The sequence below is a fragment of the Excalfactoria chinensis genome, chromosome 9 (genome assembly GCF_039878825.1).
Source record: "Excalfactoria chinensis isolate bCotChi1 chromosome 9, bCotChi1.hap2, whole genome shotgun sequence".
In the NCBI taxonomy this organism is placed as follows: domain Eukaryota; kingdom Metazoa; phylum Chordata; class Aves; order Galliformes; family Phasianidae; genus Excalfactoria; species Excalfactoria chinensis.
Genome location: NC_092833.1, coordinates 9984604 through 10116367, shown reverse-complemented (window position 1 = coordinate 10116367; position 131764 = coordinate 9984604). Strand labels below are relative to the sequence as shown.

At 43.6% G+C, this 131764-nt stretch overlaps 3 protein-coding genes across 7 annotated transcripts; 2 read left to right on the top strand and 1 right to left on the bottom strand.

Moving 5' to 3' along the window:
* The first annotated feature begins 13726 nt into the window (after positions 1 to 13726).
* On the top strand, positions 13727 to 62399 carry OSTN (osteocrin). Of its 3 annotated transcripts, none has more exons than XM_072344600.1 (5): positions 13727 to 13774; positions 58038 to 58136; positions 58803 to 59020; positions 61134 to 61213; positions 61515 to 62350. In XM_072344600.1, exons 2-5 carry the CDS (start codon positions 58038 to 58040, stop codon positions 61535 to 61537), a joined length of 420 nt encoding a protein of 139 aa, XP_072200701.1. In that variant the 5' UTR covers positions 13727 to 13774; the 3' UTR covers positions 61538 to 62350. The 3 variants fall into 3 exon arrangements, with proteins under 3 accessions (XP_072200701.1, XP_072200702.1, XP_072200703.1); XM_072344601.1 differs by lacking the exon at positions 13727 to 13774 and adding an exon at positions 51659 to 51780 and having other exon boundaries at positions 61515 to 62399; XM_072344602.1 differs by lacking the exon at positions 13727 to 13774 and adding an exon at positions 51659 to 51780 and having other exon boundaries at positions 61134 to 61230; positions 61515 to 62399.
* Positions 62400 to 65079: 2680 nt separating this feature from the next.
* UTS2B (urotensin 2B) lies at positions 65080 to 71952 on the bottom strand. Of its 2 annotated transcripts, none has more exons than XM_072344728.1 (5): positions 71754 to 71952; positions 69790 to 69888; positions 67822 to 67859; positions 67229 to 67322; positions 65080 to 65722 (listed from the first exon to the last, which is right to left on the bottom strand). In XM_072344728.1, the coding sequence occupies exons 1-5, from the start codon at positions 71905 to 71907 to the stop codon at positions 65697 to 65699; spliced, it is 411 nt and encodes a 136-aa protein (XP_072200829.1). In that variant the 5' UTR covers positions 71908 to 71952; the 3' UTR covers positions 65080 to 65696. The 2 variants fall into 2 exon arrangements, with proteins under 2 accessions (XP_072200829.1, XP_072200830.1); XM_072344729.1 differs by having other exon boundaries at positions 65082 to 65722; positions 71784 to 71952.
* Positions 71953 to 80248: 8296 nt separating this feature from the next.
* Positions 80249 to 117841, top strand: CCDC50 (coiled-coil domain containing 50). Of its 2 annotated transcripts, XM_072344285.1 has the most exons (12): positions 80256 to 80429; positions 93199 to 93261; positions 94566 to 94695; positions 99629 to 99719; positions 101257 to 101374; positions 104728 to 105432; positions 107931 to 108037; positions 108586 to 108630; positions 109152 to 109256; positions 110035 to 110114; positions 111046 to 111143; positions 112139 to 112308. In XM_072344285.1, exons 1-12 carry the CDS (start codon positions 80381 to 80383, stop codon positions 112156 to 112158), a joined length of 1611 nt encoding a protein of 536 aa, XP_072200386.1. In that variant the 5' UTR covers positions 80256 to 80380; the 3' UTR covers positions 112159 to 112308. The 2 variants fall into 2 exon arrangements, with proteins under 2 accessions (XP_072200385.1, XP_072200386.1); XM_072344284.1 differs by lacking the exon at positions 104728 to 105432 and having other exon boundaries at positions 80249 to 80429; positions 112139 to 117841.
* Positions 117842 to 131764: the final 13923 nt, after the last annotated feature.

The window sequence follows — 131764 nt, the reverse complement described above, 5'->3', positions numbered from 1 at the left end:
GTGTTTCCTTAAAGATAAGGAGTTCAGTCTTGAGGTGTGTTCTTGGTTACATGCTGAATTTGATGTCATATGGAAAAAAAGCACCTTAGATTGGTGTCTGTCACATTGCCACAGTAGAATACGTCAAAAATCATAGTGATTTTTGTGCAAAATCATAGCTTTTGTGGTCAAACTGAATTATCCTGTATGATTTTCTGGAATCAAGGAATCATTTTCTGGTTGGAGGGGGCTCTGAGCACCTGATTGAGCTGTAGATGTCCCTGTTCTTTGCAGGGGAGTTGGACCAGATTGCTTTTAAAAGGTCCCTTCTGGCTCAAACAATTCTGTGAATCAAGGCTTTACACAGGACTGTAATTCTGCAGAAATTGTTTCTTGTTTGAAACATCCAATTACTCTTCATTTCCTGGGTGCTAACGGCATGCCTCACGTCTTACATAGGTAGAGGTCCTTTCCTGCCAAAATCATACTCAAGGAGTATTTCCCTTCTCTAGAGAAAAACAGTTTTTGATCTTCCAGTTTTACTACAGCATGAGTTTGTTTTTCCTCGTGCACTGATTGCATAGTAGGGGATCGCTGTTGTCTGAGCAACTTCTTTGGGATGGAATCTTATAGAGAGAGAATGAAAAAAGGATCACTCTCCTGTTTTTGTAGTCTCTTTCCAGGGTTTTGGCATCACCTCCCTGTGTATCCGCTGTGCAGTTAGGAAAACATTTTACTGTGCCTTTGCTATCTTTATGCCTTTGTGGGTTCCTCACCTTCTTTTGGATCAAGTTCATTTCTTTTGCTTTTCTCTCGAACCCTTATCTTCCTTGGTTGAATAGAGTGCTGAAATAGTTGGCAAACTTTGGACATCCTTAATTATCATTAGTAAATTGTTGAGAACACAGTGGACAATTGATAGTCTGGTCTTTGGAGTGCCATTAAAAGAGATTAGAAAAGGCTGTTTGTGTGCGTTGTACAAATTTGTTTGTTTTCAAGCACTGAGAGTATAATGAAAATGTCCCAGCCAGGCTTAGCTGTTGCCGTAGTACCAGCCAAAGCCTGGGACATGTGAGTGAAGCATCGTTGTTCTGGGTTACCCAGGACCTCTGGGTTACTGAAGCTGGCCTATCTGAGTGGAAGACTTAAAGGCAAAATGAAAGACAAGTGCAGGCTGACTGCCCTTCCTCTCCTCAAACCTATCCAAGAATGTCTGCTGGTCAGTTGCAAGTGGATTCTGAAGGCACTTATGTAAAAGAACATCACTTAATTATGTAAATCAATAACATATTAAGTGAATATCTCAAGTGGATGTATGTGTTTCCTCCAGCAAAAATCAATAACGAATGCTTCAGTTAAGAAAGCAAGAAAAAATAATACAGATTAAAACATCATTCAGGAGCTTTCAGTTGGTAGTAATGAATGTTCAGCATGTTCTCTGATAAATAGGTTGTTAGGTGGTTTTGATTGTGCATTTTGCCTAATGTAAAAGGATATCCTCTTACTGCTGTGTGCAAGGACTCATCTAAACATTTGGTGTCAGTAATGTCTTGTGTCTGATGAATTTCCCAGCATAAAGCTCCCAGCACCAGAGTGTGCAAAGAGAATATGGTGAAATGAAAGGACCAAGGGGGGGAAGGCTCTGGTGCTGTCTGTAGTCTTCTGACTCAGTTTAAATTACTATAGAAGGTTTTTTTCTTGTTTGTATATATCTTGGTTGTATGTGTCAAACAGGAGTGACGTTGGAAACATCCATCATGCTTTGTAAAAATTCATCTGGCTTTTTCCTTTACGTTGCCCATGTGTTTCTAGCAAAGAATCTGTCACTTCATTTTTGGATTCACACGAGTTTGAAATATTGAAGTGGAGCTTGACAAAATGCCTTAAATTTCTCACTTCCGTCAAAGTTCTGAGTGGCTGTATTTCAAACCAGCAATACTTTCTCTCAGGTTTCCTTGGAAGCTTGCCAGCCTCAAACAAATGCTTGCAAACATGACTTTCAAGCTCCTCACAAAGTCTGGATGGTTTTGATACCGTTTCTGATGGTGTTTTGCTGAAAGTTTCACAATTGTCTTGGTTGTAGGGATACCATTGTTCAAATGCTGTGCATGTACGTACTTTTAATGTACAGTGGGATTAATGAGTGTCTGGAGAGGGTTTCAAGCTCCTCCAGCAACATGAGCTCTATGAGTTCCAGTATTCTGCCTATGTTGTTGGCATTTATCATATGGATATGGAGAAGAGCCAGTTCTTATTTCCCCACATGTGAAGAGTTAGGATGGTTTTTGAAAGAGAGGGGATGTGCATTTTGCTGACCCTACAAAGTGCCAGACAAGGATGTATAACGCTACCCATTATTAAGAATAGCACAGAGAAAAGCTCATATACTGGAAACTGAGGGTCTCCTTGCCAAAAGATGCTGTAGAAGCTAACTTTTACATGTGTTCAAGAAAAGACTGGAGAAGTTCAGGAAGGAGAAATCCTGTCAGGGTTACTAAACATAGAAAGCACCACTCTGGCTCAGGAAGCGTCTGAGCTGAAAATAGTTGGAGATGGGATGAGTCTAAGGGAGAAGTATCAGATGTGTCGTGTGGTCTGTCTAGCAGCTGCTGTGGTCACTGCTGAGGCCAGTCTACTTGGTTAGGTCAATATTAAATCTCATCCAATACAGTGAGCGTTCTTATGGTTTCTATATTTAAAATATATATATATATATATCTTAGCCTATTTTTCTCATAACATTATACTCTAGTTTTATTAAATACTGAAATATCAGATTGGGTATAGCTTGACATATTTCCATCCAGAGCTGAGTGAATCCCTGCAAATTGCAGACTATTGGGCACATAAGAGAGTCTAGATTTGGTGAAAATTTTTTACTTCTTTATTTGGACCAGAAACAGGCTGTACTAGTGCAAAAAAAAAATCATGTTTGTTCTTGCTCTCCCTTTCTGTGTGGCTGCTATGCTTTGGGCTCCAAGGGAAGTTCCAATGTGAAACCCAGAGCAACAGTTAAGAAAGCTAGTCTGCGCTCTGTACACTAAAAGGACATTGTGTACAAATGTAAGAACTTTTTAGCCACTGTACCAGCATAATATTAATTAATCCACTGATTAATCTAAATTTGAATAGACTATCTGACTACCTGTTACAGTGGCAGAGATGAAGACGCATTTCTCCTTTTCTGACCTAATATGCAGGCGGTGACTTTCAGCAGAGGATCTGAGTATCTGCTGCTCAGTGTGTGCTTGCTTTGCTCTGGGAAGCAAAGTTGTCCTCTGGGAGACCACAGAGAGAAAGATGTTAGAGGTGGCTTGATTGGACAATGAGAACACGAAGATATGTCAAGTTGTCAGTGAATTCCCAGGGTTGATTTAGGCAGAGAAACTGTAATTATCAAAGTAAGGTTCAGAGACAGGAAAAAGGTTTAACCAAAACAGGCAGAGAAGTAGGGTTTGGTCTACTCCTCTTGAAGGTCTCTGAATGGCTCCATTGCTGCCACTGCACACTTTTACACACACCCTGCATACACCCAGCAGTGTCTGTTTCACATGGCGCTGCACGTGATGCAGTTCTTTGGTCCTTCCTCTTTTTGTCCCCCTAATCAATTTTTTCCACTTTCTTTTGGGAAGAAAGAAGAAGTTGTGAAGGAAGGGAGAAGCAATTTCTTTTTAATTGCTTGTTTGTCCTTGTCTGCTCTCCCATCTTTTCACATTTCTCAGAGCAGGGCTGGGGGTGTTTTTGTCTCTCTTTTCTTATTTTCACTAGTACTGATGGGGAAGAATGACATTTTCTGCTTGGATGGAAACCAATCACTTCCTCAGACACCCTTGAAAAAGCTTAATTTGCTCAACTAGTCAGTATTCCATCTTCATTAAAAACTCCCAGACTGGAATTTGGATTTAATCCTTTGACTCACGTTTTTCCTTTTCTGCCTTCCACAAACCCACTTATACTTCCCAAAGTACTTTCCTTACCTCCTTTTTTTATTATTCCTATATACTTAAGTTACTCTTTGCTTGGGAGGGAAAACGACCAAAAAATATATGTATAGCCCCTTCCCAACAAATAGCAAATAAAGCATTCCCAAAAGAATTAAATAAGTAACTGGAGAAAACAAGCTGCTAGTTTTTCTTCTGTCTTCCCCCTAAGGCATGAGGTAATGCCAACCAATTCAGTGTGTGATGCAACTGCCTGATGGACATTCAGCAAATCCCAACAGTAGTAAAGACAGAGTTTACCCAAGCACAATTTGGCAGTGATACCAACCTTCCCAACAAGAGGCTATTTAGAGTCACAATGTGATGCATTTGGAACATTTTCATTCAGCTCAGGATTTAATTGCTCGCTCACAAACCACCTAGATGTTTGTGCCAGCGTGTTTGTGACTGGAATTGTTTGCTATCTGTGCATTGTTTCTCCTTCTTTTACGGTGCTGTTCAGTCGCCAACTGAGAATCTGAGGCAGGAATGAGAATGCGTTCCCGTAGTGCTTGCAGTCTGAGATGGGTCAGAAGGGACTTTACCCTTTGGTTATGTCTTGCATCTTCTGTGTCTTGCATCTTTTTCTACAGCTATTTCATCCCAGCAACCTTTCCCCTTCTACCAGCTTGCTCACAAAGGATAGTGGTGAATGGGATATGAAGATGTAATTAACTGTGTTATCTTCACATAGAAATGAGAAGTTATAGGACTCAAAGGTATATTTCAACACATTAGTGAGCCGGGGCCTTGATGTCTTGTTGAAAATTATGGATCCTTGCATAGGAATAGCTTTGTACAGGTCAGTGAAGTGTGATGGAATTATACATGCAGCTCACAGCTTTATTTCATTAGAACTATCCAAGTAGATGAGGCTTATCAGCATCCTTCCTGAGGTGTTAGCAGTGAGTTGGTATTTTCAGCAACTAAAGCACCAAAGTAAAACAAACCCATTTGTTTACCAGTGCGAGCTTGCAGGAATCATTGTGTTTGTTGGTACCTCAGTTTCTCCTGCCAAACAGCAGCAGTGATGATTGTCTTCCTTTGTGAAACACTCAGAAGCCAGCTGATGCAAGGCTCCCTGCAGGCGGGTGCTGTCAGTCTGCAAGAGACTTCTGCTGGTGCTGATCATCTGTATACAGCAGAGATGGAAAGAGAGTGCAAAAAACCCCAGGCTGTCCTGCTTCCTGCAGCCTCCATCCCATCACACACAGCTTATGGTATTCTTTGCTTTGGTTTTAATTAGCAAATGAGCCAATACAGAAGCACTAACTTAGGTGGACTGTCCGTTCCTTAAGGCTTCTAAGTTGTTGTACTTTGTTGCTTTTTGGTTTTTCTTTTAAATCAAGGCAGTGGCTCAAATGTGGTCGACGTTGCACATTATAGAACCACCCACTTCTCTGTCAGGTGCTTTTGCTGCCTTTGCATAGGAAGTCATTGCAGAAACTTGCTGCTGGGACGTTACACTTTATGCCATCTTGTTGCATGGCGGGAGTCCAGGCCAGCAACCACGAGCAAGTCATTGTGTGAGATTAGTTTAATCCTCTCTCAGAACTCTGTGATGGGGAGGGGAAGGACAACGACATAGTGCCAGCATTTATTTTGTCCACAAGTTCAGTTTGAATAGAGTGGAGAAGGTGGTGGTGGTGGGGAAGGGAGAGAAAAAGCCTTCCTAGAGTTCATTGGGTCTGGAGGGGTGCCAAGCCCAGGGGGTGGCTCACGAATGTGGGCTGAAGAAAAGCAGGGAAAGAAGAGCGGAATGATGATTAGAAATCACAAATGAAAGAATGCCAAACAGGGGGAGGAGAAAAAAGAAAACAACAAAAAACGTCTCTGCTTCTCTGAATATGCGCAGCAAGGAAAAAATTCCTCGCCTTTTCTAAGGGTCCTATTCATTAGCAGATGCACTTGCTCTTTTGCCAAGGGAAAAGGAGCACCCTGTGAACAGTCCTCACCTCTCTCCTGGGGAGGCACCTACTGGCTCAACCTTGGGGTGAGAGAAAGTACCACCTCTCCTCTACTGAAGCCTCTTTTATGGTCCTGCTTCTTGCGAGGCTCTTTGGTCTCTCTCTCCTTTTGCTCCAGCCCTACTCTCACTGTCTTATTTATGCCTGCTCCCCAAGGTGTGTGCAGCAGACTTCAGAGGGACTGCTTTACAGGAAGGCTGCTTGTACTCTGCCTCTTCCAAAAAGGAGGCATTAAGGAGTGTGTTTAAGAGACAGGAGAGGTCTCCCCAAGCCTCACCTGCTCTGTGATGCTCATTTTACTTGCACTTCTCTTCTGCTGTGCAAAAGCCTCCATTGATGCCCAGAGAAAGCATACCTGCCTGCACTTCCCAGCATTGTATTTTTCCTCCTCACACATCTTCCCAGCTATCACAGGCACTTGTGAGAAATAAAAAGCACTGCATATCCTGCCTGTTCCTTTATGCAAAAAGCAGCTTGCAGGTGGGACTGTGTTCCACGCTTTGGCCAAGCTCACGAGCCCCATCCCGCCGTCGGGGCTGACCCAGCCTCAGGTTCTGTCTCCTGACTAAGTGGTGCCAGCAGGGAAACGGGTGGTTTTGTCCCCCAGCTGAAGCTTAGACCGCAGCGCAGAAAGCAGCTGCCTTCCCATCGCTTCTCCAGCCTCGCTCTCGATCTCCCCTGCATCTATGCAGGCCCGTGCGTCGGCGCCCTGATAGCGCTGCCTAGCGGCAGCACTGCGCTATAACATGCGGAGCGGACTCGGGATGCCCGCACGTGGCCGTATCTGCGGGGAGGAGATAGGGGGGAAACACCCAGTAAGGAAATGGATATAAAACCAGGAAGGTTATGGAGTAAAGGTAAAACAGATTGTAGCTACTGGCACACAGAAGTGCAGGGATGCGTGTGCAACGTGTGTGTGTTTGAATCCAGACTGGATGCACCAGGGTTCCCCACCCCCAGCTGATGGGGCCATGTGCAGTAACACTTAAATCCAGCACATCCTAGCATGACAATAGAAGACGCAGCTCTCCTGGGTTTTCAATTACTTCCCAGGAAGCTGTCAGGAACAAAATATTCCTGGAACAGCCCACTAAGTCTGGGGTTTAATTCCTCTGTATGTTTTTCTAAAGCAATCTCAGATTATAACTCTGACAGCGGAAATCCAGGGGGTGAAAATTGCTATATGCTTCTCTGGTAAAGAGTGTATGTGCCTGAAAGAGGTGGAGAGAGAAAACCCTTTGCTGTTTGTACTGCTCTGCCGTCCACTGAGAGCAGTCTAGGAGAAGGACAGGTTTAAATTGTGTGAGATATGAGGACTGATTTCAGGTGCAGCCTTTATGCACAGACAGTGTTAAATACTGCACAAAACTCAACCAGTGACTTATTATTTGTGCTTATTGTTTTGTCTCTAACAAGCTTCATTACTGTTAGCCTTCTTCCACGAGTCAGGGACATACATTGTGCCTTAAGGCAGTCAGCATTAAAGCCAAGGTCAGGATGCTGTGTCTTTAATACTGCAGACAACAGTTCAGGTGTTTCACTTTGTAAATACGTTCAGCTGGGGGCTGGTTAAACATCCAGCCTTGTTCTTTGTCTTCCTGCTTCCTTGCTATACGTCCTACACTGAGCTGGGATAGTAGTAACAGCTGTGAGTAACTTGGCATTTTCTTTGCGTGGCAGCAGTCCCTTGTAATGTGTGTTACTTATATCAGTGTCATGAACACAAAATGTAATCCTTTCTTGCTAAATTAGGCACCTGCAGACCTTCTCCTTCCAACAGGGTGATTAAGGCTTTGCCTCCTTCCAGCTCTGTTGAACGAAGGGGTAGAAGCACTGGGACTGTGTGCAGATGCTTTGTTGTGTACTTAGTTAATGAACATACAGCAGTACTTGCAACCACTGTCTTCTATTGCTGCAGTTATACTTACTTTGTTTCAGTGAGTGTTGCTATAGGCCTAGTCAAGCATTGCAAATGGGCAGCTACGTGAATGTTGCTTTTGTGATCTACACTTTAAATTACAGAACACATCAGAGCTGTGGGCAGATGTTAATGTTATTGCAGGGGTAACTGAGGCACAACAGGGCTGTTATCGGAACAGAGAGATTTTAGTTTGTTAGCCTTTTTTTTTCAAGAGGACCGTATCTATGCATGTCGCACAGAACAGAAACACCCAGGTTAGTATCTTCACCCATCAAACCAGCTGTCTTTGGTCTCATTTTTCTCCCAGCAGGCCGTATTTTTGTTTAGGTTTCTCCCCCAGCTATTTCTAGAGGATGGCAGCCCGTCAACAGCAGGAGCAGTTTAATTTTTGAGTGTGAGTTTTATCAGGGTTTCTCCCCTCCTCATCACGTAGTTTAGTAGCGGGGCGCTTAACAAGGTGTAAATCACACCAGGTACAACGGTGTCCTCTCTCAGCTGTTTGCTGCAGATCTGCATTGAGAACAATGTGTGTGGATGTGATGGGCACAAACCAGGACTCTGGAACAAATTCTTCTGTATCTCACAATTAGGCTCTTGCACCAGGCTGTCCACCTGCATAACACGTGGTAGAATTTCAGGCTAGTACGCAATCAATAAATGTGCAGCACTTTTTCCCAGCAAAATAGAGATAACAACAGCAGCATATTGACTGAGTCACATCCCTCCATGAGCTCACGCACTGAGTTTGCTTTTGTTCATGTCTCTGTATCCTGCACAGCCTGCTGTACCATGCAGGCTTACCTGATGATTCAACACAGGTGCAGGATCTGTCTCTGGGGATGTTTGCATGTACTCTTTGCTGTTTGTGACAGCTGCTTAGGTAACAAACACAGCCCTGTATCTCCCTGGCCATGAAAGCAAAAGCATTTATTTGAAAAGCGGTTTGCTGAGGAGTGTTTTTAAGGCTTCAGATTGATTCTGAGAGGCTGTAAAACCTTTCCTAATACTCATTAAGAACTCACTGAGGAGTTGCGGCTGTGTGACAAATTGTCTCAGGGCTGTCACACAGAGGCTTAATGTGACCTGTCATGCGTTATTTAGGCTCATGAGTGATGGGGGGAGAGAAGTTCTGGAAATGAGAAAGGGTATTTAGGGAAAGAAAACCATGTTATGGGCTTTTGGTCCATAATGGGTTTAAGTAAAAATCGTCAGGATGGCAGGCTGTTAGACTGGCATTAGACCTATGGGCAATTTAAAAAGCAGCAGTTTCTTAATCATTTAAGAGAGTCTGAGTATCAATACACGTGTTCAGAAATACACCAGGGTAATTCCAGGAGTGTTCTGGAGTGTGACTGAACTCACTGCAGTGGGAGAGGATTTGGGGTGTGACTTCTCAGTTGGAAAGCATCTAGAATGAATGAACTGTGGAAAGATTTTCACCCCGGATTAAATCTGTGTATATAAACACACACATATTTTAGCCAGCACACATTTTTTTTTCTGTTCTGTTTTCGTGTTTATATGATTGATTTCTAATTTATTAGAGGCTAAAAACTGTCACTGGAGAAAAAATGGTTACTTGAGTGCAGACAGAGGGCTGTCTGTTTGATTTAAGGTCTGTTGTTATGAGTGATGGTGTTTGCTCCCTAAAGCTGCTATACGTGCAGGCAAACATAGAATTATGCGGTAGACACGCTACATGTTTATTAGTTTTTCAAGGCTAACCACAAATAGAAAATGAAAAACAGAGATGAAATAAACTCTTTTTTCTCCAGGCTGACTTCTGACTAATGCAAGGGAATATCTCTAGGCTGGTTAGTGATTCATTGTCTGCAATGAAGGACCCTGACCTGGCCTGCCTGCTACTTTTGCTTGAAGTTAGCCATTGAACTGATTAGATCTGGAAATTCCCAATCTCCTTGCAAAAAGAAATAAATACCAGTGCAGAGTAATTATTTGCCCCTGTGCTTAAAATTCTAGTTGTGGACCCATCCCCACCTTATCCAAGTAGCAGAAATACTCTTCTGAGTTTCCACACATCACCACTGTCAGCCCTGGAAGAAAAGGGGGGCAGTCCTTCATTGTCTTCCTCTCAAAGCTGATGCTCAGGTTCCAAAAGGTACCTTTGCTTCTGCCTGCCTGTGCATGCAGATATAACACCTACAATTTCAGAGGGACAGCAGGAGTCAAATTCAGCCTCTTCGGGCAAATAATGTGTCTTGATAGCTTGGATGTTTCTCATTGCTCCTTGCACTTGGTGATCACTGATGCATTGCTCCTTCCTGGATGCTCCTGTATCTGGCAGAGGTTGCCTATGTATGCATAACACATACACACGTGGAAAGCCATCATCACTTTTCAGCAATAACTTTGTGTTGTATGCGAAGACTTTTTCTTCCTTAAGCGGCAGTGTGCTTCATATTTCAGTTCATTAAAGTCAGAACAGCTCCTGCCAAAGGGATCAAGAACCTAATGGAAAAATCAGTCTTGGAAAATGTTTATTTGGAAAGGGTTACTATCACACCAGATGGTTGGCATTGCTTTGCTTGTTAGATTTGCTAGTACTTGAGAGTGATGGAACACTTCAGCAGATCAGCAGCATTAAAGAAGCTGAATGGTTTAGGTTTCCCCTTTGCTCGTAGGTGAAAGGCAGAGGAAAGAAACACTTTAAGAGGAAAGAAGCAAGATGAGAATTTGCTGCTTGCCAATATCAGGTCTGGAAAGGATTTGACCAAAATGAAGGACTGGCACCGGCAGATATCAGCTTTGCCTTGGGGAGAGTAGAGTTAATTAGAAAGCCAGAGCCAGCCTTGCAAAAATCACATCTGTGTTGTCATGTACACCAAATAACCCAAAAGAGTGTGGTATGTCTCCATAATAGTGACTTACAGGGCCAAATAACACTTCTCCAAACCTTTGGCCGACAGCCATAGAAATCATCTTTAAACAGATGCTGTCAACGTGAAAAATCATTATATGTATTTGTGTGGAGATAGATATCTATATTGACATTCCTAACCTGTATTACTAACATAAACTCTTCTAGGTTTTATTTGGTTTTGTTTTTTTGGTTTGTTTTTTTCTTTTTTCTCTTTAAGCCCCACTGACCCTTTGCCATCTCTGTGGTCTATTTGCCTCAGCTCAGTTTTATTCCCCTTTGACTCATAGGTCTTTTCAGTGACAGCACCAGGAAAAATGAAAACTCTTGAAGTCAGTTTAATTTAATGTGGGACCAAAGGTGTATTTGGGGCCATCCTCCACAAACTGCCCGATTTCAGCTTTCCATGCATTAGTTGAATTGCTACAGAACTCTTTTTTTCTGTTGTCTTATCCCATGGTTAGATGATCGGTACCATGTCCCTGTGATGTATTTTATTGTACATTTTTAGGTAGTGATCACTTGGGTGATAGTAGCGTTTTGTCCAGAATATAAATGAGCTGTTCTGTAGGGCTATCTTATTCATTTTTCCCCTGACAAACTGAATTCTTCAGACTCAATTTGGTCTTTGCCTCACAAGTTTACAGTCTGAAAAAGAGATAAGCTGGGGAAAAAAAAAAAAAAAAGAAAAGAAGCAAATGGAAACAGAAAATCTGTTAAGTATTCCTGAACTGCTGGAAGGCAGCTGTTGCCTCTTCTAAGGAAGGAGTATACTCAGGCCCATCTCCATCTTCATCTCAAGACAGCAGATGCACTCAGAAACCTTTCTTACTTCTTTTTTCAGGCTGAGTATAAGTTTCATTCTACTGTGTGATCTTAAGATGAAAGGTAAAATGTGTGAGTGTGCCTGGTCAGCACAGAACTGAACTGCTGCTTTGTCTGCTGGGCACTGGCAATGATTTGTGCTGCAGGACCCTTGGTAGGTTCCTCCTGCACTTCGCAGGGAATGAGCACTTGCATGTGGTGAATCCAACAGCACAAAGGGTTAAAGAATGTTTGTAAAACATTATGAGATCCATGGCTGTAAAGTGCTGTATGATTTCCTCTGGGTCTGCTTGCCTACAGCGCTGTGGGATTCACTCCTTGGCTCCGATCTCCTTTTCTGTGCTCACCAACTTGCCTTCAGTTTGCACATAATCTGAGCAAGAGATGTGGGGAGCCTCACTTTCAGGCTTAGTCTTGTCTGCATCTGGTTCCAGAGACTGCTCACTTATCTCTAGTTTGGAAAACTCTATTATTCTTCATTGCACAGAGCTGCCCTGTGTGTGCCTGTTGTGCCAGCTTGAACTTCTACTGGTCACTGCAGTGTCTTCTTACTCTACATCTGCTTTATCTTTGATTGGAAGAAATACTGATGCAGTGAGAATTTCTTGTATGTCACACTCTCTGATTATGTCATAACTGAGCTTTTCCAGCAGAAACTTGGGGATGTGGAGGCACAGATGAACTGGGTGGGTGATGCTGTGCTGTGATGCAGTGATCACTAGATGCAGCCAGGGCAGCACATTGGAAGCCTGTAACCTTCTTGACACTGAAGGAAGGGAGCAGTATTGTTGGAAGTGCACAGTGAAACCCCCTCCATGCCTTCTTCTTATGGTGGTGTCAGCTATTTAGCTTAAAGCATTAATATAAATTAATTTAATATAAATTAATATAAAAATTAATATTAAATTAATATAAATTAATATAAATTAGCTTAATATAAATTAAGAAATACTTTCACTTAATCTCCTGAAAAACAAACAAACACTATTTTGTTTTCTTAGTGTATTTTATTACTGAGCTGCGAACTCTAGGGCAAAAGCTAGCAGGTAAAGGATAGTTTAAACAACCAGAAGAATGCCAAGGCAGAGCTATTCAAAGCAATCACATCCAAAATTTTCATTGGCATCAATTCAGGTTATTGTTGACGTGTATGTGACTTACAGTGAAAAAATCCAGGTCTGAGAGCAAGGGTGTTTAGATAAAGGTATCTTTATGATGGGAAAAGACCTTGTTAACAGCCTGTGGCATTTATGTTCCTCTTAGATCACTGGTTTATGATCAGAAGCTCTCTAGTGGGAAACACAACTGCAGTTTTTCAGTATGCACCTGACAGCATTTTGTTTCGGTGACTCTTTGTCTGGCTCTGCCACAGACAGTGTGCACTTATAGCTACCTCACTTGATCTCACAGTAGTCCAGTTCCAACAAAGCAGGGGTGTCTGTTCTTTTTTGTTGCCTCTGGGAAGGATCTAGAAAGGTTGAAGAGGAGCCCCAGGGAAACACAAGTCAAAGCAAAACATGCTAGTGTGAAATAGCAGAGAGCGTGTGCACATACCTATTTTGTGTCATAAATGGATTGACTTGAAATACTGAGTTTTAGCTTTGTCAGCAGAACCAGTCACAGGTATTTGCCATCACTGTCTTTTTATGCTCATTTGAGACTTCTCCTTTTAATTTGTTGGCATAGTCACAGATTTAAGAACTCTGTGCTACTATGAACTTCAAAAGCTTGATGTTGTTTGTATCCTGGATTTCGAGAAGTATTCTCCACCTTTGATAACAACAATAGCTGAAATCAGTGAAATGCAAACAGCAGTTTTAGCCATTGGGGAAGAAAATGTTAATGAACAGTTTATGAATTCCCAAAGCTTTGACTCAAGTTTTGGATGATGGCTCAGCTCGATTTTACTTCTAATTGAACGTCATCCCACACCAATGATTACAAAAAAGTGACATAGTCTATGGAGACAGTGTTCATTATTGCTATAGCACGTAATGGATCCAGGAAATAACTGTATCAGAAATCTAAGTCATGGCTTGAAGCAGTGATTGAGCACCTGCTGGGAAGGCTGGGCCAACACAGGGAGCTCAGGTGCATGCAGTGTACCTGATTGACTGGAAGGGGTGGAGCCAGGATCCATCCCTTCCCAGACATCATTTAGGGGTTGGCAGTAGAGGCAAGGGGATCTCATTGGAGACCCCAGAGTACTGCAGGCTTTCCCAGGGTAAGCAGATTCTTTTCTTCATTTTTGTATCTACAGCTGTTACATTTGATCTCATCCTTACTTGTTGCAGTTTAAGACTTTGCTGCTACCTTGTCATTGCTGTGCTTTTCATTGTATTACAGTAACTGGTATCATAACTGAATGTAGACAACGTGAGAAGGCTGCAACACAGCTGACCAATGAGGATATTGTTGCAAGGAGAGTATTGTGTATGGCCACTTTGATTCTGACCACAGGCAAATGTTGCTAGAGTATCTTGTAATAGCAGAGACTTCTTGTATTCACTGGTAAGAGAGTAACACCAGAAAACCACTGAATGTTATGCAAGTCTGTAATAGCTCATCTGAATGCAGAGGTTGTGAGGCTCCCATCTTCCACGATGAGCAGTGCCCTTTAAGTCTAAATCAGGGAGGGTACAGCTGAAGGGGTATCAGACTGTCCTCTCTGGTCCTCCTTTGATATTGCTGGAATTGATTAACTGACTCCTTTGGAGCAGCCATGGGATTATCTGAACCCTTGAGCTCAACAAATGGAGTTCTTTCTTTTATGTTTTTTTGGGTCAAGTACAGTAAGATGGTCAGATAAGATCTATACTACACAATATACAGAACTAAATAAATATGCCTACTTTTTAAAAAGGCAAAAGCTTGATTAAGAATAAATTGTCAGAGAAAATCAGTACTTCCCCAAAATGTTTAGAAGTTTGGCTTTCAGTGTTGTTCTTCTTCCTTTAAGCTTTGGTACAATCAGTTCCCTGTATGTTATCCAATGGATTTTAGGGGATTATAGAAAGTTTCAATATCAATAGACGCCATCTGGCTTTCTGACAGTCATGTCTGCATGAAGTAGAATTTATTTGCAATTCAGGAGCATCATTATATTTATTTTGATGTTTCAAAAGTATATGTCTGTTCATCCTCAGGAATTCTGTAGGGGTATGGGCTGTTTTCACTGTGTTTTTCAAGTTGCTGTGGTAACAAGGAGATACTGCGCTTAATATTTATCATGTGCCAAATCTGTGCCCTGGCTACTGGCCCAATTCTGGGAGGTATTTAATACTGACTGAAAGTGTTAGAGTACTGTCAAGTAAGCCAGAAGTTACTGTGGGGATATAGTCAACATCAGTGTTGTGAAAATGGTCGTATGCCTCCTGAGAACCGTGGAAGGACACAGATTTGATGTACTTGTTTGGCTGCGGTATCTGATAAGTGGTGCAATTGCTTGCCAGACCAGCTGAAGAAGAAAAATCTGGTGTTGTCCTCAGCAGAAACAGGTTGGATGCTTTCAGAAGCTGTTTAAGTGAGTGATACTTTTAAAAAAAATACCATATTTTTAAGCAATTAGAGCAGCAATTAGAGAAATACAGATCATCTGATAAAGGAATACACCTGGATGTTATTTTTCATTACCAAGTGAAGGAGAGGAATGCTGGCATAGTATTCGAGGTTCTGCACTGGCTGCAGAAGGGTAGGGTGGAGCTTGGCTTTAAAGCAGAACCTATGATGAGTTTTATCTTACCTGATATGTTTCACTGACTGTTTCACCTGAAGAAAGCACTGGATTGAGACTCAGAAGCCCTGAACTGTATCCTTGGTGACTGCTCCAAACCAGATGCATGACTGTAGGTGAGTTGCATCATATTCCTCTGCCTCTGTTTCCCACAGGTAGTTATATCCCATTGTTATAAAGTGCTATGAGACATTAAAGTGAGAGTTAAGTGTAGTTTGTTATCTTGAGAGAAAATACACAATACTTAGTTCTTAGCATCACAGGTACTATAGTTCTAAAGCTGGGCAGCCTGCCATTAGAAGTAACTATAGCTTATTATGTACTGGGAATAAAAAGCTAATCAGAGTGACAGTGATAACTGTTTACTTTCAGTTCTACCTGGTTACATGGGTATTTGAATAGGAAAGAATGACCTGGAGTTAAGTGATATGCATTAGCTGAGATCACATCTGTGGAAGGCACATGTTGAATAAAGATCACCAATCTCAAGTTTAGTTTCCTTGGTGATACTACAAACAGAAAAACCAAGCCAGAAAAGATTGCTCAGTAATGTTAAAACTGCTTCTCTCTGATCATGAGGTCCAATCATTTCAGCCTGCAGGTGTAGCATCAGCAAAATATTAAAAATGATCATGAGAACAGCACAGATGGTCTCAGTACTACTGAATCTCTTGAACTGGGGACCTTATACTCTAGACATACTCCTGGCTCTTGTGGATTTTGAGATAAACCATTCAGTTTGTTGTGATTTCTGTTTTATGCTATCATGTAAGAGAAATTGGGGGGGGGAACCCACCACTCTTGAAACCTCACATTTCAGAAGGACATATATATGGGGAAACAAAACATGCAATATGCAAGAAATAAAGCATGTCTAGATGTGGTTGGTGCCGTACGGGTTCCAAGTATTAGGCAATGGGAAAACTAGCATGGTTTCACCAAGGGTTGGTCCTGCCAGACCAACCTTGTTGTTTTTTATGATGGTGTAACTGTGACAGTGAACTAGGGAAGAGCCCCTGAGGTTGTTTATCTGGACTTCAGTAAGGCCTTTGACATGGTCCCCATGACGTTCTCTCCAAATTGGAAACGTGGATTTGGTGGATGGATTCTTTGGACAAAGAACTGGTTGTGAGATCATAAGAGAGTAGTAGTCATCAGTGGCTCAATGTCTGGCTGGGGATCAGTGACGAGTGGTGTCCCTCGGATCAGTGCTGGGGTCAGTGTTCTTAACATCTTCGTCAATGATGTTGACAGTGGGATCAAGTACACAGTCAGCAAGTTTGCTGATGACACTAAGCTGCGTGGTGCAGTCTACACAGCAGAGGGTTGGGATGCCACCTACAGAGACCTAGACAGGTTTGAGCAGTGGGCCCAGGTGAACATCATGAGGTTCAACAAATCCAAGTGTAAGGTCTTGCATGTGGGTTGTGGCAACACCCCTTATCAGTACAAGCTGGGGGATGGAATAGGCAGCAGGCCTCTTGAAAAAGTCTTGGGATACTGGTGGATGATAAGCTGGACATGAGCCAGTGATGTGCTCAGATCCTGGGCTGCATCAAAAAAAGCATGATCAGCAGAGTAAGGGAGGGAATCCTACCCCTGTCTGTACTCTGTGCTGTTGAGACTTCACTTGGGTGAATGACATTCACGTGGGTGAATGACAAAGTTTACAAACATCACAGACATTGTCTAATAGACAACACAAAGACTGGTGAGTTTTCAGTCACCTTTGTCTGTTTTGTGGTTAATTACTCAGAGTACTGCAGAAGGCCCCCAAACTTCTGTACAGGGCAACGTGCACTGCAGAGAGTGCTGCCAGTTAGATCTAGTTCTGAACAAACTACTGTAGCTGTATTGCATAGCACTTTATTGTATGGAGGCTGTAGCTCTGCTGCATGAGCCTAGTTATACAGTGGGCTCTTCTTTTGTCTTTCACTAGCATGTGAAACAGAGCATTAATATGTTATTCCAGATTCAGGGTCATCTACTGTGAGACACGTAACCACATATGGACATTCTCCTCCACTTGCTAGATATGAATAAGTATTGCTAAAGGCAGTATTTCTCAATAGAGATGAGTGTGGAAAATAAAAGTAACTGAGCTTCAATGAGTGAAAGTAAACAGAATGGAGTGAAATGAGCTGTGCAGAGCTGTGACAAAACTGCAGGGTCTTTGGACACAGCCCAGAGATGGGCAGAATCCATGATTAGTCTGGGATCTGGTCAGCTGCATCTGATCAGAGTGAGCCTGATTGTGTCCCAGCTTATAACAGCACAGAGAGAAGAGCAGTGCTGTGCAGTACAACTTGTGCACCATTCAGTCTACTGTTTAAATCATACCATTTTCGTGTCCTTGAGATCTTTACAGTTCCTCATGGTTACTTCTGAGCAGATACCTTTATCATCTCTTTGTTGTGAGACTAATGAACCTATTACCAGAAATCCCGACAATGATTTGGGAAAATCAATGATGCAGAGAAAGACTGTTAGCACTTAACATGCTTTGTAAGCACACTAGCTAGAAGGTCATTGCTAGCAGAAGGAATTATTTTCCTCCTGTCGATAGTATGGCTGGAAGCTGTTAATGTCACACAGTTCTGTGCTGGCCTTAAGAGAAATGATTGGTGTGAAACCTGCCAAGTTTTACTTAAAGGGCTGTTGTTCATATTAGAAACCTTGCAACCTCCATGAACTTAAGGGAAGAAATGGGAAAGGAAGTTTTATTCAGTCATTTATATGTGGCTGTTATTATTTTAAAGTAGTATTTTGTTTTTAAATGAACTGGAATGTTTATATGAAACCTTGAATGTTCAAAGGTTAGTGATTGTAGAGAAGCTGTACTCTGTCAATACAGATACAATCCAGGTGTTATAGGCAGGTGACCTGTAGGAAGAAGAGTTGGGCCAGAGACCAGGTAAAGGTATGGTTCTGAGAAGGCATAGAGCAACAGCATTCCAGAGGTAAACATATTTGAGATCCCTGCAGTGTAGGTCATTGAGGACTGATAACTGTTAGTGCTAAAAGGTGGTTAACAAGTTGGGTTTTGCTGTCTTGTGTTTTCTGTAATGCTATGACAAATAACGCTGCTGTGACCAAAGGGGGAAATCAGATAGCTGGGATGGGACAAGGGAGGGATGAGAAGAGGATAAAAATGGGAGATGTGTGGTTTGCAGGCAGCCTGCTCTGGAGATGATGTTCTGTACACAGTACCTATCCCCTGAGAGGCTATTGCAGGTCTGACTGGGCTTGAGGAGGATAGTTCTGTAGATCCAAGCAAACAGCTTGAGCTGCAAGTAGAAACAACATCCCATGTTCTTGCTATACAACATCCAGGAAAATCTTACCTGAATACAGTTGTGACAGTGCACTGAGTATCAAGAAGCTGCGTTGTTCAGAGTGCTGCTCTGCTTCATTCTCTGTGCCTTTGAGCATGTACCAGACTATTTGGCAGGGAGCTGAGATACTGCAGGAATGTCTGTAGGGCTGTCCTGCAAACTCTGTGGCAAGCTCCTGCTAACCCAGAGAAGCAAGGGACAAGAGAGTCACCAAGGTGAGAGCTGGATTCAGCAGCTAGGCTCTCTGAGACAGTAGCAATATAGCAATTTCTCCAGAACCCTCTGAATCATCATCATCACATTTGGATAGTCTGCTGGGCTTCCTGCAAACCCGTGTATTCTCTCTGAGCATCTTGAAAGCGTTTTGGCCAGCACCACAGGTAGAAGTTCCCTTCTGTTACTAATATTCTTTTTCTTTCATTTTAATTTAATTTCCCCTATCATTTCTCCTCTTTTCCGCTGCACATTTCCCCTTGAAAGCTGAGATTGTACAGTCGGATGTATATTCTTCCTCCCCAAGTGCATGTAGCCTTTTCTCTGCTGTTTGAAGAAATTAACATTTGGGCTGAAGCTCACCTGCAATTCCCATTAATGTAACAGAATGAAACTGACCCACTGGTAGAGAGAAAAGCTCTAATCTCCCTTTGTCTGACATCAGATCTCAGGAGAGGAAAAGAAAGAGACTTAGGAGATGGTTGGGAAATGTTTCTAAGCAGTGGCAGCACATAGGGTGTATTGGCTACTGGTTGAGCCTGAATATCTGAACGCAGCTTGTGTGCTTAACTAACTTTGCCATTGGGAGGTTTGTTCTGAGCAGGCATACAGTATGGATTAGGTGTGTCATCCATGGATGTGTGACCCAGATAGATAATCTAAAAGCTTCTGAAAATTGAACTGTGTACAGAAAGAATGTATGGTTTGAGGGGAGGAGAATTAGTGGAGGGAAAGGAAGGGCCTTGTTTGGAGTTTTTCTTGTATTCAGTGGTAAGGGAGCAACTTCTGCTGTGTTTTATTTATTTATTTATGCCCTAATTATCCTTGTTTAGGGCATTTTTGGGTCTTACTCTGTGGTTGCTGTTTAGGATTTCAGCACGGGCAGAAATATGTTACAGCGAAGAAGTCTAAAACAGTGAGGGAGCACAAAAGATGAACAGTGAGCAAACAAGAAGTTTGCTGCTTGCTTGTGCAGTGGGTGAATGCAATTCCTGGCCTCCTCTGTTCCAGTAAAACAAATTCTGACAAAAGTTGTATGTGAAGAGCAGTTCAAAAAAAGAAGTTCCAAAGAATCAAAGTACCATGTTCCAGACAAAGTATTCCTAGGAAAATGAGTCAGGATAGTTATTAAGAATAATATTTGTAAGGAAATAACTTCTCTATTTTTTCCCCCTCATTTATCTGTTCTTTTCTAGTATACTTATTACTTGCCAAATAATTTGGACAGCACATAATGTAGCATGCTTCTGCTTTTGTTTGTGCAAGCTGTTCCTTGTTTGATGTTTGTAGTGCCTCCAGATGAGAGCTTTCTGGAAGGGACGATTGAAGTGTGGTAATGAGGGTGCTGTCAGTAAGGCAGAAGGAAGAGCATCTTAGCTAGGCTGAAGAAGAAGACAAAGTCTCAAGAGAGGATCATAGATTTCAAGTGGTGTTTTGCTTCATGTGTGCAGTTAAGAGATCTGAAAATGCAGTGAGGATAAAGGGGATAAAGATGTAAACTGTGCAGTGCTCATCTAGAATTTGCCTTCCCATAAGTCTTTACCTGTCTGCTCTCTATCAGGATTGTGAAAACCTGTCTGGTTCTGAGCTACTAAAGGTAAAACTGATGCACAGGACAAGCTCACTTGTATCTGAGCTGTGGATCTGTTTTGCTTCAGGTATTGCAGGAGCTGACTGTTGAGGAAAAGATGTTAAGAAACATGGTAGGTAATAAATTACAAAGTGGCTACATGCAAGAGCTGCAGAATGGAGGTATTTTCAGGCTGCCCACATATAGTATGTAGTGCCTTGTTCTGAGAGTGGCAAGAGCTGTGTGTTTGCTTTCAGTCCCTTGTGAAATGGCTCATATTAATGAGATTATGTATTTTTTCCCTGTAGGAGTTCCTTGCTTTCAGTCTCAATTTCTCCCAGTCCTTGCTGTGACTCCTTGTCTGTTAGAATCCTTAGTGTCCTCTTCCTTCTCTTGGCATTCTTTTCAGACCTGTTTCTGACAGTGCCTCATAATTATTACTCAAAAGGATCCTCTTCTCTGCCATTCCTTCTTTCTTTATTCGGCTGGTAGATGTGGTTGCCTCTTTACAAGTGAGAAAGTTCAGTGTCTTTTGCATCAAACTGAGTTTTCAGCTGTTTGTGATGGAGGCTTCTCAATGCTCTGTGCTTCTCTTTAGCTGAGAATTGACTTCAGGATGCTCTCCTACATCTTTATAGAGGGCAGCAGCTTCAGGGACAAGCTTCTGTGGCACTTACCACTTCTGGGCAGAATTCCAGTCGTCCTTGCTTTGTCAAGCAACCAGAAGAACTTGCTTTTATATATAAGGTATAAGTAGGAGAATACTGAACCAGTAGTCCTTCCAATAGTTTTGTATAGTATGTATTCACGTAGTTTGAATTTCAGCATCTCAGCAGTTCATCTGAAAATTGGAAGTAGGCAGAAAGAGCGGAGGAGACTGTGGCATTGAAAGGAAAAATGCAGAACAAAGTTTTAGTCTGCAAGATAGCTGGATTCAAAGTGTGTTTTTTCTCTTTCTTTATAATAGGAAATGAATCCCAGATTCTGAACTCTGTATCCCTGGTATAAGTTTGCGGTAGCTGTTAAAGCTGAAGAAGTGTCTTTGGGTCTTCAAAGTTCAATGAGAATTAGTGCAGTTTGTGAAAAGGCAGGCTTACTGATACATCAAACTGCTACTCCCTGTTGCATTAACCCTCTCAGTTTTAGGGAGTGACACCCCAGCACCGTCCAGGTCTGCAGTTTATAAGGCTGAGCATTTACAGATCCCAGAGAGCCAGAACACAGAATCTGCAAGGAGAACAGGGGGGGAAAAAAAAAGTAAAATTAAGAACCAAAAATAAATCTCATAGTCCAGCTGGCAAATATTCCCAGGCCTCAACTGCCTTTGGCACCTCTCCACCCCCCAAGGTCTCCAATGGTTCTGAGGCCCCCACCACAAGAAAATCAGAGGTTTTAAAATACAATAATTAAATAAAATCTTGATGTCATTTGGGTTTGGGAGTATTTGGAGGTTAGTGTTGTATGAGTGTATTTGCACATATGTGCCATGTTTTGTTCAAGTCTGAGCTGTTCAGTCACTGAAACCATGAGTGTTTGAGTTTTGGTTGCAGTAGAGATCTGATCCCTTTTCAGTATTGTTGGCATCCTTTACAATCAGACCAGTCTTGCCTCTGCCTTGTGTTCCCTTCCAGATTTGTTCCATTTACTCTCACCTTTGGGTTTTCTAAAAGGTACCCAGAATGGATTGTCCAAACAAGTAGCAGATACCTCCCAGACAAAAAGGAATGTGCAAGATTGCTCAACAGAGTAACATGTTAGCATGTTGCCTCTCTATGCTGTTGTGATCTTTAAGTTTGTTCCAAGGAGGATGACTCCAAAGTGGCTATTTCACACAGTGCATTCCTGGTATTCCCTGGCAGCAGCCTGCCAGCCCTCTTCTGCATCTCTTAATTGCATCTAGTTTAGTAGCTTCTTTGGAAAGATACTTGAGAAGAGAGCAGCAGGTATAACTAATTCTTTTGACGACCTCTGATGTAGAAGCTGACTTTAATTCACTGTGTGTGTCTGTTTATAATCAGCTACTTAAAAATTACAGTTAAGGCAGTTGAGTTTTCTTTATGTATTTTCTTGCAGCTTTCTGACAGCAGCTTCCTTATCACTAGATGAAGTCTTGTGCCTTATTCATCCTCCCATAGTATAAAACTAAGGAGAATTTTCACAGCCTTTTTAAAGGAATGAAGGAAAAGGTAATGAAAGCTTCAGTAGTGAGCTTCAGGTTATTTCCAGGCTTATTGCAATGAGTGCTGCTCTTTACTCTTGACAGGACATGCACTCAAACTCACTGTCTTCATGTTCTATGGCCCAGTGGTGGTGCTTACTGTTGTATATGCTGGAATAAAGTGGAGTTGAATATTTTTTTCAGCTAACCCCTGGCTGAACCATCAGTGTTTCTGTGCTAACAGAGTGAAGGAGGCTGGAGAAGAGGCAAGTCTTAGCAAATATGCTGTCCCTTTTTCTTTTCCCCATTGCAGATAGTGTAGAAACTATGCTAGACCTTCAGTTCTTTTTCCTTTTACTTGTATGGTGTTACTCCTTTCTTTTCAGTGATGAAAGCAATGTTAGTCACGTGTTGACAGTTTAAAAAAGCCTTATGGATTATAATGTCTGACAAAGTCCCAAGTGATGCTGGGACTTGGGGGACACAACTGTGGTCTGAGTGCTCCACTTATCAGCTCCTTGAAGTGGGGAGAGCCAAAGCTGCAGTCATGTCCTCTGGAAGCAGTGCTCAGCAAATAGCTGTAACACTTCTTGCAGAGGATCCATGCACTCTTTTCCAGTAATGTAAATCTCACCCCCAACACACAGCATTGCTGTAGGTGTTACATAGCTCTGGCGTGTTTGGATCAGCCTCAGAGTAGGTAAGGAAATAGATAGTGAAGATGCGTTTCAGGAACCCTGGCATACAGAATGCTTGTCAGTTAGCATCCTACCAAATGGTCAGGATTAGTCCGTTTTATTTTTCTAACTGTACTTTACATATACATAGTATATATACAGGGCTGAACCACACAACAGAATAAAATACTTGCCCTATCTGAAAAAGTAAAAACCTATAAAGTGCATGTGACAGCCTGAAGACTCAAGTCTCCATTCACATTTATGGAAGTTTTACCATTGTCTGCAATGGGACTAGAACTAGGATTTGGCTCGCAGGAAAGGAGCATTAGTTAAATGAGCACAAGTACCCAAGTCAGAAGTTCTGGATTGATTCCTGCATTTTCCAGTCTTTGACTGATTTCTTCACTGCTTTTTGCCTCAGTTTCCCTTATTTGTTGCAGTTTATAATAGATAATTACTCTCACCTTAGAGCTATTAAATAAAAAGTAACTAAATTACTTAAAGCTTATCTTATACCTACTGTTCTGGTTTTGTAAAGCGCTTTTGAAACTCAGCTAGAAGTGCAAGTTTTCTGCTAGCAAAACATCAGCTTCTGCCTGCGTCCTTGGCTTGTTCGGCTGATTCCCAACAGTTGTGTTTGTAAAAGAACATGGAACTCTATAGGTGTTCAGATACAAAGAAGTCTCACTACTTTGAATAAGTGTCCTGATTTTCTAAGAAAAGGATGGAGGGCAAAGAATTTTCTATGTCCCCCACGGATCACAGGTTGGTTTTGAGGTGTCCAGCTAAAGACATTCCACAGATATGGCTCCCACTAACTCGGGGTCACCACTGAAGGGATGTTGCTGTGGTGCAGGGATACTACTGTGGTTAGTTCAGGCACTGCTGTGTCCATCTAAAGACTCAAACACATGTGCATGGCTCACTAGATAAAGTGGGAGAAGCTACTCAGCTTCTCAGTGGATATAACTTTGTGTTATTTTTGGGTGACTCTGGCTCTTTTCTGAAATGCCCTCTTTGTGCTTGCAGGATGGTTAATCTGACTGTATTGCTGTGGTTAGGGTGTAATGCACAGGGCAGCATAGTTTGTGTTAATAATAATCATTAATGAAAAGGCAGTAACTAACAATTGTTATCCCTTGATCTAATTATATCATGCTTACTGTTAAGACTAATGTGTCTGTTCTGGGCTCCAGAGGCTTTGTGACACTTTTCTAAAGCTTTTATTTTCTTCTTTTTTTTCTATCTTTATTATTTCAAGATCCTAAGGTTTTCTGCCAGTCCTAAATTATCCTTTTTTAATATTTATTTGGCTTCCCATTGAAGCCATCCATTCATCTAGTTTCCATAAAACCCCTAATAACCATTTCAAAGTTTTTGTTCTTGGCTCTTTCCAAACCCATAAATACTGGTTTGAAAACCCAACCTGAATTCTGTGCAAATAATTCCCTCCACCACCCCTTCTCCTCTGGTTGTAAGCAGGGCCTTCAGTGTTTTCCTTCCTAGCACTTGTTAGCTATCAGTGGTCCATGTGTCACTCATTTACAGGGGAAAAAACGTAATTGTGGTATATAAACAACTGATAGATGGTATCTAAGAGACATAATGGATGTAGCAACAATGCAAAGTTGCAGTAGGTAAATCAGTTAAAGCAAATCTATTTTTTGCTTTGCCTGTGTGAGGAGGTTATATGCTTATTGGCAGCTCTCAGTTTTCGTGTGGCAGGTGCAAACCAAGCCCAGCCCCCAACAAGGAGCTGGGGCATGAGGAATGTCTGAAGAGTCAGAAACTGCCTCAAGAGGGCTTGAAAATTGCGTTTGGATGAGTGGGGAAATCATAGACATGCTCTGGGGCCAGCTTTGTAGCTTGTCAGAGTGGGAAGGATGAAGCAGTGGAGATAGCCCTTTTGCAGAATATCAGAACCCTGGGGAGATAAAGTTCTTTAAAGAATTGCCTTTTGGACAACAAAACAACATCAGTGTCTTTTTTCCTAACACTTGCCTCTGATACCTAGGATGATATTTGCTTATAATGGAAAAGTTTTCTTCCTGTCAAAAGCAGACTGCCTTCTGTCAAGCTCATCCTTGGGAAACTCCTTGTTATGCTCATATCAGGGTGGTGTGGGGATCAGGGTGCAGAGAACTTAGTACCAAGCCTGTGAGAAGGTGATTGGGTTCAGTCTTCTGTCTTTATGTTTTGTTGGCTCTTTCTTTCTTTCTGCCACATGGATACTGTGTCCTGACTGTGATGGAATTGCCTTATCCCACCTTCTGGGCTTGTGGATGTCAGGTTTACTGCAACTACCCTGAGGCAGCCCTTCATTTAAAAGTACCTGAAGTGAAGTGAATCCAGGGCCAGAAGTCCATCTCATGCCATTTGCAGGCATTGTAGAGCTGTCAGCATAACTGTCTTTTTGGAAGCCAGCTGGTGTCAGAAGTGGGGGGGGCAAACCTAGAGCTACTTGAACTCAGAGGAAAAAAATGTCTTCAAAAGTCTTGAATCCTTACCAGAGATAGAAGTAAATCTTCCAATATGCTTTTTCTATATAGAGATGCTGAGTGGGGCTTTTGGCCAACATCTGAAAAACCGGGGCCTAAAATTAGGCCCCTAAAATACCAAGAGCAGCGAGCAATTCCAACTGATACCAAGTTAGGAAAAAGAGCCTGAAATAAACAGATTCCTCAGTAACCAAGTTCCTGTTTTTGAGACAAGTGTTCATTCTCACAAATCAAAACATCAAGAAACCAGGAAAAAAAAAAGAATGAAAACATCAAATCAAATCCCAGCAGCTCTATGATATTATCAGCCAAAGCATGTCTTAATAGAATGTTTTCCAAAATTCCTCAGGGAGTACCAGTGAGCCATGAAGAGGATATTGCTCTTTTTTGAAGTATTAGATTGGTTTTTTTGGAATGCATTGCATTTATTCCTGTGTCCTGTTTGTTCTTCTGTTAAGTCATGGATTTGATGTATAGCTCTTTTGTCCCTCTTGGAGTTTCTTCCTTTTCCAGGCTTATGCTGTAAGATATGTATTTTTAAAAGCATTGGTCTTCTCATTTTTTTCTGGCCTTGTGATGGGCAGCATGGTTGTCTCAATTGGTAGATAGAGTAGTAAAGCAATTAGAAACAGTAAATACACTGCCAAGAGGATAAGATTGATGTCCAAGGACTATCTTGCTTTGTTAAATGTGTGTGTACATTGTCTAGAGCAATCCTGTTCATGGAATTAAATTGTTGGGGCTACTGAAATGTGAATGTCAAAAATATCCATAGGAGTGGCTGCAATCCTGAGAACACCTCAGAATTCTTTAGAAATAGTACCTGGATCAGGTTTTCAGCCCTCTTTTGAATTTGTGGTGCTGTTTCTTTCTGCATATGATAAAGCTGACCACATTTTTATTATTTTTATGTCTCTGTGAGGAACATATACAGTGTAGGAACATTTGGAACATATTAGAAACATTAAGGATGAATAAGCAAGAAGACCCTGGAAGACTTAGTAGATGATTAGCTCTTTATTATTGCATTCACAATTGTTACCCTGGCTTGAGCATCTAAGTAAACAATTTACTGTTTGACTTGAGTTGCTGTATCATCCCAGTACTCTGCTTTTTAGTCAAGATCTTGTTGCCCAGTTATACAACCAGAAGACAGTTTTTGTCCCAGGAGTTCACATGGCTGCTTGACTTCATGCAAAGGGAGGGAGAGAGGACTTGTATTGGATGGAACTGCGAAGTGCCCCCAGCTGAGTGCATGTAACTGCTCAGACTGCTTTGGCAATCAAACAATTTTTTGCATGTACCTGCAGAGAACATAGGAGAATGAGTGTGTTTACGGGCTCAGTTTTCATACTTATAATACAGGCTGAAAAAATAATATCATCAAGAATTTATACCTTGAAATCTATGGGTGAGGGAGAATGTAGAGGGGACCCTGAAAAATGTGGTGAAGAAACTAGACTGTCTGACTATCCTTACTAAATACAGTGTGAGCTTCCTTTTTTGACAAGGAATCTGAACAAGGGCTGAATTCCACTACAGTCCTTGATGTTGTCTATCCTCTTTCTGTAATTAGAAAATTCATTAGTCCCTGCAAATGGAGAATGATAAAAAGCTCAATCTTCCACAAGCCCTACTGGAAACTTGCTCTGCTTGAGAGAGTTATGCTCTGAATCAAGAGACTGGCACTGATGAAAAGCCCTAGACAGACCCTGACATAGAAAGGGGCTTTCCATGCCACTACTCCCAGTGCAGTCTTTTCCATTTTAAGTTCAGTTGCAGTCATGGTGGCAGTAGTTTTGTCCATTGTCAGTTTATGGTGGAACATAAATGTAGTTTTAAAAATACATATTGGGTTTAAATGCAGCTCAGAATGTCAGCATATTACTCTGTGGTCTGACAACAGCAGTGTTCTAATAAAATCACAGCCCTTTAACTTCTGGAAGGCGACACAGAGAATGATAATTCTCTGATATTCTAAGTTATATTTTCTCTTTATGGCTCTGGCAGATTTCTAGAATGTTCAATGATATCCAGACAAAAACCATCTTAAAGAAGCCTTAACTCTGCCTAGAAAATTATCCTGATGTTACCTACATTTGGAGCTTCTTCATGCTACTTTTAATAGAATGATTTTGTGTTTTAGAGGTGTCTTATGTATGTGTGGTTGGGAGGGTGTTGCATTCCTCTCCTCCACCCTCATTCAAGAAACACACTGCTTCTGTTATTTCTGCTGGGGTGCCCATAGGAATGTATGCATATCTCAGTTACCATGTGAGGTACTGTACTCCTATCTCTGTGCTGGAAGACTTTATGGTGCTTCCATCACTTTCACAGTGCGTACCTGTGGATGCCACCTTTTCTGCAGAGAGTTGCTTGGCAGCAACACAGAAACAATGGAACAAGGTCACCTTTGTTGCCTTGCCTACTCATAGCTGCCTAAATGTCAAAGGAAAGTAATGAAGGTGACAAGAAGTGGGTTCCTTCAGCCTGGGAAAGAGACTGAACTGGTGATTTTTATAGACAGTACCAAAATTATAGGGTGTGGCACTGCATAACTACTGCCTCTGCCTAGCTTTGAGACTCATAAGTCCCCTTTCTCCATTTCCTAGCAGCTCTGCAGGTTCTGCTGCATCTCTTTCCTTCTCAGTTGGCAGCAGTTCTCTTTCTCCAAGTAAGCAGGCATCGCTCTGATGTTGTTGAGCAATTCCTAAGGTAGTTTACATCTCCATCCTTGACTGTATTGTAACTCCCTTTGTAAAAGTTATGGGCTGTTTCCTGCTCTCTTTTCTCTATCTGCTTCAAGAAAGGGTGAGAATTTTCCAAAGTATGGAAAATTACTGTGTCATAATTGGCTTTTAAGTGAGATTGTTGCAGTTGCTGAATCCTATATCTTTGTATTCATACTGGATGCCACTGCCTTAGCTTAACACAGTGCGTGCTGGCTTAACAAAAAGTAAATGCTGCCTTGAGATTTGGTGACTTGATGCACAGGAAGTCTATTAATTCTTCAGCAGTTCCTTTTCACCTTATGTAATATGCAAGCAAATTCTTACTGTCATCTGAGGAGGCACTTTTTCCATAGGCCTAGTCTGATGGGTTTTGTTTGGTTCTTTCTTTGAGTGCTCTAAGAACGTGTAATACAGTGAGAGCTGGGTTAAATTTTTCAGCTGCTTTATGTAAAACAAATAAGTCTGGGCAAAGGAAGGAAAAAGGTGTTTGAAATAATTCCAAAGAACTTTACATTATTTTCAAAACTTGGATTTACAGTCATTTTCCATCAAAACTGCACTTTGAGGAAATTGTAACAATTGTTCGACTACTGAAAATCTGTCAGCTTTTTCAATCATAGGGATAATTTTCTTGCATATCGTAGCAGGTTCCAACTTCAACTTTCAGTTTACTTTTCCCTTTAACTGCATTAAGCATTCATTCACTCTTGGATTCACTCTTTATATTAGCCCCAGCACCATTACATCTCAGAACATTCTTCTTTTATCACTGTACTGTATCATAATAGGACCAATAGGGAACCATTACAGTTTATCCCCAAACCCCACCATTTCTTTGTATAACATCAGTTAAAACTGCTTGGATTTGTAGCAACTAAGATATGTAGCAACCCACTTTCAAATAATTTATTTATATTTGTTAAAAAATTTAAAAGTATGTATTTTTCTGCCACTGGCTTTCTTTGAAGGTAACAAACACAGTGTTGACGAGTCAGGCTTCTGTATAGCTATGCTGATTCACACTGGCTGAAGATCTGAGCAAATTCAAAGTTGCGTGGCATTTGGACTTAGAGCAGGAACCTTAAATCAGAGGTCTTTTGCATCTCTAACATGTGGGTATGGCAGAAAGGTTATCCATCGGAAAGCACATGTGGTATCGTAAAAAGATAAGTGCAGCTCAGTTCTTCTGTTTTGTGGGTGCTGTAGTTAGCAGAACTGCTGCCTAACTTGAATGCCATGCTATTTCTTCTGGATCCCAGTGACTCATGCAGACTGGCTGCTTCTACCCCCAAAGAAAGGGGCTGCAGTGTTTCTTTCATTTCTTTGAGGGCTTTGTCTCCATCATCAGTAAGAACATACCGTCCCTTTGCCAGACAGAGAAGGCAAATCACCACATCACCTTTTCATCCTGGAGCCAGTCCTGGAACTTCTGTAGCTCAGGCTCTGGTAAACCAGGAAGCATAACTCATGCCTTTGCTGCTTGTGAACGAGGTGGCAGCCAGAATGCCAGTTTCAGACATTTCCCTGGCTTTCTGCTTGCTTTCTGCCACATGGGCGACGTCTCTAATGTAACACTCACATCCTGTATGTATTATTGTCTGTCTGTAGGTGTTCAGACATGCAATTGTGTTCCAGAATTCAACACGTCACCACATGCTGTCTGCCCAGTGCCCTGAGCCTGTGGCTGCAGGGACATAACAGTTCAGCTTAGTCTGAAATGGAGGAAGGTTAAACTGAATCAAGTCATCCTGTTATAAACTAAGGGTGTACAAACATAAAATAACTGTATATTAGCTAACTGTAGTAAGCTGTGGTGACTCCACTGTACTGTGTAAGGCTTACTTCACTTAGAATGTGAGGCTGTGATTCAGGAGAGGTTCTTCCCATTCTGACCTGGCAGGGCTGTGACCTGTATTTGGGTCCATGAGTGTCCAGTCTTGTGTTTTACTTGAAACTGCTGCAAATGCATTTTGTAAAAGCCCTTCTCCTTTGATAGCACAGGAAAAGAAATTGAGAGAGTGTAATGTTCTACCTGGACCTTGTTTCATAGAAGCATGGGAGCAGTGGGAGAACTGCCTTGAGCCTAGAGGAGGTGCAGGAGAGCTTGGTACTGACCTCTGGAGGTGATTAGAATGTCCTAATGATATGCTGTTAATGAAGGTTGGGTGCCTATGTCAACTGCTACAGGAGTGCTGGCAGGATGATGTACTTGTTGATACATCACTTCAGGTGTTAAGGCTTTTCCAGGGTACATGTGGCCATATATAAGCATAGATTGACAGTCAGGTATGATACAACAAACCATCTTTATTCCATTGCCACAGAGGCAGAACTGATGCTCTTTTACACCTGCCATGCAAGCAAGATTGATTTGTCACCTTCAGCTTTCTACACAGAGGAGTTAAATCTCTGCTGCCTCTTGAAGCACTGACCCTTTAGAGAGGGCAGAGGGACATATTCTGCACTGCAGATAGTATTCCTGTGAAGTTCAGCAATGCTAGTGTGAAGCATAGGGCATCAACAAACCTGGAATAAAATACTGACCCCCCCCAGATGATGAGCCAAGGTTTGCCAACTGTATACATGGCAAAGAGGGATCAAAATTACAGCAGTTAATTTCTTGCTTGAGGGTCAAATAGCAACTTCCTACTCACACTTCTGCAGAGCCAGCCCCTTTTCCAAAATTCAGCACGCTCACATTACACTGTATTCAAAAATCCTTGCTGTTCTTAGAATATTTCCTTAGCTCATTTGTTCAGTGAGGGGCACAAGGGAAAGCAATTAATGCAGCAAAGGTGGAAAATGGAGGTAACGGTGCAATCTAATCACCACTCCGCTGTGGAGAAAGCCACATCTCTTCTAACCACAGAGGAGGTGTTTAGTGCTCCGGCTCAAGGCAAATATTTCCTTATCACTCAGCAGCAGTTAGACAGGATGTGCCAAAACCAGCCAGGTCTTGCAGCATGAGGAAAACAAGAGCTGCATGGAACTGTCATCAGCAACAGGAGTCTTAGAATTTAGGCTTGGCTTTTCTGGCCGTCCTTAACGCAGGCAGCAGGACACGTTTCAAGGCTGTGAGATTAAAGTTCTGCAAACTTCAGTGCAGAGCTAGTGCCTGTCATTGCTTTTAACTCTTTTAAGACTGTCAGTGACTTGCATCCTCCAAAGTCTTTGTATCTGGCTGACATAAACTGTGCAACCTGACCTCATGTATGTTATCTGAACATCAGTGAAACTTGCTGTATAGATTCTCATGACATTATTCCCTGTTTGCATTGAGGTCAGGACACTGAATGCTGGATTTATGTCGTGAACAAGCATGAAAATCATTTTCCTCTAAGTCCTTCTGTTAAGAAAACATTACCAGGTGGTGAAGAGTTTCTTAAAAGACTGTAGCCTGAAAGTATTTAGAAAAAGTGAGCATCTTGAATGTTGCAACTGAACTATCACCCAGCTCCTAACTCAGTTCCTGTAGTGGAGATCTTGTGTAAGGTTGGAATGATGATGTTTTGATATATGTAACAAGTAAAGTAGACACACAGTGAGAACCTGGGTACAGCTTCTGTTTCTTCATTGCTTTCATTGAAGTATTGCTTTTGCTTCTGAACTATAAGCCTGAAGTTTTGCTTCTGCTGTTATAGACAGTTGCATCAGATCATACTGCTTATGAGCTGGTCAGAATGCAAGTAGAGCTTTGCTCTGAGTAGTGTCCTGTACCTTAAGCCATGGTTCTGCTGGCTAGCTGCAGATAGGTTCTTTACTTCCTCCCTGGGTCAAGTCCAAGAGATAGTATTTTATTAATGAATAAAATGCAACTTCAGTCTGATTTATGACTCAGGATGTGATGTAGAGATTGCTGAAAGGAAACCATCCAAATGAAGCTTCAGGAAATTCAGGATTAAACACTGCTTCTCTGCAGACTGATCTGTGGATTTATATACACTGACACTGAAGTGTGCTCGCATGCAATGACTTTTCAGCATGGATGCTATATACTGTTGGTGCCCAATATGCGGTTTTCTCAGAGCTATTTTAATTTGTAAGTCCATGCAGAACTATTAGCAAGATTTCAATAATTACCGAGGAATTGTAGAAGTACCAGTTAAAATGTCAGATGTTTGCTGTATCAAATGTCAAGTCACATACTTCCATTTAATGAAATCAGTTTCCAGTAGAGTTCATAACATCATCAATGACCTAAATAGTACACCTGACAGCTTGCCTGCCACGTTGAGCTGTAAATCTGTGTAACTAATGGTATATCGAAAAAGAAAAGGTCAATAAATGCAGAAATGTGTGGAGAATCTAATCTTTCCCTGGCACTCGTTATTCCTCTTTTTTTCACTCTTCTTTTCTTTTATAATCTGTCACATTAAACTAGTCACGCTTGGCAAGGCCCTGGACAGGACAGGTTTCCGATAAAGCTGCAGCCATTCTCACCATACAGCATTGGATGAAAAAAGGCAGTGACTGCTGATCTAGGCACACACAAGGGGAAAGCGTCTGTTCTAGAAATGCAATTTAGGAAATAGCCATAAACGTATGTAAATATATTGAAATCAAAAAAGAGATGCAAGAGACTACACAAGTCAATCACCACTCAGCACTGAAAAGATTTTTTGTTGAATTTGGTTTTGTTATGAACATGACTGCTACTGCTGAGAACAAAAATGCACTGGTGTTTTGAGCTGTAGACCTGGTAGCCTTCCCATCTACTGGTACATTTTTTCCCTGTAGTGTTCTTAACACTTTGCTGAGTCCAGAAAGAAATGACTCAGTCAAAAGGGCTTCCTCCATCTCTCTTGGGTGATTATTCCACAGCCTGTTAGGTCTCCCCATTAAGAAATGTTTCCAACATCGTTTTCCTCATGCTTTTAAAGTATCGTTCTGCCAGTGTTATCCTAAACAATACTGTTCCATCATTAGTGTTTCCATTTCTTCTGAGCTTGTCTGTAGTTATCATATACTTTCCAGCATTTCTCTCTGTTGAGCTTCAAATGCTTAATGTGTTTAACCTTTCCTTTTGTGTCGAGCATAGGCTGGCACCAGGATATTTGTAAACCATTAAAAAGGGTAGTGCCAGTTAAATGTAATTACTTTCTTCTGTTGCTTTTATGGTAAAGGTTGTGCTAGAGAACAAGGGCAGCTTCTATTCTGAACTATGTGGAAAAGATGCAACAGCTAAACAAGAATTACTTATAAACAGACTATATATAGAAATGCATTAGTTTAGTATCCACCCTTGATTTAAGTCCACAAGGGAAGCAGTTAAATTTAATAGATGCCGGCCTCTCAAACAAAGACGTAGCATATATGTGCACACAAGAAATTCCATCCAAACTGATGAATATTATCAGGTTTACTAGTATTCTGTATTTTAACTGCAAAGAATATCTCTAAAACCACCAGAGTCTTTTAGACTGTGGGAAACGTTGCAAATGTTACCACACTATGTCTGGATGCATAATATGTATGTGTTTTTATATCTCAGCATATTTGGGTTTCTTTGAACTTTAAGATTAACTGTGAATTTCTTGAGTATACAAAGCTCACTTTAGGGATAATTATATTGTCACTGTATTGCATATTATCCTACATTGCTGATATGTATTGAGTATATTTTTTTGAATTAAAGGTAGGGTTTGATAAATATCTCTTCTAGTGAAGTTGAAAATGTTTAACATTTACCTTTGTCTGGTTGGTCATAAATTTACTAAGTTTTGAAGGCTTTGGGTTGAAATCTTCTGTGCCATATTTTCCATGTGTCAGACACAGTATGGTAAATGTAAATGTTATGATCGTTTCAGTTAATATGTTTAAGCCAATTCTGAAAACAAGAAAACAGAAAAATGCAATATAAAAATGCAGGAGCAGTCATACCAGGTCAGACCAGCCGTCTGTCTAGCTTGGGATAGTCATTCTGACAGTGGCCAGTATGCAAGCATTTTTGACACTTCCTTCATATATTCTCGCAGCCTCCAACAGTTTGTGGCTGAGGGATTTTAGAACCAGACACAATATTTTGTACTTAATAGTCTTTGAGGGATTTTCCTTTGGTGACTTTGTTTTTGAATCTGTGTAAGCTTTTGGCATCTAGAATATGGTAAGGAGTTCCACTGCTTAAATACCCAGTGGTTGAAGAGAGCTCCTTTCTGTTTTTCAAGCCTATTTCCTGTCATTTTCAATTGAAGGTCCTGAGCTCTTACATTGGAAGCAATCATTTAGAAGATGAGTGTCTGCCAAACCCCATCTCAGTCTTCATTTCAGAGTCGTAACAGTCAGCTCAGAACCCTTTACTATGTAGGCAAATAGAAATATTTCAAGTTGTTTGCTCCTCCATGAGCCACTTCACATTTACTGACAATTTTATCTGCCCCTTTTCTGGCCAGGCACCCCATTGTGTCATCTTCATCCAAAATTTGTCATTATCATCACTAAACACCTGGAGGGTATATTATCAGTGGCAAACTGTCTTCTCACTATTGTCTTTCTTTTCTAAATCATTGCATAAAGCATATTTTTTTCTCACGTTAGGAGTTTTAAGTGTTCTTTGAGCAGCTCAAATATATTCACATGCTAGAAAAGAGACTTCAAATAGGAGACAGTGCTGTCACAACATGCATGTTGCTATCCCTGTGGATAGCATCTCAAGGTATCTCAAAGTGTTGTGGGTTGTGTTAAAGGGAATGAAGCAGATGCTCAGCAGTATTAAAAGAAACTATGGATGTTCAGCTTTACTGAATTATTACTCTATTGTACTGACATGACTTTAAAGGGCTGACTTTAGATTCCAAAGATCAGCAGATTTTGGCTAAAGTATGAAATAGCAGACCCAACAGTGACTGGAACTGAGGGTGAGACTTGCTTAGAAATCAGTAGACTGTTGTGTGAGGTGTAAAAATAATGTTCCAGGATTAAGAATGAATGAGAATCAGTCTAGGAGACAGGACAAGGAGAAGTGGACAGAAACTGGAATAGTAAGTTCCACATGAGTGTGTGCAAGAACTTTATGGTGAGGGTGACAGGGCACTTGGACAGGCTGCCCAGGGGGTTTGTGGGGTGTCCTTCTCTGGAGATATTCAGAACCTGCCTGGATGCCTACCTGTGTGACCTGGTGCAGGGAACCTGCTTTGGCAGGGGGGTTGGACTCGATGATCTCTGGAGGTCCCTTCGAACTCCTACGATTCTGTGATTCTGTGATGAATGTTCATGCCTCATTGGGGTTACGTGTGCTGAAATTGAAACCCATATTTAAATGCTTTGCTGGACCCTCAGTGAATGGCGTAGTTGTCTGTAAATATTGAATATATGTGAATTGTTTGCAGTGTATGGCCGGGAGTAGTTTGAAAATAACCTATCAATTGTAGTGCTTCTGATTATCGACCTTCGCAGATCAGCAGTTGTTTTCTTCTTTTCTCATGCATTTCTCCCTGAATCCCAACCTGCAGACTCTGTGGGTCTGTTTTGGCCCCTGCTGAAGCTTATCAAGAAAATATCAACAAGATTTTTATTCCCCCTGGAATAAAGTTTCTTAACCTCCATTTCTCCCCCTCCTTTCTCTCCAAGAGGTCTGTTCCACACGGCCTGTGGAATTCTGGCTTCTTCTTCATATCTGGAAGAAAAACTAATTTGAAAATGCTGGAATTTCTCAGAGATCAGAAATTCCTTTTTCCGGATAGTTCTACATGAAAGGGTGCTAGTGATTTCTGTGGCACTCGGATTGCCTGTATAAGGTTGTCAGGCAGGTACAACACCTGTATGGAGGAGGATGTGGCTGTGCAGCATCACATCCAGCTCCTTGCCAGAAGGCAAGGCACCCCTCTGCCTCAGAAGTGGTGGCTGGGGTTTCTTGTGCCTCCTCTTTGTTCCTTTGTTAAATCTGTTCCAGATTAACAGCTCCTTTGCTGAGTCAGTTTAATGTTTCCATCTGTAAAGGTAGTGGATATCTTTGCTAGAAATGGGATTCTCAGAAGTTCCTAAGAGAGTCAGCTTTCAGCTCTCAGTAAATTTCAGTGGGACACTTTGATCCAAGCCTGCCTGTAAAAGGGAATTTTGAGTTGTGCCAAATGCCATTGTTCCTTTAGACGACACGTTTTTCCCAACATAAAAGGAGAGAAAATAATGAAAGTAGGGAAGAGTCTGTTAGGAAAGGAATTAAAATAGTCCCAATATCTCCCTTTATCCAGTCTCTGAAGCTACTGTTTCCTCTTTCACTCTGTCATTTTTGCAGTGTGAAACTGTCTACTATCCAGATTCTTTCTGTTACGTTTTTTGGGGGGAGAGCAGAAGAACAACAAATTTCACTGACTTGCAGTAGAAGCAGGGGGTAAGTGGGGCCAGGAAGTTCAGCTTATATGGGATAAATAAGGAGAATATAAATCATTCCAAAAGAAATGTGCAAAGGTGTGAGAGTGATCTTGAAGGAGTTTCAATGCCGGTTGTGACCGTGTACACTTAGTTTTTGAGTATAGGATTGACGTAGGTCTTCATTTTCCAATGTGTGCACCTCTGAAAGTCATTTCCATAGGATAAACTATGTTCATGACTCTCACCAAGCTGGCTGTGTGTGCTTGGAATTGGTCTGCCTCAGAGCCATCTCTGAGTACCCGATGTTTTACAGGCAGAGGAAGGAGCTTTCACAGATAGTAGTCTACCTGGCTGTTTCTTTCTAGCTCTCTACCCTAGTGTGGGTTAGCAGTGGAAAATACTATTGGTGTAAGACAGAAGCTGCTTTATATGGCTGAATTCAGGCTTCAGCCTGCTTTTAACCAGAACTACCTCCTTGGGCTTCAGTGGTTTTTTTTATTATTTTTTTATTTTATTTTATTTTTCTAATTGACTCAAGTATAAAGAGGAGAACATCAAGTGATAAAAATCTCTTCCAGTAAGTAATCCTGGATCTGTCTTTGCCATTAAAGTCTCTCTTCACAGCAGGGTCTTAAGAAAGTCCAAGGAATGCACGTCTGTAGATTCAGGAACAGGCACAACAAGTCTAAGTGCCTTCCTGAACCAGTGCCTTAAAATAACTTCACCAATGGCCATTTGTGCAGTGACATTTTGGAAATGTGCACTGCCTTATTAGAAAACTTGACTGTGAATACCAGGCAATCTACTGCGGTTCCTGGGATGTCAGCCCAGAATCCCAGCAGCCTTCCCATCCCAACGCAACTCAGAAAAGCAGTTTTTAAATTAAAATCTTCATGCAAAATAAATAGATGCTGCGAGATGGGAAGCCTCATAAATTGGAAAATGTCAGTTGGTTTTGCAGAGGCGAATGGGAGATTGTTTATTTTCACCTCATAAACATTTCAGAGGGGGTTCTAGCACTTTGTTAAACTGCTGCAATATTGCAATATTCCAAGTTTATACGTACCTAGTAAGCTCCCAGAAGCAGCAGGAGGGCTTGGTTTCAGCAGCCCCACAAGTGGTGACTGCATTCTGTTGTTGTACTAGATCAGCATCCCGGTAGACAAACCTGATAGACAAACCCTATGTGTGCTTCCTTCTGTGGCTCTATTTTCTGTTTGTGGATACTGGCTTGAATTCAGCCTCCATCCTACCAGCAGCTCACCTGCCACACGTGGTGCAGCTGGGTCTTGCACCAGCTTTGGAATTTACAGAGGACTCTCTGTAAGGCAGGATCCCACCCTGGCATGTGGTTCAGCTCCAGTCTGGGTTATTGGCCAAATTCTCAGCTGCTGGAAAGTTGAGGTGATTCAAAGTCATTGTGAAAATCTGCACTGCTCTGTGCAGTAATTTATTTCCACTTGATGTCAGGATATTTGTGCTCATTTGCCCCACTGGAAACTTGCTTAAGCTATTGGAGTACAGAGGTGTTTCCTTTGATCTCAGCTGGTCTCAGAGCGCTCCAGTTCTCCTGGACCACGACTTCATTTAGGTTGTACCAAATTAAATGCTACTGAGGACAGAGAAGCTGTAACAGCATTATAACACTTTGAGATAATTACTTATTTTTCTAGTTTATCCACCCCCCTGTGCTGATGTTTTCTTATGTATCCTTTACCCTACCTCAGCACAGTGAGACTGGCTATTATTTCCTGACCCACATCCTCTTCTGAAGTCAGTCTGACTGCCAGCAGGGCTGGCAGTGGTGCCCAGCGTACCCCCTGCTGACCATTCACCCAGTTGTATTTTCAAGCTCATATCAGTGGTAAAGCTTTCATCTAGTGAAAGTGAGCATGAGCCAACAAAGTCAGCAGTTCTGAGTCAGTGATGGGGAGATAAGTGTCATGGGCTAAAGCCACAGTGCACAAGGTTTTTGTCTGGGTGTTAACGGATGTGTTCTTGACAGACACCAGGCAAGGTTAACCATCTGGACAACATCTCCTGAATCTGTGGGTGTTTTCTGTTCCATTATTCTCATTGAGCTGTATGCCTCCCTCATCTGGAATATCTCCATTGATTTTAGTGAGATCTGGATTTTCATCAGCACTAAAGAGTGTTTAGTTTGTTACTCGTAACACTGACACTGCCTCATCCCTGTAAGGACTGTGGAAAATGGGCCAAATACAAAGTTGAGGACCACATCCTCCATTGGTAATTCTGGGGACAGATTTTGAAGTCCTAATTATTATCTGTGCAAATCAGTCCTAATCAGGATGTAAGCCACTCAGGAAATGTGTCATAAAATGGGTGTGCAAAATGAATACGAATTCCATTTTGCTGGGGCTAAGGGGAAGTATACCATGGCAAGAAGAAAGAAGGATAATACAGAGTATGAGTATAAGGGTATGGCTGTGTGGAAAAAAAGGGGAAAAGAACACAACCTTACAGAGATCTGTGTTATCTGTGGATCTTGCTGGCAGTGTTTTGGTGAATTAGTTGTTGCTACTACAGGCATCTGTAGAATGCAAAAGGGATGAATCACAGCTCGTGGTTTCCAGAAAAGCAGTTAGGACCATTCCCTTCATTCCCAGCTCTTTGGAGGTGAATACCTAAAGCAGTTCTTGCCATCTGCTGTGGGAAGGGAAGGAGCAAGTGGCCTGCATCTTGTCCCCTGGGGACTCCCATTGGCAGAATGCTTTTTGTGTGCTCCAGAAAGCTGCTGCAACCATGTGGGTGCCAGTACTCAGTATGTTATGGTGGCTTTTTCCTGGAACATGCCTCTATCCTGCCAGTGCTGTGACCCATGTCAGCCACTCAGAGAGTTAATGTCCATCCTTCTGTGGCTGTACATTGCTGAGCAAGAAGTGTTCCCTCTGCCCTTCCCCTTGGAGGTGTGTGCTTTTCTACCGGAGGGGAAGGGAATGTGTTAATGGTCTGAATGTAGAGGGGTGATTTTTCCTGGCAGCACTTTTAGCTTTGCTTCCAGAATGTGTACAGTTATCATTTATGCTCCTTTAAATTCTTTCCTTTTCTCAGAAGAGGTCGGTGCACAGAAAGAGAATTTGGATTATCAGGCTGCTGGCACCAGCCTGCATTTTCCATTGTATGTGCTTAGAATACAGTTTGGTATTGTGCCTCTCTTAATTTGTTTACCTTTTCCCCTCCCCTCTTCCTGCTGCCCACAGTAAGTTGTTGGATTCCTCTTCTTATGACAAGTATTTTAAAATGAAGGAAGGCATTGAGTCATTTTTGCAATTTCTTTGTAAACGTTAGAATTGTACATTTGATCTCCTGACATATGAAGAGCCCAGGGAAATGACCAAGAACGAGATACATCTCAGATCCCCAGAGATTCACCACATTTGGGTCCTTACTACTGGAAGAAAAAGATTTGAAAATGTCACATCTGATCCTTCTTCACCCAGAGGCAAAGGGACCATATGATACTGATGGAGAGGACAGGCTTTGCTGTTCAGGTTTTGTGTTCTCTTCTAAATAGGATAGAGCTCAAACAGAAGAGGACAGGAGATCTCTGGATTAACCTGGATTATAGAGCTTTACACAGGGATGCTCTTCAACCTCTCTGAGTTTAAACATCTGTGGTTTTGAACATCAAGTGCTCCTGGCTTACGTTTGTGAGTCAAGTATATTAATTTGAAGTTCTGCAGTGTGGATTCAAATCTAGCCCCAGACTACAGAGGACAGCAGTTATCACTGGTTTATACCCTACTGATGGGTTCCTGGGAAATGAGAAATCCTCACCTTATCTTGTTATGAACAATTGTTAATGTAGTGAAAAAGACCACATTGGTTTCTGGGAGATTGGCCTGGTGAGTTCTGTCCGTGCAAGGCTGTCTGACATAAAGTGTAATGTATTGCAGCTGGCAGATGTTAGCAGAGTGGAGAAAAAGGGTTGTTCCCTGAACACTTAGACTGAGCCCAGGGCTTGAGACTGGGTAAGCAGAGGATAGACTTTTCCATGCTATGACCACGTATGCCTGTGATAGGATGATATATAGTTGTGGTTCCTAGGAACCAGTCCTGTTTCAGAGCAAGCCTTGGAGATAATACTGATGTTTGGTTCTAGAAGAGGTATTGATGTAAAAGAGAGTAATTTAGAAGTGACTGTCTTTCCCCAGCTAGTTGTTGTGGTAGTTGTAGTGAAAACCCCATAGCAGAGCTAGTCCCTGAGCCAAAGTTATATACAAAGCACTTTTAATTTGTGGAAACCAGTTTGCACATATTTGGATTATTTGGGTATAAGAAAAGTCACTTTACAAATCATTGTCTGCTCTAGGAAAGTGAATTGTCATAGAATCAGAATATAAAAGCACTATATGTGTTTTTTTTCCAGTGTATCGAGTCATGTGACAAATTAGAGGGATACCAAATAACATAATTTCAACACAGTCCAACAGTTCGTGCTCTACTTGCATGGTGATTATGCTCTCAGTTTACACAGATCTTTGCACTCCTGTGGTGCTTTAATAACATCACTTTAAAACCCTGACATTTTGGTAACATGAGGAGCGGTGAACACTCACCGCACCTCCAGTCATCAGTCACTGTCAGCTCCAGGCTGAGGTTTCTCTGCTTTCTAACTATGTATGCTGAGCCTGAACTCTGTTTCTGACTCTGAGGATTTAACAGAGCCCCCCCAAAACAACCCAAGAAGTATCTGGTTGGTCTGCGCAGCTACCTGAGGACCCAGAGCCTGTGCAAATTGCACACTGTTCATTAACCCTGGCTGTGCCCCAGAGTAATGCAGGTTACATTGCATTATTTGTACAGCAGTAGAACAAGGGACCTGCTGGAGATGGAGGAGAGGGGGGGAAAAAAACAACTGAATAAGAAGACAGCCACTGATTTGCAGAACTTACAGCATGAGGTAGAAAAAGGGATGAAGGAAGGACAGGGATGAGATGCTTCACTTGGTGGTTTTGTGTGATAAGTGCCTCAGGAGGGTCTGTTTTTTCACACTGTTCACTCAAAAAAGCCAGGTTTGATTTTGGTCATACTTGTGTGAACAGATAGCTCCACTGACTGCAGCACAATGTCAGCACTCTGTTATCAGGGCTTTTGACTCCAGAGCGGTTACTCTGCTGATATCCTAACTGCATAGAGACTAGTCCTGTCTATGGGATGGAAGACAGGGACTGGCTGGCAGCTGACTGTATTTTCCACTTATTGACTCTCTGCTTGATTTGCTGACAACCAAATTTATCTCTGAATGAAGTGGTCGCTCCCTGCTCCTGACAGCATTTTGGAGGAGCGGGGCTTACATCAGTAGCATCACTATGCATTCAGCAATGTCTATGTGCAAGCAGTGCTATGCAGCTCAGCAGCTAGGCATCCCCATGGAGCCATGGCATCCCACCACCCAGGGCATGGGTTTTTCCCTGTTGGATGAGTATAGCTGAGAGTGTGCAGTCGGTTCCTTTTCAGTAACAACCTTAGCAGCCCACCTGTTCTTTGTGTTTAGAATTCTCTTTGTGTTATTTACAGTATGCAAGGCCCCGAAAAGCTCACAATACCGTTTTTTTTTCCCCAGTGACAACTGGGCGGCAAGGCTGTGCCAGAGGCAGTACAGATGCTTCAGGCCCATGAAAGATCTGCTTGTGACTCAGAGTTCGAATTACTTTGACACTGATGCATGTGATTCGATGCAGTCAGTAGAATCTAGTCACTGGAGTTGCGTGTTTGGTGGCAGTGTGCTTGATTTGGGACTGCAAGATAGGGCTCAGAGTGCTTAGTCAGTATTATCTGCTCTGTTTTATTCCTCTGGTTGGTTGGTTTTAAATATATTTTGGATGCCTAATAATTCCAATAAGAGATTTCTAAAAGAACGCTAGGAAAGCCATCCACAGTATTTAAATCAGCATGTTAATGTGACTGAGCTCATGTGGCTAAGAGGTTGCAAATCACTTTCAGATGCTGTCAGCGGCTTTTTCAGCGCTTGTCTATGTCCTCCCGTGACCATTGCTTGGAGAGCCATATACATGCTCAAAGGATTTGCTTTGAGCGGAGGGCTCAAATATCAAAGTGGAAAAAAAAGCATTCAAACCTAAAAGCTGACCATAAAGCCCAGCACATCATTTTCAGAAGCAGAACATTATTGTTACTCTGCTGACAAACTTCTTTTGAGGGCAGCAGCACGGTCCAGCACCATTTGAGATTCATCTTGAAGCCGCACGTAACCAAAATAAATATATGGTTGCATAAGAAACTATGTTATGTTCTTGCTCCTGGGTTCCAAGTCTAATTGTAAAGTAAGCACAGCTTCAGTGTGCTTGCACTTAGAGAGCTACAGGGCCAATCCCCTCCCATGTGCAAGCCAGTTCATTCACACCTGGGATGGAGTGAATGACCAAGTGGCGCGAAGGTGGTTTTGTCCCTTCTGCTAAGGATTACATGTGAGAGGTGGAGGGTCTCTGTGGGATGGACATGAGGAGGACAGGTAGAGAGAGGCACTGAGCTCAGTGCTCCAGGGAAATGCTGCTTTTCAAAGAGAGTACTGTGTGGTTTTGGGGCATAGAACAGCTTGGTGTGAGTAACCGAAGCACTTAAGATTACACTGCTCGTGAGAATCAGTAATGATTTATATAGTTCCGTTAGTATGCCAGCAGCAATACCTGTAGTAATAGTGGCTTAATGCTGTGCAGGATACAAGCCTGCTTCTGGCTGTGTGTGCCTAGGGGAAGAATTATTTTGAGAGTCTGTGACAAACCTGTGCTTTTAGAGCTAGGCTTTGAAATTTGTCAGGGGATAATTGTACTTCTTTGCCTCTGAAGGTGTAGTGAAAATATATGAATCGCTGTTTATTTCCAAAGCACTTGGACACCAGAACTTTACATGGGAGAGAAAACCCCACAAAGGGATTTAGTTTGCTTCAGAGCTGAGATACTCATGAAAATTCTCATGGAAGACAAATGTAGGCCTGCAGAGGGGGAAGGATCTGACTGTGTGGCTGACACGGTGCAGGGAAGGATGGAGAAGCACACAGCAAGAATAAGCAGACAGTTTTAGGACCCTGAGTTTTCTGAAGTTGGCAGTCCCTCTGCTTGAATCAGGCACAAATTGTTCAGTTCCACGCAGAAGGGACTGGATAATGTTTGCTGTCCTGTACTCTGTACGAGAATAAAATAAGTTCTTCTTCTTGGCTAGGCTACAGTATAGCAGCAGCAGAGGGAAAAAGGGTGATAAGATCCAAGGGCATTTTCTTTGTCATTCTGTTTTGAAGAGGTCTTTACAGTCCCTGGCTATAGGATACTATACACTGCTCAGTATTCTATCTCAATCTGTAGACATTAAGTGTACCCAGCAGAATAATGTGTGTGCATGTGTAAGCTCCTAAAGAAAGGACATAATAGTAAAGAAAACAAAGAATGTGTCATGGTTTTGCAATTTTGTAATTTTGCTATCAGTATTCCACATCATAACATCATGTTAAGCATACATGACAGAATGCAAAGCACTTAGGCAGCAGGACAGTGATTGTTATAAAGTCCCTCGTAGGAATGAATGATGTCAAGATGAAAGGCCACATGTTTACAGAGGATAAGATAGTTACCTACAAAGAACAAATAAAAGTGGTAGCTGCTTCAGACAGTAACAGTTCAGGGGGGAAAAAAAAGACCAAGTGTCATCAGTACTGCCTCACACCTGTGGACAGTAAGTTTCAGCTTAATCTAAGGGCATCTAGTCAAGGCAGGAGTGAAGGTGAGAACTGTCCTGTGCACCAACGTGGTCTGAGAGCTGACCTTCTGGAAAACAGCTTGTAAAAAGGATCTGAGGGTTGTGGTGAATAATTTGACTGTGAGCCAGCAGTAGACTTGCAGCAAAGGAACCCAGAATGCTGGTGTATGCACAGGTCTAGAGTGGTGTGTTCCCCCATATGAGGGGGATATGAGCATACTGGAAGGACCACAGAGATAATTACAGGCTTGGACTATCTGGTAGATGAAGAGAGGGTAAGAGAGCCAAGACTGTATAGCAGGGCTGATCTGATCTATGCATATTAATTTGTTGGGGGAGTATAGAAGACAGTGTCAAACTCTTTTCAGTGTTACTCAGCAAACATACAAAAAACAACAGGTACAAACTGGATGAATATAGGGAAATCCACTTAATTTAAGTGGTTTCTTTTGTTGTTTTTCTTTTTTTACTGTGATGTTGTTTAAACAGTGAATCCTCTCCTGAATAAACTTAATAGAATAAACTCTCCTGAATGCCAGAGCAATGATTACAGTGAATTGGTTACTGTGTTCCTGGACATCTGCTCTTTTTTGGTTAAATGTTGCCAACAGAAATATATGTTCAGGTATGGGACTTCACGTGCGCAGATGGTCTGTGCATGTGTGGATACCTGGAGAATCCCTACATGGGGAGGCAAGCCAGAGCTTCCGGCCAGCCTGCCAGAAAAAAAAAGAATATATGTAAAAAATTGCTAAATTCCACCTAGACAGAATTTCCAGCTGGAAAAAATAAAGAGGATGTGTCTGGGAAAACCTGGACATGAGCTATTTGTGCCTCCAGGATCTTGTGCTATGTTTCTGCACAGAGCAGTTTCTCCTTGAATAAAATATTCAGCTACTCAAACAGCATCTTAATACCCCCAGAAACAGTATATTCATCACTCGGTTGTGATAGTGGGTTACTTGTTACTTATTGCTCTTTGTGTTTTTCCCTTTCAAACTTTTTGGCAATTTCGGACAAGGGAGAGAAAGGAGAGTGCATAGTCGTGTTTATGTATAAAGACTTGCTGCTTGTGCAGTATCAGTTCAGTTGTGCCGCTGGTTTGGTTTATACAAGTTGCCTGAGAAAAATAAGCTATAATGAGAATCTGGTCTGGGATTTATTCTCACTGCTTTTTGTGACATCTGTGGCATGTAGCTGTCTATGTGTTTCACTGCCATGGCAAATACATTAACACGATATGCTACAAGTTGGGTGACCTCCCAGAAAAGAGAAGGCAGGAATAATAGAGAAGCTGATGATCAGCACTCAGTAATTTGTTCCTGTAATGGTACGTGGATCTACCCTAATCAGCAGGGATCTTCCCACCGTACAGAAGTGGTTGGTACATGGCTCACAGCAAACCCAGATAGCGGTGACCAGAACTGTAGCTACCTCTAGAGGGCGATGATTGACTGATTAATGTTTGTGCTGTAATTGAAAATGATTACAGGCAAATTACAGCTTCACCGCAGAAAGCTGCAGTAAGGTTAACAAAAAAAAAATGTCTCTGTCCAGTTGAAATGATAGAGGAAATGTGGCCAAGAAGTATAGCAGAGTTTGGCCAGAACATTAGGATGGATTTACAAACTGTTGCGAGATCTTTAATTATCAGTAATACCAGAAGCTTTCATTTCTACAACAGCATTTGCTCGTGAGGTTCCTTGCAGGAACCAAACCATAAGGATATTTAAACCAGAGTAAAACAGGGAAGGGAAATCAAATCAGTCCTCAATTGCTCTGAACTCCTAGGATCGTGTTAATAGCTTGCTCTGGTTGGCCTCCAGCACAGAATGGTCCCACTATTCAAGACATACTAGCAATGAGAGCACGGTACCTTTTTAACATCATTTGGCACTGCTTGCTTCTTGGGAGAAGCAGGTGCCCAGTCCCAGCTTTGGCATGGCTGCATCTTCTTCTACCTGCATGCCAGGTAAGAAGTGATTGTTTACGTTTCCTGCAGCATCCTGTTACAAGCAGTCCTCTTGTGGCCTTGCCCAGCTTCCAGACTGCTCGTTATGTTTGAAGAACATCACTCACCTTCTCCTTTACCCCTAAGACCATTTTGCTACTAGGCTACTTTGTCTAATTCTTCTGTATCCTTTTTCCTCTGTCTTATTTCTCAGCACTGGAAAGAAAATTGTTAACAGTTGTGTAAAAAAACAAAAAAAACAAAAAAAAAACAAAAGAAGCGTAAAGTCAGAACAGAATTTCAAGACAGGTGTATTTTTTCTTCTTGTGAGCATGTCTTTGAATTTAACCTGCTGCTGTGCATTGCCAGGTTTGTAATTAGCTCTGAGCTGAAGTGCGTGCTCTGGAGCCTGGATGCACTCTTTTAGTGCACCATGCCACAGGGGTTCATGGGTCAAAGGGTTTATTTCAGCGACAAGTGATGTCAGCATGCACATCATCAGAACCACTCCTTTTTCCTCTTCCTTAGTACAGAAAGATGGGCCGCTCTGTGTGTCATCTTTATATTTAGCATTGACTATGTGCAGCATGGTTACAGGGGTTGGAAACTCTACTGACTTTCATTTCTGTCTTGCCAGTTTGAGTTAGTGCCATGGCCAGTGATAGCTCAGAAAGTTTATCATTTGTGTAGTAGTTTGAGGCCTCTTTGCGTGGCTTTGTTGTCCTGTGGACCACTTTGCCCATAGCACAAAAGGTCCCATCACTCTTTCTAACCGTCTTGGGCCAAGAGCCAGTGGCATGTGCATGAAAGATAAAATGTATTTTTCATTTCCAAATGCATCCTTCTGCATCGTAGCATGACTGTTACAAAAGAAGCATGCATTTCAATTAACTGTCCTTGTTTAGGATTTTTGCTTTATTTTGCCAGTACTTTTTATGGATCCTTAGTTGTCATGACCCAGAGCCTGTCACAAGAACTTAATTCTAGCACAAATGACATCTTAAAAGTATGTATAGGGACTGCTTGTAGGAAGTCTAGCATTCCTGAATATGTGACTGGCTTCATTTTTATATGCCACCTTCACTTTGTGGGTTTTATTTCTCAAAACCCATTAGCTGCAAGGATTCATCTGAAAAGGAAGTGACACAACAAAAGCTACTTGGGTAGCTAACAGATTTCAGAATAGCTGTTTTAAGATATGTTTTACTTTGGAAGGAAAAACTACCTTTAATTGGAAAGCATGCGTGTACATTGTTAATATAGAGTCTCTTTCCCATAGTTCTACTTTGCAATGAGTCATCTACTCTCAGGCTCTGTATATCGACATGAAAGTAAGTAGGAATCATCTTGCTTTTTGAAAATTCCTTTTACATATTAACTGTTGCTTTAAAATGTTTCTCCTTCTCTCGTCAAGCTACGAGCAACAAAAGTAATCTTGGATATTTTCCTCAAACTCGAAATGCTGGGTGTTTGGTTAATCCCATAGAATGTTATTCAACTCTAAGACTGGTCAGAATTTGGCTGATTGTTTCAACAAATAAAAATAGACTGAAGACATCAAAAATAGGAATATCTCAGTTGATTAAATGGAGACACGTGAATCAGTACTGGCTGAGCACCTAGCTTGTAAAGATCAGTTCTGAGGAAAAACACTTGTAGTTTTCATTTGAAAAGAAAAGGAATATTTAATTATTTCTTTGATTTTTGGAGGCAAACCTGACAAAACTGGATAAAAAAAAAATCCATTTTTTCTAATTTTAGTGTTGTCCTTATTTCCCAGACTAAAGCCACAACTACATTTCTAACACAAGACTGCGCTTCTAATAACAACTGCATCCTTCCCTGAAATAGTCTTGACAATCCACGTAGCGAGTCCCATGCTTTTGCTTCATGGAAATTCAGTACAAAGTTAGTGAGGACAAATCTGTTGCTTTGGCTATAGGACCTTCTAGATCCAGCACTGTTTGTGTTGATCTATAAATGACAGGTATGTGACCTTATGTGAGTAACCTGTGACCAATGAGAGGGTTACATGACTTGAAGAGGCTGGAGGGTAAGGTGCCTATGAGACACTAAGAGAACTTCTGCAGCTTAGAGCAGTGTGGTCTGACATTACTTGGCACATGCTCTAGTGGGAGAAGGTAAAATTTAAGGTGCAATACAGCAAAACCAGAACTTGTATGTCACCATATTTGCATCTCATCCCTAAAGCTTTAAAGACAAGGATTGACAAACCTAAATATAGTTTCCGTTGGCAAGGCTGATGAAAGTAAGGGCAAGACTGCATAACACTTATATAAGTGAACCCTTACTAATGCCATTTCCTGAGTTAAATAAGACCCTGTCTACTGAAGAAACAAGGAAAATTTTGAGCCTATTTAGTTGATTTGCCTTCCCTCCTCCAATTGATTTTTATTTTCTTCATAGAGAAAATCCCATTTCGTTTAATCACTTGAATTTAAGATCATAAAATTCCTACCAAACTCCTGGTTGCCGTAACTTAGCTAAGTGTGTTGGAAGTATAATTAAACCTCAGCAGAGTTGAGGACATCTGTTCCTTTGGGCGCTCTGCCCGCCAAGTAACCACCATACATATTTTTCATTATCTGGGAAGCTTCTTTATCAGCTTTCTCCAGAAGGTGTCAAAAAGATATCTGTGAGTTGTTGCTAAATCTAAGTCACTTGTGACTGGATAACTGTTAACGCTCTACACCTTTTTTTTCTTTTTCTATTTCCCCTGGGAAAAAAAAAAAACAAATGGTGTGTGCTGGTAACCTGTGTCCTATTCTGAGGCCATTGGCAACCCATGAAGATGGCTGATTACTCACGTCTGAGTCTCTTTCACCTCCTGGTCACAGCTGATGGTAGTTATGTGTATCAGCGTCCATTTCAGATATCTTTTAGACGTTGTTCTTTTGTAGGAAGAGAGGAGTGATCAATTCATGTTGAATTAGAGAAAGTGTGTATCACTTATCTAAAAGGAAAAGTCACCACCTCATGGTAGTTTTCAAGTGGTAAAAAAGTAAGTAGAGCTTTGTTACCAGATCATCGATCAGCAGAGAGCGTGAAAGGAAATCTTAATACCTGATCTTGGACATCCCCTTGGAGTCAAAGCAGCTGGCAGCATGGCTGCATTTCTCCTCCTGCTCTTTCCTGAGCCTGGCATCCTCCTGTCTTGTGAGGCACTGAGCCTCAGCCTTCCTCCAGGCTTCCCCTGGGCAATCTGGTCTAGAACCATATTTGGAGTTTGGTAGCTGTGCCTTTGGCAAGGGGATTGGAACTTGATGATCCTTGGGATCCCTTCCCACCCAAGCCATTCTGTGATTCGCTGTGTAATACTGAAATGCCAAAGTTGCAGGCATTCAGTTGTCTGTTCTCAGCTTATTCACATTGGCACAACCTGTATCTCTTATCAGCCCTACCTATATGAAACAGAATGGAGCCCTGCAGAGACCTAACATAAAGAGCCTGAGATGGAACCTCTAAAAAACTCCCCCAAAAGTAAATGCTAGCAAGTGGCACCTTTTGTCTGCCTGATATGAGAGCAAGAGGAAAGAAACTGAGAGGACAGGACTGCAGTTGCTGCTGGGCAAAACCTCACAGTCACATGTACAAAAATTACCCCATCAATCTAATAATAACTCATTATTACACCATGGTTATCTTTTTCCTGAGATCCTGCCTGTGTGTTTTATGCAGATCAATCAAGTACTGCCATGTTCTTAGGCTTCAACAAGCATCTCAATGGAGGTAGCTGTATAAAACTGAGACAGGTCCAGTTCTTTCCCACTGACAGCACTTTGGGCTGTTTCATCAGTTCAGTGTTTCGTTCTATGCTTCTGCTGCAGTTCTAATAACCACAGGGACCCATTTAGACTTCCGTGGTGGTTGTTATTGTTCTGTTATACCCCACAATGGAAAACAGTCCCAATATGTATGCTCCAGCATGGTGTGGATGCTCCTATGGCCACACATATTTTTTTGTAGCACTTGACTCACCCATACACAAAGATCTGCATGTTCAGAGAAACAATGTAAAAATAATTCCTTTGCAACTCTTTTCCTTCTAGGGTTGTAATTTCTATTGTCTTAGTGATATAAACTGGACTCTCTTTCTGTGCTTACCTTTTCCTTTCTTTTTTTTTTTTTTACCCCCACACCCCCAGTGCCTCAGTCAGAGTGTGGTGGAAACATTCTCTGCAGTGAACAATCCTGATTTGCCACTTTATGTCAGCTCTGCAAAATTCTGCTGCCATCTTTGTCTGGAAAAATGAGCTGTGTTAAATACATATTTATACATATATATATGATTAACCTATTATCTTTTCCTAATCACTCCAATCAAGACAGCTGATGAAATCAAAGGTGTAGCTCCCTGGCTGTTTTTTCTTTTTTCCATGTAATGCAAAGCAACATTTGAAATTTCCTGTTTCTCTGTTGTAGCAAGTGCTTTTGGAAAGGCAGAGTTAAATGAATTTAAAAGTACTGTGCCTACCTGTTGAGAGAATAAAGCCAGTATGAACAAACTGCTGAGGCATCTGCACAGGTTGGAATTGTAGTCCCCCAGATTAGTCCATAATATCTATGTACATTACTTAAGAAATGAGATAGGCTCATTCCTAGTGTACAGGCAAAGAAGAAAATAAAAGGTCCTCTGCTGCTGCCTGGGGAAGATACTTCCATAGATACTTCCACAACAGTGATTTCAGTAACTGCAATAAGGTGTCTGAAAGACTTAAGTTCTTATAAGTTGCATTGCAAAAGCACACTCCTTTTCTACTACTTATCTCGTTGGTCTGGTAAACACACTAATTAATTTCTTCCTGAAGTAGATACTCTCCCTATAAAGTTATTTTTGTTGTGCCCAGGGAACACAGTTAAAATATATATGTATTTAAAGTCATTAGGCTACTCTACTGCAGTTTGCAGAAAGGAGGGGTTAGAGGAATGGTGATGCTGCGGAAAATATTCCCACTTCCATGGCTGTCTCATTTTCTGAAAGAAGGAAAAAAAAAAACCCAACACACACAACAAAAGCCAAGACCTTTAATTATAACCTAATAATCTTCATCAGAGCAATAAACATAACAAATGTGAGGCAAGTATGTGTGTGAGAGTGCAAGACAGAGAAAGGTTTAGGGCAAGGATCAGTGGAAAATCTTTAGAAATGATGTAAGAGAAAGCAAAGGCAGGGATTGGAGTTTGTAGCCTACAGCAGAGACTATAAAAACTCTGAAAGAAAGCTGAACATTAGGAATAAGTTAGGGAGAAGAACATAGCAGGACCATTAAGGTTGGAATTGCTTGTATCCAATGCAAGGTAAGATGAGTGAGGACAGAGAGGGGTTTGGGATATTTTCTGTGTCTGTGTGCTCTTTTTACTTCTCTACTTTCTTCCTTTCTATGCTTTCTTCTTTTTATTTTTTCTCCTATTTTTTTTTCATGCTAACAGGCATGCACAAAGTACACACATGCCCATGTCAGATGGGAAAAGTACAGCTTCTTTTTCCAGTTTGAGATTGGGATGCCTATCACCTGGTATTTTTGGTACTGGAACTGAACTAATAATATCCTGTGGAAACTTATTTCTTTCAGTTAATCAGCCAATATTTAAACAAGATGTGTCAGTGAGTTTTACAACACTGACTAGTTGCTTTCATGCTTTCGCAGTGCTTCTGCAGCAATCTGCTGTCTGGTTTTATTGTTATGGATTTGCTTGTGTATGTTATTGTCAAATACATATTATTTCTTAAAATATACTGAAAAGCTATGACGGAATAATTCCTTTGCATTAGTGTATATCATACACAGTAGATAAGTTAGCAGTGTGTAGTATGTTGTAAAATACAATATATATGTAATTGATTTAGGGAAATATTTTTTCTTTAATTTATGAATCTGCCAAAAGGTTTTTGTTATGTCCCATATAAGATAAACAATCCAGATTCTGTCACATTTCTGCAGTAACAGAACAGTCCTGCGAAAACATTCCTACACTAACAGAGTAGTTATCATTATCCAGTGATCTGATTACTTCATCTTCGTACCGCTGTAACTGAAGTCAGACTCTGATTCAGTGATAGCCATTGTAATTTCTCCATTCTGGGTTCAAAACTATTTCACCACTTCTTTCTGCCTCCCAGACTGGAGTCATGCAAGTAAATACATGTGAATAATCTTTGGCTTAGATGTCCAGAGGCTACTGTGAAGTTCAGAGCCCACTTATTCTTGATGCTCAAGCACACGCTGCCTTTAGCTTTCCTAACTTGGCTTTTCAGTCTGGAATGACTGTCCTTGTGGGGAGTGCAGAGCTGAAAGCTGAGGAGCTGTAAGGACGTTCTGTGCCCCTGCCCATCGACTCACTTAGGAAGCCAGGGGCAGATTATAGAATAGATTCATGCTTACTATGCTTACCTGTCTCTGCTCACCTGTATCCAAACTGCAGCTCAGCCTACTTTTCTTGTAAATCACTTCAAGTATCCTGAGGAGCAGTAGGCAAACAAATAAAGCAACAGTGTAAGTGATGGGAAAGCTACAAAACAGGTATTCTTTAGTATTTATGAATACCTACCATGCTGCTTTTGGCACACTAGGGCTTGGTTTTCACTTTTTGAATGAATGACAGGAGTACCTCTCTGGGCTTTCTACAGTGCAAAGTTAAAAATTTGAACCATATGAGAGTTGTAAGAACTCTTTTGATGGACCCTGCCAAAACTGCAATTGATTGCAGCTTCCCTTTTCTTGTTGGTCAACCCAAAGAAACAGATTAATCTCTAATTTCCTTTTGCAATTGATCTTCATCAAGTAATTGACTTTTCTTCTTCTTACGTTAATACCCTTGATCAGAATGTTTAAAAGCTTTTATCCAGTAAATCAGTGTCACATTTTGATTCTCTTGTTAGCAAATTCTAATGCCATTCTTTTCTCTTAAGAGATTATCTCAAAGGCACATCTTGAAGGATATTTTTATTGGCCTTGAAATGACTATGTCTTTGTATTGGTAATAATATATTCTGACAATATACTCCTTATACCAGGTATAAAGAGCTTCCACTTATCATTCCAATTCATTGGAAAATACTTCTTCCGAATGTAGAACAACAACAATATATTTCTCAATTTTTATTGATATAGTGCTTAGTTTTATTTTCAATGCTGGTAATGGCACTCCAACAACAAAGTTTTTAATTCTCATGCAAAAGATGATGGAAGAAAACTAAATGTGAAGTTACTAGAAATACTGGGAAAAGTTGGTGTGCTCAGTCAGTAAATATATAAATGATTTAGGGCTGAGAATTTGTTGGCAATGAAGAATAGCCTAATAATGTTTTGTTTTCCATTGTGCATACCAAGAATACTCACTCAACCATCTCACTTAGGAAAGGTGGAAATAGACTCCTCATTAATGGATGCTTTCTTGTAATTCATGGTGTTCTTTTTATCTGATAGTCTTTGGGCTCCTATATGTGTTTGGTCACTCCTATTGTGCCTCCTGCTTCCTGGTCTCTTACTTTTATGGTCTTGAAGTGGGCTGGGAGTTTTTAATTGCTAAAATGTGCTGCTAGAAATTGAAATGTAGTCAGTTTTGCAAGATGTCCAACTTGTCTCCTTCTTCCCCTTTCCAAGGAAATTTGTCCCTGTTGTTCCATTGGGTTTCATTGTTTTCTTTGCAAACAAGGAGTTGGGGACCACGACTGACTTTTCCCACTATTGTTTTCCTACCTGTTCCCCATCTGCTTCTCCGAGGAGAACAACTGTCAGTAGATTCATTTTTGATAGAAACTACAGTAGAATGAAGGCTGGGGTAACTTGTGATGGTATGAAAACACTGGTAGTTTGGGCCAAACACTGTGAATGGTATCATTAAGATGTTAATAATTGTTAAAATGGAGGCTTTGAAAAATGATGACTGATCCCAAATGCCTTCTTGAGAAATCTTTATAGAAATTCATTTTCAGAAAGTGGAGCATTCTTGTCCCCCAGATGTTTCATTTGGGACACAGATATACCCAGACATGTTCTCAGAATGACTAGTCTTAAACCTCTTGCACAAGTACAGGAATTTTAAGTTATCTGTATTCTCATCATATGAAATCTGCCTGCAACTATTTATCTACATAGCTGGGAAACTGAGAATAGAGGGAGATTTACATTGTAGAAGTTGACAAGCGTCTGTGTTATATATCTAATAAATTGTATAGAATTGCTTAAAAACCTAAACCTACTCCAGGAAACACATTATTAATAACATAATGAGCCTGACACTGACTGTCTACATTTCATTTTGCCACATAGTCACATGTCCCATGCCTCAATGTCTTGCTTCAGTATCTTTTTAGGAAGTAGTAAGTAAGAAGTGCTCTCTGTGTCTCATCTGTGGGATGAGAACTAAAACGCCACTCTAACCTATCTTTGGACTCTGCTTTTTTTGTGTGAGGGTGGGATATGTTTTGATTTTTTTTTTTTTCCTCACTTTTCTTTGACATTTACATGACTAGAAAATTATGCTTGAGATAAACCCTGTCCCTTAGGAGTTTCTGGAAGTGCTAGGACTGCTGCTATGCACATATTTTTGGCTTTGTGGTAATGAAAATGCTCAGAAGATCCATCATACAGCTTTTAAAAGTAGGGAAAATTGGTTTCAGCAGAAGAAGGCTTATTCTCAGTGCTCCACAAAGGCTATTAATAAGTTGTTCTTAAGTATGATGGTGATTATTTTGACACATTTATAAGGTAGATTGCCATGAGGTGTCTGGTCTGAGTCTGATGAGGCCAGTGTTAAAACTTGATTCATTTTTTTTTATGCCATGCCATTGGAGCAGCAAAAAATACGTGAGTAACTGGCTTGCAGATGTAGCCATGATTTTCCCCCAACTGTTTGGAACCTGCATGGCATCAGAGACCGTCACAGCTATTGGTGATGAAGGTTTCCCAACACCATCCCAATGCTCATACAGCAGAAGGATTGCAGTCCTAATAGGATCTACTGCCAGGAGTTCTGTACCCAGGGGACAGCTGAGGTTTGGCTCTGTGGGTATAAACAGCACAAAGCCTCATATCTCCTGGGCTTAAGCCACATCATACTCCTTGCAAAAGCAAGGTCCTCATTTGCAGGTGAGTTTGGATGTGTCCCATGTTGGTGTTGTGACAGCAAGCAGAGCACAGTCATCAATATATGGTGGCAGCTGAAGTAAAAGATTACTGTGCAAGGCAATGATGTCTTGCCTTGGTTCTCTTGCTAACAAGCCAGCAAGAAAAATAAAGCTCTTGTGATTTATTCTTGCAGGGTAATCTCTGTAGTAATGTGAAATATGATAGTTCAAATGGGTAAGAGCAATGACAGCTGTTATTGTTTTTGACAGGCAATGGGTTTGGAGCTTGGTGACAAATTACACGCTGTCTGGGCTTTGTTCAATCCACTTATCTTCAGGATGTCATTTTGTTTTTGGGTTGTTTTGGTTCTTTTTTTTTTTTTTTTTGGAAGGGGGGAGGTATCTTTTTTTTTCTTAAAGGAAAACATCTTTAAAGTCCTTTGGTTTGAGGTTGGAGACATCAAGTTTCTGTTTGGTAAAGAATTTTACTTTCTGCTGATCTTTTCTTGGAAAAAGACTCTACACAGATTCCTTTAAAAAAAAAAAAAAGTTTTGAAGGTTTATCCTGCTTTGATAAGGTAGAATAATGTTCTCTCTTTTATCTTTAGTTGTATTTTAATTGGACCTGTAACAAAGATTCTTATTTGTATAAAGGATTTGAGTTTTGACACATTTCAAGCTAAAGCATCGTTATCACTAGAACACATAAATATGTCTGAATTTCAGACTTGCAATTACGTTTAGTGAAGGTTAAACCATATTTTATGTCAGATAACACCAGGCCAAACCCTGAAATACTAAAGACATAGAATAATACCCCAATCCCATGACCTATTTGTGCAAAACTGGTGGAAAAGTCATGGAAGAGAATGAAGCTGAATTGCTTCTTTTTCCTGCCATGGTCACACCGCTACAAGGCAATCCAGCACAACTGGACTTTGTTGGACTTAGTTTTGCTCCCTATTAAACCAGTGATACTGCTTCTCAGCTACTGATTTCCATGGGAGCTAAAGCCAACTTTCAAGTCCTTACAATTTCCTTTGCTTCTAATTTCACTGGCGTCAAGTTCTGACCAGTTAATCAAATGTCTTTTGTGTTGCAGGTGCCTTCATGTTTATTTTGATTAGTGTACTAGCTGCTATTTTTAGCTCTTTGGTCCTTGGGATGAATGAATACCAGCACAGACTTTAAACCATGATAAACATGTGTTTTTAACCTTGCCATTTATTTTTATGTCTCTGTATCCAAATAATCAGGATGTGGTTACCTGTGAAGGTAGTAGACTACTACTTAGAATTTCAGTGCACACCCACATACAAAAATATACATTGTAGAGGGCCAGAGCTTTAAAAACACCAGGCCAAACCCTTGTCTGGCTTTAATGGCTTGTCGTATCAAACTGAGGGATGCTGGTACCACCTGGTTTGCTGCTTTGGCTTTGTCCTTTGATTCCAGTGAGTTTTGTTGGCTCACTGGAAAGATTTGCTCCATACAGGTTAACCAGCTGCTTTCTGCCCCGCTACAACAATCCCTCATGAACAGTATAAAGAAGATATGTGTAATGGGGTAACCAGATAACAGAAGTGCACACAAAACTTACTAGAAGGAAAAAAACAAGCAAGAAACAGAACTTTGAGAAAAAGCATAAATGTTATATCTTGTTAAAACTGGACTCTTTTGTACTTTTGTACAGGCACTTTTGTAGTGTGGGGAAAAAGTAGGAAGCCAAACACTTCTTACTGTGTGTTCTCTGCCTGAGTTTATGAGATATTTGCTAAGCAAATGATAGAACAAATGCTGTATATCACAGAAATGCATTCATACATCCTTTCTGTTCTTGCTCTTGCCAAGAGAAGAGCCAGCAAAGAGCAGTAGAAGCAGGCTTGAACTCTTCTCTGGGGCTGAACCTGGTAACAGACTAATCAGCAAATTAGCAGGTGCCTTTGGCTCTGGAGGCCTTGCCTGGTCTTATTAACATCAGCTGAAAGATTCGCACCTGATCACGCTGGAGACATGTCAAGTTTTAAAAGCTATATCCAGTTAAGGACTGGAACGTTAGCATAAATCCACAGCTGAAGAAATCACAGAATCATCAAGGTTGGAAAAGACTTACAAGATCATCCAGTCCAACGATTCACCTATTACTAATAGTTCTCATTAAACCGAATGCCTGCATCTTCCTGATCCTGCTAAAACTAGAACCTCTCCACCTTACTTTGAGGCTCTGCAGGCGGATTTTGTACCCACAAATGAAGGACACTCAGTGCTATCTGGTTACTGACTTTTATGCAGTGGCCCTGTAAGGTGAAGTATATTGACAACTATGGGAACAGATTTTCCTTTCACTTCTTAAAGAACTTTTGAGCAAGGTGTTCTCTTCTTGCCTTTTCACCATCAATCTGTATAAATTTTAGTGGGTGTTTGCTACCTGCTTTCTCTCCACTGGGAACGTGGCTATGGAGCTGCTAACTGTTCTCCTTTGCAGATGCTGCAGTTCCAGCTTGTTGTGGTCCATCTGGCCCTTGTGATCACCCTGCTGCAGTGGCATTCTAGTTCAGTGCTCCTTGCAGAAGCAGCTCCAGAGGTAGGTCATTGTTTCTGTTCACCGTCGCATAACACTACTCTTCATAGGTTGCTACTGGCCACTGTGTATGCAAGACAATGTGATATGCAGACAGTACTGAATGGGGAATGGTGTGTATTGATTCTGTGAGGGGCAAAGCAGGAGCAGGACAGCTTCCTCAGTGATAAGAGTGATGTAAATTGCACGGCACTCAGAGGACAGACCAAATGAAGCCTCATGGCTCATGCAGACTCTCCTGAAGCATTATTGTAGATATTAATTCCCACTAATCATAAGGGTGAAGTTGTTTTTGTTGGTGGTGATTTTTTTTAAGGTACAGTTTTGTTTGCAGACCTTTATGAAAGTTTTATAACCCTGAAAAGGAACAGAAACTACCATTTAATAGCACTTGCAGCTGAAAGAAGGGAAAACCAGAGGGCAGTGTGAGAACCTTTGTGAAAGTATTGTTGCATTGACTACTGTAGTCACCTTGCTCCTCCTTATGCAAAGTTCAAATCCATCCCTGATTATACCACTCATCAGCAGTAGGAAGTGCCACTACCACAACTATGGTGTGGACCACTACTGCTGACCACAAGCATATTACATTGTATTACTCCTTTCATTAGAATGTGCCCGAAATCGTTTTTCTTCAGCAACAAATTAACATTGCTGGTTTTTCTGCAGCCTTTGGAGCCTTCTGCTGCTCTGGGCATGACAGTGCATCCTACTGCCAGCGAGGAGAAGTCAGCCTCCAGCCTGGCAGCCAAACTGCTCCTTCTTGACGAGCTGGTATCTCTGGAGAATGAGGTAACTGAGACAAAGAAGAAAAGAAGTTTTCCAGGATTTGGCTCCCCAATAGACAGAATTTCTGCGACGTCTGTGGATGCTAAAGGCAAACAGAGGTAAAGGATGGGCCCTACCAGGGGAGAAAGCTGCTGGTACATTGTCCTGGATACAAATGGTGTAGCTTTAGCTACTAACAATTTTGCTGCAGTTGTGAGGTGCATGTGATCAGGGTACCAGAAACTCTTCAGAGATCATTCTGGCTGCGTGATATATAGTTTTTCAGCTGTGATGAATAGTACATGCAGTAGTTCATTTATCCTTAAAGCATCATCTGGATAACAAAGAACATTCAAGGACGTGCATATTAGCTCACAACAACAGAAAGAAATGTACTAAAAAAATGCGATTTAAAACTAAATTTTGGTCCTGAAATTATTTAAATACCTGAAGTTCAAAAGCAAAGGAATAGGGGTGTTCCTGAGGCTGGGATGGAGAGAAGGTTTGGTGGGGCACATCTGGAATATTGAGATGAAGAACATATTGTAAAAATAGACAGTCAGGATGCAGAATGGGCTTCCAAGGAGTAAAGCTTCAACATCTTGGTCAACTTATGACAAGCCAGGCTTTAATCAATACAACAGTACACCTGTACCTCCACAGTACAAGTTAGGAGATGAGTATGTTTTTAACTGAGCACTGAGGAACAACTTGGTACAGGTGGTGAAAGTCAGCATGTCTGGAGGCAAAGCAGGCAGTGATGTTCACCATGCCTGAAAGAGCTGAATTGTCTTAATCCCTCCTTCTCCTAACTGACTTCGGCTGAATGGAATCCCCAGTGCTGTAACGTACTTAATAACATGCTTAAAGCTTAGTCTGGAAATGGAAGTACTCCCAAGGCCCACTCAACATTACAGATATTTTTTGTTGTGCTTTTTTCTTCCCTTCAAAAAGTGTTTCTTATCATTTTTTTCTACTTGTCCATCTAGTCTGCTAGTAGAATTTTTTGAATACCACTAAAAATGTTAAAATATAAAGTTTTGAAGTCCTTAAGTAGAACTATTTTTCTGGGTATCACTTTGAGAGAACAAAATCAGTTTTGTTTACTTTTTGGCACTTGGCTGGCATGTGAAAAGAGACTCTGGAATTCTTTATCTTTATATATATATATATATATATATATATATATATATATATATAATTCTTAAGAAAGGGCTCTTTAAATAGGAAACATCACTTTGCCCTTAGTGAGTGCTGAAATTGGTACAGTCTCATTTGGTAGGTGGAAAGGGAACAGCAGACAAGACTGTGGAAGTGGATTGTCCTGCTATGGCTGCAAATGGCCACCAGAGGGGAAGCGCAGCTGCAAAACCTCTCTCAAGACTGTTCAGCCTTTCCTGTTGATGTGCTCTTAGAATTTTACTGTTTAACTACAGACCATGGCAATACTGCAACCAATGCATATGCAGAACGCATCTCTTGTAAACCAATCTGTGTAGTTAAAGGGGGGTTATAAGAAAGAAGGGGACGGACTCTTTAGCAGGATCTGTTGTGACTGAGCAAGGGGAAATGGTTTCCTGCTAAGAGGGGAATTAAATTAAATTGAATGTAAGGAAAAAGGTTTTTTGTTTGTTTTATAGTAACGGTGGTGAGGCACTGGCACAGGCTGCCCAGATTGGTAGTGGATCCCTGGAGACACTCCAGGTCAGGCTGGATGGGGCTCTGAGCACCCAATGGAGAGCTGTGGGTGTCCCTGTCCAGTGCAGGGAGTTGGACCAGATGTCCTTTAAAAGTCTCCTCCAACTCAAATGGTTCTATGCCTCTTTTTATCAGTTCAGGCTCAGTATGACTTCAGCAGCCCAGGTCTCACTTGCATCAGCTTGTGCCTACACTGTGTTGGAAAGAGTACTGCCTGTGGGGTGATGAACTGTGCAAAAGTGTTTGAGACAAAGGTTTTTGAGGAAAGGGGTGTGCAAGATTAAGACAGGGGTAGTGCTTCAGTGCTGATCTGTAAAGCAGGTGCCACCCTTGTCCATTCATTTTTAAGAGAAGTTAAGCATTTTATTTTTAAGCTCTCACATCTTCAGCTGCTGCTGCGCAGCTGTTCTGTCTGAATGGTAAAATTGTGAGTGGGATGGATGGTGGAATCAAAGATGTAGTAATGCTTTTGGTTGTTCCTATGATGTCTTTCCATAATTCTTTCCCTCCTGCTTTCCCATTTTCCCCTTTCAGGAAAGTGGTTGAGCTGCCTAAGAGACGGTTTGGAGTTCCTCTTGACCGGATTGGAGTGAGTCGTCTTGGCAACACCAAGGGTTAGAAGTTCCTGCAAGTAAGCCAAAGTGTCCGGGTGTGGGCAGGTTGGAGAGCCCCTCCTGCTCTCAGTTATGTGGAAGTACTCAGGTCATGCCAGTAGGTTTGGATAGGGAGCCTTGGGGTAGGAAGGCTTCTTCTATAACATGGATTGTGACACAATTTAGTTTGAATCCTCTACATCAGTACTACTCCCTTTTAAGAAAGATTTATTAGCTTTTTCTTCTCCTGATGTTGTCTTTTGTCTAAGCCTTGCGGTTCTGATTTGAGAAGACGTAATGTTTATTGCTTTTCTGCCTATAGGTTCTTCTGTTCTGAATGATTGATGTCATACAGGAAACATCACAGGAATGTGGAAGATGCATCAGAGCACGTCTTGTTATTGACTAATGATTCAACACTCAAGGAATTGACCTCCTGCAAAATCTTCTTCACGTTGTGTTTTACAACATTGCATTTACAAATAGTAACTAATTTAGTTCATCGGGTCTGGATGCTCTCACAGCTGAGCACAGTGCCACTGATAGGAGGAGACAGAAAAAAAATGCATAGGTTAATAGCATGGCATTTATCTCTTAAACCTGCAGATTGTTCTCCAAGCAAGAACTGTTAGAATTTTTGGATTTAAAATAAAACTCTCAGAGAAGCCAACAGCAGTCCATGAAATGCAGGCAGTTTGCTTTGAACACACCTTTCAAGAGGGTGTTTTTTCTGTTAGATGAAGGGAGGATTTAACAGTTATGGGACAAATCCATATTTTATTTGAACTGCTATTTGGGAGAAGACATTTACTGATATCGTTAGGAGTTGATCTGAATAAGAAGTAAGAAAAAATAATCGTAGGATTTGCTCTGATGCTTTTAACAGTCTTCCTTGTATCTCTGCACCAAATTTAGAAATGTTTTCGTTGTACAGCATATCCTGACATGTGGCAAGACTGTCAGCTTCCTCCTGCAAGCTAACAAATGCATTTCGGTCCTCCCTATGCATAACATAGGATAGCGTCCAAATATGAAGTCATCTACTTCCTAGGCCATCTGCATTGTATGCCTTATTTTAGTCTCTTGATGTGTGCATGGGGCATAATCACATATGCAACTGCAAAAGTTCAAGCATTTCTTAGACTGTTATCATGTAAACGTGTGCCTGTTGTCTCTATTTCAATTCAGAGTAAAACAGGTTGTCTTGAATCTTGCTTCACTGCTTTTCACTTCTTTCCAGATTACGAAATACAGCTGAAAAGAGCTGTTGGCTGACATCTCAATGCTCAGATTCCCAACTGATCTCTTCTAAACCTCCTTGCTGTACTATGGTCAACATCAGCTAAATGCCTTGGATTGCTATTCCTGGGTATAAATAATCCTTAGAATTGCAAAAGATGATCCACAGAGAAAGGATTATTTAGGGCTGGGGAAGCAAAGTATATCTTGCCACATACTTTTACCCTGTGTTAGGCAGAGAGTTGCAGTAAGGCAGGAGAGAGAAATAAGTGTTAATTTCCTGATCTAATGTGAGTCACCTGTCTATCAGCTAACTAAGTGAGTCCTTGAGATTAAAGCTGTCTAAGGATTGGTACTCGGAGGCAATTGCCCTGGTTCAGGCTATAGTGGGCAATGAGGTTCACATTCAGAAAGGCAGGCAGAATCCCACTGTTCACTTTACCTTTAAGCTTGCAGATAAAGGATTTGGGACTGAGTGCTGATTTGAGACAGTGTTGTTTGTCTATGCTAGAAGCAAATCCACAAATGGACTCCAAGACAAGCTCAGCTCCTTATCCTCTGGTGTGTGTGTGCTGCAGCCACCTATCCTGAGCATGCCTTGTAGTTCAGTAAACAGTTATTTCACTGAGCGCACCCAGACAGCCTGCAGATAATCTGATTGCCAAGCAGACATATGTATGGTCTATGGGCAGATTATGGAAGCCATGTACTGCTGACCTCTCATATAGTTGTCTTTCAAAAGCAGCATGGACAGACATATTGCAGGGCATATTTTGGAAGGCTTGGATAAGAGGAATCCAGTGGTGACACAGCTGATCTGCAAAGATACTGCTGGATAATTAAAGTATTTCAGCAGTCAGTTGGTATTAGTGTGGGCTTCTAAATAAAGAGGGTTTTTTAAGCCTGTAGTTGGATGCAGAAATGCTTTCCATGTGAAGGAAAACATGAAAGCAAGTCAGGACAGAGGTCTCTGTGGTGGTTCTGCCTGAAACTGGAACCTGGAAGCTTCAGTCACTGCATGGATAACCTGAGAGAAAGCAATAGCCTTTCTGTTCATCTGCCCCTCCAAACACACTGCAGCCTCCTGTGGCTGTTTAACATCCATAAAGTGACAGGTGCTGTTTGAAGTATGGTGATGTCTGAAGGGTTGGGTGCTATCATTTGTTTTCAAATACAATGCTGGATAGATCGGCTTACTGTGTGTAGTGTGGGGATCAACAAGAGGATATACTGCATCCCTGTGTTGCCTGCTTGCAAATCTATTCAGGTGCCTGTGAGGATTTTCTGCTAACAATTCAATATGATCTACTGGAATGCCTGACGAAAATCCCTTTAATTATTGCCTGTGGATCATTAACTTCAGTAAGTCTGACTGCCCAAGCGTGGGTGAGGTGCAAGCAGCCATAGTGTGGAGGTGACACCTGAGGAAAAGTTCTGTTCTGCATTTAGGAGGAAAGACAGGAGCCCTTGATAACGGTGAGTCTAGTGAAGACATCACTATGTACTCTCTGAACTTGCAAGCAAATTGCTTTCAGCACTGATGTTCATCACTCCAGCAGAAGAAGCCAACATATCAGCATGTGAGGAACATTAGAGTAGTCTGGGTACCGTGAGCACAGAATGCTTAAAGGAAAGACAGACATACCCTTCTCTTAGCAATAGGCCATGCTTTTTCCTGCATTAGTTGCTGTTGTGAGGGTATGTGAAGGTGTGTTTCCACTTAGCTTTTTCAGATTCACAAATGCAACAGGGGGAATTTCTTCTGAATCACTGCTAAGGAAATAGCAAAGAGGAAACGCTAACAGCAAGTTTTGCTTTGCAGGTGATTAGACTTCACCTATGTAATTGAGCTTTATTTTTTTCCATTCTTTTTTTTTTTTTTTTTCCTTTTTTTCCCCATATATGCCAGCTTTAGCCAATAGTAAGATGGATAGATCTCTTGTTGATGAAGTACATACGAGGTACAGCTGTGGTAAGTGTGCACATCTTGCTAGAGCCCTACGCAATGAGTTTAATTGGTAATTGGTGCTTTGGGAAAGGTAAAGTTCTGAAGAATATATAGCATGCAAGATGCAGTTAAATTACATGGCTATACAGGACTGGAGAGTCCAATTCTAGTGAAAACCAGTCCGTGCTTTCACAGTATCTACTGAATTCTGCTGTCACCTACACTGATGGAAATCTCAAAGCTAACATCAACGGCTTCAAGATTTATTTGAATACATGTGGGAACATGATCCTTTTGCTTTGCTAGTGAACTTAGATAATGTGATTTAACATGGGTGTATGTAGGACCTTCTGGTGGACTGTGATCACTTCTTTTTGGACAGGTGATGATCTTAATGGTCTGTTCCAAACTTTATGATTCCATGAATTCTGCAGTAAGAAAAACCAGTTAGCAACTCTTTGGGGTAAGTAGGTAGAAGTGAGTAGGGATGGTCCAGTCCCATGAGTACAGCAGCCCACACATACCCGTGTTCTGGCTAAAGGAAGGGTGTGCTCCTGAGGCATATTAAAACAAATCTGCCTTGCTTTAGCAAGGTGTTTAATAGGAGCCTTATGATCCATTATATAACCAGAGCCATCCATGGAAATGTACTCCCCCTTTAGGCCTCTGGAAGGGTTGAGAAAGAAAACAGCATGTGCTTCTGTGCAACAGAAAATCTTTATTGGAGTGATATCCAAAAGATCCAGACTTCTGTGCCTGTCCTCCCCCAAACCTACTGCATACATTGGTGGGACATGACAAGGAACAACAGCTCTGGCTCAGCAAGCCAAGGTAGGTAGCCTTGAGCCCTCCCATTGCACCCAGACTGCCTTCCTTTCCTATCAGAGGGTGCAGAGGCTTCAAAGACCTGCTCATGGGACACAGCAGAAAATCCAGGTCCCACCATGAGCAACATCTGCAAGTGGGTAGAGGGCCGAGCTCAGGGGGCCAGGTTGGTGTTTGGTGCCTTTGGGGACCTGGTGAGAAGGGCAAGAATGTATGATAGCAGCAGTCTGAATGGCACAGCAAGTGAAGTTGGGGAACATCTTCCAAGCAGAAGACTGTGGAAGGTGAGGCCTGGAAGGAAGGAGCAGCAGAGGTAGCAGGGAGCTTCCTGCACCTATCGTGGTGCCTCTTAGACTTGGTTGTGGTGCAGTCACAGAGGGCGGCATTTAAGTTAGCAACGAGATGAGAGAACAGAACAAACTCTTAACACATTAACACCCAGCACACAGTTTGGGGAAGGACCCATCTTCTTCTTCAAGTCCTAGCAAGCCTTCAGATGCAGTATTTCCAAAAGCAGGCTGGAGAGGGATACAAGAGAAGAGTTTTAGCATCCAAGAGAATTTTTTTCCAACTTCCCATAGCTCCCCAGGAGGTGTTTTCAAAAGCCCACTATCCTGAGAGAGTTGGAGTATTAAGAGCTCATATAACACTTCTAGAAGGTGATGCTTTTGGTTTCTTAAAGTAAAAAGAAGGGCTTGTGCTTTATAATGGTTTGCTATTCCTTTTGCTCTATTTCATCAATGTCAGGAATCAGCTTTTTCTTTCCCGTCTACCAGCCACCAGTCTGCAACCTCTGAGTTGTGCACAGGGCTTCTCACCCATGGCTGATGGGAAAAGCAAGTTACTGACCTGGTAACACCTGATCCAGACCCTACAATGACTTTTAAAAGCTCTATCACTATAGCATTCTGCTTCCAGCTGTCTTCCAAACAACACTTAATGCTGTGGCATCTTATGGGAAGAAAAATTAGGGAATTTTGTGGATTTCAGTGTTGGAAAAAACCGTGTCACCAGTCTGCCTGGTTCTTTGAACGCTGTACAGGTGTCAAGCATGAGAAAGGATTTCAACTTGTTGGGGTTTTTTTTGTGGGAGAAAACTTCTACTGAATCAGCAGCACCCAGACCAAGACACAGGCTCCTCCCAAAATGGATGGACAAGACAAAGGCTCTCTGCTCTGTTTTCTGGCAGAATCTGATTTAAACCTGGCTGGGAGAAGCAGTTTTATGTACAGTTGATTCTTCCAGACTGGTGGGAGCATGAGTGAGATTAGCCAAATTAATGACAGTCTCCAAGGTCACTTATAAACTGCAGATTGTCTAAGCATCACCTAAGCACATAAGCCAGCCTTGCACAGAGGGGGATTTTCCCTTGTCTGTCTGGCATATTGTCAGCCTGCATGAGCAAAGAACATGTGGGGTAAGGGCAAAAGGAGCTCTTTTGGGGTGAGGCCAGATCTGCAACCAGTGACTACTGTTCTACAGCTGTCACTGCTTTGTGAAGGAGTCCTCTGCTGCCAACACATGTCCTTGTGCACTTGGGCAGCCCTGAAGGAGTGCAAAGCTCCCAGGATGTACTGCAGAGAGCAGAGGGGCTGACTGGGGACACAGTAACTCTTAGCTCCCTGCATTCCTGCTTGATTTCCACGTCCTTTTCTTTGCTGCTTTTCAGCAGCTCAAACAACTGCTGCTTTATTCTCCCAGGGAAGCGGTGACCTTGGTGGAGCTGGACACATGCAGGCTGCGTGCCTCATTATGCCTCCAGAACAAGCTTTGTGCCCTGCAGAGAGTGAGGGGTGCCCTGTGGGGACGTGTTCCTACTGAACTGCCCTCTGATTAGCCCCATAGTTATTCTCAGGCTGCTGCTCCAATTGCCTCTGGTGAGGTCCTGAGTGCCAATAGACACTACTATGAGCATGCTGGGAGCATGCATACTGTCACTGTTCTGCTACAGATAGGAAATGCTGGAACAGGGAGCCCGATGGGATGGCTGCAGCCCATAGGTAGGGCTCTAACCCAACACTTACCACGTTTTTTGGGCTGTGATGCTGAGAGACTTTCCAAGGCATCAGCCACCTCTGACCCTTCCTCAGCTGAGAGCTGATCCTTAAACTTCAACAGCTGTTGAGAAACAGACACAGCAGTGAGCAACTGCTCCATCAGAAGGATGGGACCCAGCACAGCATAGTAGAGGCAGGCTGCAGGCAGCCCGGCAGGCAGTACGCATGGTATCAGGACTGTTCCAGGAGGATCTGCCCTTGGAGCACCTCTTCGTGTCCTCCTATCCACAGCACTTGCTGACTTACTATGTGAAACCCAAAGTGTTATGCCTCCACCTGCAGCTTCTCTGTTCTAGCAAACTGGGGAGGCTCTGGCCATGGGCTGGGTCTGCCTTGCTGGTAGGGAATCCAGAGAAGTGCAGGGGCCATGGGTGCTGGAGACCAGCATGGGATAGAGGCATCTGAATGCACAGGCAGACACCAAGACTTGCCCTTCTCCTTCCATCCTCTATGGTGATTTCTTTTGGCATCCTTTTTTTTTTTTTCTTTATTCTAACTTAGCTAGGGTATTATTCATGCAACAGTAGACATGGATGTGTCTGCTCATTTGCTTCTCTCACCTGTTCAAAGTCGTCAAATTTCTTTGCCAGCTCCCAGTCTGTAAAGAAAAAGAATCATGTTGGTAATTCCTAAAGCTCAGATCTGAAGCAGTTTCTTCCTATGTGGTGGTGATGGGTTGATGGTTGAACTAGATAATGTTAGCAATCTTTTCCAGCCTTATTGATTCTATTTCTCCTGTCTATGGGTTGACAAAGAAGGACCCATTTATCTTTTAATTCCTGTCTAGCCTCTGCTGGGCCCTTTTCTGCTCAGCATCTGGATGCCAGGCACCATCTTCATGGATCATCAGGCAGAGCAGCACTGCAGCAGGCTGTATAAAGCCTGTGCACACACAGATGGGCAAAGTGCCATGAGATGTCAGAGGGAGAGTCAGGTTCTGTGGACAGAATCTGAGGCCCCAGCTGAACTGTGTTAGCAATAGGAAAGCAACAGGAGAGGCTGTGGGTTTCCCATCTCACTCCTCTTGAAGGGTGAGTAATGTTATTCCAGGGCCAAGCTGAGGTTAAAAGCAGTGAATGATTTTGAATAAGATAGCTGAAACAGTTTTGAAGGGGGAAAGCAAAGTCATCAACTGCTTTGCAGTGCCAGTTTGTGAAAATATGCACTAAAATAAGCAGAAGAGACAGGAAATTGCTTAAGAATGTCTCTGTTCATCCCAAGAGCCAAACACCAGCCTCGGGCTGTCCGTGCTATCTGCTCCTGGCAGGGCAGCGGGTGATGGTCTGTGTCTCCTGGGGGATTTAGGAGAACATTCCCCTGATCTCAGATAAGGCTTCAGCACATGTTGCCAGACTCAGGCTTTTTTTTAACGTTTGAAACTGAGTAGGAAGGTGCCGAAAAAAGAGCTGCCTCTATTCTCAGTTTCTTCTCCAAGAAAGCAACAATTTAGTTGAAAACTACTGAATATTTTCTGAGATATAAAACAGAAAAGTCAGCAGTTCTTAAGTAAACCCATCACACCTGAGTGCTAGGGCTAGGGGCAGGTAGTGGGGCTCAGCTCCTTGCCTTGCTTTGCAGCAACATCTACAGGCAGATTCCTCTTAAATGTGTCTTTATGCATCCATAAGTGAAAAGTGCCCCTTAAGAGCTTATTCTTGTTGTTACAATTGATTTTATGATTATTATTTTACACATTTTTGCTCTTTCAGAATTTCAAGTGCTGATTTTGGCTCAACTTTCCACAAAGAGTAAGCTTGGCCAATGGCTGCTATGAATAGAAAATGAGCAGCGGTCGAAATTTGGAACGAATTATCTCAAGCAGAGAGAAGGAAGTTAATTTATGGAGGATGCCTTGAGAAACTGCCTGCTGTAAATCCTCTGTCTGTGCTCTGCTCAGAGATTCATTATATTCAATTGTCTGGCATAAAACGCAGCCTTTCCTCCAGGAGTAATAAGTGCAATAATCCATAAAGCAATCATAAAAATGTTATTTTTTGAATGCGTCCCCTTTACAAGAAGAATGCCTTTGTTAGTGTAAAGACTTGATTTATTTGTATTTATCTATTTGTCCCTGGATTGTTTAACTACTGCCTCACTGCATTAAGGGGCTGGGGAGGAGCACTGAGTTATTTTGATTAATGGATTTCCATGGTAAAATTTTTTTCTGTGCTCCATTTTCTGCTGTTTTTACAGGGAAAATCAGCTTCCTGCCCTGAAACTACCACACATGGCTCAGCCCCTTCCCACACTGCAGTGGCCGTGGGAAGTTCTGACCCCGTTAGTCCATTTGGTGCTTGCAATTGCTGTGTGCAGTGTCATGGAATGCCCAAGTTTCCCTTTAGAGAGTCTGAGTTTGGAGTGTGTCCCAACACACAGGATGGTCTTAAATTTGGTGTCTGTATAACATATAACACAGAGAAAAATCTTGACCTCCTCTCTGCAAAAAATCTGCGAGTTGATTCCTTACATCCATAGCACTGATACAGATACAGCTGCACGAAGCTTGATCTCCCATTCCCTCTGCTTACCAAAATTTCCTGGTGTCCTCCATGCAAACTTCTTATTAAGCAGAGGAAGCAATGTGTCCTTGTGATTTGTGTCTTCTCTCTCCGGAAGCACTCGGTTATCTGCAGCACATAAAACATGCCATTCTCAGTCTCTAGTGCCAAAACGGATGGACACTCCATCCCCCAACATTAAAACAAAAATTAAGGCTAAGACCTCTTCTGCAAGCATTCCCTTTATTGCCTCATCACCCCATCCATCTCCCCAGGCCTGCTGGAGGTAGGATCTATTCCTTATGTGTGCATGTAGCTGAAGAGCCCTGCAGCATTCTGTCTAGCCCTGTGCTCACCCCGTGCTGGGGCTGAGCTCTCTGGTTGCCCAAGGTATTAAGGGATTCATTCTGCTCATAGGGAAAGTGTGGAGGAGTTTAAAGCGAGCATCTTTTTCTCCAAGGAATCCTCTTAATGGTTGCTGTCAGCCATGCCTGTTTTCCTTCCCTATTTTCCAGGAAAAATCCTCCCCAAGCTGCTTTCCTGTAGTAATTTGGACTTCTGTGTGAGGCCTATTTTGGGATCTTTCTCAGTGTTTTTTCTCTAGCGGTTGTGGCTATACCCTCAAACGAGTGGTTGTGAAGGTCAGAGCTTCAGCAGCATCTGACAGATACAAGGATCGAATGACCAGACTAGACAAGGCTCTGGAATGCCCCCAGCTCTGCCAAACAGATTTCTAGGAGCATCTGGAACTTGTGTGATGCATTCATTTTTGGGAGGAGCATAAAATCGCAGAATGGCCATTCCCCAAAGTCTTTTGTCTAATCCCCACAGCCAGACATTGCCAAGCCTTAGAATATGCCCACAAAATCCACATAAAATGCAAAGAAATGACACAGAAGGACATTTTTTCCCTTCTCCTGGGATCTTCGGGACTTCAGCTCAGTCCCTTCAAGGAGATGAGAAGGTAGCAATGGGTCTCAGATAGCCATCAGACCTACATAGCTGTGATGAGATGAATGCAAGTAATTTTGATACAGACAAAACAAAGCACTGCGACAGATGAGACCCCAAGATGCTCAAGAGTGTGTGGGAATGCACCCCAAGGTGATGCTCCCAGAATACGTGGCAAGGTTTGCCCCCACCTAATGGTGCAGCTGAAGCCGAGTATGATTTGAGGAAACAAACCCGAGGAGCTGAGCAGGGCTATGCGCACTGTAAGACCTGCAGTTTCTGTGCTATAAACCTAAGCAAGCCTGAAAGACAGTTACGATTTTCAAAGAGCCGCTTTTAGTCATTTGAGGGATTTGATACAGAAAAAAAAACAACAAAAAACATACATACATATAAACACTCTAGTAAAAACTAAACAGAAGCTGTATTTAGAGAGGGTGGCCTCAGGAATGTTTTGGTTGTCGTTACAAAAATAAATAGGTGAAATAAGAGGAAAAATCATTTGAAAAGCAATGCTGTTTCCTAGCCTATATTTAGCTGCTTTAATTTTTTTCCTGCTGCCAAGTCTCTCTAAGAAAGAAGATTAATGATTGACATTTTCCTGCGGAATAAGTTCAAGCTAAGATTAATTCAAATTATGGGAGAAGAACATATAAGCAGAAGTTTCACGATTAAAGAAGTTCAGCAGCACCCTACTCCTGACATTTAGGAGCTGTCACATCTCATATGGTACATACTTGGATTGCTACTCTCTGGTATTTTAATATATATCCTTGGAAATTTTCTTTCAGGAAGAAAGAAGAAAATACCATTACCAGATATCACCAGATCTGGTATTTTCATTGTTTAGCAAAGTGCGACATATGAATATGCAACCAGCTGCAGACCAGAAGTACGTGCTAATATGCAGAAGTCCCTGGGTAGTACCCATGTTGATTGATTATTTAGTATAGCTCAAGGTTGCTTTTATCTTCTTGCACGGATAAGCAAGTGTTGCATGGCCATGACAAGCAGCAAAGCAAAGCAAAAAGATAATGACCTACCTGTGTCATCTAGCCTGTATTCCAGCTTACCTAGTAGGAAAAAAGGCACTCCATGTGTAGATGGGACATACACAGTCATGGTCAAGATGGCTAGCACTCCGAGGGACAGCTGGACAGACCGCATCTTTTCCACGTACCCACCACCCAAAAGCATTCTTCCTTCAAGCACGGTGGAGGACTTCAATGCAACCCAGTGCCAGATGAGCTCACTTTTAAGAGGCAGTGGATGTGCCGTGATTGCAAATGGCCTTTGGAGGAGGGGAGAAAAATATCTCTTGAGATATAATTCAACCTGTCAATATGATTCACTCCTTTGGGAGTGGACAGAACAACCCAGTAACAGACGTCAGATGGAACCTGTTCAATATATCTCATATCAGATTGATCTAATGAATTTTGATGTTCCCACAGGCATGACCTGTCCATGCACACTGATATACAGTCCATATGAACATCCATACGTACACACATTAAGAATATTCTTTCATGGCTGTAGCTTTAATGGAGTTCAGGCATGAGGACTTCCACATTAGCAGGGAAGATTTGTCTAACATACAAGTTGCCGTATGTCACCAGTTCGGACAGAATCAGGTTAATGGGTTTTTGTAATTTATCATCACACTTCTTACTGCCTGTATTAATTAATGTGAGGTATAATGAGTGCTGAAATGCTGGGAAACAGAGGGGGAGAGCTCTTTCCATTTAAGTGATTGGAAGATATTGAGTATGTCATGCTTGCAGTGACTTATGGCTTTGTCAACGGGAAAGGCATCACATCCTATTTTGGGATTGTGTCTGAGTGGGGGAGTGCAAAATTGGCAGCAGGCATGGAATGCATCAAGGATGGGCAACTGTCTTCTTTTTTCTGGGGAAAAGAAGAAGTGGAAGGCCAGATGCCAGTTCTGTCTGCAAAGCTATATTTTATTAGTTTAGAGCAGAGTATTGAGGCACGTTGCACACATCCCATGTCTTCTCAGGACATCACCATGTCTTGGCTTGGCTTCTCTTTGTTGCTTCTCCATCCCAATTGAGCAGGAACCTGCTGCTAGTTTTCTATTATGACCTTACCCAGAAAAATGCTATTGCAGTAACAGCGCTAGCCTTTCTTCTGCACTTCTGCTCCTTCTGCCAATCATCATCTGCAGAACTGAATCATTTGTACTATACTTTGGCCAAACTCTGACTTGTACATACACTCCTAGTGACTCATCTCTTGTGCTTTTTGGACACCACATTGTGCCAGATCACCCAATACAGCTTCATCTGATGGTACCTACTCTTCATCCTTCATCTTAAGTAAAAAATAATGCCTTTTCCTTGTTTGGGCTTCTGGCTTCTGATCCCTAACTATCCCTAAAACTTGCTGTGCAACTTGCCCTTTAATTTTCCTTTTAATATTTATTTTTTACTAAAAAATTGGGTGTAGAAGCTCCGACTTTTTGCAACTGCTTATGAAGCTGAACGTGGTACTTCCATTAAAAAATGCTTTTCTACTGAGGAAATGGTCCCATATATATATATATATATATATATATATATATTCTGCAGAGACAAATTAAACTATCTTGTCTTTCAGTGTTGTAAACCAACAGTCTATCAGTTGAAATACTCCTGGATTTGGATTTGGAAGAGCTCTGAGATTTTCTCTTTCACCGTAGAGAAACTTCAGTTCTGGGTCACTGCAACTGTTCAGACCCCAAAGCAACTTGCAAATACAGTGTGCCAGTCCTTCCAAGAGAGTGCTGTGGTGAAAGCAGGGGACTGTCATTCTCCATTTACACAGTAAGAGGGGTGAGGGGTGGATGCTCTCAATGAGTGGGTGGAAAGATGCCTGACAGCCAGTGCCAGACACTAGTGACTTTTTGCATTTGTTGCAGTTGTGGGAGGGTTGACTTGAGGTATTAGGTTTAATTAACACTTGCACCTAGTTAATATCTTTGCTTTTAGCCCAGTCTAGCTTTGGGCTCTTGATCCTGCCTGTTATCCTGGGTAAGAAATACTGGTTAGTTAACCTCAGACCTGTCCTGTCAGTATGGATGTGTTTACTGTTTTTTGGATTATGTTTGACCATGGTTGTCATCACTGGGACTGATTCTGACTGGTGGATTGAATTCTAGCTTGACCTTGAATCTTCCTCACCCCTACAGACTTCCTTAGTGATCCAGGATCTTGGTTGATCTGAGTGCTTCCTGGCACTATTTTCCTCAATATACCCAGCATTCTTCCATGCTCAGTCTTTTCTCTGTCACACAGGTCAGCCTGACTTGGAGCAGTAAAAGCCCTTAGGTATTCTGCATGAATTTCCACTTACTCTAAAGTCACTTTCAGCTGTGTTGCTAACTCTAATTGGTCTCTCTAGAACAGATGGAGTATTCAAATAGCCTAGTTTAACCCCAAAGCAGTAACATGTCTTCTTTCAGAATAATCCTTATACAAGAGGAGTTCAGCATGCTTCTTGGGCCACTTGCAAAATGCAGGAGGCAGTGTTGAGCTGCTGAAAGCAGGAGATCTTGAACCTTGCTTGGAGTGGCATGTTTCCAGAACACTTTGCATGCTACACATTTGGCATTTGAAGAGGGGGAGGATTTCTTGTCTTTTTGAGCACTTCTCGAGAGCATATAAAAACTTCACATGCATCACATAATTCAGGTAAGCCTCAGCAGCATTCATGGGCTTTGCTGTGGTCTTTTAATCTGTGCTTAAGCTCTGTTTGTTCACAAAGCAACCAACCTGCTGTGGCAGGACCTGGGAGTAAGGAGCCCTTACTTAAGGTTGGGAGAAAGGGCATATTAACTGTCCTGCAGTCTGTGCACCAAAAAGGGGACTTGGCTGAGACTGTGTGCTCTCAGCTGGTGGAGATGGGATTTATTTATTTATTTATTTATCTTGCCCCATATGTAGGAGGAGACTTACTGCTTCCTTGTTTAGTGTTTCTAAGGGTATGATAGGCATGGGAAAGAGGAGGGAACAAACAGTAGAGAGGAAAGCAAGCAGGATGCTAAAGAGACCCTGAGAAGCAGGGAGGAGTTAGGAGCCTTTCAGCATGAAGAGAGAGAGCTGCCCTCTCAGCAGGGGTGAGGTGAGTTTAGCACACAGTTTCAGAAAGGCAGGAGTTACTTTCCCATCCGAAGCAGTGGCTCACAGAACAATCCCTTATCCCCTCTGTCTACAAAACCATTTCCCTCCTTGGTAATCTAGCCTCTGCTATCTTGTAGCATCTGTTCTTCCCTGCACACCCAGTGTAGACCTGGCAGCATTGGTGTCTCCTCTCACTGATCCAATTGCATCTGTCTATCCTGTCTCTCCAGCTGTGCTTCACCTGATGGGAATAGAAGTGGAAGGCACTGAAAACCACCCTGTCCTCTTTGTCCTTCACGTATTTGTTCTCTGAATTCTCATCTGCCTATGTAGCTTCTACCCTGGTGTGAACCAGAAAACAAAACCCGCCCTGGTCCTATTATATAAAGCACCACTGGAAGGCGCTCGGCTATTCTGCTGCTGGCTGGTGCAAAGTCCCCAACAGAACAGCACAGCTTCTCTGCAGAAAGGAATTAAAATAATGTGCACATAAGCCAGGAGAGCAGCTCCCTGAGAGGAGGGAGTACATAATGGGGAGGGAGATGCAGTTATAAAATGAGAGTCTCTGTTCCTCAGGGGACTGTTAAAACCAGTCAATATTTATGAAGCTTTTAGACTGACTCATGCGATTTGTTCCCCTTTCTACGTGCTTGTCTTTGGGACTCAGCTGTTATTTGGCCTGTTACTGCCATAAAATTAGATGCTGTGCTTTAACTGTCTCCTTGCATAGTGAAGGAGGAGGGAAAGGTCCCAAGCAGGGCATAAAATGGTTTCACTTGTCACCTCCCTGCAGCCAGCAGTGGGAGGGCACAGGAGGAAGCATCGTTAGCTCATATCAGGTGGGGATCACACTAAAGAGAAGCGGCACCTCTTGGTTAAGGCAGAGGAGGATACAGAGTGCAGATGGGCTGCCTGCTTGCCTGGCTTTCACATCCACTCAGAGGGCTGCCAGGAGATGATTTGGCTTCTTAGAGGACAGGCCAGCTCCAAAGTGCTCTTCTGGAGTGAGGGGTGAAAAAGCAGTGCAGGAATGCAAAAGCCTGGGAGAAAAGCAGGGACTGAGGGTGTCATGCCATTTGCACCTCTGCTTCTTAATCCTGGGCTGAAATACCTTCTCCAGACCAGATCCCTCCTGACAGGTGGTTATTTGGCTGAGCCAAGACAGTGTGCTGAAGTGGCATGATTTGGGATGACCTGGTTATACCACCACCAGATTTACCCTAAGCTTGAGCCTCCTCTGATCTGATCCACCTTCTGCAGGCCCTGAGTCTGTCCTGGATGATGTATGAGCAGTGCCCCAGAACTCAGCAAGGATATGAAGTGCCAAGGGAATGATGCTGTAGGGTCCCTTTACATTATTCTACAGAAGCTAGTCATCCTGGGCTACAGGAGGAAGATCTAGAGTGGTTTGGAGCAGGAGCTGGTTTTCTGGAGCTCGCTCCTCTCCATCAGCTGTGGTACAATGGAGAACAGCCACTTGTTGATGTGGTAACTGAGATGACAAATCAGCACATGGCAAACCTGGGGAAACCACTAAGGTAGCTGTGCTGCAGGTTCTGCATGTCTCTGCAGAGCCAGTGTATTCTGAGCTGTCCTCAGAAAGCCCTGGCACATTCTGAGCAGCTGTTTGTGAGGCACTGTGTCCTCTAGAGCATGCTGCAGCCACCAGACAGCCAACTCACAGGCTGCTGTAGGGACTGACGCAGGCTTGGTAGCTCCTAGTGTGACTGAGAAGGAATGAGTTGCTTCTGATCATCTCATTGCAGGTGCTGTGTTGAGGACGCTGAATCCTACCTGTGCCAAGGACATGCAAGGATCCTTCCTCATGGCCAAAAATCTCTGTATGGGAATGAGTTCTGGTGTTTATATTTCTGAATTTTGCACATTTCTTTCTACTTCAATCAGCAATTGTCAGCGAGTCTAAATTGAATGCAGCTTGTACACGTATTTCTTTGGGCATCGCGGCCATAAACAATGCTGGGTGGTTTCAACCCTGTCTGCCAACAGTGCCAGCTTTCATGCTGTCAGTCCTTTTTCTCCCTCTCCCTCCTCCTAGTTCCCATCATTTGGCTTTCTGACTTTTCAAGAACTACTACCTGTTCTTTGGGAAATGTTCTTGCTATGAGTTACCCACAGAAAGTCTGGGAGGGTAAATATATCTGGTTTATTTTGAGGAAATTTGCATAGGTGACCATAGCTCTTGCATTTGAGAGCATGTCTTCTTACCCAGCTTGTCATCTGTATGTAGGGCCGACAAGACTGGTAGCTTCTGCACATGCAAAACCTGTTTTGTTGAGTGAATATCAGTACTTTCTGGATGTAAACTTGTGTATATAAAATCAAGGCTTGAAATAAGAGGTTTGAGGATGTATGTACCCCTTGCATCTTGACCTTGGGTATCAAGGCTGGCAGAAGTGAGAACACCAAATTATTACCTTTCTTTTAACCAGCAAAGGATGAGGAAGGTGGTAATCAAAAGGTGATCTTAAGTAAATCTAACAGTTGTTCAGAGGAGAATATAGCAAGCTTAGTGTCATGTGAGACCTGCACTGACTTCAGGCCCCACTGAAATCCTTTCAACATAATTGCAGTCATCCAGTAGATACTGATGGCAGGCACAGGGGCTTCCCCACAACCAGCCACTTTTATTAGGCTGCTAACTTCTCCCTTGTGTGGGCTTGCAGGAAGCTCCCTGCAGAGCACAAAGTGAAGAAGAAATATCTGTTCTGGGTGAAAAGTGGTTAATGTGCCAAGTTTGGTATTACTTCTCACTTTCTTTGCTGAAGAAGAATTTTGGAAGGTATTTGGTCTCGCTTGCTGATGTGAAACTTAACAGTTTCATGGGGAGGAGGGGGAAGGGAGGGCAGAACTGTTACCCTTACAAACGTGTTTGTAAATTTGTGGGCACAGATGCAGAGCTAATTTGCACACTGCAGTTTCCTGGGCAGCCTGGACAAACAACTGAGCTGTGCACATCACAATGTGCAGCACTGTACCTGACTTCCCATTGTATGCCTTCTCTCTCCAACTAGAAAGACAACAAAAGCCCTCCCAGTGCCCAATTCACCATTATCCTGCTGTTTTTATGACACTGCATGTAAGCACAAGTTTAGTTTAATTCATTCATCTTTTGCAATGTCCCAATTCATCGCCTCTGCGTGTTTTATTTTATAATACTTTAATCCTTGCATGCTCCTGCTCTCCTTGTCCTCCTGGGAGCCCTAATTCCCACAGGCACCATTTGGCTACTGATGGAAATTGCACACCTGCTTCTTGCTGCTTGCTTCTTCTCATTGGCCCCTTTTGGTACAGGAATTCTCTCTCTCCTAGTTTGGTTGCTTGGAAAAGGAGGAAGGTTAATGATTGGGTGGTCAGAGGAGGAAAGACATCATCTCATGCTTTGACTTAGGTGGGAGGAGGAAGGTTGTAGTCACCTGTCACCACTGACCCACGGGTTTTGGACACAGGTTTGTGTGATGCTTGATTACTGTGAGATGCCTAGAACTGGTTTTCCATCCCTTTTCATTGAGCAATGATGGATACATTCCTGCCTGTGGGATCATTATCCTCTGTGTACCCCCACAGCAGCCTCATCAGTTGGAGTTTGCCATGCAGTCATTAGCAGAGCTCTAACAAGGGCTGCTCTGAAACTGAGCATCTTGATGAGGCCCAATTTATTTCACAGTTGTTATCTTGTTGTCCTGAGATGACAGCATAGCACTGGGAGGGCTGCCTGGTTTATTTAAGAAGCAGGCACAGAGCTGTTTCTTGGTCTGCAGGAGGAACAGAGCAGCACAAGGTACTCCTGGTGCTCTTAAATAAAACAAATAGTTATTTTTTTTTTTTCTCTAGCTTTATTGGGATTAATTGACCCACTGAAACACACCTTCAAGCTGCATGCTCTAAAATTTGCAGTGGAAAACCTGCTGTCAGCCCAGCAGAACAAAGCTTCCATGCTTTCTGCCTGGAGGCAGAGGTTTTCAGACACAGGTGGGAGCTGGGAGGCACCATTTTGGACCACAAGATGTGATGTGACTGTGCTGCAGTGTCAGCATTGCATCAGTCATACATGTCCCGGATCCTGCTTCATTTTCTCTCATCTCCAGGCCCCCCACAGTCATTCCCATATTTCCATTGGTCTTTGAAGCCTCCTGAAGCCTTCAAGTGATTCCTGCCATCTTCCAGCTTTAGAGATTTCTTCAGAATATCTCAACATCAAGCTAAGATGAGAGGAGTTCAATGTCACAAATGCGAGGAAAGAGCTGTTCCTGCTGTGCAGGACCCTGCCCTTGGGAACAGGGTAGGTGAATGCTGCTTGTTGGATTTGCTCCTCCCCAGGAGCATCAGTGAGTCTGGCATGGACAAACGCATCTGCATGATTAACAGAGCTAGAGGAAGGCATGAGGAGCCATATGATTTGCGTAGGAGAAACCTGAGCAGAGAGAGCTCAGGAATTTTGACTAATTGGTGCTGCTGGTTTGGGCCTCAGCCAGGTAAGGGGATCTAAATTCATTAGGAAAGACTGGAACAAAGAGCCGTGTGCATGAGGGAGAACTTGGGAGCACTGAAATCAATAAGTGGGAGATGATGTTTCTAAATGTGGGATCAGAAGGCTGCTCTGTTGCATCAAATCATAGGACATCACAAATTGGAAAGGTCTTCCAGTCCCTTCCCCACCTTTGAATCCTTTGCTTTGATGCTCATATGTGCCCCCACTCATGTCCAACAGCAGGTGCTTGCACAGAGATTAAAAACCAGGCTGGTAATGAGTGAAGGATGTCCTTCTGGCTGATCCCTGTGTGCACATGCTGCAGGGATTAATGGCCTTGCAAGGTGCTGCTCTGGGGCTGAAAAATAAATGAGAGAAGGAGAGGAGAAAGAAACCCCACCACAAACAAAAGCATGAAGACAAAACAAAAAGAAATCTGAAAAGAAAGTATTATATATATATATATATATATATATATATATATATGGGAAAAAAAGTTAAGAAAAATAAAGTAAAAGGGGAAAATAAGAGAAAAGGGGCTGAAAGTAAAAATGAGGGAAAAGTGGGAGAAAAGGGGGGAAATAAATGAAAAAGGGAAGAAAACAGGAGAAGTAAGGGCAAATGAGAAACACGGGGATGGGGGGATGAGAGAAAATGGGAAAAATAAAGTGAAATAAAAAAGGAAATAAGGGAACAAAACAGTGGGAAATTGGGTGAAAAAAAGGAGGCAATAGGGATAATAGGGAGGAGTAAGGGAATATGACGGAAAAGGAGGGAAAATCAGGGAGAAGGGGGGGGGGAGGGAGACCCAAAGCAAAGGGAGAAGAAAGAAAAAGTGGAAAACAAAGACCAATCGGCACAGCCGAACTCGAAGGGCAGCAGCTCGGAGCCGCCCGGCGCCCCGCCCCGCTCCGCCCCCGCCGCTTTCTGTCCCCTCCGCCGCGCCGTACGGCCGTTCGCTCCGGATCCCTCCGCGGGTAACTTCGCGTTGTGCGGCGGGGCGAGGGCGGCTCTGCCCTCAACGTGGGGCCTGCCCGCCCCGCCCGGCTGCAGCAGCAGCATGGCCGAGATCGGCATCGACCAGTCCAAGCTGCCCGGCGTCAAGGAAGGTACGGGCGATGGGCTGCGGGAAGCGTGTGTGTGCCGCCGGGTGTCCTGCGGTGCCCGGCGCCGCGCTGAGTGATGGGGATGGGCGTGCGGGGCTCCGCCGCAATCCCGTTTTGTACTTTGCCCTGTGTGTCCCCGTGGTTCACGTGCTCGTGGAACGTGAAATTGCGGTGACCGGTTTTAGCGTTGCACGTCCTCAGAGCCTGCTTGCGTGTGGTCGCTAGAGAAAATGAATGCCTTTAACCCTTCCGGAGGGTTGGTTCGGTGGGATGACAGCCCTGTGCGGGCAGCCTGCACGTGGTTGGGCTGGTTCGGTTGTGATCTGCGGGCTCCGGGTGAACCTGCGCCTGCGGTCAGAGGCGCTGCGCCCCCCGGGGGACCCCGATTCGAGGCTGCTGCCTGCACCGCCCCGCTGGATGCGAGCGGTGCTCCGAGCAGTTCCGACCTGCACGGCCGCCGAGGCCCGAGCTGCGTTCTGCAGAGCCTCGGGCCCGTCCCGAGCTCTCAGCTCAGTGATATCATTTGTTTTTGTTGAGCCAAGTGTTGAAACCGAGTTATGGCCCGGTTTAGGTCTATTCACACTCAGAGTGAATGCCAGCCAAGGGAAGAAATGCATCACCTTCCGTGCCTGGGGAAATATTTGTTCTTCCGATACAAAAATCACTGTTGATTCTTCTGGATTAAAAAAATCAAAAGAAAAAACGTTCCCTGTCTCCATTTTGGACAAAGGTCAGCTCAGTCGTTCATTAACAGCACGGCTCCATGCTCTGTTGTGGTGTGTGGACTTTGTTCAGCTCCCCTTTGGGGGGCTGTGTGGCTCTGCTTCCAGTGCTTTCCTTGGGACTGCCGTGTGATGGTGCCATCCTGCTCTTCTCTTGTGGTCTTAAAGCTGTTGTACAGCTCAGTCGCTGTTGAGCAGTGAAAATCCACCAGCTTCCTTCTTGTGGTTACTTTCTTTCTTTCATTTTCAAAGCCACCTGTACTAGCTGAAGGCTCTCTGTAGATAGGGCTTTGCTGGTGAAAACTAGTTCAGCCAGTCCACTTTATTCGGTTTACCAGTATAAAATATGCCCTTAGAGCATTCATTTCCAGCATCAAGCAGACCTGGTGCTGCAGCTTGGTGTTACAACCTCTTTCCAGGCATGCCAAGTGCTTTCTCTGACCACTGTGGTCAGCAAAGCTCTTGTAAGGTGTTTGCTGAAGGCTTTGGTGGTGGCTGCAATATGTGGGTCGAGTGTCTCTGCTCTCCTCTCCAGTGTCTGTGATGTTCTCTTTTCACAGAGTGACTTTGGCTCTGTGTGCTCATCTGACCCTCCCCAGGGCATTGCTCAGCTGTCTGCACACAGATCTCTTACACTGGAAGTCTAATCTGTGAGCCTTTCAGGGACAAAAGCATCCTGGAAATATTATTTTAATTGGTTACTTGCAAAGCAAGCAACAAGCTGGCTTGAGCTCTGATCGCACGTGTCTTTCATCTCTTGAGATCTGATGCATTACTAGAAGTGAAAGTTGGCAGCCATCCTCTCCTGCAGTGGCAGAGGTAAGAGCTGGGGCTGCAGAGCTTGGTGCTGGCCTGAGTCCTCCCAGGGAAAAGGGGGCCTGGGGGAGGGAAGGGGAAACCCGGCACCCTGGTCTTGCAGTGCACAGCTCTTCAGAATGGAGGAGAACTGCAATGGATGGAGTTCTCATTTATTGTTCTTTTTAATAGCACTTAGAAGAAATAGAAGGGCAGTGTGTCTGCACTTGTCATTAGAATCAATGGATCCATGCTGCTGTCACTTAGGCTCCATTCTACTTATTCTACTTGCACCCTGAGAGCTTTGCAGCAGTCTGACTTCTGCTCTTCATTAAGCATCTGCTTTGACTTCGTGGAGCTCCTGATTCATACTAAAAGTGCTGCTGGTTGTTTCCCAAATGTGATAGTAAAAGGTACGACCACTGCTTTGGGTGAGGAGGAAAGGTTTGGAGCTTTATTATCCCCCTTGTCAGGGCAGCCCCAGGGGCAGGCAGCCTGGTTGCTCTTTGTTGCCTTATCACAAATTGAATAAGTTTGTGGTAACCATCCATCTTCCTCCCAGCCACAGCACCTTCCCTCCGACCTCTGCAGCTTAACCTGACCTCTGTGACACCGCTGCAGGGAGAACCTTGTGGTGCCAGACAGACAGTGTCCTGAGCAGCAGACTGCCTGATCTTATCAGCTTACAGCATTTCGGTGTCTGTGTGCTCAGCAATATGGCACTTCAAGGAGGAAACTTGATGTCTGCAGCAACCCCAGTTTTGGGCTCAATGTTTTGGAGAGGCTCCTGTGAGGGATGTGTGGGGATGGGTTCTGTTTTGGGGTCTTTCCAGAGGGGTGATGTTGGGGGCCATGCTCATGTAGAGGAAGGGTTGGACTCCAGCTGAATTAGTGTAATACGGGCAGCTCTGAGAGCAGCTGCTGATCAACCAGGTCACCCTGCAGCCACCTGCACTGTGCCCCTTGGCTCCAGATGGTGGGTTTTTTTTCATGAAGCATCATGTGCTGTGTCACAGTTTTCTGCTTGTTGACTTCCTCTGAGAAGCACTCTGAAAAATGCAGGCAAGCTGAATGGCTCGGGGGCAGCAAGGGCAGGGGCTGATGGGACATGGACGTGGGATTTTCTTTCTAGGTCATTGGTTCATATCCAGCTCTTCCGAGTAATAGGAGGTCTGTTTTTCCAGCATGCATAAATTCAGTAGTTGAGGCTGCTGGGCTCGTTTTGCTTCTGGTTAAAGCTGGGTGAAAGTTTTATTCTTTATTCAGTTGCCCTGGGTCTGCAGCGCTCAGCAGAGGAGGTGGGCAGGATTAGCAGATGTTTTCTTAGTTACTGATGAGCGGAGAAGTGTTGGGGTTGGGATAAAGGAGGCATGGTCTGTCTTACCCATTGGCATTTCTGGGGGTGGCAGTGGGGTGGGAAGCTCCCCCCCATTGGCAGTACAGGACACATTGCCATTGCTGCTGTGACTTGCTGACAGACTTTTATTTACTGTGACTGTGGGCCTCTGTTTAATCTTTAATTTCCTGTGGCAACATCAGAAGGCTTGTGCGTGCCAGGACCTGGAGAAGGCATCTGCAAAGAGCAGGGTGGGCTGGTAGTGCCCTTGCCTGGGGCCACACAAAGAAAGCCCTGACTGGGGATGTGTGCCTTGCAGCTGTGTTAAAAGCCTCTGCTTTGCTGCAATAACCCTTGTTTTCCTTTTTGCTCAGAGCCTTGTTTTCCTTCTTGCAGTTCACATCAGTGTGACGATTTGTGGGACGAAGTGACATTTTCCCTCCCTGCTTCCTCGTCCCCCTCCCAGCATGTGTGCAGCTGGCTGCCTTCCATGTACTTGCTGCTGCCTCACTGCTTAGCACTGGTTGGAAGGCCAAAAGACTGAGGAAGATGGCTGAGCAGTTGCTAAAACTGCCTTAAAACTTCAGAAGTTTAGGGCTGCTGGGCACTTCCAACCAGGAAGGCAGGGCAGCCTTGTGTCCTTACAGTGCTTGTGGTAATCCAGCCACTTGAAAGCATATTATTGCTTTTTAAAAATAGGAGCTTTTGCATCATTTCTTGGTATGTACAAAGACCCCACCCCACTCACTATAGGTGAGTCCTGTGAGTCTTGGCACACTGCTGCTAGGAGAGCACAGCACCTGTGCTTGTGGTGAGTGCTGTTCAGGACTGAAAGTGGCAGTGGTTAGCAGGTGATGTGCTCTTCCTCACTTGTTGTTTCCGAGGAGGTTTAAAAAACTGCGTGCAGGGTTTGTGTATGTGTGTGGTTCTTCCTTCTCCCATGTGTTCTGCTGAACAAGGAGTCTGTGGCTGGGGGAAAAGAAGAAGTGGGCTATTTATGTGATGTTCAGTCAGCGATGGCAAAGAGGCAAATGCTTGAAGGTACTGTGAAATGAGTGCACATTGCCTTGGCCACTTATAGCCAGACAGGACAGGAAGCTGCAGCAAGCCTCAGCATCACTATCACATCACTGGGGTGAAGCAGTGGAGGATGGCAGGGAAAGACCTGGGAGCTTTCCAAGCCATCAGGGTGTTGGCTGTTTTTGTGGCACGTGGAGCTGCTGTTCACAGCGCTCTGCTCTCCTGCAGGCGTTGCAGCTGGCGCCAGGTTTCCGAAGGAAGTTGTGTTGGGAAGAGGCTGGGCTCTGCTAGGGTTATTTGCAGCACCTGAGGGCCCTGTGTTCCCACTGCCTGGTGCTGCCAGGAGGGATGGGCAGCCCTGCTTCAGCCCTGCTTCAGCCCTGCTTCAGCCCTGCTTCAGCCCTGCTTCAGCCCTGCTTCAGCCCTGCTTCAGCCCTGCTTGCCGTCTTCAGGTACCTTATGCTCCCAGTCCTGATTTTGTCTGTTTTTTTTTCATCCTTAAGCTGGTATGTATATTGTATCACTTAGATACTCCCCTCCCTCCATCCCCTCCCCTCCAAAGGAAAAGACTTCATTCAGTCCTTAAGCTAATTTTGAGTTCTTGGAGCATGAGCACAAAGCAGTTTGTTTCAGGTTTGCACCGCGATCCTCATTTCTTTGCCCATCTGGCTCCAGAGACCAGGGCCTTGTTCTTACCATCTTATCCTGCTGGTTTTGATCTTAGCTGTTACAAGGGCAGGGTGCCAACTCAGGACTCTGACAGGAAGGGAGTCGTGCACTGTAGATATCTGTGAAGGTCTGACTGATCTGGGGCCAGCTTTGGTACTTTGTGTTCTTCAGAGCTGACTAATGACCTTGGAGAACCTATGTGTGGGAAGTGAGGAGGGGGGAGAAGCACCCAAAAGGGGCTGGTAAAGGGGGAAGTAAATAAATGAATAATAATAAAAAGGAGTTGGAAACGAGGCAGAGCATCCTTTACTGGTAGGTGTAGGAAGGCTGTTCTCAGAAAGCAGATTGTAGGGCAGCTCATCCTGAGCGCTGGCAGTGGCTGGGCAGGTGGCACACAGGAGTACTCCTTCCAAGGAAGAAGGGAGCTGATAGGAATCTGCTGGAGTCAGTCAGAAGTCAAGCTGCAATCAGCTTCAGGGACAGCTTCAGCTTGGAATGCATCAGCTGGCTGGAGTGAGCCTGAGGGAATGCTCTGAGGCTTGTCCTGCTGGAGCTTTGCTTCTTGCATATCTAATGTAATGAATGAAACCTGATTTGTCTGTGTATGTGTGCTGATGCTGCCATCAGTCCGTCTGGCTGCAGCTCTGGTTTAGCTGCAAGCTTTGAAGCAGTCTCTGGTTTGGCTGCAATCACCTGGGCACTGGAAAGAAAATGACACTTTTGCTTGCTCCTCCAAATGACTGCAAGCTCTCTGGGGTGTGAAACCACTCTGTGGGGTTTTAAGAGGAACTGGAACTCTTCTTGGTACTTGGCACCTTCTGCAAGAGCATCAGTTTTCAGCAGTCAGCCTTGCATGCAGTCCTCAGAGTGATGTGTGAACTTGTACCGGAAGGGTACTGAGAGCCCAGTCCTGGACCCCTGCTCTCTTGCATTCTGCTGTATTATCTTTTAGGATTATGCTGGAGGAGAAGCCTGGGAGAACTGACACTTGGAATTATCTCGGCTCCATCTCTGTGGAGCTGCTCTGTGAGTTTATTCATGACCGCCTGAAAAGGAGGGTTTAAGATATGGGTGAAGCTGTGGCTCCTGGGAGCTTGCCTGACCCATGGGGTGCACTTGCCAGCACTCCCTGGAGAAACTGCTGAACTGAGTGAGGGGGTTTAGTAGGCCTATGCTGAGCAAAGAACCAGAAGTTTTGCTTATCTGGAAATCAGCATGTCCTTCCAACAATTGTGTAGTATAAAATTGTTAAAAATGCTGAAGCGAAAGCTACTTACCAGATCAAAGTAAAATAGGATGATTGCTGCTGAAATGGCTCTGGGGGTAGTAGGGTGTGTGTATAGTGCAGATCCCTTGAGATGTGAGCTCCATGCCTGAGCAGTTTGCTGAGTGGGTGGCTGTTTTGAGTTGTGCATGAAAGGAGACGCTTTTGTTCCCTTACACCAGTTTAAGTGAGTGATGTTAGGCTTAAAACTAAAACTGCCATGACATCCTGTCTGCAGAAAAACAGACAACAAAAACCTCCAGAAAATGACAGAATGAGAGATTTTAGTCATTCTGGGGTATGGTCTAAAATGACCTTCTGAGATCCCTTGTGGTGCTACTTTTTGCAGTCTTAGACATTCTTGTTTGCCTGTGCAAGCGCGTCACCTCCTGTGTTGGAGTGCTCAGCAGATGCTATCTCTGCTTGAGGACTGCTCTGTTCACAGGCAGGTTTACAGAAGAGAGAGTGCCAACCTGGTGGCCTCAGAGAGGGCATTTCCTGAAGGGAGAGCAGCTGATTTCTGTTTCAAGGCAGGTTAACAAAATAGGCTTGTGTTCTGAGGATTTGGTTCCAAAATATATGCAAACTTCCATTGCAAAGCATTGGTTGGGCAGGTGACAGCATATTGTTGGGGAATGGTGCAGATAGCACAAAGTTCTCATACCCTTGACCTTAAGGCATTATCTGTAGAGCAGTGAGGATAACCTCGTTCCCAGATTCCAAGCTGCTTTTAGCTTCTGTACCAGGACTGCCAATTAAAAACAACAACAACAAACCACACTGGTGGTGGAGATATTTCATATTCTGTATGTTTGCCCTTTTAAGAGCAAAGGAAAGACTTTTCTTCTTGTTATCTGTGAAGCTGCTCAGCTTCTTTGTGTTCCCTTCCCCAGCCTGCCTGGTCCTGTCTGTTTCTCAGGAGCAGTCTTCTCCCTGTCTGAGGTTGATTTCCTTGGCATTGGCCGCCCATGGTGACCAAAGTCCCAGGAATGCTGCTGAGATGTGATGTGGATTAGCACAAGCTCAAGAATCTCTCAGTGTGATGGGAGAGGCAGGAAGGAAATGAAAAGCACTGAGGTCAGGCTGTGTATCTCACAAAGCAGGCGGTGTTGGAACTGCACAGCTCCTCTGGGAGCTGCTCCCAGTTTATTCCTTGCCCCAGCCAGGGCTACTCAGTCAGGTCATCTTGGGCTCAAGGAAATCTTGGAGCATTCACCTGGCTGATATAGTCCCTGCGGTGCCAGCTCTTCTTTCTGATTTGCAGTTTTATTAACTCAGCATCTTTCCAAGCTTGCTGGCTTGGAACAGGCTGTGCTTATTGCTCTCCACTTAATTTGTTAGCTCTGTAAGGCCTTAAGAAGCAGCTTTAGCTGCTGAAACTGCTTTTGCTTTTTCTTCCTATGTCACTGTCTCTCCTTCCTTCCTTCAGGATTCGAAAACTGCAGATGTTTGGAGCTAGGCATGACTCACACCTTCTCGTTTATTTTGTGAACTATCCAGCACATGATGCTGACAGGGAGAATGCAGGGAGTGGGAGGGAATGGGGAGCAAGGGATGGTTTTTAAACCCCAAAAGGAAATGCTGGGAGTGTGCCTGTGTTGAGCTGGCGGGGCTCCTGGGACATGTCAGAAGGCCAGCACCAGCGTGGGGCCCCCTGGGCTGACATCACATGGCGAGGCCTAAGCTGCTAGGCACAAGTGATAGGTGCTCTGCTCTGAGCCCTGTGGGGTCTGGCCTGTTGGAGGCCCTGCTCGCTCTGTTGCCCATCCCTACTTCTGTCACACAGTACTGAGGGCTGCCTTAGCTCCTCTGTTGTGGTTACCTCACTCCCTTTGAAGCAATTCAGTGTGAAAGTGCTGAGCTATGAGGCTGAGGTAATGCTGGAGGAAGCTGGTGCAGCAGGATAGAAAGAGGAAAAGATAATTTTGTGAAATTTTGCCAAGTTGCTGTACCTAAGACAGGGCTTTCAGCCGTGCTCACAAGAGCTGTATGTCTCAGCAATACTTAGAAAGGTGCATTTTGGGGCTGAACATCTACGAGCAAGTGAGGCCTGTGTATGGGGCTTTCAGAGAGGCTCTTTTGGTTCCCTGCAGCAGGTGAGCTCCTCATTGCATGCTACCACGTGGGTTTTGTAGTGGGATCTGGGGTGTTACTCAGGAGTTGGCTGAACATGAGCCAGCACTGTGGCCAGAATGGCCAATGGCATCCTAGCTTGTATCAGGAATGCTGCAGCAAGCAGGAGGTGATTGTCCCTCTGTACTCTGCACTGGTGAGGCTGCACCTCAAGTACAGCTTTGTATCAGCTTTGTATTCAGCTTTGGATCCCTTACTACAAGAAAGACATTGAGGCTCTGGAGCATGTCCAAAGAGGGGCAATGGAGCTGTGAAGGGTCTGGAGCACAAGTCTTATGGAGAGTGGCTAAGGGAAATGTGCTTTTTCAATCTGGAGGAGGCTCAGGGGAAGTCTTATTGCTCTCTACAGCCTGAAAGGAGGTTGTGGTGAAGTGGGAATTGGCCTCTTCTCCCAAGTAGGGTGAGAAGTGTGGTGTTAAATTGTACCAGGGAGTTTCAAGGTGGATATTAGGAAACAATTCTTCTCAGAAAGAGTGGTGATGCACAGGCTGCTCAGGGTGGTGGTGGAGTCACTGTCCCTGGAAGTGTTCAAGAACTGTGTTGACGTGGCACTGAGAAACATAGTGGACATGGTGTGATGGGTTGATGTCTGGATTAGATGATCTTAGTGGTCTTTTCCAACCTTAATAATTCCATGATATGATTCTATGCTTCCTGCCATGCCTTGGCCATTGCTTTCCCTGCTGGCATTCCTGTGCTGGCATTGCTTTCATTCACAGCTGTGCCAGAAGTGCACATCCCAGCACACTCCCCGCTGTGGTCAGGCAGATTGGTTTAATCAGCCCGGGGCAAACCTGTTGTCATGTTTCACGCTTTGCTGGACTTGCCGATTGCAGCTGCTCTGATTGTGCCCCTGCTGCTTGTTTGACTGCCTGATGGCTTGCAGCCAGGGCCTCGGGATGGGAAATTGAGTTAATTCTCAGTGGTGAATGAGCATCAATCTTACCTTTTCATTTCTTAGCCGTGCAATTAGGGAATAAGGAAACATATTTATTTATTTATTTTAGCCCACAATGCAGAGCCTCTCAGAGAGAAGGAATTGTGATTCTGTTATCACTGGGGCTGTCCTGTTTCTCAGCATGAACCCAGTGCCAGTAATGACTCGTAATGGGCTGAGAGTGAGGGCTTATGCTGCTGAAGCTTTGTTTCAGACCACATCTGTCCATCCTGCATCCTCAGTAATTTTCTATCAACCTTGTTGTTGGATGCAACTTCAGGGAAGGAGAGTTGGTTTTCTTGACTTTCCTGCAGCTGCAGTCATGCTTGACTCCATGCCACAAGCACTGGGTCCATCTTGAAGGAGTGCTTGGCATCACCCCCCAAATTTGCAGGGAGCTGCAGGTGTCCCCATCTCCTGCCACTTGGCTGCCTGACAGCGCTCTGTTCCGTTCATAATGGGATGTTCTCATCCTCCTTTGCATGTTGTTCTCAGGCTGAGAGAACTTGAGAATAACGTGCTCTGATGAGTTAGGGGCATTCAGTCCAGCCAAGTTTCGGGTGGTGATGAACATCTCCTTTTCTGCCAACAACTTCAGCCACACAGAAAGTGGCCTGCATACCGCTGTTAGCCATTCATGGATTTAGGAGAACAGACATCCATTAAAACAATAAAATAGGTTAAAAATCCCTGCTGTACTGTGGGAATGAAGCTCACTGGAGGAGATGAGACTTTCTGTGGGGCTTGGTGCAAGACTGCTGAGAGAAGAGCAGCAGTGTTCTACCACAGCCCTCCTGCCTTTTCACCTGCATGCTCAGTATATTTCTGTCACCGTCATTTTTCCTACATGAGTAGCAAAGTGTGGCTGGGTGTGAGCAGAATGGAGCACAGAATCTAAAGTCCTTCTCTGCCTGTGTGCCTCTGTGGGGAGGGGAGGGTGGAGCAAAGGTCCATTGGCACCTTCAGCATCATAACCAACACAGCAGAGCTCAAATGCTGTGGGGATCAGAAAGGAGTTCAAAAGGGCTGAGATGCAGTTTCATAATCTTTGCAGATGTCTTCACATATGCAGCTCTGGAAATGTTTGCCCTTGCCTCTGTACTCCCTTGTTTTGCTCGTACAGCTGTTCAGGCAGCTGTGCAGTGAGCTTGCTCACAGACTTACTGTGGTAAATACAACACTGTCTTCTCCTTCTGGTTTGCGGGTGGGATTTTTTCTGTCTTGTTGTTGTCAAACCTTCAGGAGGAAGTGCTCTTCCTCAGAGATGTGGTGGTAAAAGCACAGCCCTGGATTTGGACTCTCAGATGTCTCTGCTTAGCTGCAGTCTCTGAGCTGGAGGTGCCTTTCCAGCAGGCTGGGTGATGCTTTGTGAGCAGAAGGTGGCTGCCTCATCATCATTCTGTGAAACTCAATAGTGTTGGGGACCTCAGAGTAAAGTCTTTTTGGGGAACATCTGTCCTCATCCAATAAAAATGTGTTCCTGAACACTGGATGCCCTGAGTATGTCACCTGTGAGTAGCACTGAAACAATTGTGGTTGGTGGCTGGAGGAAGCATTTATTTATAGGAAAGGCCAGCTGGAAGTGTTTCATTGTTAGTTAGTGTTTAGTATCCTCTTTGCAGTAGAGCTGCAATAAAAAGAAAGCAACAACAAAGCCTAAATTGTACCATCCAGAAATGTGCATGCTTAAAATGAATCACTCTGGGATTGTGTTACTGTAATCGCTGTCCTCATCTCCACCCTGCTGCTTGTCCCTCCTTTCCTGAAGCACTGCCTTTGACCTTGAAGGGAGGGCTGCCCGAAGTGCAGCCTTATCTTCTGTCTGTCATCTACAAAACACCCTCAGATGCACCAAGGCTTATCCTTGACCATATTCAACAGGATTTTTGGTTAAAGTGCTATCTTGGCTGCAGTCAGAAGCTCTTTGCAAAAAGCCCATGAAGCTCTGTGGATGCTGAGGAGTGCCCTGATAAATCTCAGTCGGCATGTGTCACTGTGAGACAAAGGAAGGCTCGTGGGATTGTTGCTGCTTTCCCTTCCTCTTGCAATGTTTTCTGCCCTTTGTGGGGTTGGTAATGGTGTCTGCTCAGACTCTTCAATGAATGGGTTCCTCAGGAATTGTTCTCGTAGCTTTGCTATGTCCTGGGGTCCTTAACCTCCCCTTAAAGTGGGAGTTCCACATGCAGCAGTGCACGCTTTGTGTGTCTGTGCAACCAAAACACCAGACTCTGCATGTGGCCCCGTCCCAATAGGTGTGTGACTGTTTTACTGTTCCGCTGCCTATCATAACAAGTTAAAAATAAACCCTTGTGCTTTCCCACAGTGTGGGCAGAGCATTCCTTTGAAAGCTTGAGAGTGAAAGTGATTGGCGTTTGTAAAAATACGCTTCTTTCAGACTGGGGCTCATCCCCTTCCTGTTTATTTGTCTCCAGGTCAGCACAGCTTCCAAAAAGAAGCTGAAAATTACCCGTGGTGGTAATTCTGTGGGTGGTTGTTTTGGGTTCTGCAGGTCGATTTCTGGAGTCTTGGGAGCAGCTTGGTGGGAAGACAGAATCTTCCCCCTGAGGAAGGAGCCTGTGTCTTGGGGAGATGTGTTTCCACCAGCATTTCAATGGGAAGTTTCAAGTCTCTTTCAACCCAGTGGCCCCCCCTTAAGTTTTGGCTCAAAATGTAAATGTTTTCCATGGGAAAATCTTTATTTTGTCTGAAGTCCATAAATTAACTCAGGGACAGTTTTCACACTGAAAATGATGTGATAACCCTCATCTGAAGTAAACCCAGCAGGCTTGGGGTTAGGAAGCTGTTTGCTGCCCTGAGGAGCTGAGCTGGACATGGCTGAAGTATGTGCTGATGGAGGGAGTGAGAATGGTTTGAATGGGTTTTGAATACTTATTCATGTGGTCTAAAGGAAAAAGAAACCTTTTGTTATTTCTCACTATAAGCATGAAGTTCAGGTTGCTCACATTTTGCAGTCTCGAGGTCTTGTTTTGGACTGCATCCATCCAGTGCTATTGCAGGGCTGGGTAGATAACGTTTTCCTTTTCCACTTCCAAGTTAGGCCTATCTACATACAAATTAGTTTCCTGTGATTCTTTTGGGCTTGAAGTCTCATGACTGTTGATAGGGCATTGGATTTGAGATCTGTGTGTTCTGCTTTTGCCTTACAATTTCTAAGCCCCTTTTGGTGGGGGAGAGAGAGCAGCCCTAGGAACTGTGTTAAGACCCTGGGAAAGCTGATGGAGGCCTTCATTAGTCTTAGAGAATGGGAGTGCAGCAATGCCAGGCATAGTGCTTCCTTGGAATGCACATTATGCCAAGCACACCAAATGTCAGTTTGCAGGTGTGAATTGTTACAGGTTCTTGCTGCAGTCACGTTCAGGTCACTGAAGTTTCAGTCATTTCACTTTCTGTGTTGAGTATTTGTGCTTGATGTTTGTGTGCATTGCCAGTGAGTATGTGTTGCATGAGTTTCTGGTATGATTGCACAGCAATCAGCGCTGGTCCTGATAATGTTTGTCACTTTTCATCCTTGCTCAGGGTAAATACAGAGTTGTTATCAATTTGTGATGACTTGAAGCCAGAGAGGTGTGTAATGTAAAGGTGGGGCGTGTTTGCACAGCCGCTTGTATTGCAAACTTGGCTTTGCACAGCTTTACAGGAGACAAGTGCAAGGGACATAGCTAGGCATGAGGAATGCAGGCCAATTTCAAAGTCTGCATGGCAGAGAACAGAGGCTCTGGGAGTGAGCAACCCAGTGGTGGGCATTCCAGCACTGTGACTGACTTTGATTTGTGCAGGGCAGTGCCTCTGTTTGAGAGCCCAAGTGTCTGTATTGATCTTTTTTCTTTTTCCCCCTTCCTTTTTACTCATTCTCTTGGCTTTGTTTCCCTGTACAGTGTGTCGAGACTTTGCTGTTCTGGAAGATCATACCTTGGCCCACAACTTGCAGGAACAAGAAAGTAAGTAGCAATATTTGTAACAAATTGAATCAAATGTATCCCAGCAGATAACTGTCTCTGTGTTGTTGTTACAATGTTGTGTTTTTGTTTTGTTTTTGCTTAGAGTAATCTTCCCTGCTTTTATTTACTTATTTGCTTGTTTTTGTTATTATTTGTTCTAATGGGATATTGTTATCATCACTGTATTTGCTGTCCTGTAACACTACTCTGCATTCTACCCCAGCTCGTATTGCCCTCTAGAGATGGTTGCATTTCATATATATGGTTTTCTCATTCCATTTAGAATGGAGTTTCTTTATGCTTTTTATAATAAGATTGCATGTGGGAGTGCACTTGGGGTTTTATTGGTGTGTGAGGCTGTTAGAAATGACTAGCATGTCTGGAAGCTTCCCATTTTAAAGGCTGACCTGAGTGCAGCCAGTAGAAGCTTGCTTATTGACTAATTTCAGAACAGAATGGAGGCTTCCATTTAATTAAGATGTTTTGAGGCAAGGCAGCTGAGTGCTTTAAAAAGGAGGGGAAAAAGAATTACAGCCAGGAACTTTAAAGTGGCTGGTGATTTCTATAAAGGAGATGTTTGCTTTTCAGTCAGGGCTGAGGTGGCCTCTCTAATCTGTTTTGCTGCATGCCAGTCGCACTTGTATCTACCAATACTAGGTGCTAGTGCTGTTCCATTGGCTCTACTGAGTGTGCAGCTTGCACTGAAATGGCTCTTACTGCTGGGATGTGAGACCATCAAATAAAAGCTGGCCCTCAGCTGCAGTTCTTACAGTCATCTTGGAGGCATTATCCATATATGGTAAAAGGCTCACTGTTGTGTTTAGTAGCTCTGTTGCTAAATATAAAGTTAGTGAGATTCTGGAATGTTTACATAGGAAGGGAGAGGAGTTCCTCTCTTTGGATTTTCTTGAAAGCAAATTAGGGAAGAATCCATCAGAAGTGTTTTAGGTTCCACACATCTTCATTGGCTTCTTGTGGAATCTAAGGTAATTCCCTGGGACCAGAAAATGAAACACAAAGCCTAAAAGTAAATCCCTACAAGTCTGTATGCAGTTAAGATACATAGGCCTTATTTTGGTAATAAACATATATGCAGCCTTCTCAGTGTTAAAGTGAGGCAATCTCAGGCTGCTAACGTAATTTCAATTTGGGGCTTACCCACCTGTAGAGAAGTTAATGACATTACCCTGCAGAAAACTGTCTTTCTTTCTAGCTTAGAATCTCCCTCCCACTTGCTTAATCTTGTTCACACCATGACATGCAGCAGGCTGATTTTGGGGGTTTTTGTCTGTGCTTATTTCCAGTTGAGCATCACTTGGCGACAAACATTCAGCGTAATCGTCTGGTCCAGCATGACTTGCAGGTGGCCAAGCAACTGCAAGAGGAGGAAGATCTGAAAGCACGTGCACAAATCCAGAAACGCCAAAAAGACCTGTGAGTTTAGGATGGAGCTGTTCAAATGTTCATCCCATTTGGTCGGAGTGATGAACTCAGTTGCTTTGTTTCAAGTTGATGCACTCTATAGTGGAGTACAGGTTGATCAGTCTTTTGCCTTTAGATATCTGTTGCTATAGAAGTATGGATAGTAATCTCTAGCATAGGACAGGATGGGAGCAGATGGACCTTGGGTCTTCCTTGGCCTGGGCTCTGTTGGCTGACTGTGAAAAGAAGTCTTCCTATTCTCCTGTTTGTTGGCAGAGAGGAGTAACTTGGCCATTTGCAGTAGATTTGTCCCTGGCTGAAGTCTGAAAGAGAAGAATTTACACTATAGAAGTACACAGTGTTATAGTGAACTTTCTCTCTTGTGGAAATGGCAGATATTGGCCTACCTGTATTGTGCCTTATGGGTGCTTTTGAGGATTTTGGCACTATATGCATTGACTTCCCACTATGCAAAACAGCTCAAAGCTTGTACTTGTGCTTGTAGATGCTCCAGCATGAAGCATGGTAGGAAGTTCTGGGACCACTTGGTGGAGATAGTAGTTGTAGATATTTCTTCTCTTGCAGCCATTTGATTTCTGTAGCTGCTGCAGGAAGATCCTTAATGACTGATTCAGTTTACTCTGCAGGTTTGCTCAGGGCCCCTCTTACCAGATCTAAGCCACACTGTGGTTTGTGATTTGGATTTCTCTGTGCTACGACTGTGTAGCAGGTATAGGAATAAAAAGTTGTAGTGCAGAAAAGAACTGGGACTTACCAGCCCAGAGTTGACTTTGATCCTACTCTTGTATTTTTTGCCTCTCACTCAAGCTCTTGCTGTGCGTGAGAAGTAACAAATGGTTTGTGTGGCAGGGCTCAGTAAGATCACAATAAAGAGGCAGCAGCTTGCTTTCTGAAGGAGCTCCCTGCAAGGTCTACAAAGCAGAATGCAGAGCAGCAGCTGGGAAATGCATCCTGGCTTGTCTTGCTCTGTGATGCCACCCGCCAGATACAGCTGTTGGTGAATCACAAACCCTGTGGGGTTCATCTGGCAGAGGGTGATGCAGTAGAAGAGCTCTGTGCTGCAGATGTGTGTGATACAGCTTCAAAGGAGCTGCTCATAAAAGATTTCAAGGCTGGGGTGTGGCAAGTCAGCCACTTTACTTAATGGTACTCGCACATGCAGACAGTATGTGTGCATCTCTGAAGTTTGTGGTTTCTTCCAATAGGTTTGTTAGCAATTAGAGATGTGAGCCTGTGAAGGGCAACTTAAAAATTAACTTTGTATGGCAGAAATGATTCGTTTTTGCTACTTGCTGGGAACTGCAAATGATTTTGTTGCTGTAGGACTTCACAAAATGGGATTTGCTAACTTTGTGAGCCAAGTTACAGACAGAACTGCTGACGCAGTATTGCAGAGCCCATGAATTCTCATCAGATACCAGGACTTCCTGTACTTAATGCTGTTCGTATTTAGAAAATGGGTCCCAAAACATCCATGATCAAAGTACAAAGCATGAGAAAACAGACTCATAGGCAGTTTGCTAAGAAAGGAGATAGGAACTTCAGCAGCAGTTCTGCTCCTGAAAGCCTGAGCTTTTTAGCAAGAATAGTTTTTGTTGTTTAAAAAAATTAAAAAGTTGGAGGCATCCTTTCGTAACTGGATCTGTGTCTTCCTTAATTCTTAGTATGTTCCGACTGTCTCTTCTTTGTGCAAGACTGATGAGTTCTGGCAGCAGTGACCCACACCGCTGCTGTGTGGTGTATGGCCTAGGACAGATTGACCCTGCAAGGTGACAGAGGGGTGAAGAGGCAGAACTGGGCGGTCTGCTTAGAAGAAAGAAGCATAACAAAAAAAGCTCTTTAAACGGAAGGTTTTATTTTTTTTTCCCTTGGAGATCTGAAAGACAAAGAAAACATGTCTATTCTTGCTGATCTTTCCTTTCTTGAAAGATTCGGGGAAGCTCAGAACGCTGCTAGTACTCCTGCTTCTTTAAAAGCATCTCTCACATCTAGCCGAGCAGCCCGCTTGCTGCCAAGCATAGTAGCAAGGCTGCTAAAATAACTGAAATACTGTGAAAAAACGCTCTTTTCTTGTTCTGTTCCCAGTGCCATAATGATTCTCTTACACTAATGTGAACAGCTCCTTTGAACACTTCCCTTAAACCCTTTTGTTGTTTCTCATCTGGCAACAATTACTTTCTCCAGCCGGTTTGAATGGCAGCTTTCTAATCAGTGCCTTTATTATTTTATTGTTCTCTAAGCTGATGTTTCCTTAACAGTAACACTGCTGGCTATGCCGGTATGAAGGGCACCTCGGTGGGATGTTTGGAGGTGGTGATGTTTATATTGCTCTGGCTCATAGCTGGAGACTAAAGCCATTGAATTCACAGTAAAGAAACTAGAGGACAAGTAAAGCTGTCCAAGTTCTTTAACCTTTTTGCTTATGTTCAAGTCAAACTGAAACACTAGCCTGTGTTAAATAACTAATCAAGTCTCAGGATTTAATTACCACTGAGCTACAAGAAAAGACAAAATCCAATCCTTTGTCTCTGTTCAGTGGTTTTGAAAGAGCTTGATAAGGAGTACTCCAGGATGCATGTCATCAGGAACAAGAAAGCACTTCTGCTTGTGCATTACTTCTGGTGTTCTTTGCTGTGAATGGAGAGGCAGTGACCTTACTGCCTTGGCTCTGGAAGACAATTAGCTGTTTGTCTGAGGAAGATGGATTTTAAGCATTCAGCAATACATCTGGTGCCAGTGAACTCATCACCTTAGCTTTGTTTACAGGTGCCAGGAGGGACTACAGAGCTGCAACACATCGATGTGTTTGACCTCTCTAATTTATTTTCTGTGTGAATCTATGTAATCTGAGATTGGCCTCATAAAAGATCTAGTATTCGATGCACATTGACAGTGTGCTTGCATATTAGGTTGTCTTTTTGCCTGCTACTGGTTCCCTGTTGGTACCAGGTTTGCCAACATTCCCTTTTTATAAGGCAGGGTCAAGAACTACAATTGATACAATTGACCTGTATGCTTCTGAATAGATCTCTGCCTGTAGTCAGGCGCAACACACAAACATACACACTTGCCAAATACCAGTTCTCTTATAGGGATGAAAGAAACCGATGTCTGAAATGGTTTCCCCTATCAATAACTATAGGTCTGCACACACTGAAATTCATGAGTGCCTTCTAGGGTGTCTCTAGGCCTGGGTCAGTTTATGAATGTGAGCAAACGTTTACAAACATGGTCCGGGAAAGGGAAGGAAACATCACATTGTGACATGGACATGGGGCTCTTGTGTGTTTGGAGAAGGAAAAGGAAGTATAAATAACATGCAGTACCCAGGTGTAGATCTGTTTCTGAGACCAACTGACAGAAGTAAAAAAAGGTTTTTTTCCTTCATGTTTCATGTTCCTTTTTTTTCTTTCTTCTTTTTTGTCTCTGACAGATCAGATGTTTCTTGGTGGTGTTTCTCCTCTAATGCACTTCTTGCAGTGTCCTTCCCCACCCTGTACCACCTACCCAACTCCTTGCACTCCTATAGAATAAGCCTCTGTTGTGCCATTGATTGCTCCAACATTGCCAATTCTCTCAGTTTTGCTGCTGAAATGCTTGTTTGCACGTGGTATTTTAATCACATCAGCTCATGTCCCAGACACCCTTCCAGTCCACTGCCTCCAAGTGTGCCAGGTCATTTAAATCCTGATCCTTCCTCAAGACAAGAACAGGTGCTCTGGCCCACAGTGTGCAGCTTTCATGTAGCTGAACCTGCTTCTCTTGAAATATTTGCCTGACTTCCATAATATACTCTTGGTAGTCCTCCCATCACCTATCTGATCATTGCTAGCATATTCTTCCAAATATTGTATTCTGATAAAGCAAGCTCTGCCTGTTGCTGTTCTCATTCCTGTCTCCTGTGTCTTACCTTTTAGCAATTGCAACTTCAGAGATACCTTTAGATTGATAGATATTATTTTTTCCTTTTTTTCCTTTCTTTTTTTTTTCCCCCCTCTAACATGTTCAGGGCAGTCATTGGCTCTATTTCAACAGTGCTGAAAGAGAGAGCTCTTAATGTTTATTCTCTAATCCCCCAGCCCTGTTCTGGATTGCCTTGAAGAACCCTTGGCTGTCATTCAGGTCTGTTTGCTGAGCATCAGAGCTTGCAGCTGAGCATTACACAATTCTTGCAGATGCTTTCTGTATGACATTCCACAAATACATCTTTCCTGGTCTACCAACCCACATGAAACCCATGGAAACACAACATTTCATGTCACAATTACTGTTTTTCTGTTCTCCAGTTAATATAGTCCTGTGCTGCTCCCACATGTGCAGTGGTGCTTCTCACCCCTCATTTTGATGTACATTGCTGTGTTCCCTACTGACTCTTGCTTCTGCTTTTGTATCTCATCCCACCTCAGCAGCATTTCTCGTTCATTACTAAACTGCTGCTCCAGCTTCCTCTTGGCCTACATGCTGCGTGTCTAATAAGCATTGCTGTGCTTTCTCCTTCTTGGCTTTCACCTGAAAACCACTTCCCAGAAATGCTTGTGCTAACTTTACCCCTAAACCCATTCCCTGGCACCATGTGTGCAAGTGCTTCTTAGCAGCGTTAGACTGCTGTTTGCAGAGACTTCCTTGGCCTGCTCTGTCTTATTGTTCCTATCTCCTTTCTTAGCAAACTGCCTGTGAGTCTGTTTTCTCATGCTTTGTACTTTGATCATGGATGTTTTGGGACCTATTTTCTAAGTACAAGCAGCATTAAGTACAGGGAGTCCTGGTATCTGATGAGAATTCATGGGCTCTGCACTACTGCTGAGGAATAATAACTCTTCTGTGTGAATTGAATAGCTGCTTTTAGCTCTTTTTATCCCTCTTTCCAGGCTAACTAATGTCTGTGATTTTAGGTACTTATGATCCTTGTTTCCTTCTCTTCTAGGGAACGGCAGGACTCAGAGATTGCTCAGGAAATTCAAGTGAAGCTGGTTTTTGAAGCAGAGCAGCGACGCCGGCAGGAGGAAAAAGATGAGGTAAATTTGCAAAGGTGGCAGAGCTACTTGTATCAGCCATTTTAGTGCAGGCATTACTCAGTTGTTAGCTGCAGAAGCTGCATTGCCTGCTGTCAGTACCAGCCTTCGTGGATTATCAGCATGCACAGAAATTTCAGGGCGCCCTATTACAGCTGTAAGATACATTTGTAGTCTACAAGGGCTGTTGTTGCCAATGCCACACTAACAAAGAGGGCAAATAATAGTAGGTCTTCCTGAGGTCCAGAAAATCCTGGACTGGAGGAATGTGCATGTGAGCTTGGAGTGTGTCCCTGTATTTAACTGCAGGTAGGTCCATGAGAAATCCAGATAATTTTACATTGCTGAAGAGGCAGCTAGTGGCATTTTCTCTATGGGTAGTGTTTAAACACAAGGCTGTTTCTTGGAAGAACAAGTCCTGAACTGTCTCACTTTTTGTGTTAGTATGTTTAACCCATGTATTTATAGACTTGCTCCTCTTGTTAGTGTTTAACCTTGCCAGAGGGAAATACCTTTTTTTTTAGTAAAGAGCTTGTTGTCCTCAGGTCCTTAACAAAGCTGGTTGTCATACAAATATGATCCAAATACTGAATTAATAATCGGTATTTGAACATTCATCCATTGCCCTCCAGTGCCTGCTTTGCTTTTGGTGTGTTTCAGTTCTGACTATGCATTTCACTGTTGTTTTTCCTACCTGCCATGTACGTTCTGTGTACACAGCTCTATAATGGCCTTGAGGGCTAGAGAGGCTTAGATGAATATCATCCAAGGGTAAGGCTGTCTAACTGGTATCTTCTGGCTTCTCTTCCTAGCTTCAGAATAGGCCCCAAGTGTGGAAGCCCCAAAGAGCTGTTTACTGTTGCTAGGCCTTGTTGAACCATTAGTCATCTTGAAGGAAAACTGATTAAGAAAACAGAGTGCTGTTCTTTGATTGCCTATCTACCAAATCAGCAACAAGATAAATGGTCTACAGTCCTGACTGCACTCCTGTGCTGTGTGTAGCTCTTCTCTCCCAACATCACATTTGATTCCTCTTTTCCTTCAACCTCTGTCAAATTGATGTATCTGCCTGCTTGGCATGCTATGAGCCCTATAAATTAAATCCTGTTTGAAGCAAGTTCCAGTCTTGGTCTGGGAACTGCTTTCAGTCAGAAGTGCTGTCAGCCTGGGACAGTCTGTGCTTCTGTTTTTTTCCTTGGCTAGTGGAGTCATGTGAGCCTTAAAAGTGTTGCTGAAAGCCTGAGGTTGCACATGAAATCCCTCCTACCACTTCTTGGCAGTTACTACTTAGTAGACTTGTGTGTAGGTGGACTAGGAACCTGCAAGTTGTTGGGAAGGCTCAGTGGTGGGTCGTGTTCTAGTTGCTGATACTGCCTCATGTCAGCCACTAAGCTGCAAACCCCGTCCAGTCCATGGTTTGAATGCAATGGTAGCCCTGTCAGTATTGTCAGTATTGAGGGCTTTTATAATTGTGTTCTAATAAAAGCATCCGGAGATGTTTTGTGGGGAAGGTAATGATTATTTTCTTCCATCTCTGCAGGACATTGCCCGTCTCCTACAACAGAAAGAACTGCAGGAAGAAAAAAAGCGCAAGAAGCACTACCCAGAATCCCAGGGACACAAAGTCTATGAGGATAGCTATTATTCAGAGAATGGAGGTAAGTTTCTGCTTGTAAAAGGGATCAGGATCATGGTAATGTAGGTGAACCTGGTGATCTGGGTAGTTTTGTTAGGGTGATTTCCCTTACTTGCATTCAAACTGCGTTCTGTACTATAGTATCACATTAATTTCCAGGCTCAGGATCTGATTTTATTCTAAAGTCAGGAATTACCTGTGCAGGAAAAAACAATAGCTGAGTGGACTGATAAGTCAGTTATTTCTGAATGATGCTACAGCTGTGCAGAATAGAAATGCAAATGCAATTCCACACTTAAAACTGTTTCAATTTCAATGTACGTGGTCATCTGTGGTACTGGCTACTTGCTTACAGGAGTAAATGCTGGTTCATGGAGCAGCTTTTCAAAAAATCAATCAATTAAAAAATAATCCATTCAGGTACGTATCCAAGTCCTACAATTAGCACAACTCCTTTGAATGACTTACTGAATAACAAGATCATCCCCACAGAATCCTTGCTATGATTACCCTCTGGGAATGCATTTTGTGAAGAAGACATGACTCAGTGCTGTGTTGCTTTCTTCTAGACGTCTTTTGCAATCAAATACGAACTTTCTTTAAATTGACAGGGGAGAATCTATGTGTGCTTAATTATGGAGCGATGTGGTGATTGCTTTGCTGTGAACTGGTGGTGGCTCTTGTGTTCTATCTTAGAAAACGTGGCGGGGAAGAGATGGGTTGCTTTTGATCAACAGACTATGAAGATGAAAATCAAACCTCATATTTCTCACCTTAACATCCATACTGCTGGCAATTTAAATATATTCATCTGAACTCAAATTATTGTAGTTCCAATTGAGTTAGAAGCTCAAGGAGGGCTGAGAAAATGCACAGCACAAAGTGCAGGACAGTAACTAGGTGAAAACTTTATGGCCACTGGTTCTGTGTGCAAAGCTGGAAAGACTTTGGTCTGAAAGTTCTATGGCCAACCCACAGTTCTGAGTTTTCAGCATTAAATGGGTCACATCCCTGGAAAAATTACAGTAGAGGCAGTAGTGTTGCCAGGCAGAGATGGTACAACAGGATGGGTTTTTGTAACAGAGAGCAGCTGACAGAAAGAAGCCTATGACTCTCTGAACTTTGATTGTTATGAATTTGGAGATTTTGGGGATCTAATTTTTCTTCCTGCTGTAATCTGTAGTTTTGGAAGTGTGGTAGAAGGATTTATTGCCTGACTTTGTAGTAGAGCTGCGCTTGATCCTTGTTCCTCAAAACCAGAAGGGACTGATGTGGATTTTGATGTCTGGATTGTCTAGCACATTAATTAAAGCTCTTGAAATACTTGGGCACCATTTGATCAGGTTTCATCTTAAATACAAAAGAAAAGCCCTTGCTTTATTTGGGTTTTAGTCCATCTTGACCGAATAAAAACGTATCCCCATCTAGGAGGGGTGTAGATTGGGGTTATTGCTCCAGAGCAAACCAAGCCATTAAGAAGTGGAAAAATAAACACGAAAGGAAGCAGAGTTCCTACCAGAAGTGTCCGTGCCATGAAAAATATTTCAGTATTAGCTTAGTCACATGCTGCTTGAGAGAGTAACACCAGGACCTAAAGAGTGTTTACTTGGCTCCCGCAGAAGGTGCTGTGGAAACCAGTGCCTGCTGAGGAGTTAATAGCCTTGAGATAACCAAATAGCAAATTTCCTGCCTGGGCTGCCTGGCATGATTGTGTTACCTGCACCAAACTTGTCCTAATGCTGCCGTGCTTTACTCTTGCATGATCTCCTTTTCTATTCTGCCAAATCATCAAGCTTTCCCTAAATGGCAAAATGAATTAATTCTTAGTCCTTTGTTAATACCATTTAAAAATCAACAAAAACCCACTTCAGACTCTTACTTTCAGGTTCTGGTGCACATTATTCAGTAAGTCACTTAAATGATTGCACTGGATGTCTCTCTTCTGTAAATCAGTTTAAAACTGAACACAAAAACCCACCAGCTAACAGGAGCTGCTGTGGTTATTCTGAGAGTCACACAAATAGAACCCGTCTGTTTTCAGGGTAGGTTTTCAGTAGGCTCTATTTTTGCTGGCTCAGAAGAAGGTATTTTTCTGGATAGGATGACTTGAAGGGAACATGAAGTTTTCTGGTTTGTTTTCTTAGTTCTGAAATGTGGATGATCGTAGGGAAGGCAGAGCTATTTGTTAAGACAGAAGGTGCCGGGAAATCTATTAAATGTTTTCAGATGCTATAAAAACTCTTCACAATGGAGCAGGAAAATCTTACGCTTTTCTCTGTACGCTTCTGTTTCAAATCAGCTTCTGCTTGAAGGAATTATTTTCTGCAGCAGTACACATTTGCTTTGAAAAGCTGCTGGGGAGATAGTGGTTCACTCAGTGCGATGTTTGTTTTTTTCTCATCAAATAGGTTGATTAGAAATGAAATAAACAGATCATATACGTTCAGACTTCTGCATCCACGCAGTTGTGACTGAAACTAAAAGCAAAGAAAAATTTCCACCTGCTTTCTGGAAAGCACAGAGGAAACAGCCCCACTAAGCTGCTGAGTAAGCGGCTTTTTCCAGCTCTGCTGCTGAGGTCAGGAGCTTGGTTGCTGTGAAATCTTATCCTGCCCTTAAGCTGCTATAGCCCTCTCTGCAGTCAGGCCAAACTTCTGTTTATGCGATGAATAGCCTGAAAATTCTGTGTCTTTGGGAGCTTCAGGTGACAGTTTGTGGTGGAAAGTATGTGGATTCAGCAGCTATCTGTCGTCTTTCTTTTTAAATATAAAGAAAAAGCAATTCCATCCTATCTCTTTTTCTTCTTCCCACTTGCTGTGGGTATTTGCCCATTAAGGTGAGGCTTTTATTTCTGGTAAACAACCCTGTAGTTAAAGCCAGAGTGAGGCATGGATGCTCATAAACCAGGATCCAACCTGAGTCTCTGCTTGGAGTCTCCTGGCCATAAGCTCCGCTGCTGCTTCCCCAGCCTTGCTTCCTGAGGATTCCAATGTCCCACAGCAGTGATGGATCACCAGGAGATGGGTTGCTCTGCTCTCTTTTTCAGCCCTAATGGCATCAGTAAAAATCCTTAATCTCTGCATTGGCTTATCCTCACTTTAGGACATGTTCAGGCATGCTTTGGGTCTGCAACTGTGCTTTCTGCTCTAACCCCTTTGCCTCCTGTGTTGCCCTGGTGTAAGCACAGCCCACATTCCACTCTTCTCTGTTGCATCTTGTGAGCATTATGTCCCCGTTCATTTCTTCGCAGTCACACTGTGCTTTACTTCAGTTTCCAGCTTTTCCTTGCATCAGACTGTGATTCTGGCCTCACTGAGCTCCCAGTAGCCCCATGTCACTAACCAGCTCCTTGTTTGTCCCTCCCCTGCTGCTCAGAGCACCTCCGGGCTGATCCCAGGGAGCAGGTTTATGAGCCTCACAGGGCACATGGTGATAGTGGGCGCACGCACCGACAGAGAGAGCACCAAAAAGCACGCTCAGCTTTATCCAACAGTGCCCCCCAACACAGGCATGCCCCACTGGAAGATCGCCGTAGGTCTCCTCAACCAAGCGAGACCATCGATAGCTATCGGCATGGGTGCAAATCTGCCAGCCAGAGTGGGTCTGGGAGACCTCCCAGCCTTGTCCTGGAAAGAGAGGCTGATCGTGGTGCCGGTGAGCACAGTGGCAACTGGGAACTGAAGGACAGGAGCGCACCTGGGAGGGAGAAGTCTTGGAGACCTCTCAGTCTTGACCTGGAGTCGGAGTGTGGACTCACAGAGCAGGCACAGTACAGTAGAAAGCTGACAAGGCAAGACGGAGCAAAGCGCCTTCCTGTTCTTGATGTGGAGCTGGAGGCTGAGCAGGAGACCTGGCGTCGGGGCGGCAGCCAGCTGGTGCACCCTGAAAACCGCAAATCCCACCATCGAGGCCACTCTTCTCATGAAATGAAGCACAAGGGCAGGCTCCGGGAGTCCAGATCCCAAGAAGATCATAGGAGGGGTGAGGAGAGAGACTGCAAAAGGGCAGAACATAGGAGGCCTTCCCCATCCCCACATACTGTGACCCAGGAAAAGGTTGGAGACTACCGGAAAGACTCAGGTAACCAAGTGATGGGGAAGGCATATGTGCACGTGAGGATGGATCTTTGATTGCCCCATCCTCTTATCTGAAACTGGGGTTTTCTTCCGAAGACATTTAATCTCCTATATCAGTCTGCAGTGTGTACCTGATGAATCCTGCTGTGGTTTCTCTTCTATTTAATGGTATTCATCTTAGACACTAAGACTCACTGTTAATTTCCAGATATGTCCCCATGGCATCGAAGTGGATAGGTAAGAAGGTATTGTTGGAAATGGTACCCTTTATCTTGTGTTAGAATTCCCTTTTTAATTTTCATTGAGACACTTTGTGCTGTGGTTCTGTATCGCAGGAATGGGATTTGATGTGGGATACAAGGCTGTAAATGAGGACAGTTGGCTTAAGCCAGCAACTTCCCTCCAATTTCCATTGAGAAACTTGTTGGAAAAGTAAAGATGAGGTTCTCATCAAATTCTGTACAAGTAGATATTTCTGTGGTCTGTAGTTTTTGTTAGATAGTACTGGGGGAGTGGTGACCTTCAAAAATCAAGATAAGTCTTACTGCTTTTTAACCTGCATGGGTGCAAGGACTGGTTTCTTAGTGAAAGTAGGAGCTCAGAGGCTTGAGTCTGTGCCTGCTGCATGGTGGGAAACTCATGCTTCAGGCCCTGCAACTGGTTCTCACCTGAATGAGGTGGAGGAGATGATGCATGTCTGTCTCCAGAGGCGCCAGGAGCATTATTCTTTGTTCATCATGCAAAACTTTTATTTGGGGGCAGTGGAAGGTGTTAACTGGGGTATCATACAACATGGGCCTGTGTGACTTGGTATCTGATCACACACTGAGTCTGTATTGCTGGAAGCTCTTATCCTTGTCCTCTGGAAATTGGGATGGTCTTCATGCTCCCCGAATGTGGGCAGAAGTGATGTGGAAGTAACACTTAGTGCCTTCTGATCAGATGGAGACTGGCACCAGTCTATGTGTAAGGCAAGCCCAGTCTCTGGCTATTTGGTGAACAATTCCTGGAAATTCAGTTTTGTTCTTCCTAGGAGCAATGGTGTTGTATGGGCTGTTCATTCCAGTGTGGAAATAAAGACTGTATTTACCATGGCCTTGGAAGCAGTCTGAATATTTTAACTCTGACCAAGCTGGTGCTTTTTGCTGGAGTTCCTTTGCTGGCTTGAGACTGCAGCTCTTTCCAGCTTGGATTGATCAAACTGTTCCTGAAAGGCCACGCTACGTGCTTAACTGGAACCACCAGAACTGCTAAAAGGTTTCTTTTTATGCTCACGTTTGCAAGAGGAGTTCTGTGTGCTTAAGATCATTGGTCAGTTGACTTAAGGGAAACAAAAGCAAAAATACCCCATGTGTCACCTTTTAACACTTATTCCGTGTTTTGGTTCTGGGTCGATGCTTGAGGTCTCTGTCTCTCTGCAGTTTGAAGCATTTGAGATGCACCATTGGGTATGATGCTGGTTTGGTAAAGTAACCTACTGACCACTAAAAATGTCTTTTTTTTCCTTGCTCTCACCTGATCAAAAAGTTGCTATGTAGCCACCAGGATATAATATGCATTTGTAATCAATGTGTAAACAGTGTGGCTAGAAGGATAGAAGTGAAGCTTATTTTCTGAGTTTGGAGTGGAAGAGACACAGATATCCGTGTAGTGGTGTATTTCAGATATAAAGCAGAAGCTCATTTAAATGTCTGAGACTGCTGAGTGTTACAGTTCCAACTGTAGTTGGAAGGGGAAGACATTCTTTATATGTGAATGAGATCATGCATCTTGTAACAGGGATGCATTAGGACTCCTTTGGTATGGTCTATAGCAAATAGACTATGGAGGGATTCAAAATGCAATCCTTTAAAACACTTGTGGATGGTTTAACTTTGAAATGAAAATTAAAATGAAATAAAAACGAAAACCTTATCTTTGAAAAAAGTATTAAGAGCAAAACAAAGACGTATGGGCTCAAAGCAAGACCTGAACCTTGCATGAACTCCAGAAATGTTTATGTGTTTTCTGTGTATTGCAAAATTCATGGGTCAGACCAAAGAACAAAGCTGTCAGAAACCTCGTGTGAGTCTTTCCCAGGCACCTTTTGCAGCCCACGTTTCTCTGGAGTGTTTCTGAACTCTGCTGTGCTTGTAGCAAATACATTAGACTGCTCTCTGCTGTTGAGTTTTGCCAGCTTGAATTGACAGTGTAAAAAATCTGATTCCTTTGGTATCGTCGTCATGTCAGCAAAATCTGCAGCAAGAGGCATGACTTTTCTGTCATGCAGTTGCACTTGTCATGTAAGATGGAGTGTAACAGTATGCATAGAAAAACCTCACTCTAAGGTATGTGCTGCACCTTAGTTAAAATGTTGTCAAAATGTTTGCCTGGCAGATATGCTGTAGTGGTTTGTGGGCCCCCTGAGTGGGAGCTTTGCAGGTGGCTGAGGAGATGGTGGGGATTTCCTTTCTGAAGCATTTGGGGAACGGATGAGTTGATTGTTCTCTCTCGATTCTGTAGGAACTAAGATGAGGGGGACAAAGCAAACTGTTTACGATAAACCCCGAAGAGAACAGGAATTGTCTGATGCAGAGATTGCTCGGAAACTGCAAGAGGAGGAGCTCCTGGTGAGTAGAGTGTATTGGCCACATTAAAGAAATCAAGGTACCCATCAGTGATAACTTGAATCTGCACACCTTTTGCGTTTGACTGTGACTTAGATCTCAGGTCTTGTTGCTGTGGTCTGATGGTCATCTCTGCCTCACATAGCTGCTTGTGGAGTGAAAGCTTCTGTCCAAACAGTAGAGTCTTTTTCCCGAATCACACACTTGAAAACTAAGTGGTAGAAGCAGAGTGATATTAAATGAATGCTTTCAGGCAAGAAAAGATGACCTGTAGGCAGTGTGGTGAGCTGGGACAGGCCAGTATCTTGGGAAGAGAATGGTAGAATGGACACTTATGGATTATGGAGTGTCTTGGCAGATAAGTGGAGAGTAAACTCCACTGAAATACCACTTTGGTATTGGGTTTTGAGGTAAATGTTGAACGGATTTAGTATGTTTGGAGAGGATGGTAGTGTATTCTTAGGGAAACTTATTTTCCTTTTCTTATAGGTTGATGTATCTGAACAATTCAGAGATGTTACTGCTTTGTTTCTTTCTATTTTTTTCTTTAGGCCAATCAAGCAGATCAGTTGGCAGCTCAAGTGGCCCAAGATGAGGTAAGAAGCTAAACGTTTGTAGTATTCCTTTACTTGTGGAAACTGCTGAACTCCACCTGTCCTCTCTGACCCTCTAATTGTCCATCTCCCTTCGTGTAGCAAAAGTTCAGGCCTCCAGTGAGGTTTGTTTCTGGCTGATTTTCATGAGTGTGTTCAGGTTAGCTAAGCAGGGAGTTGTGTTGCCGTTGCAGCTATGACAGAGGAAGGAGCTATGTGGCTGCAGAAGAGCATCTCTTGTAACTGAACCCTGTTAGAAGGTTATCAGAGGTGCTACAAGGTGAACTCAGCACTGAAGGAAAAGAAACAAAGGGCAGAAAGGCTCTGCTAACGCAAGCCAGGTGAACTGGGGGACCTCTGGGCATGCAGCATGTAGTCCTTTTTACTTCTAACATTTGATCCCTGGTCACAGAATTTGGTAATCCTGGCTTTGCACTCAGTTGTCATAGCATAGAAAAGGATATGAACAGCTCAAACCCTCAAGAGTGGTAAAACCTTCTAACATACTCTGTTTTCCCTTTCAGGAGATTGCTCGTCTCTTGATGGCAGAGGAAAAAAAGGCTTTCAAGAAAGGGAAGGAGAAAGAAAAGTCTTCCTTTGAAAGGAGGAGGAATGATCAAGACTGGAAGGTATGTCAAGCTTCAGGAGGCCTTACAAATGAAATGCTGGAATGTTGTTCCAGAGGGTGGTGAGATTATAACATGGGGCCAGGAGGAACCAGACAGATCCTTGCATGGAAAGGGTCCTGTTGCCTGTATTCAGCTACTTTGCAGACAGAGTTTTCCCTATGTTGAAGTCCTGGCTGGAGCAGTAGCTGGTTCTCTTTGGTCATCACAGGTACAAGGACAGCACAGCTGCTCCAGTTGTCCCTCCTTCATAATTGGCACCGTAACTGAAGTATTGAGTGTGTCAAGCCTATGCTGGGTTTTTGTGAGTTATGCTGCAGAACTTTGGCTAGCTGTTGTGGAAGGAGATAAGAAACAGATTTTGCAGGCTGCTGTAGTAATGTGCTAAAGGGGGTGTTGTGTTAATCTTGGGGCCAGCTGAAGGTAGCTCATGGTTTTGGACTTCTTACCATGTTTGAACAGTTACAGCAGCACAGCTGTGTGCAGCTGTCCCTTGCGATGAGCCCTGCTGCATGCAGTCGTTACACACAGACCACGTGCATTTGACCCCAGTTTTCAGATGGGACCCCCAGTGCAGTCCTGAATTTAGAGCAAAGATTATGTTTGGCTCAGCAAGACTGAGTTTCAGTTTCTGGAAACTAGTCCTGATCCTGTTTGCACATGTCTGGTTGTGGTTAGCGTGCATAACCAGAGCACAAAAGGAGCTGAGGCAGTCTTGATGCAACTGACTGGTGTCTTGCAAGGCATGCAGATGTGAACTGTTTTCCTTTCTTCCCATCAGCATGATGCAAGTGAGTCCCCGCGCTCAAAGTCAAAAGAAGGACCTGAAACTCAGAGACACAAAAGTGATAAGTCTTCAAGGTGAGCTGAATGTACAGCTGGTAGATCTGGGGAAACACATTCAGGAAGGTGCTCAGGATCTGAGTCATGGGGAGCAGTTGGGTGAGCAGCCTGACTCACGAAGGGGCTTGGCAGAGAGCAGAGCTCTTAACACTGGAAGGGGGGATGTCTGACACAGAGCTCACGAGGTCCTTGGTGACGTGTGTCACTCTCTGTGCTCATGGCATCTGGCCATATTGGTCTTCCTGCTTGGCACTGACAGAGATTGATGAGCCTGTGCAGTGACATTTGTTAAATGGCAGAAAAGCATCATGAGGGTTAAAGAGCTGCTGGGAATGTGAAATGAAATGACATCTCTGGGCAGGAAGGAATAATCACACTGCATTTACACAGCTGCTCCCTTGTGTCCCTGCTCCCCAACTGAGTCTTGTGCGCTGCTCCTGCTGCTGTGTGGGGACACCCCATTGCAGTGAGTGTGTTGTGCTTCAGACAGCCTATTCCCTGAACTGGTGGGAATGTGCTGTAATGCTGTGCATCTTCTGAATTTCTTTATACCTGGGTCTGGTGCTTCTGATGTGGGACTGGATGCTGGAAATGAATGACTTTGGCAGTTTCGATTTCCAATCCTGATAGCACCTAACAAGGTTTTGTTTAGTTTACAAACAAAACAACAAAGGTGTGCAGGTGGAGACCGAGATCCCACTAGAATGCTCTTGGATGAGAGCAGAAGAAGTGTTTAACACTTGAAATGCTTCCATTTGAGGTTTGCATCAGATTTCATAATGGAGGGACTGGTCTGCAGGTGGAAAGCTTGGGTCAGACACAGTTTGCATCAAACTGGCAACAGATCAGACAGCTGAGATGTTCCTTTTGCCACGATCCTGTGCCTTTTAATTTTATGATACTGCTTTTTTTAAGTACTTTTTTTGCTTTCCTTTCTCATGCTTGGCAGATCACAGCCTCTCCTCGATGACTATGAGCATGCTCGGTATTACACAAGCCAGCCCAGCCCCTTACGCCAGTTTTCCAATCCTGAGCACTCTCCTAAAGGTAGGATTAAGTCTGCAGCTGGCTGCAGCATGTAGATTATTGTGGGCTATTTTCTTCAGATAACTAGCCTGAAGGACAGAGCAGTTGAAAGGGGAAGAATGGATGTTTTTGTCCCAACAGGCAGATGATGCCGTTCAGTGTTTGAGCGTTACTTGCTTAGCACTTTGCTGGCTGAGAGTAAATAGCTGAACTGGTTTGCCTCAAGTTTGTCAGACTGCTCTCTGCTTGTTCTCTATGATCTCTCAATGATAAATGACTGTAAACTCAGGCAGCAAATGAAGGAGAAATAACATCAAGACAATGATGTGATGGGTTTTAGGTGACTCACTAATATCAAGCAATCCAATACATGACAAAAAGCCTCAGAGTCTCTCCTGTCTGGCGGGTGAGTGGGATGATACAGAAGCTTGTCCTGAGAACAGGCTTGTTTTGTTCCTGCTGCATCTCAATCTTTGTTGGCTCATTTCCTGAATTAGTTTGGCAGCAGTGCAGTGTATTTAGGATCACCCTCCCTCCAGCTCTTGAAATCTGAATGCCAGTTCTCTGAGTTACCTCTGGAGTCCCTGAGGGAAGAAAGGTGCAGCCAGAGTTTGACTCAGTGGTTCAGATTGCTTTCAACTCCACTGATTGCAACTTAAATATGGACAGTTTACTTTCCAAAATTTAAAGTTTGAAAAGCTTTCTTGATGGTTATAGAGCACAAGAGCTGGAATTTGATGGCAGTTCATATGGCTCCGTGTTCATTCTGTTTTATTTAGTAAGACTGAAATGCAGCTACAGTGCTGTTCATAGCCTGGAAGCAATGAGTGCCTGTCTTGTGAATCTGTGCTTCCTTTTCTTTCAGTAAAGTAACATACAGTTCTCATTTTGATGTTTGACTTTACCAATTCAGACACCCAGCAGGGCAGTACAAGTAATAAGACTGCAGGTCATTGTATTTTCTTCACCAGGATCTATCCTTACAGATTGTTTTTTGTTTCTGTTCTGCTTTCCAGGTTCCCGTAGGAAGCAGTAAACTATGCTAGCCTTTGCTTTGGTACTGACTCTTCTGTAGCAAACATTACTGGAATTGCCAGGCAACTTTCTCAAATCCTTACCCTGTGGGGGATCCACCTTCCACTCTCAGGATCTCCTTTTTAAGTGTCATTGTATTAATAAGGAACGTTTGTTCATTTCTATTTTCTATTCATATGTGATCAGTCAAGCAGTGCCGTACAATCTAGCCACCACTGAGCTGTATGAATCAACAAGCTAATAACAGCTCCCTCTTATATTCCTTTCAGGCTTTTCTTTTATCTTTAGGCTTTGGCTGGAGCTTTTACAAATAGAGTTGCACATACAAGAGGGAGAAAAATTCAAGATATGAGCTGGGTCATGGCAGTGCAGCAGAACATCTCAATTGCACGTCCTTTCCATGTTAGGATGGCTGAGCAAAAAGTTATAAGAGGGAATGTGTGTTTCTTCTGCTGGATAACAATGGAGCCAATCTTACAGTTGCGTTAGCTTGCAGGAAGGAGAGAGCATCCTCACATAGTTCATGGTCCAAAGCTAGAACCTGGGGATGGTGAGGAAGAAGTTGCCTACAGAGTAAAACTCTTTAAATTCTGTGTTTATTTCTAGGGTTCCCAGCAATTTGTTTAGAGTGTTTAACCAAGCAGTTAGCTTCAGGGTATAGGATAGGACGGTTAGGAGGAAAAGACTATTTCAGTTGAAATTAGGCCTTTGTGTGCATGGCTTTTAAGGCATGCCAGGAAGTTGATGAAGCTGTGAGTTGTGGGTTGGGGAGAATCACGCAAATGAATTTAAATGCTCGAGGAGATCTCTGTGGTCACCTGCTTTGAGCTTCCGGGTGGTGCAAGCCAAGGAATTTCACAGAAACCACGTTAAGAGTTACTGTAACTCATAGTTCAGTTACTGATGCACTTCAGCACTGTAACTTATGTCTGAACATAAACATGTCTTACAAACATGGGGCCATATGGGCAATGAGGATTAAATCCAAAAACTACAGTTACTTCTAACCACTTTGAGGTAGCCATAGAGTGCCAAGCTGTGCAGAACGTGTGTTAACTGCCTCCCTCTGACTCTGCTCTGTCCAGCACACCAGACAAGCTCCAATCAGGACCAAACTATTGCTCTCCAGGGCACGGTGGCATCTCCAAGTTTTAAGACTTAAAACTCCTCTGTGCAGATTTGTTCATGTACTTGTTTCTTTTGACTCTTTGAAAATCATCCTTCTGCAGTAAGAAGCAGCCTTGTCCCCTTGCCTTCTATCATCCCAGTTCTTTTGTTTTGCTGACTTTTTTTGCCAAGTGCGTTTTTAAGCTGCAAAGCTGAGTGGATGGATATCAGTTCAGTCTACCCAGCCCAGCACAAGTTGCTTGTACTGGCGGTCTCATTCATGGTGGCAGAACCTGACTGCAGTGCCTCAGTGCCCAACCTGCTTACAGCACAATGCTGAGCCTGTCCTGCCACACTCGTCATCATCTGCTGGCTGCTGCTGGCTTTGCTGAGGAGATGAGGCAAAGCTGTGATTATTCTCAACCTCACCACTGGCCTGTGCAGCTGCCTGGGAAAGAAGCCTTACACTTCTATGGAGCTTTGTGGAGAGCAGGTGCTGGCATGGAGTGCTGATAGGAAGTCAGAGGAGATGATGGCTCTCTGTTCCTGCACTAATGTACAATTCAAGCCTGTAGACAGCTGAAAGGCTTTAACTTTGGCTGTTGCCCTTGGTTAGGATAGCTACTGAGACAAATCACTAGGAATACAAAGCAACTTGTTTTTGCAGAAGTCGCAAGGGCACATTTAACAACACAGCACGAGCTCTTGCCTTGAATAACAACTCAGACTTCCATCTCTTATTCCCACTGGGATGTTGGCACCACTTCTGTACCTGTGAAGTACCAGGTAACCCTTCAGCTCCAGGCATACGCTAACCAAAAACATTGCAGCATAACTCTTTGTGCACCACCAGCCACCCAGTTGCACACTCTCACTTCCAGTCTGTGGTCTTGCTTACCTGCACGAGTCCTTAGGTGAGTTGCAAGCTCTTGCTTGTTTGCTCTTTTCTTCTCAGGAAATATCTCAGCCAGTGGCTAAATTGTACTGCCCTTTCCTTGTGCCCTCTTCTTGTTCCATCTGTGTCCATTCAGAAGTGTTAATGTTGTTTTTAAGGGATCGGGGAAAAAAAAACAACATAAACAGTTTTTTTTTATTATTATTATTTGATAACTTGGATCAATGTGGCAACCTCATTTGCGGTGACTTTATTTTATAAAAGTTTATTTTTGTATTTCATGTAACAGTCAAAATTTTTACTGCTGAAAATGCCATTTTTTTTTTTCTCTTTTCTGTGGGATTTTTCCCCTCCCTTGCCATCAGAGTGTATTTACTGTTGTGAAATGGATGCCTGGTAGGATTTTGTGTGCTAATACTCCTGCAGATATCCCAGGCCTTGCTGCTTGTATCATCTCGGCACTTATGAAAATTGATGGGGAAAAATCCTGCCAAATAAGAAAGCAGCAGTAGCGCATCATTCACACTTTGCATGGGAAAATGGTGACCTTCTGTACAAGGCATAGGGGAAGCCGCTAAATAGGGATCCAGCCCTTCTTGGGCTTCTGGAAATGACTGTGGTGAGCTTTCTTGCACTGCAGTTGGCTGGTGTAACTTCTGTCTTCTAATCAGGAAAGTCACAAAGGCCCTGAGCTGGCACAAGAAGAACCTATTGAATTGGGAGAGATGCTTTTGTGCATCCAGATTGTTGACTTCAATGGGATTGAGTGGAAATGATGTGAAAGATCATTGTGGTTGATTTGGTTTGGAAGCTGAGTGAAGTCCAAAAAAAAAAATGACCCAGTGCCTAAACTCTAAAGCTGCAGCATCTGCTTAAGTGGCCTTCTTTGGCCAGCCACGCTGTCCAGTGATGGCACCAAGAAGAGGGAGCTCATGGGAAGGAGACAGGAGTGTCTGCAACTTCTTTGGATGTTTCCAGGGAGTGCTGAATGCCCTGGGGTTGCTTTGCTCTGTATCTTTCCTCAGTGCTTCCCTTGTAAATCTTATTCCCTGCCTTTATTCGTTTGCCTTCCACTGTTCTGCTTCTGCTTTATTTTTTTCCGTGGCCCTTGTGAAAAAAAGCACCTTGAGGTTTTGCTGGAAGAGAGCTGACACCTACAGGAAGAAATGCTAAGATTGATAACTGAGAAAAGAATACAATAAATAGGGGATAAACAGAGCAGTTGTTCATCTGACATGTCTTACAGACCTTGCACAGAGAGCCTCATGCAAAGATTGCGCCCTGCATATTTAATAGCCACGTCCATGGCACCATTGAAGTCAACAAGAACTAAGGTCAGAGGTGAGCAAGAAGCCAAATCTTCCTGGAGCTCAGCACCTCAGTTCTGCTGAGAGTCAGCAAGATGGAGTGGCACAGACCAGACACAAAATCAGCACCTTGCATGTACCTCCCTGGGGTGGGGGCACAGTGAAGTTGTCGTCTTAAAAAGAAACAACTAGAGCAATATCTATTGCCATGGCAGAAAAAATCATAACTTCTTTTTTGTGTGTGTTTGCTTTTTCTTGCTGAGTCTCAGTAGCTCTGACTATGGTTTTGCTCTGAATTTAGTAGTGCGTTGGAGCCGGGACCCCTATCCTGATCACTCAGATCTTGTATCCCTGTCTTACTACCTGCATTAACAAGGGAACGTGGAGAGTCCATCACTGTGGAATCGTGGCACTTCTGATCTCCACAGCAGGCACATCTCACCAGCAGGAGCTCTCACCACCTCCTTCCCTCCGTCCGAAGCACAATGATCCGCAGAAGAGAGGTTGGGTGAACCCGAGTGGTCGTGCCTTACAGAGATACTCAATGTCTTCAGCAGTCTGATCTGGGTCACCTTGCTATGAAACACTGTCTTAAATCATGGACTGTACAGCTTCCTGAGAAGCAGTTATCATCATGGGAATAGACCAAACAGGTTAATCTCATCTTTTTGTAAGGAACTTCATGGTTTTGAACTTAGTGGGGGTGGGAAAATATCATTTGTTAGGGATGGATGGATTTGTCTCATCATTGAATTTCCTCCTCTCAGGGAGGAAGGATAGAAGTTACAAATGCTGCAGCCTGCTTTGCTCTGTAAAAGGGATCTTGTATGTACAGTATTTTTATATCTTTGCATTCCCACCTGTCTGTTTCTAAATCAAGTTTGGTAACACACATAGGAAAAAAAATGGATTTTTTTTTTTTGCAATGCTGGACCTTTGAGGGATTTTTTGGTTTTTTGTTTCTTATTTTGTGCCAAATTACAGCCACTGTTACATTCTAGGGTATTCATTCAGTTTATTGATCGAAGTGTATGTTATATTTTTTATTATCAAGGTTTTTATTTGCATTCATATTAACCTGTATGCAAGCTAACTGTGGATTGCTAATTTATATATAAGGGGAGCACTTTGGAGACAGTGTGAGGATTCCCCTGCTTTGTTTACACTCCTGTCGTGTAGTGCAGCCAGTCCATAGAACTCATCAGTTCTTGGAAAGAACGTTCTCCTGGGCACCTGCTACCCAAGTAGATCACTGCTGTGAGGAAGGGCAGGAGCACTGATGCTACAAGACTGTGTTCAGCTGCGATAGGAAATGAAGCACAGCCTGTAGCAGGGCTGACCCAGCTCTCTGCTGTCCTGTTTATGGCAGAGATGCCCAGGGATGCTGCTGGAGCAGGAGTCCCCTTTTAGGGGTGACTTTGATGTTTAATCTGCCCTATATTCGTCCCCAGCAGATGGACCATTCTGGTCTCATCCTGCTCTCATGGCTCTCGATATGTGATTTTGCAGTTGCTTTGGGAGATGGGTATGGGACACAGCATGAGGCACAGCTGTGCCCCTCACATTGTGCGTTCTGCAGGCAGCTTCTTCTTGTGGAGAGCAGGCATAAACCTGCAGAGATTCCAGTTTACTGTACTCTTAAAACGTGTCCTGCAGCACGTTTCTGTGCAGTAATGCCTGTGCTTCATATAAGTGCCACTTGGACTGCGATGCCCCAGACAGGCTGCACTATGCAGGTCCTGTGCTGAGAAGCTGCACTGCCCACAGCCTGTGGGCTGCAAATGTCAGCCACCACCTCTTGAGGTGGTGCAAGGCTGGAGCTGTGCAGCTGATGCTCATCATAGGAGAGTCCTACAGCAGACAGCAGCACACAAATGAGTATTTTCTACTTCACAGCAAACAAGTTTCACTGTATCAGTGTTCACTCTAAGTAGACTCCACAGTGTGTCTCCAGCTGCATCTGTGCACTGCAATATAGCTAACTGCCTCAGAAAAGCTGCGGTTGTCTAATTTAGCTCTTCAGGGTAAGCTTTCAGCCTGTTGGATCTAAATGTTGGCTGTAAGATAGTCGAGCGGTTGAACTTCCTCAGAGCTGCAAGTGTACCCTGTGTCGCAACAGCTAATCCTTAAGTATAAATCGCGCACTGACAATAATCTGTCTATGCAAGCCTATTTCTTTTCTTGTTTTTGACTGTTCACTCTCTAATTTTACCAGGTTTGGCATAGAACTTCTGAATGACATTTAACCAAAGTATCGTGTCCATGTGTGTGTGTAGCATGTTTGGCTTCTTACTCCTGAGTTCACTGAATGTAAAGGGAACATTGCCTTGCCCCATTTTGTTCAATAAACCGTTGTATTTTGTTACTGACCCCCATCCTTCTGTCCCTCTGTCTGCTTTTCTGGGAACACTGAATGGGAATGGGGTCCTTTTTCCCCCAGTGTGTCAGGCTCATACAGTGTGTCCTGCTGTGGGTCACACAAGAGCATGGCGAAAGCAGAGCTTCATTCCACTTCTGGCTCCCAGAGCTTTGCAGTTTCTACCAATAATTATGTTCTTCCAATTTAATAGATATGTAGCAAAACAACAGTTTGTATTTAATTTGATTGTTTTGTGGCCAGAGAGATGGGGGGGGGGAAAAAAAGCTGTGTAATGTCTTGGAAAGGATTTGGACTGTTTCATTTCCTGAGATTGTGATGCTGAAAAATAAAAGCTGTGTAATTATTTGCAAGGGTAGGATACTTTTTTTTGTTAATGTGGCTTTTGGTTTGTTATAATGTCGTCTTGTGAAGCTTCCCAAGAGCAGCTCAGACCTTCAGCAGTTTGACAGAAGGCAATGAGAAAACATGACCGATGACCTCGGAGTGGGTGATGTCTTCAGAGGAGCCAGGTAAGGATGCAATCACATTCAGCAATCACATGCAGCTGGTCTCAGGAGGCAGGGAGCAGCAGAACGCATAATAAAAAATACTGGGCTTGGGCTAACAGAGGAAGAGCCTTGTAAATACAGAGCACTCCTAAGTGCCAAGAACTCTGCCAACTTGCAATTTATTGTAGACTTCTGTCTGGAATGACTGGGTTGGTCTGTTTTCTTTGAAAGGCTCCTTTCATGCCAGCCTTGGCGCTTGTGTGAGCACTGGGCTGTGGTGGGAAGGGGGCCAGCTGGAGCCCCCAGCAGCATCTCTCACCTGCTGTGCCAATGTGCACACAGAGAATTGAATGTGGGAACCACAAAAGGAACAGTGAAGGGCCTCTGGGGCCTTTAAAATTTTTCTTGGCTGTATCAAAGGAATTGCTGATCTCTGGGTTTCCAAGTTGCATGCAGCTACCGACTGTGTGGATGTAGCTGATGATCTGTTGTGCCGTTTGGTGGTGATGGATCCAAGTTTCCCGGGTAGCCTTCGGCAATGATAGAAGGTAAGCCAGCAGACTGCTTCAAGCCAGCATTGCTGGGTACTTGGGACCCTAATTGCGCATTTGGCTGCTCCATCCTGCTTTGCAAGATTGGATTTGCAGATTGCAGCAGCCATGCTCACAGGAACAGGGTGCCCTGAAGAAGCTATAGATGCCCCATCCCTGAAGGTGCCAAAGGCCAGACTGGATGGGGCCCTGGCAGCCTGAGCTGGTGGGGGAAAACCAGTCCATGGCAGGGGTTGGGACTGAGGGTATTCAAGATCCCTTCCAACTCAACACAACCATTCTGTGCTTGTGATCTCCCACGTGTGCACATTTCCTGGTAATTTTCCACCTAGGTTCATGTTATTGTGTGTTGCCTGTGGCTTGGGATGGCCGAACCATGCTTATAGGCTGCCCAAGGAAGGGTGGAGAATGCTCACACTGCAGGTAGATGGCTTTTCTTGCCTACTCTGACAGCCAGTACTAAGCTGAGCTGCTGTGTGTTAGCTCATGCTTGCTTTGCACTAGGAGCAAATGCTGATGGGGGATGTGGCTCAAGATGATGGAGAGGTCCTGGATATGGAAAGCATCCCTCTGCCTTGTCAGATCCTGGTTCATGCCTGTGCATGTCCCTTCCTAATCTCAGTACTGTGCAACATAGCCCCTACATCCTGTTGTTTTGCAAAAAAAGAACAACAACTTGTATTGATTGGCTATCACAGGTCAGTGGTATGTGTCCATTACCATGGTTCAGTCTTCCATAGCGAATGTGATCTTTGTAATGCATCCTAAGCCCATCAGCCTTCACCTGCTTCACCTTGGTAACTTGTGTCCAGCATCTATGTATTGGTGAATGTCTGAGCTTCTCTGACCCCAAGAACCCCAACCCAGCACCCTCCAGTGGCTGTGCAAAGCCTGCTCCAGTTTCATCATGCTGATGGTCGACAGCAGTTTTGAGCATGGACACCTCAATTTTCATGTTGCCTTCTTTCTGCCAGCATTGTTCTCGCCTTAGTAATCACCTTCCCAAAACAGACTCAGTCCCAATGACTCACCTCGTGGCCTTTTGAGGCCATGCTCCAAACAGTCACAAACAGCTCTTGGCTGGTACTCTGGAACCATTGCATGGCTTCTATTTATGTCTGAGCTGCTTAATGCCACTTCACAGGACATTTCTGTCCCTGCCTGTTTCAGATTTGGATCCTTTTCCATCTTTATTAAAACACTGTTGACGTATCCCATATCTATAAGCATCCTTTTCCTGGGGTGAGCATGTAGCCCAGACTGCATTACACACCACATTACACACCTCGTCATCCTCCGTGGGTTCTGTGTCCTTGTGGCCACACTTCTGATCGTCAACAGAGGGCGCTCTGAGACCATCAGCATCCTAGCTAGGCTGGGAAACAGGTGCTTTGTAGTTTAACAGTTAAAAGCAATTACCTCCAGCAACAGCTGACCACCTGGTAATGGCTCCCCTGGCAGCTCAAGGCAGCTCTGTTATGGCAGGAACTAATTCTGCTGCACGAAGTGATTATTAATAGCACTTGGATCTCTGTCGGCTGGGGATGCTGAAACAGCCAACCAGGGCTGGTCCCTCCCAGCCCTTCTGCTTTCAGATTTGTCACTGTAAGTTATTTCTGCTCAGCTGAAAAGACTTTGTTTTCTCTAAATATTCTTCTGATCTACTGACGAGCTGGTGGGCAGTCAGGGTAGAGCCCCAGAAACAAAGGGAGTTGTTGCCATGCGGGCGCCCAAGCCCTGTTACACAGTCCAGCCTACCTGGAGCTTGAACAGTAAATACTCAAAAAGATCACATAGCCCTGAAGAGCAGGAAGATCCTGCAGAAGCAGGACAATGCATCATTTACATACCAACTATCACCGTTGTGAACAATTACTGGGGTAGTCGTGAAGGCAGTGTGAACCTGGCCAAGGAGGGGGGCTTATTCCTTGAACCTTATTCCCTGGTGCACCACACATCACACACACAGTACAGAGATGGAGCTTGCTCTGCACTACCACCTATTAATAATAAGAGCTTGAAAATAAAGCTGGGGTAGTGATAAAAATAAGTTATAACACTGTTGGGGAGGGGGGGGAAGGATGAAGGTGGAAAAATACTTTTAATTTCATTTCGAATGAGGTTTTTCCTTCATCCCTGAGTGTCACACTATCCCATGGCTCTCTCTAGTGGCCAGAGTGCAGCAGAGAGGCAGCTCGTGGCTGTTCCCTGTACAGGGCATAGACAAATCCATTGCTAACTGAACAGCAGTGAGTGTTGTTCTTTTTCCCCTCGGAGAATTGCAAATGCTCTCTCATCCTGAGCTGAATCTCACAGCTTCCCTCTTCACTGCAATGTGTGCAGTAGCTGTTGGTGTGAAATGCTTCAGCCTGTGGTTTTAAAAGGATCAAATGTGTTTCTCTGGCTTGTAGGGCTTTGGGGATTCTTTTCTTGCTACAGTGTGAGCAAGACCTTAGAGAAACCTGAGGCTGCTGCCTGGCAAAGAAGCTCTTAGGGATGCTTCCAGAAACTGTTTTAGTGATGCAATTTCTTGCTGTGCAGCACTGCCAGGGAGCTGATGTGGGTGCACTGAGTGCTCTGCATGACAGTGTCTTGCAGCTTCTCCCCAACGGAACCACTGTCGGTGGCTCCTGAGGCCCAGGCTCTACAGCCAAATGACTGTCAAAAAGTTCCCATGGACCTGCCTGTATCCAGTGAAAGAGAGATGCTGTCTAGCAAAATTCTCATGCAGTGCACTTAGGGAAACCTTTTTCCTGTTAAACTGTTCCCATTTTTTCTGCACATGAAAGCGGAAGAAGCATCACTGCTCTGAAGAACACTGGTAGCTTCCATTGCAGAGGTTACCTGAAAATACCACTATGATGGGGCTTTACCAGCTTGAAGCAGAACCCCAAATTACCCATAGTGCCTGTGCAAAGGGGAGGCAGCCAGCTGCAGGAGTAGCAGCTCACCAACACCAGCTCTCACTGCTGTTCACGCCTCCTTAATTTTAGTTTGGTCCAAAAGTACAGCTTTATCTACCTATCTCAATTCCACGGTCTGAAGCACGTAACTATTCTTGTATCTTGGCCTTCTTCCTCTTGCAGTATTTACCCTTTACAGCTTAATTGGGTTCTGTGTTACTGAAGGCTGCTCGCTACTTAAAGGGCATTAGAGACTTGCATTGAAATATTCATGTTCAGTGCATTACTTCATTAAGGAAATGATCTAAAATGAATGAAGATTGAATTATGCTCAAAATGCCCTATAAAACTGTATGCCGACTGATGACTTAATGGTTCTCCTGATACATGATGCATTAGAGGTCCATGTTGTCTTTAATTTTTCATGGGCTGAACTGTCTTGCAGCAACCCTGGCCTGTTGGTTAATGGCATTTCCTTGTAACAAAAAGCCTGTTTCTCCTTTTCTTGCCATATCTGGTGTTTCTGAGATATATGAATGGAGGTGCCAAAGCATGTTTTGTGCTTGAGAAAGTAACTGAGGGCACTAAGGGTATCACTGCCATTTTGAAGACAGGATAACTGTTCAGAAGATGCATCTGTAGCTGAAGAGAACCCTTGAGATGTGTGTTCCATCCAGCCCTGAACATGTAAGCTGTCTATCCAATGTACCAGTAAGGGGATGGTCCTGAGATTAAGATTGAAAGAGCTTAATTCAGTGCTAACCACCCAACAGAACGTTTGGGCAGCAAAAAGCTTTCACCAAACTCTTCAGGTTTCGGTTAGGGCTTTTAGTAAGTTCACTGCAATTTGATCTTCAGGAGTGGCAAATGAATTCTTCCAGCTGGGTCTCCACAGTGACTCAAACAGGATGCAAAGAAGCAGCACTGCAACAGGTATTTTAGACACTTCTTTCATCACTTCCTCTGTGTATTCCTGTTCTTTTCTCTTCTGGAGTCTTCTGCTATTTTTCATTCCCCATGAAAATCACTGTACACTTCCATAGTGGAGGAACTCCAGCTTGTGTAACGCTGGACAAGGCTGAAAGTGAGCCTTCATTTGTACGAAGGAAACCACCCTGGGTTTAATGGAAACAGCTTTTCTATAGCAGAGATGTCAGCCCTGTTTCCCTTCTGGCCTGCCTCTTAATCTTAGTCTCATGCAATCCAACCCTTGCAAAGTCAGTTGTATTAACTGATGTTTACTGGTTTATCTTTACAATCAAATGAGCTTTAGCTGAGTGAGATGGAAAAATAAAGACCGTACAGGGACTCAGAGATTCAATTCAGTAGAACCCCTTTGTGAGTGAAGCAGCTCCTGCAGAATCCAGTTTCCTGAAGAAATGAGTATTTCTCTGCTGTGAGGGGTAGAAAGTGTGGGACTGGGAAGCAGGAGAGCTGGGTCCATCTTGCAGACCAGTGTGTGCTCCCAGGGCAATGCTGACAGGGCTGAGGGTACAAGCATGGAGCTCTGCAGCAGGAGGTGGCTGCCCCAGTGATGAACAGGGAGTGCTTTGCCTGTGCCACAGTTTCCCAAGGAAATCAGTATTTTGTCTGTGTGACTTAGAAAATTCAGTGCATTGACACACTTTGGGTTATTCACCAGGAAATGTGGTACATGGATGTGTGTGTCAGGCTTGGGTCTGCTTTCATGGTTTGGGGCTCTTAGATTCTCTCCAGGCAGTATCCACTGCAGTAGCAATTTTTTGCATCAAAAATATAAGGGGTTATCTAGTTGAAAAGCTGGGTTTTAATCCATCTGCTTGCTGAGCTACAAAGCGATGCCTCCTCTGTGCCAGGAGAGTGTGCTGGCTACACAAATTTAGCCTGATAAGACCACGCTTTGCAGTGCTTTCTGCTCGAGCTCTGAAGCCCTGTGATGAGTTCACAGAGCCAAGTGGAGGATTGGGAGATTCTGGGAGAGGAGAGCCAGTCCCACTTCTGCAGCAATTCGTGCCTTTGATGCCATCATTGAATTAAATAGCTGCAGGTATCTAGCTTGGCATTGTAGGGTACCCGGACCTTGGGCAGATGGCTCCAGCTGGTGTTTATGTGGCTCTTAAGGCTTGTTGCTGCCTGCACTCAGGCACTGTGTCCCTCTGGGTAGCATCAAGCAAAGAGCTTTGGAGCCACGTGGTCATACAGCCATGGTGTAGGCAGCAGGTGACACTCACAGGTGGGAGCAAACATGGGGATGTTTACAGGTGGGGAAGAGTGGGGCCCTGGAGTCAGAATGATTGGAGCTGTGCAGAGCGGGGTGTGTGGAAAAGGACACATGCAGAACAAAACAAATTAGCATTTTTATTGCACTACTTCTTGAACAAACTGGGGTTTTTGCTTTGCTTTCTCAGGGGATTGGGAATATCTACTCCCTGTCTTGCAATGAAAACCTAAAGTGCATCCTCTGGCTCTTGAAAGCTTGAGATTTCTAACACAGTCAATAAGGCAACGTGTTTTCTGTTTTTGTTTTTCCAAAGTCAAAAAAGGACTTGGGATTTGTGGGGAAAATCATTAATAAAAAGCATTCTCTGGGGCAGTGAATTCAGAGGTTGCCTCATCAGACAGTAATTACCAGCCCAGCGCCACCATTCCTGAGACAATTGAAATTTACCCTCCTGACAAAAAAAAATTGATTTTGAAGATTAATTGTCCCCTGTAGCACAGTTTTAGTCCAGTCTGAAATACAGAGAGGACAATTGTCCTTTGAGTTTAATAGAGCTGTCTCTCTTTGATATTCACAGGGCTGGAGCTGCTCTACGTATTTCTTCTTGTTTTTGTCTTGACTTAAGGATGTTTGAGTGCTGCTCCTCTCTGAGGGGTGAGCCATGGCTGATGTCTGTTGGACTTAATGGTTTTAGAGTTCTTTTCCAACCCAAATGATCCCACGATTCAACTGCGTTTATTGCCAGTGTTAGACAAGGGGTGACAAAGTTAGGATTTAAAAAAGTAATCATCAAACACCTGGGGGAGCAGCAAAGCCGGGAGCACAGGGACTCATCTTCACACACACCTATAGACCCCTGCTCATACTCTCAGGTCCTGCATCACCAGGCTGTGCTGGGAAGTGGGAAAGCAAAAGTCCCTTCAGTAACAGCAGGACAGAAGTAGCAGGGTTTCTCCTTTCTGCAGGGCTCAACTACTCAATCACAGGAAACCCGTGAGACCGGCTTGCAAACGCCCCAGCTGCCCTTCATCTCTCACACGTGCACACAGTTATCCCATCATTCTTCACTTCGTTAGCTGCTGGTGGGAGGGAAAACTCCCTTTGAATCTCTGTGTTTTATACTGGGTTTATTTTGACTCCTGTGACTCCACCAGCTAGGGATGGCACCGACCAGCATCTCTGGGGTCGTCCCTCATTGTCAGAAGAAAACGTCTGGCAAAGACAAGCAGGAAAATAACTTCTCGGTAAGTTGTAAGCAGCTCGGCTTTTCTTAAGCTGAGCTGTCCCACTGCCCTCCCTATTCACCCCCAGCAAACTGAGGTTCTGTGCGTGCGATGCGGCGGTTTGGCCACTTGATGTCTCTGTGGGTTGTGAGGAGCCGCGTGTAAATGGAAATCAGGCTGGAACTTTCCCCTTCGTCTTCCATTCCTTGCTATAAACTTCAGATTCTGATGTGAACTGGGGGGCCGGGAAGACTTGATTCTAAAGGAAACTGCTGAGGGTCTGCACCCATCGATGCTGCAGGTATAAAACACACCAGGAGGTTTCCACAGAAATGTGAGATGAAGGGTCCTGGTCAGCCCATACCCCCACCTGCTCCTGCCTTGCACATAACCCCATAAGAAGGGCTCCGTGTGCTTCATGTAGGAGGCGAGGAGGTGTAGCAAGTGCAGATCAAAACCTCTACCTTTCCCTTGTGGAGTCTTGCATAACGTGTGCTGCCAAAGCTGGGAATCCCAGCCCTGTGGGGTGCACCACGAGGATCCCTGGGGTACTGCATGGTTTGCTGTAGGTGTGCAAGAGGATCAGTCCCCAGGAATTCTCAGACACAGACTGAGGATTTGGGTGGGACAGGTGTGCTGCATCTGGTCTGACATCCTCACAACCCTAAAGGAAGTGTTTGTCACAAGGCTTCTATTTATGCACGGTGAGAGTCCAGATTAGCTTTTGCTGCAGCTGGGCTCTGTGGTATCTCTGTGCCTTTGGGCATGGAGAGATGGATGGGTTTGAGCTCGCTTTGGTCATGGGATAGATAAAACTGGACAAATTTACAGCCAGAGCTGCATGTGGAAATACCTCAGGTTTCCAATAGAAATTTCTGCTGGGGGTACTAAATTTTGTTACAACAGTAACTGGAGGACCCAGCTGTCCTATGTTAAATGCAGGTTACATTAGGAACAGGCAGATTCCTTTCCAACCCATCTAGTCCTAAAGAGTTTTGGAAACTTCACTTCTGCAAACCCAGATCTGCCTGGATACAGGCTTTTCTCATAGTGATTCAGCAAGTCTGTTGCTGCTCCATAGGAATGTACAGAGCCATATATAAGTCAGATACAATTTAAAATAAAAAAAAAAAAGTGGAATGACCTTTTTTTTCCCAGCTCTGTAAGAAGTTCTTGTATCAAATGGGCTGCTCTGGCTCTGCATGGGTTTTCTTCTTGGATCTTTTATAGTGCTTCCTCCTGCAGTGCGTCCATCGTTGTGTTGGGAAGGTGGTGGGTGGGGAAATGTGCAGCTCTAGCAAAGCAGCTTCATCGAGTCTTGGAGTGCTCGGGCAAAATCGTGCCCAAGTCTCATGCTGCAATTTGCTGTTGCTTGCGTGGGAAGATAAATTTGAAACGTCTCAATCTATCTGCTAAGCTGCTCTTTATGAGCTACGGATGGCTGAATCTTAGAGCAAACTAACAGGTTTGCACCAAATCCTGCCAGTGTTCCCCTGGACTCAGGGACCACAGGTATAACAAGCTTTGTTTCTGCATGAAGCATTTGAAGCTGCAGAGGGGATGAGGAATACAACCCCATGCCATCTGCTACTCGGATGAAAGGAGCTTTGGGCTCAGAGATACTTAAAGAAGTGAAGGATTTGGTGGGGAAATGGTTTGGGAAATCTGCAGAAAATGGACATCTCTGTTCCTATACAGCTCACAAGAGAAAAGGGAGGGATTTGTTTATTAAATAGCTTTCTGTGACTTATTAACTCCATTCATCTGAGGATAGAGCAGCTCCCCCTGGAGTGCTTGTTATTGCTCGCTTGGAAGTCAGTCAGGGTCTGGCCAAGAAATTATGTTCCAGTTGAAGCTCCTTGTTCAGATGGTAATTTATGCAATTGCAAGGAGACTGCTCCCATGGCCAAACGACTTCTATTAGCATAACTTTAATTCTCTACTTTTAACAGAAATAATTCATGCTTTGTGTTTTTCTTCAGGACCCTTTAATAGACTTCAAGCCCAGCTTCATGGAGAGATTAGGGTTCTGTCTTTCCATCAGCGATTGCTTCAATAGTAGAAACTGCTTGAATTTTTTTGAGAGCTAGCCTGGAAAAAATGGAACAGATCCTGGCAGGTGTCTATCCTGCCTATCCCAAAGTTTTATCTTTTCTCAGATTAGCATTTGCTGTGCAGGCTGCTACGGCCAGGTTGTCTTCTCTAAGTCGGTGCTGATGCTTGCGAACTTAATACTTCTAGCAAATGTTACGTCTCGACTGTATTATCTGCTTTAGAATAAAGAAGCAAAGAGACCTGGGAGAGTCTGAGCAACATCTGTTCTCATACTTGCTGTGGTCTCTCAGTAGATTTGGTTGTGGTTCCTTGCAATAATTGAGGCACCTGGTGCCGTGGTAAAGGGTTTGCAGATCGGGGTGTCACTGCAGACTCCTGGGAGCCTCCGCTGAGCCAAAGGTGGAAAACAAAAAAGGAAAGTTTCTTAGTAACTCGTAACTGTTTAAAGGCTGACTGGCTTGAAAATGGACTGATTTCCAAAGAGCTGTAGTGTTTGCTGAAGGGTCAACCAGCAGCTTTCCCCAGAACCTGGAACTGCCAAGGCACTGAGGTGTCTGTTGTGTGTTACGATGTGTAGGTACATGGCTCATCCAGAAGTCATTGGTAATATGGTATGGTGCTTAACATTCTTTTAAGTATGGGTGTCAGTGTGTAAGAGGATGGCTGAGGGCTGTGTGTGTGAGGCTTTGGCTGTGGCTGCTCCAGGGCCAGGCCCCATGCAGGATCTGCTGACCTCTGGGGTGCACTCTGGCCTGCATGGTCAGGAAACCCTGGGTGCATGCTCAATTTCTATGACTCCTTTTATCACCACTCAGGAACTGAAGCATGGACTTAGGGAAGTTGTGGCGTGGTGGTGAGGCTTAGCTAGGAAGGGAAAATAGGCAGGTAATTTGCCTTGAATTCTTAAAAAAAGATACAAACAAGAGCTGCCTATCAAACACTAAAGGTGGGATAAAATTGCAAACTGTGGGCCTTTTTATTAGTGATGATCATAATTAACACTAGACATACAGCTATATGTTGAATAAGCTATAGTGGAACAGATGGGGACCCAGTTCTTGCTTTATGTTGCATGAAACCACATATAAAAATCTACTTGTAGGCCTGTGCTTGGATTGCTTAGCGAAAGGGAGAGGGAAGGCTATTTCCAATTATGGCGATATATTTTGCTAGCCTGCACTGTTGGACAGTTGCCAGGGAAAATCTCTAATCATCAGAGAACATGTTAGTGTTAATGTGATTTTGTTTGTAGATCTCCCAGGGGAATGGCTTATGTCCTTCCAGGAGAAAGGAACTGCTGAAAAAAAAATCAAGCTTTCCTTACCGATGGGACCCTGCTAAATGTATTGCACAAAGGAAGGTTCCTGAAGGAAGAGGTGCTTTTCCTCCAAGCATCACACCAAGCTTGAGGCTTTTCCTAGGGTGAGCTGCCAGTGCAAGCCAGCAGTGAGGCTGATGGGATGAGAAACATTGTGCAGCCAGGTCATGGTCTGCTTTTGGGAGGAGAAAGTAATGAAATCTGTAGTCTCCAGAAGTGCCTGCCACTAGCTGTCCTGTCCTGTTCACGTAAATCTGAGCACCTGGCTGTTGGGCCTTCTGCTTTTGCAGCCCGTGCAATTTAGGGGGCAGAACAGCATCCAGGCAAGCTGCAAAAGCCATCTCCTGAGTGGTGAGGTGCTGTGCCTGAGGCAGAGCCAGCATCTTATGAAAGGGGAGTACAAAAACTTGCTTCTCTTTGCAGGAGACAGGTAGCAGTCATGGAGAGGGAACTTAAGAGCAAGCAGGCTTCAGCCCTGGAGCTGTGGTGTGTGGGAGTTTATAAGTAACCAAAAACTTTCAGGCCTTTACTGCTCTCTGTCTGGGCTTTTAAGGTGGATCCTGGCAACCCTGAGCCTGATCATGGGACTGTTCCCTCCTGTGGTGAATTCTACTGGTTGGAGATGAGAAATCCCTACTGACTTCAGGTGCCCGAATGCCTTTGTGGTTCAGGATTTTGGGTGCTGGCAGTGGAGCTCACCTCGCAGGGAACACACATGGGCTGCAGCTAATGATTGCTGGAACTGCTGGAAGCTATGGGAATTATCCATACCCTGCCTTGGCCCTGTCACTGATAACACTTCATCTCTTAGGGAACCTGGCTGAAAAAGGAGTGGGCGATGAGTGCTCTGTTAGCTCAGAGCACAGGCTATCAGATTACCTTTCAGTCTCTTTCTTTTGGAGACAAACACAGGCTGTCTGAGCACCATATGGGAGAGCAAGGGCAGGCAGAGACTGGGAGCTGGTGTGATGCTGGGCTACTCAGGGGTGCTAAAACTGGTTCTGCACAGTATCATTCAGGAGGGATGCTGGGAATGCCAGAATGGGTATGTTGCAGCCACCAGGCTATGGGAAACCTAATTGAGAGTTCCTTGAATAGACCCCCAAATGTTTCACTATCCTGGTGCCCCCGGTTTGTTACATGAGGTTCTATCCCAAAGAGAGAAATAGGCCAGATTCTCCACTTCTATCAGCTGTTCCTTTTCTGTTAAACTAGATTTTTAACTAATGTATGGTTGCCTTGTTCTTACACCCAATGACAAACCATGCATGATACTGAACAGGTGTTTGTTAAAGGTTAGATAGGATACGTTGCATCTCCTCACCCTCCTTCATTCTCCCAAAGTACCATTCATGTTTATACGGTGCTTTACATTTTTCAAAGCACTCTGCAAACATTAACTAATTAATCGTCACAACCCACTATACATATGCTTTAATTAATTAGCTCTCATTTACTTAACTCACAGTGTCTCATTAAATATAAATTGAATGTATGTTTGGGAACTTTAACTGGAAACATTACTGGGGTTTTATGCAAAGCACAAATGCAAAATATGTTAATAGTGGCTGGAGGCAGTAAAATTCAAATACCAAGGTATTTAGCAAAAAATATGTTGTGGTGTCAGCGAACAGAGTCAGACAATTAGCTGTTCCTATAAAATGCATATGTTGTCATGGCCTCAAAGTTATCACTCACCCTGTGTTGTTGCCATAGCAATCCTGGTGATTTACGTCCCATAATGTCTGTCGATGCGCTTTGTTCCATTAGTTTAATTTTTCAGATTTGCAGAAGCTCAGAGCTGTGTGGGCTGGAAGTTGGCTGTGAATTACTCAGATCTGGTGTCCACTGATACAGACACGTAAATGTTAATGCTTAGACTTGCTCTGGATCTCGGGTTGCCTTCTACGTTATAAACCACCCAGGAAAGAAGCAAGGAGACTCAGTACCTGTGTTACAATCATCTCTTGATAGCTCTGTCTGCAGGCTGTTGACAACAGGTGTGACACTGAGTTTGTCTCAACTTTGCAGCCTGGCCAAGACCGTTGCTCCCAGCGAGGAGAAAGGATTGCTGCTGTACACTGACCAAATTGCATCTGGATGAATTGCACTGTCACAGGTTCTTGCAGTTATTTAGGGCTGAACTGATGTGGGTGTTGGTGAGAGTTAGAGCTAAAGTATCCCTGAGAACTCAGGCTGTTTCTGCCCTGGTGCAGTTCTCTCGACTGCTGTATCCTAAAGCACTTGAAAGTTGAACAGGTGCTGCGTGCCAACCAAGAAGGAATCACAGCTCAGTGATGAACGGAGTGTTTCTATAGGAATACATTTGTAGATCTCTTTGTATGGAGCTAAGAGAGCTTTGAAAGGGAGGGGGGACATCACCTACATTTTGGAAATGTGGCTAGAAATGAAGCATTATCTGCACACTTTGGGTCTGCATTAAGCCCTCCAAATCCCTTAAGTACCCCCAGGAAATTACTACTGTTTGATCTCCTGCGGATTATTTCACCTTTTCCATCTTCCCATATCTTGGAGAAACAATGGGTCAGAGCTTTGTCTTGTTGCCCAGATGCACTGAACAGATCCTTTCCTCTGTAAGGAATTGGGAAGTCTCTCCTAATTTTGGTTCTCAAAAAGCCAGTTGTTGGGTGGTTGTATTTTGGTGGTTTTTGTTGTTACTTCTGTATGTATTTTTATTATTATAATTATTTTTACTCTGTATATGTAAGAAGCAGCCTGTAGTTGCCCAGTTCTGAATGGAGCTGTGTGGTGAGGTATGGGAGGGCTCGTCCTGTGGATGCTGATTGTGGTGGGAGCAGTAGCAGCATACAGTTGGAGCATGTAGCTCCAACAGGGTTTGTACATGTGGTTGTGTTTGAATGTATGCTTATTTGATCACTGTGCTTTTAAACTACTCAGGACCATCCATACACAAATAAGCTCTTAGTGATGCCTGACCTTTTTACTAAAAATACCCGTTTCCATACAAGCAATGTAGTAGGTTATTATTACTATGAGGTATTCTTGAGAGCCATTTTAGGTCTGCTCCTTCTCCTGAGTTCTCTTTGCCAAGAAAATTCTTGCAGGCTGAGCACAGACTCCTCATGCAACTCTTGATGCCTTCAGGAAGGCACTCCTCAGATACGTTACTATCAACTGGCTATCCTGATGACACATGAG

What these genes read in the sequence shown, in the direction of transcription:
- OSTN (XM_072344601.1), top strand. Translation starts at nt 58,038, where the DNA reads ATGCTGCAGTTCCAGCTTGTTGTGGTCCATCTGGCCCTTGTGATCACC. An exon ending in TTGCAGAAGCAGCTCCAGAG is followed by an intron (nt 58,137 to 58,802) that starts GTAGGTCATTGT and finishes GTTTTTCTGCAG; the next exon opens with CCTTTGGAGCCTTCTGCTGC. An exon ending in TCGTCTTGGCAACACCAAGG is followed by an intron (nt 61,214 to 61,514) that starts GTTAGAAGTTCC and finishes TTCTGCCTATAG; the next exon opens with GTTCTTCTGTTCTGAATGAT.
- UTS2B (XM_072344728.1), bottom strand. Translation starts at nt 71,907, where the DNA reads ATGCTTTTGGGTGGTGGGTACGTGGAAAAGATGCGGTCTGTCCAGCTG. An exon ending in GAGGACACCAGGAAATTTTG is followed by an intron (nt 67,860 to 69,789) that starts GTAAGCAGAGGG and finishes TTTTCTTTACAG; the next exon opens with ACTGGGAGCTGGCAAAGAAA. An exon ending in ATCACAGCCCAAAAAACGTG is followed by an intron (nt 65,723 to 67,228) that starts GTAAGTGTTGGG and finishes ATCCCTCTCCAG; the next exon opens with CCTGCTTTTGGAAATACTGC.
- CCDC50 (XM_072344285.1), top strand. Translation starts at nt 80,381, where the DNA reads ATGGCCGAGATCGGCATCGACCAGTCCAAGCTGCCCGGCGTCAAGGAA. An exon ending in CAACTTGCAGGAACAAGAAA is followed by an intron (nt 93,262 to 94,565) that starts GTAAGTAGCAAT and finishes GCTTATTTCCAG; the next exon opens with TTGAGCATCACTTGGCGACA. An exon ending in CAGAAACGCCAAAAAGACCT is followed by an intron (nt 94,696 to 99,628) that starts GTGAGTTTAGGA and finishes CTTCTCTTCTAG; the next exon opens with GGAACGGCAGGACTCAGAGA.